This window comes from Arvicanthis niloticus, chromosome 3 (assembly GCF_011762505.2).
Source record: "Arvicanthis niloticus isolate mArvNil1 chromosome 3, mArvNil1.pat.X, whole genome shotgun sequence".
Classification (NCBI taxonomy): Eukaryota; Metazoa; Chordata; class Mammalia; order Rodentia; family Muridae; genus Arvicanthis; species Arvicanthis niloticus.
In genome coordinates, this window is record NC_047660.1 from 92,300,304 (window position 1) to 92,444,482 (window position 144,179).

The 144,179-nt window shown below is 44.3% G+C and overlaps 2 protein-coding genes across 3 annotated transcripts in view; both read right to left on the reverse strand.

The window, feature by feature from the left end:
• Window positions 1–2,719: 2,719 nt before the first annotated feature.
• Sh2d4b (SH2 domain containing 4B) lies at window positions 2,720–76,416 on the reverse strand. The gene is made up of 8 exons (XM_034498871.2): window positions 74,687–76,416; window positions 57,225–57,384; window positions 55,694–55,841; window positions 42,872–43,019; window positions 30,290–30,506; window positions 28,075–28,199; window positions 12,774–12,994; window positions 2,720–6,047 (listed from the first exon to the last, which is right to left on the reverse strand). Exons 1-8 carry the CDS (start codon window positions 74,868–74,870, stop codon window positions 5,955–5,957), a joined length of 1,296 nt encoding a protein of 431 aa, XP_034354762.1. The 5' UTR covers window positions 74,871–76,416; the 3' UTR covers window positions 2,720–5,954.
• Window positions 76,417–88,906: 12,490 nt separating this feature from the next.
• Tspan14 (tetraspanin 14) overlaps window positions 88,907–144,179 on the reverse strand; it is a 61,144-nt gene continuing 5,871 nt past the window's right edge. Inside the window, exons 2-9 of one of the 2 annotated variants that reach the window (XM_034498911.3) lie at window positions 118,422–118,519; window positions 101,793–101,843; window positions 99,805–99,951; window positions 98,449–98,619; window positions 96,441–96,566; window positions 94,839–94,883; window positions 92,008–92,127; window positions 88,907–90,509 (exon numbers count right to left, since the gene is read on the reverse strand). In XM_034498911.3, the coding sequence (XP_034354802.1) occupies window positions 90,438–90,509; window positions 92,008–92,127; window positions 94,839–94,883; window positions 96,441–96,566; window positions 98,449–98,619; window positions 99,805–99,951; window positions 101,793–101,843; window positions 118,422–118,502 (813 nt within the window). In that variant the 5' untranslated portion in view covers window positions 118,503–118,519 and the 3' untranslated portion in view covers window positions 88,907–90,437. The remainder of the gene's footprint in view (window positions 90,510–92,007; window positions 92,128–94,838; window positions 94,884–96,440; window positions 96,567–98,448; window positions 98,620–99,804; window positions 99,952–101,792; window positions 101,844–118,421; window positions 118,520–144,179) is intronic. The other variant, XM_076931504.1, reaches the window with a different exon arrangement.

The window sequence follows — 144,179 nt, forward strand, 5'->3', positions numbered from 1 at the left end:
GGTCGATGGGCTAGAAGGAAAATTGAAGTGTTTAAGAACCCTAATTAAAGTATATTTTGAAATATCTAAACATACAACTGACTCTGTAGCAAAAGTGGGTACTTAACAGGTGAATCATGAAGCCATTGAGAAGAAAAAAATCCAGTCTTGGGGATCTGGAATTAAAATGTACTCAGAATGTACTCAGTATAAAGTGGCCAGAATCTGTACACTATCAAGATGTTAGAATAATCAAGACAAGCGCTGAGAAGAAGTGGATAAAAAGACACACACACCTCAGTCAAGATATTCATAACTGGTACACATTGGCAAAGGGAAATCAGTTTTCTTTTATAAAGTTTTACTGTGTGTATCAACCAGATTCTAGGGCAGCTTCCATGCCCAGAACAAACCCCATGAGTTTTTGTGTGTTTTTTGTTTGTTTTTTGTTTGCTTCTTTGTTTTGTCTTATTGATTTGTGTGTGTGTGTTTATTTATTAATTGATATGTTATTGGGGTTTTTGAGAGAGAAAGAGAGAAAGGAGAGGGAAGAGAGAATAAGAAGTTGCATGGTCACCAAGGTAGGAAGGATCTAGGAGAAGTCAAGGAAAGGGAAGAAATACACTCAAAATACATGGTATGAAAAAAAAAATATCACAATGTGTCAAAAAATCCATATCTATGTTCAAATTAGTGTCATCCACAGTAACCAAAATATGGAAACAGCCCACGTGACCATTGACAGACAAATCAGTAAATAAAATAAGCTGTATGCATCGGACAGGATGTTGTATACGTAAAAAGAACATTCTGATTCATCTACCACATGAATGACCCTTAAAGGTGTAAATGCTAAGTAAAATGTGACACTCGGGAAAATACAAACATTGCATGATTCTACTTACAGGCACAAACTTGTAAAGACAAGAAGCAGAATGGCAGGGTGCCAAGGGCTGGGGGAGGGTGAGAGGGAAGGTCATTGTTTAATACCTTCAGAGTTTCCATTTTGCAATGTGAATACAGTTCTAGAATACTATTTATTGATAGTCACAATATGAATGCACTTAATGCTATTGAAATGGAGTAAATGACAAAACTGTGGACATGGGAGAAAGTACTTGCTCACAAGAAGAAGGATCTGCTTACAAGGATAAAGTGAGTTTAAATCCATAGCACTCACTTAAAAACTCAGGCATGGCTCCACATGTCTATAGCTCCATAGGTTAGAGACAGGTGAATCCTGAGAGCTCAATGAACAGCCAACTTAGCCAAAATGGTGGTCTTCTGGTTCAGTGAGTGGCCTTGATTCAAGGCAACAGAGCAGACAGCTCTAGAAAGAGATACCCAATGTCCTGCTCTTCCTTCTGTATACATGCAGGGGATATGAGTAGTAAATATAAATACATTTTACCTCAATTATTTAAAAAGTCATGTGATGTCCCTATTGGCTAGTCTGAGGTCCCATGGAAATCAGCAAGCAGTATGAATGAGCTGGTTAGCATGGGCTCCCCAGTCCTTACTACATGCTAGGGCACCATAGATATAATTTCTGTTTCAGTGCTCAGTTTCCCCATCTTGGCTTGTTAACAAAGCTACTTTTGATTCCCATCTCACCTGTTTGCTTGCTTATTGTTTGTCCTACAATCATAAAGCAATAACTTTGGGGTTTTTTTTAACCCAAGGCAGCAAACATTTCTAACCTAGACTCTTACATCATAGGGGTCCCTTAAGCTTAAAGTAGGTCTTTAAAATCTGTATAGCTGTATAACTGATTGTTTTAGGTACCCTAAAATACACATACACACATGACATTTCCTGACCCCCAGGACCTCACAGACTGGAGGGCAAAATACACAAAGCACAGTTACCTGTGCCCTAAGTAATTCCATAACTAAGTAGAGTGTCTATACAGTTGAGGTACTGCTTGCTTACATTTGATTAGAATCCTTGAACAAGAAAAAAAAATGATCCCCTTTGTGAATACTAGACCTGAGCTACAACCCAACATTCAGATGGAGAGACTATTACAAAATTTTATGCATTTACTTAGGTTTCTTTGAAGCATAAATTGTAGCATTAGAATTCTTTCAACGCACTGTGGTTTGGAAATTTACCCCAGAGGCCTACATATTAAAGACTTGGTCCCTAGCCAGCGTACCACTGGAAAAGGGCAAATCCTTTAAGAGAAAGAACCTAGTGGAAAGTTGATAGGTATGAGGAAATTATTGGGTTTTCTGGTCACTCTCCATTCTCTGTTTCCTAGCTGTCCTGAGTTAAATAAGCCTCTGCCACATTGGTTTCTTTTTGTTGTTGTTTTTGTTTTTGTTTTGTTTTGGCTTGGTTTGGTTTTTTGCCACTCACTACTGTACCATCCCAGGTGCAAAGCAACAGGTCTAAGTGACCATGGCCTGAAAGTCCCCAAGACCACAGGACGTCACTGTCACATATCCTTCCAAAGAATCACTTTCTCCCTACCCTCTTTTTAGCTCATGAACCCTTAAATGGTCCGAAAGAATACCTGCCATGCAGGAATCTCCAAGAATCTGCACCCCAATTTGCCCTTTAATTCCCTAAAATTTATCTTCCATTAAGATGCATATTGTTTTTCACAGCTTCTCTCTCTAGTTATAGATTGTAAATTTTCCTGCTGCTGAGTCCTAAAGCTGACTGACTGTTTTTCATTATATTTGTAAGGCTCAGAGGGGGGGGGGAAAGAGAGGCCATTCCTTTATTTGAGAATTCTGACATTTATTAGCATAATAAAACTCTCAAGATGAAATTGCAGTTTTCCAGACAGTAATTTCATTTGCAGGACAACTTACAAGGAATTTATTTGAAAGCCAGGTAAAACCTAAAATATATGAGACGTACAGAAAGTGCAGGGCCCAAATAAAACGAAATCAATGGCTGAGGGATGGGAAACTCAGATGTAATCACTTGCATATTAATTAGGGAACCACCGTCCAGGATGGCAGGTTTTTCAACCCATCCTGGATTCCTTTCAAAGCTGCTGTTTGGAACTTTCTTCCAGTGGGTGGGAAATCATCTTGTGGAATCTCCTGACACAGAACTGCTTGGCAGGAAGCTGCCACTGTGTGGCTTTGGATAGCAAGGTCTTTCATTTGGACAGAGATTCCCTATTAGTCACTTAATTGGTCAGCCAGAAGAAGCTAATGATGAGCACATTAAAAAAAAATCCTATTCCAGGTTATACAGAGGTTTAGTGAGATTGAGTGGCCTGAACAAATTCACATGGCTGATACAGAGCAAAATCAGACCAAGAGTGGGTCTTCTGAGCCCTGGTAGAATTGATGTAATTAGAACAGAAGGTTTGGTGGCTATGGTTTGAGAGTTCACAGAGTTCAGAAAGCAGGATCCCTCCATCATCACATCATTTTATCCATTCAGTGATGCTGACTGACAGAGGGACGTTATGGAGCTGAGACATAAAACTGTTGTTATCTAACACATTGGAGCCGGTTGTGAAGACACACACCTGCCATTCCAGCACTCAAGAAACTAACACAAGATTATAAATTCAGAACTAGACCTGAGCCACATAATGATTTCTAAGACAGCCTGAGCTACATGGATAGACCCTGACTCAAGTTACAAAATGTCAGAATACATATTTGTATAAAAGGCACTTACCTTGAGCTCCCAAAAGGTAAAGACTAAATAAGATAGCTACTAAGCTCTGATAGCATCCAAGAAGAACTTTCCAGAGATGAAAACACAGAGAATGAGTGGTCACAGGGGTATTGGTGGATCTGGCTATGCCATCGTGCATGACTGTCTTCTAAGAGTTCACATCAAGAGCTATCTTTCATCCAGGAGGATGAAGGAAGAAGTGATTGACCAACCTGAGCATCCCATTGACCTAGGTTTCGCTGTAGCAACAGGAGATAAATATATGATAGCCATTTTTTTTTGTTCAAAGGGGGAGGGGGATCAAAAGGGACCCAAGCATAGTTAGTGGTACTCAAGTATAATCCAGGATCATGGGAAGTGGAGACAGGAAGATCAGAAGTTCAACATAGTGAGTTTAAGGTTACCCTGCATTATAAGACCCTATCTCAAAAAAACAAGAACAAAAGACAAGAAGGGTGAAGAAGGACAAGTGAAGTACTCAGGCTGAGACATTCTGAGCCCACTGACAAGTCTAGAAAATTTAGGCCAATGTGTCATAAGGACCCCTGTGATACAATGCACCAAGAATGTTTTCTTGCCCCCAAATTCAATCTCAATCAAGCCAGGAAATATAAAATACAACCAATACAGAAATAACAACAGGAAACAATAAGACAAGTCCAGAACACAGGTCATTTTACAGAACTCTAATTTATACAACCAGTCGGGGGTTAAGTAAAGGAGGAAGGGTGTTTTCAGACTTAAGAGCATACCAGATGCTACATGAAAGTCTTGTTGAGACCCTATCAGAAGAAACTGACTATAAAAGATGCTTCCTGGTCCTACCCCTTACTGAAGAGCTATTGGTAGTTGGTAATTTCTGGAGAAGACAAAGTCACTCTCCTTTGGAGATGTGGGCCCTAGTAAGATTTCTATGATGCAGTGAAAGGTCACACTCATGCTCACACGGCAGCATTAATTGTACCTATGAGTTATTTTTTATTAATACATGAGAGTATTCTGGAGCAGATCTCAGGAATAGGATAGGGAAGGGGAACAGTATATTATCATTTTTCATTGTATACATGTATGAAATTCTTAAAAATATAGAAAAAACAGTTTAAAAGATAACAAATAAATGCCCCCAAAGAACCATGTGTGGCAAAGCATTATTAGGAGATATGGCCCTGTTAGACTATGTGTGGCCTTGTTAAAGGAAGTGCTCACTGTAGAGATAGGCATTGAGATCCTCCTCCTAGCTGCCTAGAAGACAGTCTCTCTCCTAGCTGTCTTCAGATCAACATGTAGAACTCTCATCTCTTTCTCCTGAACCGTGTGTGCTTGTAAGCTGCCATGCTCCCCATCATAATTACAACTGACTGACTCTCTGAAACCATAAGCCAGCCCCAATTAAATGTTTTACTTTATAAGAGTTGCTGTATTCATGGTGTCTCTTTGCAGCAAGACTCCATCCTTGAGAGTTACTGAGGTATTGGGAGGTTACTTTCATTAATATGAAGAACATGCTCAGATTAGAAAGATGGAGGAGTTAAAATGAAAACATAGCTAAGCCTTTAAGTAGAGAGGACACAGAGAACATTCTAGACAGCAAAGACCTCCCTCACCAAGTATCTGAACACCATCCTTGGATTTATAATTCGTCCCAGATATTCTGTACATTCACATGACATCATTACCTCAATTTGCAAAACCAGAGCCACATGTTAGACGAGATAGAAGAGAGAGGTCGAAGTAGTTAAAGAATCCAGCACAACATCACTCTCCTGTTCTGAAAGCCAAGCATAGCAACCTTGGGTAATGCCCATGATGATATCAATAAGTCCATGAACTCTAGAAAAGATGCAACATGTGTGTCTTCCATGTTAGTTAGTCACAAGCCTGCTTCTGTTATCTCTGTGACTTTATGAACTTGTATAGAAAACAATTCACTAGAAACAATCAGTGTTGGGAGTTTTTCAGGAGGGCATTCACTCAACAAATGCCTATTGAGTGCTGACCCTATATTAAGTGAAAGGTTCGGCACTGGAATTGCTTTGGGTTACTAAAACATGACCCATTCACTCTAGGAGTTCAGCTTAGTACAGTCATGACAGACAGGCTTCCAGGAGCATCATTATTTGGGGATTCTGTCTTGAGCTTTGGAATGGGAGCAGTCTCACAAGTGCAGTCACATTTTGTAGGTTACATTCTGGAGGCTCACTAATACAATTATTCATCTGAAGAACAGTGGCTCTTCCAGAATGCCATGAGGCTTGAGTTGAGGCATTCTTAAGCTCAGTTCAAAATCATGATACTCAAAGGAGTCCAAAAGAAGGAAAAAAAAATCATTCAAACAGCAGGTGATAGTCTGGTGGGCTATCCCTCTGTCCACAGGGTTCCTGTAGCAACTCTCCCCCTGAAACGGTGATGATTTCCTCCTAAAGGGAAAAGAGAAGAAAAGAAATCCAATTCAGATCAAGAAGAGATATAAACATTCATGGGAGTCAGGTAGAGAATGGTTAGAGACCCAAAGACTAAGGTTATACATGTACATCCCCTCACTCAACTTTCTAGAAACAAAAGGGAAAACCTTCCTTTAAAAAGAAATATACCTTGCAATCCCACCAACAATGGAGGAGTGTTCCTCTTTCTCCACATCCTTGCTAGCATCTACTATAACCTGAGTTTTTGATCTTAGCCATTTTGACTGGTGTGAGGTGGAATCTCAGGGTTGTTTTGATTTGCATTTCCCAGATGACTAAGGATGTTGAACATTTCTTTAGGTGCTTCTCGGCCATTTGAGTTTCCTCAGTTGAGAATTCTTTGTTTAGCTCTGTACCCCATTTTTAATAGAGTTATTTGGTTGTCTGGTCTCTAATTTCTTGAGTTCTTTGTATATATTGGATATTAGCCCTCCATGGGATGTAGGATTGTTAAAGATCTTTTCCCAATCTGTTGGATGCTGTTTTGTCCTATTGACAGTGTCCTTTACCTTACAGAAACTTTGCAATTTTATGAGGTCCCATTTGTCAATTCTTGATCATAGAGCATAAGCCATTGGTGTTCTGTTCAGGAACTTTTCCCCTGTGCCCAAGTATTCAAGGTTCTTCCCCACCTTCTCTTCTATTAATTTCAGTGTATCTGGTTTTATGTGAAGGTCCTTTATTCACTTGGATTTGAGCTTTGTACAAGGAGATAAGAATGGATTGATTTGCATTCTTCTACATGTTGTCCTCCAGTTGAACCAGCACCATTTGTTGAAAATGCTGTCCTTTTTCCACTGGACAGTTTTAGCTCCTTTATCAAAGATCAAGTGACCATAGGTGTGTGGGTTCATTTCTGGGTCTTCAATTCTATTCCACTGATATTCCTGCCTGTCTTTGTACCAATACCATGCAGTTTTTATCACTATTGCTCTGTAGTACAGCTTGAGGTCAGGGATGGTGATTCCTCCAGAAGTTCTTTTATTGTTGAGAATAGTTTTTGCTATCCTGGGTTTCAGTTTCTCAGAAAATTGGACATAGATTTACCTGAGGACCCAGCTATACCACTCCTGGGCATATACCCAGAAGATGCTCCAACATATAACAAGAACATATGCTCCACTATGTTCATAGCAGCCTTATTTATAATAGCCAGAAGCTGGAAAGAACCCAGATGTCCTTCAACAGAGAAATGGATAAAAAAATGTGGTACATCTACACAATGGAGTATTACTCAGCTATTAAAAACAATGAATTCGAGAAATTCTTAAGTAAATAGATGGAACTAGAAAATATCATCCTGAGTGAGTTAACCCAATCACAAAAGAACACACATGGTATTCAGTCACTGATAATTGGATATTAGCCCAGAAACTTGAAATACCCAAGATTCAACTCACAGACCACATGAAGCTCATGAAGAAGGAAGACCAAGTGTGGTTGCTTCAGTCCTTCTTAGAAGAAGTAGCAAAATATTCAAGGGAGCAAATATGGAAACAAAGTGTGGGACAGAAACTGAAGGAGGGGCTGTCTGGAGACCATTCCACCTGGATATCCATCCCATGTGTAGTCACCAAAGGTAGACGCTGATCTGAATGTCAGGAAGAGCATGCTGATAGAAGCCTGATATGGCTGTCTCATTAGAGGTCTGCCAAAGTCTGACATATTCAGAGGCAGATGTTCACAACTAGCCATTGAACTGATCAAGGGGTTCCCAATGGAAAAGTTAGAGAGAAGACTGAAGGAGCTGAAAGAGTTTGCGACCCCATGAGGAGAGCAACAATACCAACCAACCAGAGCTCCCAGGGTCTAAACCACCAGCCTGGGAGCACATAGGGAGGGACCCATGACTCCAGCTGTAAATGTAGGGGAGGATGACCTTGTCAGCATAGGTAGGAGAAGAGATCCTTGGTCCCATGAAGACTGGATGCCCAGTGGAGGGGGGGATTTGAGGGTGGGGAGGTGGCAGTGGGGGATAGGTGGGGGCACATCCTCATAGAAGCAGGAGGAGGGGGGGATGAGATAGAAAGTTCCTGGGCAGAGGAGAGGAATTGGGTAAGGGGATAACATCTGAAATATAAATAAAATATCCAATAAAAAACAGAAATGTATCTGTATAGTATGAGAAAATAAGAAGGAAGACAACCAAGCAATATGTGAAAATATTGTTGAAAAACAAATAGATCATCTAAGAAGAAGTGCAAGCTGGGGACACCTTAGGGACACAACTCAAAACAAATGTTTATCCTTGTTCCTGATGAAACTAAGATGACTGAAAGCACAGACATTGCCATACCCCTCAGAGAGCTACTCCTTATTGCCCCCAAACCTACATCAGAAGATACCAGATTTGGGAAACATAAATTGTTTACGCATGAATAAACTTGAGGTTGAAAGTTTGTCATAGTTTGAATATGCTTCTCTCAGGGAGTGGCACTATTTGGAGGTGTGGCCTTGTTGGAGTAGGTGTATCCTTGTGGGTGTGGCCTTTAAAACCCTCATCCTAGCTGCTGAAAGTCAGTCTTCCACTAGCAGCCTTACATGAAGATGTAGAACTCTCAGCTCTGCCTGTACCTGCCCTGCTCCCATCTTGATGATAATGGACTGAACCTCTGAACCTGTAAGCCAGCTCCAATTAAATGTTGTCCTTTATAAGACTTGCCTTGGTCATGGTGTCTGTCTCAGTAGTGAAAACCCTAACTAAGACAACGTGGGAAGATTGTCTTATTATTGAGGTATTTAAGGACCACCTCAACTATAACAGATTCAAAACTCAATAATCCAACAAATTTCTAAGAAAATACCAAACTTATAAAGGAAACAAAAAGAAGCTTTAAGAGATTTACATTATCTTTCTCAACAGGGTAAGTCATCCATGAAACAAGAGTGGGCTGGCTATAAGAAAAAAATGAGCATACAATTGAAAACTATGGCTGTTTAAATTAAAAATATTTTCAGCAGAATAGACATAACTAAAGAGCAATTTGGTAGATACAGAAATTGTAACATCAAGAAAAAGATACCTAAAAATAGAAAATGGACCGTGAATAAAAAGAGAGAATTTACAGGTGACTAACTGGAAGTAGCCATTAAGTATATAAAAAGACACCTTAGCAGCAGAAGCTCAAGAAAAAGTCAAGCTAGACAATAGTGAGCTATGCATCTGCCCATCTGAGGAAAGAACGGGCCTCAAATAATTCTGGCAGGAACATGAATTTCTTCCATGTTTTTGAAAGGCAATTTGGTAGGTCTTCTGCAATTAAAGTGTGCATACTTTTCTTTCTGGCAATTTCAGTTCAAGGAATCAATCCTGGAAATCACTACATATGTATGCACAGTGATGAAGGAGTACAAAAGTCTCTGAAATGCTGTTCATGATCATGAAACAGAAGGTAGAAAGATGGGCACAAGAGGAGAATGAGTGACTAACCTGAACCCTACACCCATACCAGGGAATCCTGGTACACATACCAATGTGGAAAGATCTGCCAGGAATATTTTTGAGACAGGTTCTTACACATTGCAGGCTGGCCTTAAACTCACTATATAGTTAAAGATACCTTGAACATTTGATGCCCATTTCCCCCTTCTTGAGTACTGAGATTACAGACTTCTCCACTTATACATCCAGTTTATGTGGTGCTAGGATTCAAACCCAGGGCTTTGTGCTAAGCATGTGCACTAACAACTGATATGTGTTCCCAACCCCTCTTAACCACATCTTAATACAGATGGCACCAACTGCTGATTTTGAAATGCACTCTATACAGTGATACCTCCTTGAAACCTCACAGGGATGTCACTGATCTACCCAACTGAAAGAAAAACTGAGTCACAAAAGCCTGAGCAGTGACCCACAGCCCTGCATAATAATGAAGTTAGGATTTAAACTTGACATTCTGGTATCAGGGACCACGCCTTTAAACACTACCTTCTAATTAAATGCCTTTAATTAAATATGGCTTGAAGGTTAAATTGTTGAGTCATAGGATGCAAAATACACAAAACTGTGTATTTTCTTATGAGCATAAGTTTTGGTATTACTGCCTAGCAAATAACACATGGCACACTACTAGCTAAGGTGGAAGATGTATTGGGGCCTTGAAATCAGTGAAGCTGACATGACTAATATAATCATGAATTAATAGTATAATTAAAATTTAATTTATCAAAACTGACCACCAGACTGCCATGTGGGCACAGATGATATCTTTGTATAGGGATTGAAGTGAGATTGTTGATCTCCAAACTGTAAATCTGGAACGAATAGAGCTCTTCAGAGATGTCTGGAGTGGCCTTCCTGTGTAGAACCTGCCCTAAAAACTGGGCACTGACCTTTCGACTGAAACGCTGGTGGAGACAAGGAGCCAAAGCTGCTGAAGTAGCTTATTCTGAACAAGAAAAACAAGCACTGGGGCTCAGCAGGAAGAACATGCTGGAGAGGAAGGCAGCTGGGGGCTTAACTCCCGACTACAGCTGGTACCAGCCATTGGAACTTGGCCAAGTGCCTTGGCCTCCCTGGTCTTGGTTTCTTGGTCTGTGAACAAGGTTAATGTGCTTCCATAACACAAGGGGTCACCATGGTTATGAGGGCATGGATGCTTGACCCAGAACAATGCTACCAGAATCCACTTCCTCCCCTCCTTCCCTCCTCTTCTTCCTCCTTCCTCTGGCTGTCAGAAGGCCCTTCCCAAAACAAGCAGAAACCCACCCTGATCTAATCTAGATCCTCAGCAGCACTCTGAGCCCAGGCATCTGTGATAGAACAATTTTCTCTTCTGTCTTCTCTCCTCTCCTTTTCTCTATCTCTGTTTTTTTTGGGGGAGGGGGGTTTGAGGGGGGAGTGGTGTTGTTATTATTGTCACTGCTGCTGTTATTACTTTGGTTGATTGGAGGTTCTGTTGTTGTTGCCTATACCCATGTCACCCAAGCTGTCCTTGAGCTGGTGAGTCTCCTGCCTCAGTATCCATAGTGCTGGGATTACAAGATGTTTCCCAGCATGCCTAGCTAGACAGGTGATTTTCTATGTGCTCCATTCACAAGGCCAGGTGAGAAGGTATCTCTCAAGGCCTGGGGTCTTCTGTGGATAGATAAAATAATGAAAGAAATACATAATCCAAGAGACCCTATTACAGCAAAAGCCTAGTGTAAGCAATTCTGTGACACCTTGTACACCTATGGGAATCAATTAGATATTGGAGCTGGAGTTCCCATAACTTTATCCCAGAATCCCTCAGACCTTCCCTTCTAGTTGCTGAGGTACAACTCTTCGTGCAGTTACGAGAACTGCCAAGGACTGCATTAAAACAAAATATGCTTCTCGCTATGACATATGTAAGACATTTGCAAGAATGGTGGGACAAAGGGCAGAGTACTGGGCACAGGATCACAGGGTGAAATTATGAATAGGATATTGTTTAAAGTCCACAAGATCTCAAATAAGCACTGTGTGTATTCATCTGCTCAAAGCTATAATTTGAATGTGTTCCCGAAAAGCATGTATTCCAGACATAATTGCAATTTAATGGTTTTAAGGGAGGTAAGAAGAGGTAAGCAGGTCAAAGGTCTCTGCTTCTACAAGCAGATCATTGTCTCAAGAATGGGCTTCTTATTATAAAATGACTTTGGTGTGTGTGTGTGTGTGTGTGTGTGTGTAAGAGAAAGGGGAGGGAAGGGAGAGAGATGCATTCATGTGCATGTGTACACGGAAGCAAGCTTACCTGTGCTTGCAGGCAAGTGTGGAGGACAGATGACACTCTCCTGCTTAGTTTTTGAGACAGAGCCTTTCCACTGAACCTGACACTTGCCATTTTGGCTACACTGGGTGGTCAATGAGGCCTCAGGATCTGCCTGTCTCACACCCAGCACTGCAGTACACATGCATGCTGCCATGACTGGCTTCCATGCGAGTGTTAGGGATCTAGGCTCAGGTCTCATGCTCATACAGCAAGCACTTTACCCACTGAGCCATCTCCACAGACCCAGATGTGCTCTTACATTTTCCCAGTCTCTTGTTCTCTCACCCTGCTTTGCTCTTCCACGTTTTGCCAGGAGATGGAGTAGGAAGAAAGCCCTCCTTGAGTGATGGTCCCTCCACCTTGGACTCCTCAGTCTCCAAAGGTCTGAAAAACGGGTTTCTGTTCCTTATAAATTTCCCAATATGAGGTGCCCTATTGTAATGGCAACAAATGCAGAGACTGCTGAGGCGCAGTAGGACTAAATGGCATGGCCAAGGTCACACAAGGATAAAAGCAAGTTCAGACAAGAACTCTACTGTGTCTAAATTGCTATGGCCACATGACTGCTTCCTGCACTGTGGCTAGCTTCAAAGCTGCTCTGGATAGGAGTGGTTCAGAGGGGCATTCCTGAGACTAAGAGAAGGACTTGGACAGAGAGCCAGCTGCCATCTCCTTGTGCTAACAGCAGATAGCCCTCAGATACTTAGAGAGGCCTGGGAGTGGGATTACAAGTACACAGTGCCAGTTAGGCATGAGACAGAGGAGAGACCATGGGCCCCAGAGATTCCCTGAACAGCCAGTGGTCTCTTCTAATCCAATATGCCATAGTTCTGAGACTCTACAGCCTTAGCTTAGAGCCTATACCTGCTGCACTTGCTCCAGGCTTTCTTCAACCAAAGTTTCTGCCAATTCCACGCCCAACTAACCTTTTAAAGAGGATTACCTTGTGAAAATCAATGAGATCTGTTAGAGTGGCATGGCGATTAGGATCCACTCCCAGAAAGCTGTAGAAGTCCCCAGAGGCATCCACAAGGAAATGTTTAAAGCCTCTCTGCAGGCGGTAGGACAGGGTATAACCCCAGATCTTCTCACTGACACGAACCAGAAATGCTCCCTCAGTCATATTCTCCAGGAGGTCTTCTGCATTCTCTCGGCTAATAATCCCTAGTGCAAAAGAAGAAAATGAGAAGAAAAAATTAAAAGGCTTTGGTAGGTTCTGTATCTCCTTCCACCTTACTGCCAAGTCACCCACTACCCCTTTGTCTCTGGCTCAATTCACAGACCAACCATGATTTCTGGGGTGTGGGAAGGAAAAAGGGGGTCTTGGAGAGTTGGCTGGTCTCTGACTACTGCTGCAGAAGTATACTGACCCAGAACAACCAGCAATGAGGCTGGGGACAGCATTTCAACAAGGAACAGAATGGAGCATGCTTTTTCTCCAAATTAAACCACACTAATTTGGATTAATTAGGTAAGCAAGGAATTACTAATGAACTGGAATTATAGCACCTATTGATTACAAATACTAGAGAGCCTTAAAGACCTGGGTTAATGACTAGCCAGAATGATGGAGGACCATGCCACATTGACCTGGTCCAGTAGATGAAGCATAAATGGTGTTTTCCCCTAAGGCAGGAGGATCTAACCTTGTGACATTGGAACACAAAATTGTCAGCAACAAAGTTCACTCTAAAATAATACACAATCACAATGCCTAGAGAATGTTTACAATTTTCTTCCTAGCTGTGCTGAGGTACAACTGGCCCCTGTATGTGCTCAAAGATTCCTCTGAATGTCTATTTACACTGAGCACAAGGTTTCTTAGTGGGTAGAATAATAAAACTCCATTTCACACAAGGACTAGAACCTTCTAAGGTACTGTGGCCTATGTCAGGTGGTACCACCAGACTACAGAAGTCAGGTCTGGCTTTGTAAGTACATATGCATTGGCAGCAACCCCTAGAAATGCTTTCATAAAGCTGCCCTCATCCACATGACTGGGAAAAGGCAAGTATTTGGTAGGTCAAACTCTGAAGAGCAGGGAGGTAGGACGGAGAGAGGGAGCCAGAAGTATATTCATTCTTCAACACTTCCTTCCACCAAGGGATTTCTTCTGCCAAAACCTTAACGTATCCAGTGCCCTTTGATATTTCAGTGACTAAAACTCAGATCTACTGTAGTTTTAAAGTCCAATAAAACGTTCCAAGTGGTTTTGGTTAATTGGTTAGTTGGTTCGCTTTGATCCAGTAATAGCTATGGGTTTGAAGAGTCTTGTCATCTTCTGCTGTTTTGGAAGATGAATGAATTGTAACCAATTCCCCACTGCACACCTACTTGACTACTTGACAAGGTATATACCCTTTATGTTCCTTATGCCTGAGGCAGGGGACAATACACCACACTGTCAAATGCTAAAGACAAGTCAACATGCTTGGGAGCTACTGTTCACATCCTCTCCCAGGACTCAGAACAAATGGCAACCAAGCTGGCTAGCTCTCCCCAACCAGGCAAAGTAACTGGATAGTCCAAGAGATAGAGGAGGAGGAAGAAGAGGAGGAAGAGGAGGAAGAGGAGGAAGAGGAGGAAGAGGAAGGCCCCATAGCAACAGAACAGTTAAAGAAAGTACATTGAAGAGGTGGACCAGAAAGAGATATCAGAAGCACAGAAAAATTAGTTGTGATAGCTTTAATTGTCAGCTTGACACCGTGTAAAGTCTAGCTCAGACTGGCCTGTGTGCATATCTGTACAGAACTGTCTCAGATGCTTCAACTTTATTATGGGAAGACCCACTAGGAAAGTGGGTAGCACCACTCCCTGGTTTGGGGTCCTGGAGTATATAAAAGTAAAGAAACCTAACTGAGCACTAAGCATGCACACTCTTACTTTTTTTCTGCTCTGGACTGTAGAAGTAATGTGACCAGCCACTTCTAGGTCCTCGCCCTGATTTACCCCACATTGATGTACTGTAACCTGGAACTGTAAGCCAAATAAATACTTTATCCCCTAAATTGCTTCTTGTTCCAGCATTCTGTTATAAAACCAGAAAGAATTCTAAAACAAGGTTGTGTATCAGTCAGGGGCTTCCTAACCTAGAAACTTCATCACTACTACATTTCTAAGTCACGACATTGGTATCTAGTCTCTCATTATGAATTGCTTGTAAATGATTCCATTTCGAGGCATGACAGCCGAAGATTGTACTAAAGGCCATGAGAAACTCACTAGCTGGGCACACTATGACCCCCATCTCGCTAATCTTCAATAACTTCTTAATATCAACAGATTATAACAGAATACAGAGGTTCAAGATTTCCCAAGGACATGGAAATGTTAAGGGTAGAGTCCAGACTTGAACTTGGGTCTTCAGACCTCCAAGTGAAAGGTTCCTTGTTCTACATCATGTTACCTCATAAAGAACAGAGATGCTGGAAAACACAATAAAGGGGAGATTAAGGCAGACTGCAGGAAGACATTGGAGAGGAACAAGAAGTGTGGCTTGATAGCTTGGTAGATTGTGTGTAAACAGCAAGGGGCAAAATCATAAGGTGTTAACAGGAAAACATGGTTGAAAGAGTAACAAGGTCTATTCATGGGTCACTCACATAAATGGAATGTTAAGGAAGTGGACAGAATCTCAGGAGCTTCAGAGACATGGAAGACAGAACAGAAATTCTAACAACTGTATATTCTAATCCTAGAAGGGAGGCAAGAAGAGAAGAGAAGGAAGATTGAGGCAGTACTTAAAACTGAGTGCTTGATGCCAGGCAGTGGTGGTGCACGCCTTTAATCCCAGCACCTGGGAGGCAGAGGCAGGTGGATTTCTGGGTTCGAGGTGAGCCTGGTCTACAGAGTGAGTTCCAGGACAGCCAGGGCTATACAGAGAAACCCTAAAAAAACTAAAAAACTAAAAAAAAAAAAAAAAAAACAAACTCTGAGTGGTTGAGAATCATATGGTAAAGTTGTACAAAGATATTTAATATTCCCTTTGTCAACCAGGGAGAGCTGGCAGATTTCTAATAAAGATCAAACAGGGTAAATTCTCAGTTGCTGTGAAGCCATAGGAAATTAGATTAATATAATCAGTGTGCTAAGAGCAAAACAACTACATTTAGTAAGATAATCTTTCAAGGAGATGGGTACAATAAAGTCATCCTCAGAAAAGTAACTTGAGGGAGTAACTCAGTTTATTATAAATGAGTAACTCATTTATTGAGTAACTCAATAAATGGGGGAAGCCTTGTTTCTTCTGATAACAGTTAGTTGTGGGGTCGAGGGAAGGAAGGAGTGGTTAATGACCTCAACTTTCTGCAGTTAGGGTTTTCCCAAAGGTCCAGCCTCCTAAGGGGCCATCAGGTAAAGAGGCAAGATGACCTCAGAGTTACACTTGAAAGTGAATGGCCTCAGCTAAAAGTCATTGATGGGAGATGCTGAAATGCATAGGGTCCAAAATGGCCAGGCTATTTGGTCTGATCAGAGCAGAGAACTGCCCATAAGACCTGTCTATGCCAAAAATAAAACAATTACTCTACCAGCTAAGGATCATCTCAGTGGGTGTAGTGAACACAGATGACAAGGCACAGAGGATGACATAACCTATCAAACCCTTCCATACTGTTTATTTTAAGTCATTTCTAGCTGGTACATAATATCTAACTCAATGATATATATTTTTTTTCCATTCTAAGTTGGTGAATCCATGGATACAGAATCCACAGACATAGAAAACATGAAGGACATTTTAAATGAAACACCACAAGAGGCTCATGGAGGCTGTGAGTATGGTGGGAAATGAGATGCTGTTACCATAAGTGGGACACAAACCCAGCTGTCCGTGTCCTCCTTTACAGACTTCAGATGTCACAGCTATTGTAATGCCCCAAAGCAAACAGCCTCCATGCCTACCTGGACCCTTTAATAGGAATGAAGGAGGACACCTGAATCTCCCTGCAGGTGTTCAGAGCTCATAGCAGCCCAGTTAACCACACTGCCCTCTATTGGGCATCATCAGAAAATGATAGGCCCACTATCAGGAGACAAGCCCTTCCTTGGATATGTCCAGGGTTACTGGCTACTGCCCAGAAGCAGGGATGAGTTCTGAGTTAGAAAACAAGCCATACCACTTCCACCTTCCCACCAGTAAGGCCTTACTGTCCAAAATCTGGCATCTGCAGTCAACAGCCCAGTGAAGGGGGCCAGCAGCGCCTAGTTTCCTCTGTTGCTGCATTTTAAGTACAGACCCTAAGTAGACACATTTTGACACCCCCTAACTCCTGTCCTAAATCCCACTCGGGAGCTCTCAAAAACCATGAGCGTCATGATCGCTACCAAAATATTTACTCAGGAAAAGGAGGGCACTTCATAGTCCCCGAAGTTGCCATGCTCTGATAGACCCATAAATTTGCCAGTTAACACAGCTTCAAACCTGACCCACAGCTCCGTCCCTTTCTCAACCCCAATTCCATCCTTGGAAACCATTAACCGGGAACTGAAGCCACCCAAGTAACCAAATGAGCTCTTTTTATTTCTCTGCCAGTGCTTCGCTCTGAGAAAGAAAGGCGTGCAGGCAGGCCAGCTGCCCCGGTTCCCTTTTATGAGTCTCAATTTATCTGACGCACATATTTCTTAAAGCTTTTGCTGCAGCTTCGCCTCACCGGCTGACAACTCCCCCATTACCACTTAGCTATTTCTCATTCTTTTTTGTGACTTTCCTTTCCTATTGCCACACTTTGCAGACAATATCATTAAGAAGGCTGGAGTTATTAAGCTCTTCGCTCTCAATGGGTTCTCAAAGCATAGAAAGCCACAGAGATCGTGATGAATGTGTTCAAATACGCTCACTTTTTTATACTTCCAAATGAAAATTGAACCATGGCTAACTGCTGAGACAAGGGTTTTAGTGGACAGGCTCCCCTGCTCCAGGTATACTTATGCACAAGAGGCATTATTGCCCCTGACTCTCTGCCTGTTCACAGCTGATGTGCCAAGTTCTAATCACTAAGAGCACTTGTGCAGGTCAGCATCTCTCCTGAAAGCACCTTAGACAGTCAACACAAAAACAGACAAGTTTGCTTATGGTCAGGCAGACCCACTGTAGGTCTCTGGTAGAGGTGCTGGGTGGCATGGGGATGGGGAAACATGCTCATCTCTTGGGGAGGAACCCAAAGAGAAGTGATGGAACCTCACCTATAATCCCATTCAAGGTCACACTCCCAATAGCCTCCCAAGGTTTGTCCACCCTCTAAGCACACCACCCAGTGAACAGTCTTTATCATATAGACCTTTGGAGACAAACACATCCAATTTGTACATGACAGAGTGAGAGACACCACCTAGCAAAATTATTTCTGAAGTTGGCTATGTGTTCTACGTAGGACTTACCTCAGCTGGATATATTCATTTATGGCATGATGGCTTGTGTACTGTCAGTCTTATAACCCACCCAGCTGCTTTATTAGAGCAGAGACTGGCTGTTTCCCTCTGTAGACAGAGATCCTTCTTCCTTCTTCCTATCCTTCCTTCGCCCCTGCTCAGTCTTGCCTACTGTCTTCTACAGTAGGAAGTGGGACCTTCCCTTGCTTTCTCTCTATGCAGTTTTAACAGGGGTAGAGTCTGTCAACACCTGCTCTAGACAGTCTTAAGACAGCCCAATCAGGAAGCTCATTGACCAGACCATAGCGATTGACTTAGGGTTGATCCTATAAGCAAATCTGAGCCAACAAAGCAGACAACCAGGAACAATCCTTGGGCTATGGAGTGAAAGCATGCCCTCTCCGCTGCTCCACTTGAACTTGGGAGAAAGTAGGCACGACACCTTACACAGCAGCTGCTTCCAAATGAAAACAGCAATGAGCAGAAAGGAGCCAGTGGCTGAAACATGCACGCTCCTCGGGTCAGGGAAAGCCTGAGACTGGAGCTGCCTCGGGGTTGGGAAGGTAGCTTTTCAGTCATGTGAGCTGACTTTTTTTTTTTTTTTTTTTTTGGGGGGGGGCTATGTTGCTGTGCATTCTTCTGTCACCTGCAACTGAACATAAGTTCCACGAGGACTTAGGTGTAGCCTGAGTAATCAACTAGTTGTTTATTTACTTATTTGCTCTAAGATGGACTTATGTGGCAAAGAGTTTTGAGAGACCTGAAGTCCAAGGTTGAACAGTTTCGTCAACTGCACTTCTGGTGAATGCCTTTGCCTGGGAAACAGTGTGGCAAAAGAACAGAAATCAAATTTGTACATGCAGAAGAGACCAAGTCACAAGGCAGGAAGAGGGGTGGGAGTTTTGTTCCATTCTACAACAAAGTTCTCTCTGAGAACTGACTGGGGTCCCCTGGGTACAATCCAGCTCCCTCCTGAAGGCTGCACACCCACCTTCTCTTTTCCAGGCTCTTTCTAACATAGTATTTATCCTGGAAAAAGTACAGACCTGGACCCCCAGCACTGTACTGTGCAGCATCTACTATGCTTTGTTCTAACACTGACCAAAGCCCTCTGTCTCTGGCTTTTATAACCAGTATTATTATGAGCCTGCTATTTTTTATTGTTTGGTGATATATTTTTTATTAAATCAAGACCTGACTCCCACTTATCCAGTTTCTTGCCTATCTCCACCACTTTTCTCTACCAACTGCACGTGGCTTCTTTTTTAAATTACTTAGATGCCTTAACACAGGGAGCTGAGCTCCTAACACGCCTGGTCAGGTAACTCAACATCCTCCAAGACAAGTAAGTTCCTGTTTTCCTTATTCATTACCTAAGACCTTTGCAGGCTGTATAAAACTCAGGCAGCACTCTTTAGAAGTTCCCTGGTTGGGGGGATTAGGTGGGGAGGATGTCCCAATCTCAGAAGAAGCAACAAGACCCAAACAGAAATGAGCCAGACGACTAAGGCAGCCCACAGCCCAGGACAACTGAGTACTCCCTAAAGGCATGATCACCTTGATGTTCAGAACATCCAAGGACAGTTCCCCATCACTGTGTTCCCTGAGGCAATTCCAGAGTCTGTTTCCTCACTAATGAGATGGTGACATGGCTGAACTACACCAGACAGTGAAAAGCGCCTGAGATTCCGAAGCCAGATCACAGAATGTGAAACCCCGCAAGCTCATTTCCTAGCAGTGTAGCTTGAGGCAAGTAGCTTTAATTCTTTGGGCCTCCATTTCTTCATCTATACAACAGCATGGCCAGTATATGGTGATATCAGAAAGATAAAGTAAGTGAACATATATGGAACCTCAAGAATGTCTAGCATGCTGTGAGCTCCATACACAGAATGGTCAGTATTATTACCTACTCTTAGTTTGGGTTTTATTGCTATGAAGCGACACCATGACCATGGGAACTGTTAGAAAGAAAACATTTAATTGGGGCTGCCTTACAGTTTCAGAAGTTTGGCCCATTATCATTACGGTAGGAAGCATGGCAGCGTGCAGGCAGACATAGTGCTGGAGCAGTTGTGTGAAGAGTAAACGAACTATTGGATAGCCAAAACAAAGTAAATGTTCAAAACCCTATTGAAATATAAAATTCCACCATATTCCCACAAGTGTGGCCACTCGTAGCCACAAAGATACAGCCCAGTGCATACAAGAGAACAAGGAGTCACACATCCCCTATCCATGGAAGCCATGGAACTAATGATGCCTTTGTGTACCCAGGTACACAGCTCTGTATCCTATGCAGGGCTTGGGAGCAGAGCCAGCAGTAGAATTATAGGCAACTAAAGGAAAGTCGGAACCTTAGGGATAGCGGTGCAATCTGCTTTCCTTAAGCAAAAGTAATGTTGTTCTTTGTAATCCCCTTTGGGCCTATCTAACCAATGCACATTTTCAGGAAAAGAATGAAAACAGTTCTTTTATTTCTTGGTGAGAATACCTTAAGCAAAACTGGTAGAAAAAACTGAGCTCATAGCTCACCCAAAGAATGCTTGCCTCGCATTTGCAAGGCCTCAGATTCCATCTTCAGCACTACAAAAACAAAGAAAATGGGTCCAAGTGGCCTACTCTTTACACCTAAAGAAAGCTTTTCATTTGAGACCAGAACTGATGGAAGATGTTTCTTTTCAAATAATGCTCAGGAGAGTGTGTTAGAGAGCTCTTTAACTGGGCATGTGCAGCAGCCCTCCAAATGGCCTGTGTGACACCCTATGACTTTTAGAAATGACTTCAAAACAATGATCATTGTGGTGGTTACAATAGGAATACCCTCCCCCCATAGACTTGTGTGTTTGAATGCTTGACCTACAGGAAGTGGCACTATTAGGAGGTGTAACGATATTGGAGTAGGTGTGGCCTTGCTGGAAGAAGTGTGTCACTGTCAGGGAGGGCTTTAGATCTCCTATACTCAAGCTGTGATCAGTGTGGAAGACTCAGTCTTCTCGGGGCTGCCTTTAGATCAAGATGCAGTGTAGAACTCTTGGCTCCTTCTCCAGCACCATGTCTGTCTGGATGCTGCCATGCTTCATGTCATGATGATAATGGACTAAACCGTTGATAATGTAAGCCAGCCCCAATTAAGTTTTTCTTTATAAGAGTTGCCATGGTCATGGTGTCTCCTCACAGCAATAAAACCCCAACTAAGAGAACCATAATGAAAGAAAATTTTGGTTTGTGCTTTTTACTTTTTATGAGGTAAGGCTGAATTAGTATCATCTTCTTTTGTTTTAGTCACATGATGTCATTATTTCCTTCTTATCTGAGTGAGAAGACCGATCTATAGTGCGCCCTGGAGGTATGAAGCCACTAGTATGTACATTTCAAGTCCCATTGCTCACCTTCCAAGGCCACACTGTGTTGATTGGTGCATAAAACAAGCAGTAGCATTTATTTGTAAAATTTAATACTTGTAACTCTCAGAACAAGACTTGTTGTGATTGTGCCCAGTGTTGGTTGATGCCTCACATAAATTTTTAGTGCTTGAGCTCATGGTCCTGAGATCTCAGCAACTATTCCTGGCTCCATTCGGGAACAGAAACATCCTTACAATGGCTCACTCCAGGTTCTTCCCCACTGATCTTGAAAGCTAGCAGTGAACACCTCATGGGCTCACTCTCTCCATCTGTCTCAGAAATTCTAGGCCCAGAAAGAAATCACTAAGAACAAACTGAACATTCTCAGACAGCTCCTCGGGTTAGGTTAGAGAATGCATATCAGCTCTGCTCTGCAAGGTCATGGAGCAGAGAGAATCAGAGGCAGGTTGTACCACAAGTGATTCTCAATAAGCATTTATAAACCCACTGAGGATATTTTTTATCCTAATATCTATCCCTAGATAGCAGAGAATTCAAGGAGGGATGGAAGAGTCAAAATAGAATATATAAAATCCTGTGTCTTGTTTAAAATCCTGGATTTACTGGTGGGGAAAGATTGAGTTGGTTCCTCCAGCTTTCTGGGCCTCATGGTAGTCACCTGTAAAGGGATATCCATGCCCACTTCGAGAAGCCCTGGACAGTGATGTGGAATGTTGTATAGCGAACTACATAGTGCACATAAAGATGAAGAACTACATGGAAGTGGAATATCAGAAGGAAAGCCATCCTAACTTCTAGGCTCACTGAAGAAAGTACTTTCTACAAAGATAGGGAATGCCAGCTTCATATTTAATGCTTGCCACAATAAACACCATACCAGTATAAACACCTGGGTCAGGTCAGCCTTATTTAAATTAGGGTAAGTCCACACTTGGGATCCACTCCCAGTATCTGAGCAGAATTCAACAGGACTCACTTACCAATGCCCCACTCACCATCAACCACATAACCCTTTTCTGTTCCAAGTCCCAAGGGCAGCAGCAAGGCCACCATGGGTCACTGCCAAGAAAATAAACCATGGAGCATATTTTAAATCTTTTCTAGAAGTAAAGATAAGGAAGAGAAATTTTTTCTGAATGAGCCAATGTTCCGACAGAGAACATTCAATAATGTCAGACACACACTGAAGTCCCAAAATAGCTTTTTCCCAGAGCCAAGCTTATGTGCTGGCACTCTTCAGGAAGAACTTCAAGTCTCTCATAATTCTTGGGATGTGGCAATGAAGAAAAGGAATTGCTTTTCTGCTTTTTTTTTTTTTAACAGAGGACTGATTAATTTCCATGGTTGGTCTCAGGGGGAAGACAATCTCCATTCCACTTGTCTTCCCATCTGTGCTCTGAACTCATTTCTTACACTGTATTTCCTGAAAGAGATAAAGTCTCTTCTCAAAATCTTCCTAACTTGCTGGGCCCACACCCTTTGATATATAACTGCGCAGTATCTTACAAGGAAGAAGAATGAGGAAAAGGATGAGTAGAAGAAAGAGGAGGAGGAAGAGGAGAAGTGTCAAACTGTGGCCAGCTACACCAAGCAGAACTGACAGTGTGCTGGTCCTAAGTGTAGACTTCAGAAACTCAACTGCTATGCATCATTCTCTTCTACCTACATCACTGTGACAAGAGCATATTCTGTGCTCCCAGAAGATAAGAGCTACATAAAGTAAGATGTCTCCAGCTGAGATCCCCAGCCAACCATGGCATGAGCAGGGTCTCTGTCAAAGGTCTTAACAGACTGTTCCAGGCTACCTGTGGGCTAATAAGCTATCTGTCTCTGTAGGGATTGGTACAGAAGCAGTCCCACCTACATATCAGGAAAATCCCATGCTGGAAAAAAGTTGGGAACCTTCCAGGTATTCTCTACTTTAGCATTTTAGAAATGAACAAAGTTAAACACACATACACACACACATACACACACACACACACACACATGTCTTAAGAGCCAAAACTGGGCTGCTTGTGGTTTTTTTACATATATATTAAAGTAACCACTGTTAACTATCACCATCAATTCAGAAAAAAATGGGGCATTTTAATACTAAAACTGAAGAGGAATATAATCCTGGAATATAAATATAGCATAGTTTTTTCTTCCTAAGCAAAGGCAGTTGGCCATCCTCCAGTCTGAACTTTTTTTTTTTTTTTTTTTTTTTGGTTTTTCGAGACAGGGTTTCTCTGTGTAGCCCTTGGCTGTCCTGGAACTCACTCTATAGACCAGGCTGGCCTCGAACTCAGAAATCCGCCTACCTCTGGCCATCCTCCATATATGAGCCTTTTTCTTTCATTCTGTCACAGATTGATGAAAACGTGGTCACTAAGTAGTTCTGTTCCATGTGTTAACAACCTCCCTACATGCTTTATGGTAGAAACTGTCAGCAAAACATGAAGTAAATTACATAAATTCTAAGACTTAAATCTAGGTTTTGTTTGTTCTGTGACAACGTAAAACTTACCCTTTTTTCCACTGAAATAGAAAGTAAAATTACAGCACTTGGGAGGCAGAGACAGACGGATTTCTGAGTTCGAGGCCAGCCTGGTCTACAGAGTGAGTTCCAGGAGAGCCAGGACACAGAGAAACCATGTCTCGGAAAAAAAAAAAAAAAAAAAAAAAAAAAAAAAAAAAAAAAAAAAAATGAAAATAAAAGATAAATTTCTGTTTCCTTAGCTGGACATCTGTAGACAATATGGGTGACCATTAACTCTATGAGAGTCACTGCTGAGCACATACAGGCAGTGTTCTATCCACATGCAAAGGGCACACAGGCTTCATTAAGTTGGACCAAATAACCCTTAAATATATTATCCAAGATAGTCTACCCAGTAAAAGAGACCATACCAGTGCTTGTACATAAAAATGTCAATAAAAATAAAAACCTCTAAGACCTTCCAAAAGAAATGTTAAAAAAAGATAAATTTGATCACCTCCATTGTATCGGCCCCATTGGCAACCAAGAGTACCTCTGAGCAACCAGCACAGCCACCAAACCCCGCCTCCATGGGGACATTTGAGCTGCACTCTGTGGCCACCTGAGACATCATAAGCTACTCCTATGGAGGTAATAACATACACCTGGGGAAAAGAAGGTGGTGCTCCAAATGGGAGATCCACCAAGGGCTTCGGACCATACAATGTTACAGAATGGAGGGAGGGTCTGATACCAGCTCCAGAAACACATGGCTCAGTCACCCATGAGTGCTTTCTCTGTGCCATGAAGAGCTAACCCATGATTCTTTTGGCTATATGGAGGCCTAAGAGAAGGAAGATCCCCAAAAGTGGAAAGTAATTATTCTTGTCATTCAAAACTCCCAACCGTACCACAGAAACCAGGCTGCCTCTGGCTATGACACCTGTGCAATCACAACAGGTGTCTGTTCCATCTAGAAATTTTGAGACTACTGTGTGACTCACTCTTTCCTTTCCCTGTGCCATGAAACCATCAGACTTTCCAATAGAAACAAAACCTCAGTATGAGGCCACCAAGCGTGAGAGCAGAGTATAAGATAACCCTTAGTTGTTAGTAGCCGCTGAGTCTTTGGGTGCCTGTGTTCTGAGGTATGACAAAGCCTACATACAGATTGTGTCCCACATAGTGGGAATGTTATAGTGGTCTTCTAGACATCGACAGTAATGACAGTGATAGACTATGGCAAGCTTCTCTTAGCTCTGTTTCTGAACCTGGCCTTTAGACAACTGGGAGGTAGAGGTGACAGATGAACAGAAGTACCTAAGTATGTGTCCTGCATCTGTTGGACATATCACCAATTAGAAAAACAAGTCCTCTCTCTCTCTCTCTCTCTCTCTCTCTCTCTCTCTCTCTCTCTCTCTCTCACACACACACACACACACACACACACACACACACAGCTCTGGCCTGGCTGGCCCACTAAGCTCTGTGGTGAGGTTATCATACAGCTACAAGGACCCGTGCTGAGTATCAAGAACTGTTTATTTGGGACTGGAAGGCCGAGGATCTGAGCACTAATGCTCACCTACCTTTGCCCATTCCTCCAAAGATGCCTACTGTGCAGGCACTGGGTAACACAGGCCAGGCACTTTGCTTTGCAGAGTTATATTCATACAGGAGAATAAACAATGAACATTAAGATAAATACCAATGGCATATGAGAGCTATTTGGGAATGATAGGAGACAAATTGGCAGAGCTTAACGAAAATAGCCTTGGAAGGAAATCCAGGAAAGGCTTCTCAGAGGAGCAGATATTGCAGATGAAAAATAAGGCTGTCTATGCCAGGCAAAGAGCTGGGGAGAGACAGCAAAGGCAGGCAACATCATCACAAGAACAAAGGGTCTGAGCTGGAAAGGAGGGTAGCTCATTTAAGAAGAAAAGAAAAGCCAGAGCTCTAGGCAAGGGGACACAGGTGATTGACAGAAGTTTGCTGTGGGGGACTACTTGTCACCTGGGCCTGGTGGGTCTTGAACCAGGGTTTAGAGGGGTTTTGTTTTGGGGGGATTTTGGTTTTTTTCTTTTGTGCCTGTATAACGGGAGGTAAGGAATAACATAGCAGAGATGTGATGGGATCCAACTGCATATGAGTCCCCGAATGCTTTGTGAATGATGAGCCAAAAGGAGGACAGACCAAGGAAGACAGGAAGCACCATCACCTTGGCGACCTTCAAAGGTCCTATCAGTACTTCATCTGAGCTGCCTGCAGCCTGCATTCAGAGCTCACATGCTCTTTGGGCTCCAGCAGACTAGAGTAAAGGTTCAGATAGTTTTGCTCAACTAGCACGTTTTCCTGCTAAGCATTTCTGGTTCCTTTCTCAGAGCTAGAGCCATGCCCAGCACATGCCCATGAGGGGATTCCTTTGCCAGATGCCAAGCAACCATCAACACACCATAACTCTGCATCAACATGACACTAGGTTCATCCCTCCCACTGGATAGAATTGAGAGGACACAGAACCTTGTCTGGACTAGGAGAGTAGTTCATCACCAAGACAAACACAGGAAACACAGGCCAAGATAAGGTTGTCCAGTCCACTAGATTTGACAGTAGAGAAACAGGCATATGGGGTCAGGTGGGTAATAACAGAGTCAGGAGAGGTCTATTCTGACAGGAGGAGTCCTAAGCTTTCTCTAGTAAGGGAAGGAAGGCTTAGAGAACAAGGTCAGGGTGCAGAAATTTGACCCACTGGCTAGACTGCTGGTATATAAAAGTTCACATTAACACAGAGAAGGTTCTCCTAAGCCAGTCAGCCTTAGGTGACCTTCTGACTATGCAGAGGAACATCAATGAGATCAGACCAAAATGATCTGAACCAGGTTAGAACTGTCCAATTCAGACACACACACACACACACACACACACACACACACATGAAGAAATTTAAAAAGGCCTACTTGCTTTAGGTATAGTACTTTGACGTTGTTTGTTATGCAGCAATAGCTAACTAATACTGAGAGGACTCAAAGCCAGAAGCTATTGCTAATTATGTGTAGCAAATCTCTGGTGAAGCCACAGTCATGTCTGTTTGCCTATGTGAAGCTACTGCATATTCAGATCACTGAACAAGGGTAATGGACCTTGAGATTCATTCATTTATTTATTTATTTATTTATTTATTTATTTATTTATTTTGGTTTTTCAAGACAGGGTTTCTCTGTATAGCCCTGGCTGTCCTGGAACTCACTCTGTAGACCAGGCTGGCCTGGAACTCAGAAATCCACCTGCCTCTGCCTCCCAAGTTCTGGGATTAAAGGCGTGCGACACCACCGCCCGGCTTTGAGATTCATTCTTGTCGTTAACTTTACACATTATCTAGTACCTTTTTGGAAACCCCCTTCTATCTTTGAGCTTTGGTTTTATATCTGTAATGAAAATATTGGAAGATTTCTAAAGAGCTGTCTTGTCAAATGCTCTGCACTTAAGTGACTCCGAACTCTTTATCTATCAATCTGGCATCTAACCAAAATGCATGGTTTTTTTTTCCCCAGAGTGAACAGCCTACCATGCCATGGCTATGGCTATGGCTATGGCTATGGCTATGGCTATGGCTATGGCTATGGATATGGATATGGATATGGATATGGCTATGGCTATGAACAGAGTTGCAGACACAAGAACAACTATGATCGGTGTTGGCTCTGCCTGCTCACCAGTAGCCTGGGGCCCCTGGGCTTACTGTCTAATGAATACAAAGGTAAAACCTGGCAGGTGACTTGAAACCCAAAAAGCCCAAGTACTGATGACAACAGAAGGTAAGACTCAGGTTCACAACTTCCTAGAAGACAGAGAGGGTACATGTCCAGCATCCCAATGACTCTGGACTTATGGATTCTTGCCAAGTGTTGGAGGAAGAATTGAGGTAACATGGACCCCAAAGTTCTCCACACCTCTAGTTACAGCCATCCTTCAAGATTTCTTCTATCTGAGAAAGAGTTGGACATGTGAACATCATCTGCAGTGGGGCCCAGAAAGTATACTACCATGAAACCAGGGGGCAATGGACATGGTGTTTCTCTCAAAGCCAGCTCGGCGAGGCAGCTGTTCCTCCTTGAACCAGCGCACGATGACTTCTCTGGAGAGTGGACGCAGAGGTCGCTCCCAGGTCCTGCAAGGAAGAAAGAGAGTGAGGAAGGGGAAGGATCAAAGAGGGGGAAAAAAGGAAGGAGAGGAATAGGTAGGAGAAAGGGAAGGAGTTGAGTAGAAAGAGATGGCAGAGCAGAAAAAGGCATTTGCTCCCAAGTTGGACCGTGTGAGTTTGATTCCAGGAACCCACAATTGACTCCCACAGGTTGTCCTCTGACCTCCACATTCATGATATGGCGTGTGTGTGTGTGTGTGTGTGTGTGTGTGTGTGTGTGTGTATGTGTGTGCATGATTGATCAATTAATTAATTAATTAATTAATTAAAAGTTTTAAAAGCATAGAATGGTGAAGGCATTTTCAATTATTCTCCCAGATTCAGAAAACACACAAGAAATTTATCTCATAAAAATCAAGTATTTCTGCATGCTAGAATATTCTACCTGCAAATATCAAAAGATAAGTGACAAATTGAGAAAACAGATTTGTCACAATTTTTTTCTCTAACTTAGGGAAACTGTAGATATGGATAAAAAGAGCATGGCGCATACAATGAAAGAAGGATGACTGGACCACAGATAGAGAAGAAAATAGCATGGCCCTTCAACATTTGTGAATCACTTAGTCTGGCTCATAGACACACGTGAGCATTGAAATGAACCCCAAGACATATTTCCTCAAACAAGGTTGAGCGCAAAACAAGGTGGGCCAGGTGCAAAGCAGAGATATTAACCCTGTGCAGGACCATTGAATCCCAAAAGCACATAGCCCTGGAGCAAAGCCCCTGCTTGGGAGAATATCTTTGCAGATTATGGTTACCCAATGTAAAATTAATTTCTGCAAGTTTATATACACAGAGCACTGTTGGTAGTGGTTGCAAAAAGGTTTGAAATAGCAATGTCTGCTAGACTGATGGGGTCTCTGATGACTAATAGCAAATCCACACCACAGAACACAAGGTGGCTATTAAAGAAGAGAGGAGAAGCAAGGTTGTTTGTTTGCTTGTTGTTGGTAGCTGCACAAGAAAAGCTCAGGGGTCAGGATAAGGTACAGATAAGAAGCTGAGAGAAGTGTCTATGGTGATATAGTGAAGAGATGGTACCCAGGGAAGGAAACAGATTTCTCTATGAACACCAGACCTTCTAGTTTAGGAGTCATACATGATGAGGAGTGAAAGAAGAAAGGAAGGTCAGGCAGGGAGGGAGGGAGGGAGGGAGGGAGGGAGGGAGGGAGGGAGGGAGGGAGGGAGGGAGGGAGGGAGGGAAAGGGGGTGGAGAGAGAAGATGGAAAGGCAGAGTCAGCTCTTACTAGACTCTAGAGAAAGGGAGTAGTAGGTTATGAACAACCCCAAAGTCCAATCAGAACAAAATTAGACAAACCACATTCTCTGGGGGTGAACTGATTCCTGAACATTTCCTGAGGACAAGGGAGCCACAAGCATGCAATCCCATATCTCTGCTCCACAGGAAGTAGCTATTTTACAAGGCTAGCCAAGGGGCCTTGAGACAAGAGGCCAGATCTCATGGTTATATAGCAAGACAGACAGAACATGGAGAGGCTCCAGGTGACCTGTGTCTTTTGCTTTGCCAATCATGGGTTGTCACTGAAATGTCCTAGGCAAACAACTCCTCTGGGGTCACAAATGTGTGCAAGGACCTCACAATCTATCCATTCTACTGTGCAAACCTGCTGTTCAAACTACATACAAACCAGCTCCATCCATGGTTAGAAAAGGCTATGGTCCTAAGCCCCAGATACTGGGCCATATTCATTCCATCTTAGGTCTTTCATTACAAGGTTTTGACCAAGGTCAAGGAGTCTGTAACTACAAAAACATTTAGAGTGTTTGTATATGCAGATTTTGAGGGAAAGAAGCTATATAGCTTTCTTTAGATTATCAAGGATGACAAGAATCCTTGACCTCTGAAAGTTTAACCCCCAAATTGCTAAGTTGTTTGAAAGGTCCAGAGTCTACCTTATTTTTATCTTCTGCCCATTTATATAGGCTGGAAAGCTGAGGCCCTGAAAGGCAAATGACCAACAAGCAACAAACAACCCATGGAGCTTGCCTCATTGGTCCACAGCTCTTCTTGGAGTATATCTATCCTAACATACCTGTCAGGTCCTGCGAGTGGTGATGGTGAACCGGTGCCAGGAAGCTGGTGATAGAGTCTTGCCTCCTGCTCATGGTTCTGGCCAAGTTCTTGGAACATGGTGCTCAGGCCAGCAACAGTGCCCTTCTGGATGGCTCGGAGTGAGTGGCGCCGGTACTCATCCCGGGCTCGCTGAGCACGACGGCTCCTCTCCTCATCAGCCGCCTTGGATCTACGCACTGGAAAGGAAAACAGATTGGTTGGCCTTGTCCCACAGTCCATGTTGTACACTGGGCAAACACAGACAGCATTGTAAACAACTTACTTGGAAATCCAAGGTTCCCTGGGAAGTGGTCACAGAGAACCCCATGGTCTACGAGACACTTGGCTCAGATATAACCCCATGGTCTACAGATATAGCAAGGTGCTCCCAGCTGTGTGTGCATGTTTGTATGTGGCACGTGCGTGCGTGCATGCGTGCGTTCGTGCGTGCATAGGTGAGTGAGTGCTTGCGTGGATGCTTGCGTGAGTGGGTGAGTACTTGAGTGGGTGCTTGCATGCGTGGGTGGGTGTGTTTCTGTGTGGGTGGGTGGGTGGGTGTGTGCGTGCATGCGTGCATGAGTGTATAGCTAGCTGTTAAGGAAAGTCTGGGGTTGGAAAAGTGAAGACCAAACAAAGCCTAACGGAATCAAGGACTTCTGTTTGAACTGGTCATCCTGAACTCTGACCGCTTCTTGCTAGGTCTCTACCTTCCTCTAAAATCTGAGATTTCTCAATAGAGAGCTCTGGAAGCTGACCCCAGACTTCAAATTGTGCAAGATTAATGATTACACCGGCCTGGCAGACCACATCCCCTTCCAAGAAGGAAAATCTTATTCTATCTACTCAACATGATCACAGGCTCCTACAGTTCTCTAGAAACCACAACTTAGTCAGAATTTGGAGCACACAGTGAGTAGTTCTAGTCCACAAAGAGTGTTTCTCCTTCACAGGTGGGCAGGAGCCTTTCCTGAAAATTTGGCATCTCCCAGATCCAAGCACATAGTCTGTGCCTACAGAAGAATTTACCGAGTGATGTCACACACAGAACATCTCCTGCATTTTGAGCTTCACAGAAACAGGTTCTTTGGCCTGCTCATTGCCCAATTCCAGTGTCTGGAACAGACTTGGCAGACAAGATACCATTCTAGGTGATAAGGGCATCGGGTATGTTGGGAGATGGGTTCATGCTTACCATACAAGAGTGAAGACATGAGTTCCATCCTCAACACCCTATAAAAAGTGGACATGGTGGCATGTGCCAGAAATCTGGGGAGGCAGAGACAGAGAATCCCTGGAGCTTTCTAGCTGAATCTATTTACTTCCAGTTTAAGGAGAGACCATTTCAAAAAAACAAGGTGGGAAGTGATCGAGGAAGAAGTTCAAAATCAACCACCGGCCTCAGCATGCACAAGTATGTGCATGTGCAGACACACACACACATACACATGTACGCACATACTCACATTTTAAAAAAATAATGATTTTAAAAAGCATTCCACGATTTGGCTCTGCATATTATTCTAGGCTGAATAGAGAGAAGATATGGAAACAGACCCTTCTTTCAACCACTCTGATCAAGCTGGGAAAAGGACAGATAAATATCACTAACCTTAATGAAAATGGTCATGAGTGTCATTTTTAAAACAGGAAGAAGAAGACAAACCAGGGTCCACAGCATTCATAATGTATAGGGACCAGGGCTGCCAAGGGATGATCAGCCTTGGCCTGTGCTGTGTGGGAGGTGGTCTGCTCCCATCAAAATTCATGTTGGGGTGTAGGGCCTTTAAGGGAGACTGGAGTTACCTTCGAAAGGCTGGATTAGTTTTCCTGGGAATAGATCAGTTTTTGGGAAACAAATGTCTAAAATAGATCCTTTGTCCCCTCTCTGCCTCTGCTTGCTCTCGGCAGAGGATAAATCTGTTTTGCTTGTGAATTACTTGAATCTTGTGAATTACAGTGAAAGACAATGAACAAGATAGTGTGACAAGAACAATTACTTTCTAAAGAAAGGAGGTAGGGAGAGCATTCCAGGAAGAAACTCTGGGCTTTGGTGATCCAGTGACTCATCTGTATGTCTCTGGCAGCAAGAATTCTGTGAAGCCTGCTTGCGCTGTGGGCAGAGGGTTAGACAGGGTCAGGAAATCCAGGACTGACTTCACCATCATTGAGTAGTGATGTATTGGAAGCCTCTACCATACAAAGACAAACAACTACATGGAGTTACATAAGAAAGCCCTGTCACAAAAACATGAAGGAAGGAAGAAAGGAAGGAAGGAAGGAAGGGAGGGAAGGAGGGAGGGAGGGAGGGAGGGAGGGAGGAAGGAAGGAAGGAAGGAAGGAAGGAAGGAAGGAGTGGAAGAGTCATTCATTTAGTTGTATTTAGTTGTCTACATGTGCCAGCTCTAATTGAATAGGGCTGCCACTTATAATTATACAACTCAAGCAGCATACAACTCCAGGAGACCAAGTTACAGTGTTCAACCCTCAGAGAACTTTCAGTCTAGTGGGAAAAACCTCACTAAACAGTGGTGCTGTGGTGGGGTGTGTGCTAAACCTCAGGGCCCCCAGAGGAGGCACATCTCATGCAGACATGGGTAGCTTCTGGAAGTGGGGAGAGGTCTAAGCAGATACCTGGGAGATTCAAGAGATTTGACCAACAGTGGCTAAAGGAAGCGATTTCTTAGTAAAATGGTCTCAAAGGCTTGAGGGAAGAGGTGTCCCTCCTGGTACAGTACAGCATCACTGAAGACATGTAAGGCAGAAAATCCCTGTAAGAGAGACCAGGAACGTACTGCTGTTGTGTTCTAATGCTGTCTTGAGAGATAACTGGAAGCCACTAGAGGGCATAGTTTCATCTGCAGTTTCAAGAGGTGGCTTGAGCTGAACAGCAGTGGAGGGACCAGTGAATGAGAATAGGGAGCTGCAGAAAACAGGAATGCACTGAGTGAAAAGAATGGCTGAAGCAACCACAGGTACAAAAGCAAAAAGGAGGAGGGGGGAATGGGATAGGGGGTTCTAAGGAAGGGAAATGGGGAAAGGGGATGACATCTGAAATGTAAATAAATAAAATAACCAATTAAAAATAAAAATAAATTTAGAGAGAAAAAAACGGGCAGAATCTGTACAATTAGTTTGGATTATTATTATTACTATTACTATCATTGTTTACTTCACTTACAGGGGTGTGGCAATGGAATAGAGTGTGTGTGTACAACTCAGAGGGCCACAGTGGGACTCAGTTCTCATTTCACCATACGAATCCCAAGAATTGAACGCAGGTTGTCAGCCTTGGCAGCATTTGCCTGTACCCACTGAGCCAGTCACAAGCTCCCTTGGTCAGTTTTTATACTGAGACTGAGCAGAAGGGGGAGACCTAAAGGCCAGGTCCCTACCTTTTAAAAATTACAGTGATTGATTGATTGATTGATTTAGTGTGTGTCTGTGTGTGTGTGAGTGTGTATCTGTGTGTGTTTGTGTATGTGTTATATACAAACATTTAATTTCTGATTTTTTTGTGATTTTTATTTTGGTCCTTTTGAGTCAGGATCTCTCTAGATAGCCCTGGCTGGCCTCGAACTGGCTATGCAGACTCAATCAGACTCAAACACAAAGAGATCTGTCTGTCTCTGCTTCCTGAGTGTTGAGATTAAAGGTGTGTGTCACCAAACCAAGCATCTCTCTGTGATTTTGAGCAAAGAATTAACTAACTATATTTTCTTTTCCTGATCAGAAAAGGAAGGCTTCATGGAGTTGCTTTGAGGTCTCAATGAGGAGTTTGCTCAGGTCCTGGCACAGAGGCGTGCATTAAACGTGTTCAGGGTTCTTACTGGGTATTCTGGGGATTTAGAAACAGCCTGTCCTTTGGTGGAGATAGGAAGGGGGAATGATTAGTGGGAAGCAGGACATTTAGGTAGAACCAGGAGTTCCTACCAGGAGCAGAATAAATGAACACATGTAAAGAACAGCTTCTTAGCCTCTGGAGAGAGTATGTTTAGGGCCTGCATTTTCACAGCTGTCCTGTGGCTCAGTCTGTATCGGGGACACCTATATAAATCAGTGCCTTTAGCAATAAAGATAAAAGCTGAAAAGTTAGCATCAGAGTTTAAGAAAGCAAGCGAGATTCATGCGCAGTCAAGCTGGCCTAACGAAACCTTGGTCTATCCCAAGCCTTCTGGGGATAATGTCATTACCCACTTCACCCTAGCTTAGCTTGATGCCTGACAGCAGAGATCCCTGTGGTGACCAAGGCCAACTGCTGGACCCCTTTAGGATCCAAGCTCTCCTCAGGCCATATTGATAGGACAGTGATTGCCTTGGGAAAGCTAAATAAAGGCCCAGGGACCTGTGAGCAACTCCACAGGAGAGAGAACCCCAAATGCAACCTAAATTAGGTATACAGAAGTTAAGATGAAGGCCGGGCGTGGTGGCGCACGCCTTTAATCCCAGCACTTGGGAGGCAGAGGCAGGCGGATTTCTGAGTTCGAGGCCAGCCTGGTCTACAGAGTGAGTTCCAGGACAGCCAAGGCTACACAGAGAAACCCTGTCTCGAAAAACCAAAAAAAAAAAAAAAAAAAAAAGAAGAAGTTAAGATGAGTACTAGTCAATGTTTAAATATTGAAAAAGGCACTCAGAGTTGAGAGGGCCCCTGGTTTATGATGGTTGAATGTATGGTGGTTTTACAAAAGTAATATAAATTCAGTCAAAACTGTACTTCAAATTTTGATTTTTGATCTCTTCTCAGGCTAGCTATATGCATATATATATCTGCATGTGTGCATACATGTGTGTGTCCATGTGTGCATATGTGTATTCTGATACTGGTCAGTGGCTCCCACCCAGCGGGGAGATCTGAGCCGATCACAACCTCTACCCTCTCAGTGGTCCGTGTTGATGAGCCAGGGTGTTCTGTAGTTTAGGGTTATGATTAGGTCACAATTTCAACTTCAGGCTTCAGGGACATAACTTTCATATAAGTTGAAAAACTGTGGCTATGTCCAAGAAACAACAAGGTATCAGTAATTTATCCCCTGAAACCAACTAGCTGGTAAGAGGCTTCTTTATTGAGTTTGAGGAAACGCTTCATCCTGGTGGGAAAAATGGTGGTGGGAAACTGAGGCAACTGCTCACCTTGCATCTTGAAGTCGAAACCAGAAAGATGGCTGCTGTTCTGCTGGCTTTCTCGCTTTTCCCTTATCACTCAGTCAGGTACAGTACCACCCATATTCACCACGATTCTTTCCCCTCAGTTAATCTCTGGAAACACTCTCACAGATCAAGCTGTAATGAAACTTACAGTGGCCTAGAGGTTTGTTAATCCAGTGAAGCTTGCCCACTGAAATCAACCATCTCTCTCTCTCTCTCTCTCTCTCTCTCTCTCTCTCACACACACACACACACACACACACACACACACACACAAAACTATGCAGAGGATACCAAAAGCCCTTCTTTTCTCTTGCCCTTCAGCGTCTGGTCCACTCTTCTCTGCTCCAGCCCCCTTTCAGTCCAGCATCGTTTTTGAAAGCTCCCCCAGGCTCAGCCCCTCACACGCACCTAACACTTTAGAATCACCAATGTTCAACCAAGAACACAAAACCACTTCTTTTTTAAAAGGGAGGGGAGAGAGTCAACATCATGTGACTCCCGTGCCAGGCTTTGGGAAGTGTTCTCAGGCAGCTCTCTCAGAAACTTGGCAAGAAGTGAGGGGGTTACACGTAGGAGGTTGATTTGGAGCCATAGCCAAAATCACATGGTTGGAGGACCCAGAGTGACCAAAACTCCTACTCAGGATGGCCAAACCTCATTTACATTGTAACCTCACAGCAACAATGCTAATTTTCTGGCTTCTATAAATAATAGCATTTCCTGGATTCTCTCTAAATCTCTGACCAACTAAATAGTCTCCAACTCTACACCCCCACAAGTTCACAGTTGAAAAGTCATTAAACACACTGCCATGCCTGACCTATCTACACCATTTCAGAGATCAGACCTCTAAGATTTGAGCTGAGTAACACTAACCTCCATTCGAGTGATATTGAGAGCTCTTTCCCCACTTTTTATCTTAGTTGGAGAATTTAATTTGACTGTTTTATCAAAACTGCTGCTCCTGATAGATTAATGGCCCACTCTGTCTTTCAGATTAAGTTAATTGAGTACAGAATGGATTTGCTAGATTTGAATGACAATCTCTGAGTTCAGCTCATCATTCTTTAAGAAAGAGTAATATGAGAACCTCTGATCAGGGACCCTGAATTATCGTGTATTACAAGCTTTTCAGAGGTGTTTCCATTTTCAGAAGACGCACAGAATATTGAGCTAGAATTGGGCAGTTCTCAGAGGACAAAATTTCCAGTATCCATCCCCAGCGAAACAGCAGCTCATGAGCTCTGCAGAAGCAATCCAGCCTTAGGTCCTCTCTCTTCATATGGCAGAAGTACCCATAGAACTTGTTTGAAGTCACTCTGGTAAGGGGCTGAGCTATCCAGCCAGTGCTTCCTGTGGTGACCTCACTGGCTTCATCTTGTGAATCTCACTATTTTTTTTTAACACTAGTGTTATCTTTTCTTGTTCTTCTACTTGTCTCTTCCTCCATTCTGAATTTAGATAAATGGCTTCGCTTTTAACTTTCTACATCTTATCTTTGCAGCCTCATTTTTCATTATGGCTCATTATGAACCCCAGGATGCAGCTACATCGTGTCTTGTGCATGCATTGTCTGCTTCAGTTACAACTACAAATAAGTCCCAGAAACCAAGTATCTCAGAGCTGAATTTATGAAAGAGAGAGACATAGACAGAAATACAGAGATAGGAAGGTGGATACAAAGACAGAAAGACAAATATAGAGGCAGACAGATAAAGAGACAGACAGAGAGAGACTGAGACTGAGAGACTGAGACAGAGAGACTGAGAGAGGGTGGATATAAAGGGTGTCAAGAGCAAAGGTGAATTAAGAGCTTATGAGGATGAAGAGAAGGATCAGAGGTTAACAGCACATGCTGCTCTCCCAGAGGACTGGAATTTGGTTCCCAGAACATATCAAATACTTCACAACCACCTGTAACTTCAGCTCCAGGGGATCCAACAACTTCTGCAACCTGAACCATGTACACCAGCACACGGGCACACACACATACAACACACTTATACAAAAAAAATGTAGATTAGCCACACTAAACCTGGTAACAAATATTTTAAAGATTACACATTATAAATGAAAGTTATCCCAGGAGCGTAAGACTGACTTCAGTCCACAGCTCAACCATGGCAGGTACTATATGAGCAAAGAGCCAAACCACAAATTACCACCACAGATGCAGAAAAGCCCAATACTCCCAACAAACAATGAGGGAAAAGAGCCTTGACAACCTGGTGAAGGTTATATGTGAAGAACCGACAGCCCATAAAAGAAGAATGAGCTTTTCCCCTACAACCAAGAAGAAAGATGTCTGATGTTGCTACTTTACTCCTACTCAGTACTGTAAGTTCCAACCAGAACAATTCACAAGTCAGGTGGATCAAATCAAAACAAAGAAAAAAACCCAACAAGACAGAAAAATGCCAAAGGAGACAAAAAAAAAAAAAAAAAAAAAAAAAAAAAAAAAACAGGAAATAAAAAATACTAAGTTTTGGCATATGTGGGGGAGAGGGGCAACTACTCCTGGGCATGGGGCCTGCCCTGGAGAGTGGTTGGCATCCCACTGAGATTCCATTGTAGAAAACTGATTTTCCCTTTTCCAGAGAGTATCAATTGCTAATGGCTTCTTAGTTAAGAGTGGGACCCCATTATCCAGTTCCCTTTCTCAATTCTGGGATCCAGTCTGGCTTTAAACTGCATGTCTCGTGCATACTGGAGGGTCTGGGAAAAGATGGGAGAGAAGAGAAAGATGATCAAAATATAGTGAAATGAAAAATTTTTAAATAAATATATCCTTAAACAAAAGAATTGAGAGGACATAAAAAAAGAGAAGAAAAAAAATACTCATTCTGAAAAAAAGAAAAAAGGAAAACTGTTTTTAAATATAAAGTTTTATATAGAGACTATCTTCTGTATAGAAAATTCCCAAAAATCCATAGTTATTCTATATAAGCCAGTAAGTGAATTAAGGGGTCAGCATATTATGCCTGTATAATCTAGATATATTCCATTTACTTCATAGGAATAAATTTACCAAAACAAGGGCATAACTATAAAACATTGAAGGAGATTAAATAAGACTTAAACAAAATGCTATCTTGTCAAATTCAAGGATTAGAAGATTAAATTTTTTTTTTTGAAGACTTAAAGATTGGACCTAGGGCCTCACATTTGCTAGGCAAGTATTTTACTATTGAGCTATATGGCCCTACCCCTTAGGGTTTTTTGTGATTTACTTTAATTATTTTAGTTACATGTATGCATATGCCTGTGTGTGCATATTTATCACCTGACACAGACGCTAGAAACCAAACTGAGGTCCTATGGAAGAGTAGGAAGTATTCTTAATGACTGAGTCATTTTTCCACCACCCCCCCCAACCCTAGCCAATTCTTTATTTTTGAAACAAAGGTTCACCATGCAAGCTGAGCATGTCTTTGAACTTGATGTGGAGGCCAGGCTGGCTTTGAACCTCCTCTGGGATTTCAGGCAGTATCCCATCACACCTGACACTAAGGATAGTATTGTGAAGATGGCAATACTTTTCAATACAAATGCAATTCAGTTCGTATCAAAATCCAAGCTGCTCTCCTTTCAGAAGTAGACCGGCTGGTCCTAAAATCTGTTTGGAAATAAAAGGGTCCCAGAATAATTAAAATACTCTAATAAAGAACAGCAATGAAGGTCTTACAATACCCAGTTTCAAAGCTGACTGCCAGGCTCCTTTCATTGTAAAACTGCTGCTGACATAAGAAGAGATAAATAAGTCAGCAGAACAGAGCCGAGCAGTCAGAGGCAGACATGGTTTGGGTAACTATTTCTACAAGAGTGCCAAGGGCTTTGGAAAGATAGCCCTGCCAATAAATGGTACTTTGACAACTGAGTCAATCAGGAATGTCGTTTTGCACAAAAATTAACTTAAAACACAGCAGAAGCCTAAACATGAGACCTAAAACTGCAAATCTCTTAGAAGAGAGATGGGTGTCAGTCACTGGCCTGGGAGTAAATAACGGGTTTCTTGGATGTTTCAAAACTCACAAGTAAAGAAAGAAAAGAAAACAGGACTTCCCTATTGCAACTTGATATGCCAAGGTGGGTTGTTATCCATGGGAGGCCTCCCTTTCTCTGAGGAGAAAGGGAAGGAGGGATGGGAGAAAGGAGGAGAGAGAGAAGGACTGGAGGGAGGAAAAGCTGTAATGGGGATGTAAAGTTAATTAAATAAATAATTAATGAATGGAAAAATGGCATTTCCTCATAATCCAAAATATGTTTCAAAAAGACTCCACCAAGAAAGCAGAAGGGAGATGTATCTGAGAGGTTAAATGCACTGGCTATTTCTTCAGAGGATCCACATTCAGTTCCCAGCACCCAATGCAGAGGTGGAGGCAGGGGCTTTGCTGAAAGTGAAACCTCAGACAGCACCAGCAGGGATGAGAATGGACAGTCACCTTGGAAAACAGTGTGACAGCTCAGCAAGATGCCAAACTTGGTCTCCGTATGACGCAGAAATTTTACTCCTAGGTGTATACCCTGGAGAATTGAAAATATGTCTTCAAAAATCATGTGCATTTGTTACAGCAGTCAGAACAGCCCCAATATAGAAACAAGCCAGCGTTTACTGTCCTTTAAGTGACAAAACAAAATGTGATATATGCATGAACTAGATTATCACACAGACATAAAGGAGGTGAGGTAATTATAAATTCAACCACATGAGTGGACCTTCACAACTGCTAAGTTAGAGAAGTCAGACATAAAGGGCCATAGAACATTTTTCTTTTTTACATTTTATTTTATGTTATAGGTATTTTGCCAGCATGTATTTCTGTGCAGCACGCGCATGCCTAGTGCCCTCAGATACTAGAAAAGGGTATCCAATCCCCTGAAATTAGATTCACTGATGGTTGTAGGCCATCATGTGGTGGCTGGGAACTCAGGCCCTCAACAAGAGCAATCAGTGCTCTTACCCTCTGAGCCATGGCTCCAGCTTCTATATCTTTGTATTTCTAAGAAGTGTCTTATAATAGGCAAATCCAGAGAAACTAATTAAATTAGTGGTTTGGAAGCAAGGGGAGGGAAATACTAATATGGCTATATTTTCTTTCTGATGTGATAAAATTTTCTGTGATTAGATAGTTGGGGGGGAGGTTCACAGTTTTGTGAGTATACTGAAGAAAATGCTTAATAATACACTCTAAAATTATAAATTTTACAATATGTAAATTACATGTTATTTTTTTGTAATGAACCTGGCATATATTCATATAGTCCAAGCATACTAAGAAGCAAAGGGCTGCCCAAGAGAAACCTCACCTCTTGACATCCACTGTTTGCTCTAGTTGCAGTATCTATAATATACAGATTGCAAATACACACCCACTCCACACCCACCCCTGCTCATTCTCCCCCTACTACAGAAGGGCCCTCTCTACCTGTACTGGTCAAGCATAGTTACTATTTTTGTTTACTGATGCTTTGACATTTTAGCCCTTGTACCCCACCTTTCCAGGGTCAGCCAACTACTAGAGTTAGTAAAAGGTCTGCCTTTCATAAGAAAACGATCCAAACAAAAGCCACTGCCTCTAGTGAGGAGCTTTTACACCTGGCCATTACACCTGGGCCAGCATCCATCTGCCCTAGTCATCCTAGAGGCCAGATATAGACAACTGGAGGCAGTGCCTGCATTCAACAGCCCCACATCAGCCAATCCTAAGCCTGTCTTTCCTGCTTTTCCTGCAATCTCAGTAAATATTTCTGCCTGGGTCTTACCCTCATTTGTGAACCATACTGATTCTGATGTTTCCTATGTGATCCTGTATTTTGTGTTATGTTACTCCTTGGTACCTAGGTTTTGTCAGTAAAGATATCTTAAGAGTCAAATCTCTGCTAATATAGCAACATACCTGGTCTCAACGACTCCTGGGCACCAATTACAATATCACCCTTCAAACCTGGCTTGACCTTGTTTTTCCCACTTGACTTCTTGAAACAGACAATCCTCAGGGTTTCCATACACAACATTTTTAGCCTACAATACCCCTTTGTCACTGTGCCTTTGTGCATGCTGGCCTCTGTCTAAACTGCACTCTTTGGGACTGGAGAGATGACTCGGTGGTTAAGATTGATTGCTGCTCTTGAAAAGGAACCAAGATCAGTTCCCTGCACCCATGTCAGAACATTCAGAGCTACCTATAATTCCAGCCTCAGGATACCTAACAACCTCTTCTGACCTCCATAGTTACCCATATGCATATAAGCATACACACAGAAACACACACACATCCTGAGTTTTGGCCACCTGTTCTTTGCTACCATTATTCCTAAGCCAACACCAGAATCACTTCATACTACTCCTTTAGAGCCCACCAGGACATCCAACCTTGTGACACATTCTCTCTCAAAGCCCTGAGTCCATATATCCAACTGCTCTGGTTAGAAGTACCTCCAAGATAAGTCTCTAAGTGTCTATATCTGAAGTCACTAGAGCACAGCTGTGATGATTTCAATGAGAGTATCCCCTATAGGCTCATATGTTTGAATTTTTGGTTCCCAGTTAGTGGAACTGTTTGGGAAGAAGTGTGAGGTGTGGTCTTGTTGGAGGAACTGTGTCACCGGGGGTGTGCTTTGGGGTTTCAGAAGTCTACTCCAGTTCCAGTGTCTGTTTGTCTGTTTCTCTGTCTGTCTCTGCCTCTATCTCTGTCTTCGTCTGTCTTTCTCGAGGTCTCTGTCTGTCTCTCTGTCTCTCTGACTCTGTGCTCTGTGTGTATGTTTCTCTGTCTCTATCTCTGTGTATCTTTGTATTCCTGTTCCTTCTGCCTGCTTCCTGCAGGTCATACAACTCTCAGCTACTGCTCTATCACCATGCCTGTCTGTTTCCAGTCATGAGGGTTGTGAACTAACCCTCTGAAACTCTAATGTTTTCTTTTATAAGAGTTGCCATGGTCATGGTGTCTCTTCATGGCAATAGAACACTAATTCAGACAACAGAATAGAGTCAGGAAATTATTGGCAAGTCAATAAATGTAATGCTTCATTCTTTTCTTTTTTTTTTTTTTTTTTTTTTTTTTTTTTTTTTTTTTTTTTGGTTTTTCGAGACAGGGTTTCTCTGTGTAGCCCTGGCTGTCCTGTAACTCACTCTGTAGACCAGGATGGCCTTGAACTCAGAAATCCGCCTGCCTCTGCCTCCCAAGTGCTGGGATTAAAGGCGTGAGCCACCACCGCCCGATTTGTTTTATTTTTTAATGTAAGACATCTCCAGGGCAGGCACATAAGCTCCTAAGTGTGAAGTCCTTATCCCAGCAGGGCCATGTACATGGGTTTAGCCTTCTGTGGTAAGGAAGGAAGCAGAAATGATGGCAAATCACATGCACCAGGGAAGGAGCTAGAGGGCAGGCCTCCAGGACAAGGACACAGATCAACTCACGCTGTTCTTCCCATTCACGCTCCTCGTTCTCACTGGCTTGGCAGTGCAGCTGGGCCTGCTTCAGGGTCCAGTAAAGTTCCTTTGCCCTCTGCTCCTCTTGGAGTCGAATCTGTTCTTCCCCTCGCCTCCTCTCCTCTTCCTCTTTCCTCTGAAATATTATTGAAGCAGAATGGCATTAGAATGGGGAACCATCTGTGGGACCAGGACGGGAGGTAGGTCAAGCTGAGCTGCACGGAATAAAGTAGCCAGCAGTGGCCATTCCACTCTTGATTGCTACACAACTGGAATGTGACAGTCACACTGGGTAAGAATCAAATGGATCCCGTATATTGACGAAATCTGTGATTTCAGAGTTAATATTAATAATTAAGATTAAAACAAAAAACCAGTGGCTACTATTGGCCATATCTACCAAATAAAATCAGTGGTAGAGCCTTCCTTGCAAGAATAAAGATATTTTACAGAGATATTTGTGCTTCTTCTCTTTGGCACTAAGATTATTGGAACAATGGTCTCCAAGACATTGGAATTTTCTGGAATCTCACACTGGGAAAAGGAAAAGGCTAAAGTCTGGTGCCAGACACTGAGGAACGTGTCTCCCTTCATATAGTTCTGATAACCTGTCTGACCATCTTTCAAGAGAAATTGGAGTAAACACAATCAATGATAGGTCAATGATGATAGGTCAATGAAAGGTGATATTATACCTTAAACCTAAACCTCATGTCAGAGCTCTTGGAATGGAGCACAGACAATTCCACTGGACTTCTTTCTTTGTTCCTCTTCCCAGTGTGGCCATATCAGACAAATCTTCCACCTTTACCTATCACTATTGTTTGTCAACTTAATTGGCCTATTGAGGATTAGTGGCTAAATCTAATTTGGTAGAGCTGCCCGGTCCCAGGTTCTGATATTAATAATTCTAAAAATGGTAGTACTTAGTGAAATAAAGTGAACAAAATTGATATTGTGTGTGAATTGTTATTCAATATATTGTGGAAAAATACAAACATGTACACTGTGTTTCTGACATAGTTTATTAATAATAATGAGTTGACCAGGAACTCCAGGATTCATTTTGGGGAGTTAGCCTATCCTGTAGCCCAGTAACTGAGTTCCAGTTCCAAACAGGTAGTCTGATAATCAGACACATCCTGCTGACCAATATAGTATTTATTTCCACAAGTTTACAAGAGAATCAATCAGTTGTTGGGACAGAGCTAGCAAGCTGGGTTTAGGTGGCTCTGGTTGATAATAAAGACAACACCCTGCAAAACAGTTAATCACCTTCCCTGTGCACCCTGGAAGCAACCCTAGTTATCTTCCCACTGCTCCAGGTTCAGACCTTTACTTCTTGTCTTTCGTTCTTACCCATCTCTCTCCATTTGCCTGATGGCTCAGGCTTTCCCTTGTCACTTCCAATTTATCTGGTCAGGATATGTTCTCATCTCACCCACCCCTCTCTTTGTCCATGTGGTTTATAATTTTTTTTCTAGCTTTTAGTACTATTTTAATGAAGAAAAAAAGCTAAAAAGCAATGTAACTGCAAATTCTTAATTCTGTATTTTTTAAAAATGATATTTTGGAGCTGGAGAAATGGTTCAGCTGCTAAGGGAACTAGTTGCTCTTCCAGAGGACTGGGGTTCAATTCCTGGCACCCACAGTATAGCTCACAACTGTGTTGAACTCCAGCTCCAGGGGATCTGATGCCCTCCTCTGACTTCCATAGATACTATACATATTGTACACAGACATACATGCAGGCAAAATTCCCATACAGATAAAATAAAAACTAAAAATTTTTTTAAATGACATGTTGTTGTTGTTGCTGTTGCTCTGAAATGGTTTTGATTGAGGACTTTTCTCCAATTCAATAATCAATTTGTGTTTCTAAAAATATCAAGACCCATTCTTAAAGAATTAGAGACTACAGGCTAAAGAAGCTATGTGGCTTTATTAAATCATTCACCAAGTCTTTACAGAGCAGCTGTGACACTCTCAGGCCTACTGTGGGTGAAGTGTGAGGACCAGAGTCCTCACTCACTCAGAGCTTGCCCTCTGGTGATGAGAACACAAACAAATTAAAGTTCAAGAAATTTCACAGAAGAATGACCAGTGTGCATAACAGTGTCTGGGAGGCTACCACAGATCATGTGACCTATGGGATGAAGATCTGTCATAGCAGATGGCATATGATCTGACACCCAAGTCACAAGCAAAGCATAGCCAAGTGAGTCCAGAAGAAATTTTCAGACAGCAGAGCCACATATGCAAAAGCCCATGCATCACAATAAACGCCAGCCATTTGTATACAAAGTTACTCACTGTAGCCAGAGTGGAAAAGTCAGAGTTCTAAGATGTATGTGCTTGAGAAGCCTCTGACACCCAGGAGGCCTGCTGTGAGTAATAAGATGCTGCCATTAAGGGAACATGGGGCCTAAGGGCAAAGTTCAAGTCTGCATATTAACAGGGGCTAAGTGGCATTCCGATAGATGGGACTGAAAGACAGCAGATTAAGAAGACTAAAAGAAAGCCAAGGCTAAGATAGTAACCTAGAAGGAGGGATAACTGTGAACAAGCAGGAAGAAGGAGCATTTAAGGCAAAGGGCAGTGAACTGAAATGAAGCCTACTGAGATATTACAAAGATAAGAAAGCTCTCAGGGACAGCTGGGTGTAGTCATTGGAAGTGACTGGAGATTGTGACAAAACCAGCCTTCACAGAACAGAGGGATAGTTATCTAGACACCACAGAGAGAAAGGAGAGATGTCCACAGACAACCCATCAGGACATCCAAGATGAGAGAAATGTGGACTTAAGGTAGACACAGGATGGCTTCTCAGCTCTTCGGCTCAGATCCCTCAAAGCTAGACATGGGAAGGGTAGGCTTTGACATGGGGAATTTTAAAGCAGGTCCCAACTGATGTAAAATCTGAAGCCAAGTCTCCAACTCTAATGCATTGTAAGCCGTTTTGACTGATGCTGGCACAGCCCTTCATATTTTACCTAATATTTCTTTTTCTTCCTCCAGGGCTCCCTGATCTCTGACAATGACCACTGTGTCACTCAGAACACAAGACACTAGCCAAAGCATCCTGCCACAGACACTTCGAATCCATCACCCACCAACAAGGTCTTCCAGGCAGTCAGATGAGTCCTGACAGAGCCAAGAGTCTCACATATAAACTGTATTAATTTGCCATTACAAAGCACATTGACTGTATATCTTAAACAAGAGAGTGTATCCTCACAGTTCTAGGCTGGAAAGTCCTAACACAGATCAGCAGGGTTGATTCGTTCTGCAGCTTCTCCTTGGCCTGCAAGTGGCCACCTTCTTGCTGCTTCACACTGTGTCCAATTTATTCTCCTTAGAAGAATACCAGTTATTGTATTCAGGACCAACCAGCACTAAAGACTGCATGTTAGCTAAAATAACCTCTGTAAGGACCTTGCCTTCAAATACAGTTATGAGCTGAAGTACTGGAAATTTCAGACTTCAATGTAGATGAAGATGTGTGGGGAGCAGGAACGGGGCTGGGGGGTGGGGGGTAGGGTGGGGACAATTGAATGGGGTTAAATGGTCAGAACTGGTGTGTGATAAATAAGCTGATTTCTCCACTTCAAATTACAAGGTGGAGTTGCTCCACCACCCAGCTGCGGGTGATAGGAGGCAGAATGTTAAACAACAGTGTCATTGTTCAGCTGTTTCTCCTTTTGAGAGTAGGCCACTGCCCAGGGAGCCAGTGGTCTACAACAACTTCCCTTCTCAAAGGGAAATGACTGGTCATTTACTGTGACAAAGGCAAACCTCCTCACAAAGACGTGGACAACAAAAGGAAACAGTTTGTAACTACAAATTCACAAAATTGCATTTTTTTTTTTTTTTTTTTTTTTTGGTCTCCTCAAGGACTCACTAAAATGGCTCAACTCTCACAGCTAAAATTACCTAAGCATTCTCATTGTTGTGGCAAGCACCTGAACTGTTGGGCCAGTCTGAGATCACTGAAGCAAAGGCCAGCCCAACCAAGAGGCAGCTACACAAATGCTCACATTCCACCCAGGAAGGACGCAGCCCTATGCTGGCTGCTTAAGGCCCTTTGAGATTATTCAGCCCCCCTTTCCTGATCATTCATCAGTAGCAGCACATTGCTGAGGCTTGGGTCTCCCTAATGCCAATAGAAGCTGTCAAGAGGCAAATGCTACATTTCCACTGTACTCATATTCCTGCGATGCCACTGTGCCCTGTGGGATGATACATTCCAGAACAAGGCTGGAAACGTGCTGTTCAGTCCTCTCTCTCCAAGTCACAGGGCAGGGCCCGACAGACAGTAGGTACTCCCTAAATGCCAAGTACATTAACGAAGAGTAAAGACAACAGAGATTATGATGGTCCATGAGAGGAAGAAAGTGAGCCAGGTCACGTGGTCCTGTTTCTAAGAGCCTTGTAAAGAGCCTACCAAGTTTTAAAATTTTATTTATTTCTATTTTATGTATGTGGGTGTTTTGTATATCTTTGCCTCACTTGGGTTCAGTGCCTGAGGAAGCCAGAAGAGGGCGTTGGATCCCCTGGAACTGGAGTTACAGATGCTTGTTAGCCACTGCATGGGTGCTAGAAATCAAACTCCAGTCCTCTGGAAGAGCAGACAGTGTTCTTTTGGGGGCGCGGGGGGGGAGGAGGCAAGGATGAGACAGGGGTTCTCTGGTCTGTATCCCTGGCTGTCCTAGAACTCGTTCTGTAAACCAGGCTGGCCTCAAACTCAAGATCAGCCTGCCTAGTGCCAAGTGCTAGGATTAAAGGTATGGGCCACCAAAACAGACCTGCAGCCATTATTCTTAATCCCTGAACCAAATCTTCAGCCCTGAAGCCACCATTTTCAAGAGAAAAAAAAAAAAATGAGCTATGGAAAGTTTGAGCGCCATTTATGATCTTATTGGGATGAAGACCCTGTTTGGTGAGAATGTCATCCAGCCTCTAAAACAAACTCTAACCTAAAAGTAAAGGGCCAATGGAGGAAAAGCAGAGTGGCCTCAAATCAGGAAAATGGGAAACTTGAAAGTTAAGAAGGAAAATGAAGGGACCAGAGAAAGAGAGCACAACTCTCTGTGAGCCTTCTTCTGTGATCTTGAAGCTATAGGTGTGGGCTTACAAGTAAGAAGGGAGTAGCAGACCCCAGGTGGTATCTGGCCCCAGTATCTTCTTTTTTCTAAAGAGTCACTTTTTTATATGTACATTGTATTCTAATGGCATCAGTCCATAAAATAAGGATTGATTTGGGTTTTGGTTTGGATTGGTTTTATGTGCCTTTTCCCCCTTATTTTTATTTTGTATGTATCGTTATTTTGCCTGCATGTACATCTGTGTCCCACATATATGGCAGCATCCATAGAGGTCAGAGGATTTCCAAGAACTGGAGTTACAGACTGTTGTAGCCTCCAGGTGGGTGCTGGGGTCACTGGAAAAACAATCAGCATTCTTAAACTCTCAACCATTTCTTCAGCCCCCAAGAGAATAGCTTTTTACTCCATGGGGGTTTTCTTTGTTTCATATTTGTTTGTTGCCAGGTACTAGGATTTAAAAGCAGGGCTATGGGCATGCTGGAAAGGGCTTCTACTACTAAGATACCACTGAAGGCTTTTTAAAAAGCCTAAACACCTTTTAAAAACAGATTATCAATTTGTACTGTGTTCTATGCTGGCCTTCCACTGCAATGGCACAAAGATTCTGAGGTTTACAGTTTTTTCATTTTCTAAAGTGAATTTTCAGCATTGTCTTTTCAACAACCTAGACAATTAGAAAAAGCTGCCTACACCACCAAAGCACACCATTCCAAGCAAGCCCCACCTTGTCCTTCAACCACTAGTTTCTCAGATTCTCTCCTCTGGAGCCTCGATCCACGCCAACTCTCTTCCTTAGAACCAAAGCCTCTACATGGCTGACACATTCCCCTCTAAGTGTGCACAAGTAACCACCTTCCATTGTAAGAAGTTGCTACCATCTGCCTGTTCCTCAGCCTGTGACAAGTAAGTCCTTGCCCATTGCTTCTTTTCATTCTAATTCCACCATATCCTGTTAATTATGCCACTGCTATTCTTTTCTGCCGAGAGTCATAGCCTATCTCAACTTCACATCTTAACCATTGCAAAAACAATCACCTAACTGACCTCTTTTCCTGACGCTCTAACTGGAATTATACTGTCACCAGCATCCTAAAATTAACCCATCATGCCCTTACATACCAAGGCTTTGCTTTTTTTTTCTTTTTTTTCTTTTCCTTTTTCTTTTTCTTTTTCTTTTTATTTTTTATTTTATTTTATTTTATTTTATTTTACTTTTGGTTTTGGTTTTGGTTTTGGTTTTTCGAAACATTCTCTGTGTAGTCCTGGCTGTCCTGGAACTCACTCTGTAGACCAGGCTGGCCTCAAACTCAGAAATCCTCCTGCCTCTGCCTCCCAAGTGCTGGGATTAAAGGCATGTGCCCCCACTGCCTGGCATGCACACACTTTTAAAAGTAGCATTCCAAGACTCTCTAATCTATCTATCCTTTTGAGCAGATTGTGTTTTAGTATTTTCTAGGTTTTTCTTGTTGAATCAGGGTATTTTCAATTTGGGTTAAGATAAAATGGAGAGTGAACAGCTTTGGACATCTTTCCTATACATACAAGGTTCTTGGGTATAGTCTGCATGTACGTTCCTTTGCAGTATAGCCTGCAGAAGAACCAAGCTTCTACTTACACCTCTTATTGTGCTCATTTTGGGGAGCTACTCACAAATAGTCCTATACCCTAGGTTACCCTGTTAAAAGCAAGCCCATGTGACTATGTGGAGGGTATTAAAGCAGCCAGCACATACCAAATTCCTCCCAGGCCATCCCAGGGAATGAGCTCAGTCAAGGAACTAACCTCAGCTGATACTGTGTAGCACAGAACTGCTTTCTAGCAAAGCCCTGCCTGAATTATTAACCTACAGAATCCCAAGTGAATAAAGTGGTGGTTGTGTTAAGCCATTTGTTTTCTGGTAGGTTACTTCACAGCAGTAGAGAGCCCAGGCGAGGGGTTTATGTATCAGGTTAGAGACTGACGTGGATTATTTTTATTGTACCTCTTGATGTTAAAATTCCAACATTCAAAGATTCTTGAATATATGAATTCAATAACCACTTTAATTTTTTTTCCTTTCCTGGGAACTCAAGTACAAGTTGGATTTGGGGAAGTGATGAAGGAGGGGTAAACTCCTTTTTCTCAAAAAACTTACAGTAAAGACAATGAGTAACTCTTACCCCAACCATACCCGGAAGACTTTAATAAGGCACAGCAGTATTTTCATGAGTCTGGTTTGACCAAGGGTAGAGAGGAGAGGGGACTGGAAGTTGTCTGCTGTTGGAAAAGATAAGCCCGTGATGGATGGACTCAGAATAAGTTCCAAAGGATAGGTTGGAAGGTGGACTAGGCCACCTAGAGCCTGTCTCCTATGTCTCATATTTCTGGAGCTTCTTGACGTAAAGCCATGCTAAATCAGGGTGCCTACTTGTATTAAAGTTTAAACATGCATATTTAAGGTCTTCAATTTTAAACCAAAGATATATACATCAAAACTAGAATCTTTGAAAAAGACACCAAACATCTATGTTTGAATCTTTGGGGGCCTGTAGGCCTGGCCAAATGGCCTCACTGACACCACTGTGAGCTCTCACAGAGCACCTCACAGTGTATCACCCTTTCATCAATGAGGCTTTCAAAAAGACCATCAACCAGAAAATCTCTACCAATAACATGACCCTTCTGTGGTCTCCATGTGCAGTGAACTCAAGGCCTAGCTCTTCCTTACCTCACTCCAAGCCCCATTAATGGAGAGAAGAGGCCAAAATATGGTCTATAATGATCACTGCTAGAGATACAGAAAAGAAAATACTTTTCTGCCCCAATCAACTTAAAGCTAAATCATATATAACCTCAACAGTATAAGTCTCTGTGTGCAATTGGATTGGCTAGGTGTAAAGTGGGGATTTCAGGCACCAGCTATCTAAAGTGTGGAAATGACAGCTCCAAGGTATGGTTGAGGGGAAGGTTCTTATTGTAGATAAGATATGTAGGGAGAGTCCAGCCAGAGGCAGAGAAAAGTAATAGACTGAACATGGCCAGCAGAATGGATTGGGACATGGGTGGGATGGGGGACAAGAGAGAGGGGCAAGAGAGCACAAGGCTGAAATGGTGGGGTTATATAGGAATGAGAAGCTGGGGGAAGAGAAGCCCATGAGCTGGAGAAGTTTAGAGTGGGGCAAGGTGAGAAAAGCTGAGAAGAGCCACAGGTATTAAGTGAGCCTGGAGGCCAGCAGACACTTTAGTATGCTAATAGGAACCCCAGCCATTTGTCCTGGGTTTCTTTTAGATGTGACAGATATGACATGCCTTATAGTTTTACTCGTAACTGAAATAGGTATAGTAACCATTGACGGGCAGTGTCCTTACTCAAAGGAGGTGCATGCAAAAAAACTTAGAGCTGTATCAAGCCATCAGGGAAACTCTAATTTCCACTGTCTTTAAAAATTATATCTTCTTGGAACATAGCCACATGCATATTGTAGACAGTGACTATTGTACTACAATGCAAACTGAGTAGTGTGACATAGACAGTATGGTTCCTATAGCCTAAAAATATTACCTGGAAATGTTCAGAAGGTGTTTAGCTGACATTGGGTTAGTGTCATCTACATGAACTTCTTTTAAATTGTTTATCAAATCAATGACAAAGAGATACACAAATGTACATACAAATACATTTATCTGTATATACATATGCATACATGTATATGTCTATATATATGTATCTATGTATAGAGATATATACAGATTATGTATAAAGATATGCATGTATATATCACATGTATATATCCATATATGCACATGTGTGAAAGAAACAGTAAAATTTAGCAAATATTATTAATTAGTAAATTCAAGTGAAAAATGTATGTTTATTTTTTCTCCAATCTTTCTACATCTTTGAAATTGTTCAGAAAATACTTAGACAGTGAATACTACTTTGTTTAAAAACTTTAAAAAACTCTTCTCAAAAATATAACTCACAGCAAACCTAACAGTAACTAAAATAGATTTAAATACACTGAGCCCATGTGGTACCACACGCTTATAATTCCAATACTCAGGAAGCAGGTGTGAGCAGAATGGCATGTGTTTAAGGCCAGCCTAGACTACATAGGGAGACTCTGCATTCAAAAATGTATGTACGTATATGTGTATGCGTTTATACATACATACTGAGGTAATCTCATTCAAAACAGCAAAAAATATCCAGCCTATATTTTAACTAAAAAGAAAGTGTAGAAAACTCAAAAATTTTACCAGTGTCCAGAAAAGCTGACAGGTTAAAGACATTACTGAGACTGTTTGGATCTATGAGACTTTTCACTTTTAGAAGTTTGTCAAATTAAAGTTAATACAGAAAAAAAGCAACTTTGGATTACAAAAGACACAGCACATTCCAGAAGGGGACTCCAAGATTCAGTATTTTTTTAAATGTCTATTTTCCATAAACACAGCTGCAACTTAATACAATCTCAGTAAAAATCACCATGGATTATTATTTGACAAGAAGAATAGTAAGAAAGATATTCAAAAGTTCTGTTGGTAGAAAAGAAATAGATGAGGTAATTAGACAAGGACATTTTGCAAATGAAAAATGATGGTTTTCTTACCTGAATATGTGTTTTAAATATTTTAAGGCCATGATAATTAAACAATTAGTCTGGGGTGGGAATAATAAATCATAGAGAAAACAATGTGGAGATCTGGGGGTAGGTCCAGTCAAGACAGCAGACAAATGGACAGGAAGAAGGTCAATCACATGCTGGGAAATAAATGTCAGAGCACAATACTACACAACTCTCCCAAGATGACGGAGTAGTCGATACAGAGAAACAAAGGCGTGAAAAGTGTAAAAACAAATGTGCTTAAACTTTCTAGGCTTAAAGCCCAGATAAAGAAGAAGATTGGTGAACTTGACTCGTGAATGTTTTGAGCTTCTATACATGTGAAAACACAATAACCAAAACTAAGAAGAGCAAGAACAGCTGAGGAAACTATCTCCACATCCTCACGAAGTAATCGCTCAGGAGGAAAGAACAGGATTTAAAAGGCCCAGATGCTATGAAGACACTGACAAGCAGGACTCCTTCCTAAGCTGTGCACGGAGAGACTGAACCAACCTCCAACTTAGCTTCCAGCTCGGAAGACCCTGCTCCTGGGATGAATCCAGACCAAATATGCACTGTGGTCTAGCCTGCACCTGACTGTTGGGGGCCGACTTTAGCAGAAAGCGGCTATCAGCTTTGCAGCCATCTTGAGCCATATACCCTGACATGAGACTTGGATTACAATAGCCTACAACAGCTGAGAACACTCTGATAATCTTGGTTTAGATACCTTGAGTGTGTGAGATTAAAGGTGTGTGAGATTAAAGGTGTGTAATTTAAGAGTATGACTTAGAAGTGTAGAGATCAGATTTAGAGACAAGACCTAAGGGCATGATTAAAGGTGTGACCAAAAGGCATGGCTTAGAAGTAAGACATATAAAAGGCAGAGGCAGACAGAGAGAGAACAGATTACTTGACATTAGGTAGAAGACACTTGGCTCTAGAGAGAACAATTTGGAGTAACAGAGATTCAGACACTAGGAGTAGGAATAGACATTAGACACAGCAGACAGAGATCAGAGAATTAGACACAGCAGAGCGAAGACAGAGAAGCAGGCACTTGGGAGAGAACTTGGAAGAGGTAACTTGGAACTTGGAGGCACTAGGAACTAGGAACTCAAGACTTGGGACTTGGACTAAGAAGAGAGACTGAAGAATAAACGGGTCTGAAACACACTCTGTCTGGTCTCCATTCTTCGAGTCTATCCTCACTCTCTCTCTTGCTGAACCCCGACCCACGGACCAGAGCGGCAGCTTGGGCTGGGATACAGTGGCCACCAAACTCGGGGCAGCCCAGGCCTCAACATTTTGCTCGGGCCGCAACACCTGACCAGGATGTATGTGCTTAGAGCACTCGCTAAGGAACTTAGACTTGTGATGACATCTCTTCCATCCCAGAAGCATGATTCCAGAGACCCCCAGAGCTTTTCTTTGCACTGTAACCACCAGGAGGGTGTTCTTCCCCCAGCTTCTAAGAGACGACAGATCCTCTACTTCACTTATTGCTTGGCCAAAGGAGTGCAGCATCTAGTTAGATGCTGACACTGACTGGCCAATCCTAGCTTCTTCCCTTCTCTAACTGCTGAGGGCAGGCTCTCCCCTGCCCTGCCCTGCCCTGTCCTGGAGTGCTCACTCCCATAAATCACCTCTGCAGATGCTGTGAGGAATTTCAGCTCCCTCTCCTCCTTTCAAAAGTTACCAAAGACAAACATATTTTTTGTTTCGAGTTTTGCTTTTGGCAAATGTTGACTGTGAAGCTCAGGGCCTTGTACATACTGTATTCTCGGCTGCAAACTCTCTGTTTTCTTTCCTTGACTAATGTCCAGCTTTGTTTGATTTCAACAATACAATTTACAAACCAGTACAATGTTGGAATTGGAATATGACTTTTTCTACTTATATGTATTTTTTTGTTTCCTATTAAATAAATGTATTCCACCCATATTATAACAACAACAAAAAACTGTTTTCAGGTGATTTAAGCTCCCTACCTGTTGTAGCCTCCGTTCTGTCACTGTGATAAAGTACTCTGACAAAAGCAATCAGGGGAAAGGAGTTATTTTAGCTCATAACTGTAGCTTGCAGTCCATCATTGTAGTGAAGTCAAGGCAGCAGGAACTTGAAACAGCCATATCCAGTCAAGAGCAGAGAGAGAGAATTAATGTGTGTATGCTTGGACTCGGCTCACCCCCACTTTTTTATAGTCCAGGGTCCAAGTGCAGGGAATTGCTGCCACTTGTTGGCTGAATCACCACATGTCAATTGATGTGATCAAGGTAATGCTGCATGGACTGGCCCACGGGCCAGCTAATTTAGGCAGCTCCTCATGAAGGCTCCTTTCCTCTAGATTGTGTCGAGATGACAATTAAAGCTGACCATCACATTAGCAGAAAGCAATGAAACTAGTTACCAGTTCCAAGGTCCTCTAGATTTAGCGAGGAACATCAAATGATCAGCCATTCCTAGGCCAGGACTTTTGTCCTCTCCCCAAGTTTTCATAAAATAAAAGTCTTTCCAGACATGCTGGCACAGATCTTTAATCACAGGATGTGAGAGGCAGAGTAAATGACTCTCTGGGGAGTTTAGGGTCAGCCAGAGCTACATATTGAGACCCTAACCAAAAGAAAAGAAAGGAAAAGAAGAAAAAAGAAAAAAAGAGAGAGAAAGGGAAAACTGAAATAGTTTATAGATTTATAGTAATAGTAATAGATTCCTTAGAGAAGTTTAGCAAGCAGCTCGGTCACAAAATAGTCAATAGTCGAACTGAAAGTGAGTTCCAGCTGACCTGGATAGAAGCTCGTTCCTGGGGCCTCATTTCACAGCATTCTCCGTTTGAGGCAGAGAAGGCCAACATTCTCTTGACTCTGTACTCAACCACTATCATATGTGGCCTTGGCAATTCCCTTTCCTTATGTGGCTCTCACCTCCCTCATCTATGCAACAAAAAGAAGACGGGCCTAAGGTGTGTGTGTGTGTGTGTTCTTTCCTGCACAAGCACGCCAGATTTCTGTCTTGTAACACACCCAAGACAAGCCAATAGCCAGGAACAGATTCAAACGAAAGAGTGGCCGCACCGAGCTTGGAGGCCAGCGCAGGTGCCCCTCGTGCACACCCACCTTGAATTCCTCGTGGATACGTTCCTCCAGGACTTTAGCCGCCTTGCGGTCCTCCATCTCCACTTTCCACTTCTCCGCCAGAATCCGGGCTTTCTCATTGGCCAAGGCATCCCGAAACTTCTTGGTGATCTCTGCCTCCTTCTGTCTCCTTCCAAGAGAGCAGCAGCAGGGGTAAGCTTGCGTGACAAACTAGAAGATGGTGACTCAGTGCAACTCCAAGTAAAAGCAACAAGCAGGCTTTCCTTTGGTACATAGGACAGCAAAGACTAAGATCAACAGAACTCAACGTGGTAGAGGAGGGGAGAGATGACACTGTAGAGAACAGCCAAACAGCAGCACCATTCTGGAAGCCAAGAAACAATACAAGCAAGTCCCACTTCTTACTCAAGTAGAAGAAGGTATATACAGGAGAGGTCAGCAGATGTTTATAGAGAGAGATGATATGCAGTAAGCTGCATCCCTGTGGAACTACATGAGAATCTTCAACAGCACAGGGATTTGAGCTGATAGGACTTGGCAAGGTATAAATAAAGTTGTTGTTTTGTCTCTTAAATAGTCTTCGTGGTTAGCTTGGGTGACAGGTGGTGGGTGTTCTTTCATTCATTCTAGTCTTCAGTCTTCTTTACATTGTTTTTACAATTTCACAGCTAAAACGCCATCATTCAAACTTGATGGTGAGGGGATGCTAGAGGCGCTGTTACATGGATTTCCAAGTTTGGCAAGAAAAAAATAAATAAGGAGCATGACTCCAAACTTTCCTGAGGGCTTAGCTGTCCTTCTACTGTGAAAATGTAAATAATGTGCAGAGGAGCAGCTCATAGCCAAGGTGGAGCCCTATGGCTAGACCATCCCCGAGAGAACTCTGCGGAGTGGCTGGGGCTGTGGAAATGGTTCAGTTGGTAAAGGACTTGCCATGTGAGCACTAGGAAATGAATTTAGATCCCTAGCATCCTCATATAAATCTGGATGCAGTCACACATGCTTATAATCCCAGCACTAAGGAGACAGAAACAGAAGAATCCATAAAACTCACTGATCAGACAATCTAGCTACATTGGTGAGCTATAGGTTCCATGGGAGAGCCTGCCTCAAAAAATAGTGTGGAGAGCAAGAGAAGACATCTGACATTGACCTCTGGCTTTTACACACATACATGCACACATAAACACAGGCACATGAGTACATGAACATGCACTACACACACACACACACACACACACACACACACACACACACTATGTTCTCCATACTATCCAGGTGAGTGTACACTTCATACATACAGGAAGAGGTGTTAGGTTTTTATGTCATATCCCCAACAGGAGAAAACTGAGGTCCCAGATTAGCTGGCAGTTGGGTCTAACACTTGAACCCACAAGGTTTACTAAAGAAGACTGTCTTGGTCACTTGATCTTTACAGAACTCAACACAGCCAACCAGTGATCAGCACCTCATTTTTCCACCCATGGCTTAGATCTCCCCAAGGCTCCAGGCTCAGGCCCTACCCAGCACCCTCCCCGCCAGCACCTCTCACCAGAGCTCTTCAGCCTCTTTCTGTGCTTGCAGCCGTGCCCTCTCAGCAATCAGTTCCTCAGATATCTCTTCATAGGGCTTGTCTCCAGGGCCTTCACCCATGACCCACACCCAGACCTCACCATCTGCTCCCAGCAGCCACTGGATATGCTTGTTGCTTGCTGCCTCACAGTGGAAGGAGGAAGAGAGAGAAAAGAAGAAATACATAGTTTCCAGTTAAAGAGCAAGCAAGCCAACCTGGTGCTAGCGCATGTTCTATAGTTATCATGCAACTCAATAGAGCAACAGTGGCCTAAATACAGGTTCAAGAAATTTCCTTACATCATTCCCTCTAGGCAGCAACATATAGCTAAGCCAACACACAAGGCTAGAGTCAGAGGTGAGCTTTCCTGAGGTCCAAATCAACAAAAACATCAAGGGACAGTGTGATATTCTCTGTAGAAAACTGTGTGTGCTATTCCTGGACTGAGGCAGTTGGGTGCCAGTGAGCCTTCTCTGCCCTCTTGTTTTCCTAGCCACTGACTAGAAAGACGGATTCAGAAATGGTAGAGTTGCAAGATGAAGCAGCCTGGAGCCTGGTGTCTCTGTGATATACATCACACTGTAATTTGAGCAAGAAATGAACCTTTGCTAGATACAGTCACTGAGAGCCCTGAGTTTGCCAATAACAGCAGGCTCCACTGACGGACTGTGACTAGACCAGCGATGTTCCATGGTGACAGGGTTGCCACAGCAATGGAAACCCTGCATCTGGCTTTAGCAGCTGGGTGAGTGATCTCTAGCAGGCCAAACAGCTGGAGGTCCAGGCATGCAGGAACAAAACAGCTGGTAGAAATGACACGGGCTCATTAGAAGTTAAAAGGCAGACCCTATGTTTTCTGAATTAGGAAGTTGGAAATGAAACATTAACAACATATTTTAGATGCATTTGACACAGTGTTAAAAGAAAGAAAAAAAAGCAACGAAATTCAAAAAGGAATCAAGTGCTTTGCAGGGGGAAATGAAAGGGAAAAAGGAGAATACAGAAATAGAGATGAATTTGGTATGGTGGTGAATGCCTATGATCCTAGCACTCTGTAGGTTGAGGCAGGAGGATCATAAATTCCAGGCTAACTGGGCAATGTAAATGTAACCCCTCCCTTACTCCTCCCCCCCCACACACACACAATGCAAAAGGTGAAAATTTGAAGAGTTTTGCATGACAGAGCTCAGTCAGTTGTCTCCATAAATGGGAGTGGCTGTGAGCAAGTGCTCTCCACTCTCCACCACAGCAGATGCCGCTGGCTCAATAAACCCTCAGCCTCCAGGACCTTGTGTTTCCCAGAGGCTGTCCCAGCATGACAAGCTCATGACTGAGATGTCTAACTTCTTGGCAAAACTTCCTGGCAATGCACAGCTCTCTACAACAAGGCTCCCAGCCTCCTTCCCTCCTTTACTCAAGGTCAAGTAGGAAATTTTTAAATATTTATTTATTTTAAATAGTTACAAGCCCAGTATGTAATTGTATAAAATGATTTCATGAAAAAAAAAAAAAACGTGTATTTTATAAAACAACAAAATTATCATTAGAGCGCCAATCACTGAGCCTCTGTCGTAAAGGCTCAGCTGTGTGCTTTTCTTCTAGATACATAGCTGATTAAAAAAAGAAACAATCAGAGTCAAGAGGCAACCTATGGAGGAAAAAAAGGATTCCTGCAAACCATACACCTCATTAAGGGTTACCACCCAAATACATTGGAAGTCAAGCAACACTGTATCAAGAAAACAAACAATTCTGTTTTCAAATGGGTAAAGAAAGGGCTTGAAAAGACACCTCTTAAAACAATACATACAAATAGCCCGCTGTTAGAAAAAAATTCAACCTCATTAATCATCAGAGAAGCTCAAGTCAAAACACTGTAGGATATCACTCCATGCTTGTTAGAAGGGTGAGCAGCAAATATACAAAGCTAAAAACCTTGGGGACAGTGGCTCTAGCAGTAGTCTCAACCTGTGATTCATGACTCCTCTGGGGGTTTGAATTACCCTTTCACAGGGGTTACATATCAGATATCCTGCATTTCAGATATTTACACTGGGATTCAAAAAAGTAGCAAATTTATAGTTATGAAGTAGCAATAAAAACAATTCTACAGTTGAAGGTCACCACATGAGGAAATGTATTAATGCAATTAATATATTTATAGCTTTAGGATGGTTGAGAACCATCGGGCTAGAGGGATTGTTCAGTGGTTACTTGTTCAGTGGTTGCTCTTGCAGAGGACCTGAATTCTACTCCCAGTACCCAGATGGCAGCTCACAACCATCTGGATCTCCAGTTCCAGGGGACCTTACACCCTGTTTCACCTTAGCGGGCACTGTGTGCATGTGGTGCATGGACATACATGCAGGAGAAACACCCATATACATAAAGCAATTTTTTAAAATAAAAGCTTCTGGTTCATAGAAATAAAGGAACATTGGTACTCTGATGTAAGAACGTGAATTAATGCAGACATTATAGAAAACAGTACAGAAATCTCTCCGGAAATGAAAACTAAAGGTGTCAATGTGTACACATATATGTGCGTATCCAAAAAAATGAAGTCATTATGTCAGAGATGTTTGCACACTCATGTTCATTGTGGCACTATACACAACTGACATGTAATCAACCTGTGTCCGTTAAGAGACATGCACACATAAAAACAACTTTAAAATAAAGGATAAATAAAGAAAATGTGATACATACCTATGTGGGATACTATTTGGCCCTAGAAAAGTAGAAAATTATATTATTTTCAACCATATAGGTGAACCTGGGGGTGGGGGGGCACTGTGATAAGTGAAGGAAGCCAGACACAGATACACAAAGGTCATATGAATTCACACACATGTGGGATATAAAGTGGGGAGAAGGATCAGAGAGATGCTGAAATAAATACATGTGTCTCTAGATGTATATATGGGCATTACTAACTGGACCCAATGGGTTATTTAAGAAAACCAAACAAGCATGAAGTTAGGAAGGGATGTGTTGGGGGCATAGAAGGAGCTGGAGGATAAAATGAGCATGATGGTTCATTGTATACATGGATGGAATCTCAACAAAGATATTATTTAAAGCTCATCAGTATCTATCTCATTAATATGCAAATTTTCTCTCCTCTTTAATAAATGAAAAAACTTTATGTATACCAAGATTTGTTTTAAAATAAATTTCTTTGTGATTTACTACTTTTAAAAATGGGTCTTATTTTGCATCTTTTGTAAATCTACTTAATATCCAGCCTAATTGAAAGCAAAAGTAGTTCTCATATCTTCTCCTGAGTTCCCCCTTTCATGATAGGTAATTTTTGTTGAAGTATATAAAAGAATAATTCACATGCACTTGCAAAAAAGAAGAGTGGAGAAGAACTCACAACTTTTCCCCAGGTAGTCGTAGATACCGTATAAAGGTTCAAATAAGTAATGAACACTTCATTTGTTTGTTTGTTTGTTTAGAGATAAAGTCTTGCTATGTAGACTAGGCTTGCCCTGGACTCATTTTATAGCCCCAATGGTCCTGGTTGTGTGATACTCCTCCTGCCTCAGCCTCTTCAGTGCTGGGTTATAAGCCTATACTGCCATACCCAGCTAGTGGTAGATTCTTAAAGGTTAGTTACAACATGAAATCTAAACCATACCAGTAAGGCAATGAGCTTTTTATATTAAAATCCAATCACTGTAATGACATAATGATGTTACCATTAGAGGATGTTGGGTGAGAATGTTATAGGAATTCTGTGAGCTTGCAATTCTTCTGAAGTAAGTCTGAATTACTTCAAAATAAAAGGTCTAAAGGTTTCTCACAAGATCTTACTTCTGTTTTATTTTGGGGTGTTTGTGTGTGTGTGTGTGTGTGTGTGTGTGTGTGTGTGTGTGTGTAGCTAGGAGTTATAGGTGGTTATGATTGCTGGGTGGTTATGGGTGCTGGGAACCAAATTCTGGTCCTCAGGGAGAGCTGCAAGCACTGAGCCATCTTTAGCCCCACCAAGTGTTTTGTTTGTTTGTTGTTATTATATTTGGTTTTTGAGACAGGATCTCTCTATGTAAGCAGCTATGGCTGCACTGGAATTCACTGAGTAGAGCAGGCTAGCCTCAAACTCAAAGAAATCTGCCTGCATCTGCCTCCTGAGTGCTAGGATTTAAAGTGTTTGTACATGCTACAAGGGATGCAGAGATGGGAGAATCAGCACTCAAGGCTAGCCTAACTACCAAACAAGACAAATGGACAGACAGACAGACAGACAGACAGACAGATAGATCTTCCCCACTGGTTTATATTCTACTGTGAACAGACCTTGTACACATACATGACTTTGATACTTTGCTCACTGGTTCTTTAGAAAACATTGGGTCAATGCATCAAACAAATCTTCCAAATACAGGTTTTATCTTACAGTATCAGAAAAGTCACATTTGTAAATGCCATCATGATCTTATGAGGCAAAAGATTACACACTGGGCAACTTGAAAGTTCATTGTAGCAGAAAGACGTTTTTCAAAAATTTTAGCCTTTTGGCTTGAAAGCAGAAATTTTATCATCAGTGTAAGTTTTGTCAATTCCCTTTCTTGAAGTAACAGATTCTCTTTGCTCATTTTTAAGTAGTCACCTATGAAAAATACATATATCATTGCCTGGAAATCTTTTCTTAAATAAAAATGGTGAACCACAAAAGAGGCTAGTTTATCAAATTACTGAAACAAGCACAAACTTTTTTTCAAGATACCCCTGCATCCTGCAGCAGGAGCAATGCTTTCTATGGCCATCTCATTTGTCACATGATAAAATGTTTACTATTTCACAGTGGAATGAAGCCATCATTCACTTGTACAGAATGATGAAAAATACATTGGCCACTACCAGTATGGTGCTGGGTGATTTCCTCACTGTGTTGGTTGACTCTCCATCACTATGACAAATACCTAAGCTAGTCAGCCAACAAAGAAGAACGGTTCATTTGGGCTTACAATTTGTGGATTTCAGAACATGTGCAAGCAGACCCAGTATGGGATATCACACTACGGTGGAATCATACACCCAAGCAGATGTGTCATGACCAAGAGTAGAAGAGAGTGGTGTTCCATAATCCCTTCTGGGAATATATCCCCCGTGACCAGGATGCTTTCTACCAGACAAACAGTACCAGCACTTCCAAATAGCACCAAACTGAGGGCCAAGCCTTCAAAGTGTGGGGCTTCAGGAGACATTCCAAATATTAAATGAGGCACCCACTGTTGATTTTACAGCCTCAGTACAAGTATGGTTAAAAGGAGCATAGTTTTTGCCAGGCATGTCTTTAATCCTAGTACGCAGGAGGCAAAAACAAAAATATTTCTGTGAGTTCAAGGACAGCCTAGTCTACAAAGCAAGTCCAGGACAGTCAGGCTACACAGAGAAACCCTGTCTTGAAACACAGAGGGTTGGGGGAGAGCATAGACTGACTACCCCGAAGAAGTCTTAGGTTTTTTTTTTTCCAGGAATCCAGAAACCACACTTTAAGAATCATTCTATAATATGACAGCTAAATTTTCTTTCATTATACTGATGAAAGGGAGGGAACTGATACCTGCGATATATGAAGAATTCCTGTAAATAGCTGGTAAACATATCAAAATACTTAACTTCACTACCAATTAAAAATATGGTATCCACACAGGAGTGAATTGTCATTTTGCTCATGCAACACTGGAAATCAAGGAACGGTGTAATGGTTTCAAAAGTGAAAAGATTCTTAAAGTTATCTCAAAGGAGAATGCACAGGCATAACCATTTTTATTATTCCTACAGGCTCAAATGATTTTAATGAGAAATTTTTAAGTATTATTCTTAAAGACATGGTGTGAGCCAGCAAAGCAGCTTAGCAGGTAAAAGTGCTAGCTGCCAAATCTGATGGCCTGAGTTTAACCCCAGAGACTCTCACAATGAATATATGTCTGACCTCCACACATATATGATGGTACATGTATACACACATACACACACATAAATGGTAACACTATAATAACATAACTTGCCATAGACACTAGGCATTAAGACAGATAATAAGAATTGGCAGAAATAGAGAAAAACAAGTCCCCTTGTAATTGCTGCTTGGAATGTAGGCTACAAGATATCCCAGTGATCCAACCATAAGAAATGAAACCACGTTTCCACATAGAAATGTCCATGTGAAGCCAGGTACAGTGCCACAAACATGTAAGGCCAGCACTTGGAAGGATGATGCAGGAGGATCCCTGTGTGTTTGAGGCCAGCCTATGCTATATATTAAAGCCCTATCTCAAAAAGAACAACCAACCAGCAAACAAAAAATACCTGTGCATAAATGTTCATAGACGTATTGCTCACAACAGCCTAAAAAGGGCAAATAAGCTATGGGTTCATAACAGAATAATGAATAAACAAATATGGTTATGGGGTAAGGGGACATACCTAGAAACCTGGGACCTGATAGGCTGAGGCAGAAGGGTCATTAGATGCCAGCTTGAACTACATAACCAGACCTCCTCTTACTAAGAAGAACAAATGTTCTAAAAGACCAAATTGATTCAAACATTCGATGCTACCTTAAATTCCCAGCATGAAAGATGATTCTAAGACTTGGCATAATAAAAGAGCTAGAATAAACAAAATAAACCTTGAAAAAAGAACCAAGTTGAATGACCTATATATTTACAGTTTGAAGTTGACTACAAAGCTACAGTTTCAAGATTTACTAGAAAGCCAAAATCATTATGACGCTTATGTTAGAAGAGACACATACATTGGTTAACTAGCAGAGTCCAGAAAGGGAGCTACACGTGCTTATTTGGTCACTTGCTTTACAGCAACACTGCCAAGAGAATGAAATTTAAAAAGAATCTGTTTTCAACAAAAAAAAAATACTGAGAAACTAACATTCATGTGCAAAAGTTTTTCTCAACTCTTACCTTACATCACACATGTGTTCACATTTATGATGTCAAGGAATTAGTGTGTGCACTCAGGTTCTCCTCCAAATAGAAAGGTACTTTGTGCTTTAAAGTGCCGGGAAGCCCAAGATAAAACACAACTGATTTGTCATGCTTTCTTCTAAAACCTGACTGCCTGAGCAGTGTGTCCAGGAGAGGTCCTGAAAGACTTCTCATCTCTTTGATGGTTCTTCCTTGCATTTACAAGGCACCAACTTTCTCTTCAGATGTTTTCACCAATATCCAAGATATAGGGCTTTCAAACAAGGAAAATCCTGGCCAAGCAGAACAAGATGAATCATCTTTAGCAGGACAAGATGGTTCACCCTAACTGAGAAATTACCTATCATTTAACCTGCTATAACTGAATTCTTTCCTAGTTATACCTTTCAAAGCTGGAACTGTGACAGAAAGCAGCCCCACTGTCACCACAGCCCTATTTTCTCACAAATGTAGACCAGAATCTAGAGGGATGGAATCTAAATTAAGATGCAAAAGCATGAGGGTCATTTGAGGCTACATGAATTCAGACCTGGATAGCATGGAGACATTGGATAGCATAGGGAGACACTGGATGACAGAGGGAAGACACTAGATGGCGTAGAGGAGACATTGGATGTTTTCAGTTCTAGATGTGGTGGAACCTGGGAGAATGGAGCCTAAAAATAAGGTTGAGTAAAGTCTCATATCAACTGCATTCAAGGTATAAGGCAATTTTTACTCTGAGGGTTAAGAGTCACCAGAATAAAGTGTAAAATCACAAGGACGATATGCACATGGCAAAAAAAAAAAAACTGTTTTCTGAAGACATATACAAACAAATAACAACATCCAGTTGTAATGAATAATCTGAAGTACGCTCACCCCGTCCACTATACCTGGGAGGGGCGTGAAAACAGTCCAAGCACAAGTCCATGCTTCGAGCAACTGAGGTCTGTTTTCTTGGAGTTACCTCACAAGCACTTAAAATTTTCATAGGACTCCATTCTTAGACTGTGTTCTAACAATTGGACAGCGTGGCAGAGACACAGCCCAGCATGGTAAAGACATTGGGTAGCAAAGGGGAAACACTGCATCGCGTTGCAAAGATACTAGATAGCATTGGGGAGATGCTGGGTAGCACTGGGGGGAACCACTTGCAAATAAACAGCCTAAGGAGCTTTTCATCTGCCATAGTGTGCAGAGAGAAGCATGACCAGGTGATGGAGAAAACAGCCCTACCTCTAGTCCACTTGCTGGTTCCAGACCGACTTTCCTAGATCTCTTTAGATTCTGATACATTACTTGAAAGAAATCCTCTTTTCCATAAGATATCTTCACCAATATGCCTGAGGACACAGTCTGATATCTGAGTCTGGTGAACAGAACACTGGAGTCTCTCACCATAGAGACAAATTGCATATAAGTACTTACTACATGTGCATGGAATTAATTACATACTGTGTTGGTGAGTTTTATTACATTCATTTCTATATCTGTACATGTATATGCATATGTGTGGGTGTGCATGATACAGAACATATGTGTAGGTGAGAGACCAACTTGTAAGTGTCCCTTTCTGGAGATCAAACTGAGGTTTTCATGCTTGGTACAAATACCTTTACCTGCTGAGCCACCTCCTCTGCCCTGAGATGGCTAATTTCATATGACTACATGGTTAGATATGGTGCTAAGGTGCTTGTTATATAATCTGAGTATTAGACTAAAGGATTTATTAATATTTACAATCAGTTGACTTTTATAGAGCACATGAGCCTCCCTGATGTAGCAGGCCTCATCCAGGCATCTATAAGCCTTGGAAAAGGAAGATGAAAAACAAGGATTCCCCAAGAAGACTATAACCTAGAACTGCTGCCTGAGTTACAAGGCCATAGATGTTAGACTTAACTATTCCCTGTGAACTGACTTCTTAAAGTTGTAAATACATTTCCATTCTAATGGTTCTGTATCTCTGAAGAATCCAGACTTAGAAATATGTTAACTAGTTGACCATGACATGACTGAATTGTACCTTCTAGGCAGTAAGGAACCAGGAGACACTGGTGGCCACAAGATACCGTGCACAGCTTACCACCATGTTCATGTACCAGTCCTAAGGGTAAAAGCATGTGTGGCTTTATGACATCTCTCAGAGGATCCTGTAGGTAGGTGGCCCCAACAACAGATGTGTTCCCTGAATGTAGCTGTCATTTGTTCTAAGCTATAAACTTGATCTTCTAGGAAAACAAAAATAACTTGATGCGGTGTAAAAGCAGTATTGTTAAGCAAATCAATAACTTAATAGTATATCGGGTTTCACTGGGGCCATCTCATTTTATCTTCCCCATGAGGCCAGGGCATATGCCCTATTATCATCTATGGTTGACACGGACACTTGAGAATCTTGCCTATAGGCCAAATTAATGTGTGGAAACAGCCACAGTTAGTAAGTGTGCAAAACCAAAATTCAAACCAGTCATTGAGTATCTATCACTCAAATTCCTCTGACATAAATAATACAAAATCCCAGGACAATGTAAACATCAGGTCAGTAGTACAGCTTATTTTACGTTGTATTCCATACAGACCTCACAGTTGATTATCCAGGGCTCTCCCTAAGCTGTAATGATAACACAACCCTCCCACCCCACCCTCTGCCACTCCAACTCAAGAACTGTTGAAGGGGAATGTCTTAGGACTTGCTGCAGTTATCACTGAGAAATTCACAGCATTCTCCCTCCAATCCAAACCCCTTATCTGGAATTTCTTAAGGGCTGAAACAACAGAAACAGTATGCCACTGAGAAGCCCTGGACCCTAATCTTTATCTTGTACCTTATTAGCACAGTGTTCCCACTTAGGACAATGTCTGAGGCACTAATTGCATATTTTGTCATAGGAGAGGGTTGCATATATTAAGGGACTAGACAGGCTAAGTCTTCAGTATCTCACAAATTATAAACATCAGAACTCAGTTTTGGCAACCAGAAAATATGCACATCCATGAAATAGGATAGAGATAAATGATCCCTGATACTTAAGGTAATTTTGAAATGACTTGGGGAAAACAAGCCCAAGAATGTAGACCTCAAAGTCTAATGTAACAACCTATTTCCATATGGAAAAACCCCCAAGAAGCATTGCAGAGTCTTACATGAGGAAATAACTAGAAAGCAACAGTGTTCACTACCCTGAAAGACGGAGAAGCGACACAGCCATCAGCAAGCTGCTACTTCATCAGAGCTGGAGCAGAGACCTGGATCAGATTACAAGGTGATGTAATCTGGTTACCTTTCCCAAGAACTTTCCAGGCTGACCTCTGGGCTGGAGGGGAAAGTAGGAGGTGACTTGCACCAGTCTCTGACACAAACAAAGAGAATGTAAATCTGGGCAGCTCAGTCCAGGAACACACACACTGGAGCTCTGTACCAGTCAGGAAAGGCAGCTGCCACCATGCAGGAATCCAACTCAAGCGCTCTGTAAGAACAGCGTACACTTAACCTCTGAGCCATCTCTCCAGAGTCACGCTTTCTTTTTCCTCCAGTCTGGGATTGCATCCCATGGACTGATGCTACCCACAATCAGGGTGTGTATTCCTACCCAGGAAAAGAAAAACAAAAAACAAAACAAAAAAAAGTGAGACCCAGAACTAGCTCGCTCTCTCTCTCTCTCTCTCTCTCTCTCTCTCTCTCTCTCTCTCTCTCTCTCTCTTCTTTGGGAATTTCACACCATGTACCCATCACACTCATTTTCTAGTCTTTCCATGTCTACTTCCCACCCTTTAAAAAAATCCAGCTTGTGTTATCTATGTACTCACTGTTGCATGTCAAACTTTCAGTGGCCTCCCTGTTAAATAGAAGTGAGTTGTTCCCCTGCACCCCTGTTAGAAGCTAGCAGCTGTGGAGAGCTGACATTAGCATCCTTGTCACACTTTTTAAGAGTTCTCTTCCGCGGCTTCCTATTTAGGCTGTTTTTGTTTTCTTTCCTGGGAGGAAATTAGGGTAGGGGTAGGTTTGTCTCTTAAATGAATATAAACTCTGTCACGTTGACATTAAGATTAGCCACCACAACCAGTGAGACTGTGCGCCTTTTTACATCTTCGCTGTGGTTTAAAGTAGTCCTTTTGTAAGCTGCTTGTTTGGATATTTTCTTACTTTTTCTCTTAATTGTCTTTTCCTAATTAATTTTGAAAACTTGCTTATATTTCCTGAATATTAATACTTTGTCAGTTTTATGTGTTGTAAACCTTTTCCTCCCATGTATCTTCTAGTTTGCTCTTTTAACAATTTTTATTATTGTGCATGCAGATGTTTGCATGTGTGTTGTATGTGTGAGAGAGCAGTTGTGTGTGTGTGTCACAGCATGAACGTGGAGCAGAGAGGACAACTTCTGGGAGTTGATTCTCTCTTCCTACTGTGTCTTGATGTATGATCTCACATGTTTCAGCCATGTAGCATAGCATGCTCCGGGGCAGCTGGCCCTGAGTTTCTGGACTAGTCTCCTAACTGGGCTTCCCACCTTGAGGTAGGCGGAACAGACTACAGATGCAAGCCAGAGCACATGACTTTTTAACGTGGGCTCTAGGGGTTAGATCCAAGTTAGCAGACTTGCATAAAAACTTCTACTCACTAAACCACCTTGCTGGCCTTTGTCCCTTTCAAAACTATCAAGGAGATAGTTTTTTATTTAATGATGTTTTTCTTTATTTTCCTTGTTCTATATATTAAACATTATTTTACATTTTTTCTTTTACTTGTCTAATAATTTTGTTATACTTTTGTTTTTGTGTACTGGCCTTTACTTATCTTTAATATGTCTTTTTAGGAGCTGAAGAGATAATTTAGCAATTACAAGCACTGGCTGGACCTAGGTTCAGTTCCTGAAAGGCAGCTCAGGACCATCTGTGACTCTAATCCCAGATGCTCTGACGCCTCTTCTGGCCTCCAAGGGTACTGTACCAACATGGTACTGCAGAGACATATTCATTCAGGCAAACACTCATACACATAACATAAAAAAAATAACATCTCAAAAAAATAAATAGATAAATAAAAGTCTTTTGTATATACAGAAAAAAACTGTAGTAAAATGTGTGCTGAGGCAGGAAGGATAGAAACTTGAGTCGTAGCAGGTAGGTCAGTGCTCAAATCTCAGTTCCCCAATTACTTACCTAGTACAGCCTGCTAAGCCTGCCTGAGATTCATCTGCCCAACTAAAATAAAACTCAATTCTCACTTTATCAATTCAAAGACATACATCTTAACATTTCTGCAATCAAGATGTGTCTTACAATCAACAGTGCATCATGATTTAATTCATAAAATACCCACAGGAGCAGCTTCCAGGTCAGTAAGAGGGCAAGGCTTAACATAGGCCTGGCATGTCTTCCATCATGGTGAGTTCTTCTCAAGGAATACAGCTGCTGTTGTTTCACCTGCTTCCCAGTACCCTTTGCTTTTGAGCTTACAACACTCACTTGCTGAGGACCCCTTCATGATCCCCATATCAAAAGCTCTCAGTTGACCCTCCATGTAGATTCAGACTAACTGGAGCTTGTAGTTAAGAGTTCCACACAAATTAACTCTTTCTCCGTAGCTTCAAAAAGTGTACTTCATCCCTGGGGTCACCTACACCTGTCAGATACCACAGTCCCTACAGATGACTCCATACTCCTTCACAACAGGAGTTTTGCTCTTCTGTGGACCCTCTCACTGCATATCTGGTAAATTTGGAGGGTTGTAGCTTCTGAAAGGCTGGCATGGAGGTAGGAAGCTGTGGACCTTGGTGATTTTTGACAAATGGGGCTACCTCATTTGGGGAAGGCAAAATAGGAATAAGAATGAGTCAGTTGAAATGAACTGGAGGCCATCAGCTGGTGTCATGTGTTTAGGGTAGGCACAAAGAATTCTGCATGCTGGCCCATTAACTACTCATAACCACTTATAAAGCAAGATAGTTTTAGCAACTCTCTCTCCCAGTACAGAGGAAAGACTGAGCTGCAGGAGGGAAGTAATGTGGCCAGTGATGCTGAAACTGTACCACTAAGATGCCAACTCATTGGCTGCTGTCCTGTCATCCTGGCTTTGGTTTTAGGATAGAATATGAGCGGCAAAGTGAGTCTCTATCAAAGTCAATGCCACAAGCCTGGTGGAACAACAACACATGTAAGGCCCACTAGATCACACAAAATAAATGGATACAGCACATAGGTCTGGCTATGAGAACGTCTCTTGATGTCACAAACTATCAGCAAAATACACAAACATACACCATTCTTTGCAATGCCTTTCAGAGATCACCAGCTTTGGTCCATTGTTCTGACCATGTCTAGGCACAGTCACAACCAGGATCATTCCAGGCTATAGGCTACTCCTACCATTCTCTGCAGATCACAGCAGTTCTCAGTGGAGCATCTCCCATGCCCATCATAAAACTATGTCTTCATTTCATCCACAAGAATGTTTATCAACATCCCAAAAAGCAAAGGAGGTCTTCTGGGAAGATTGAATTTCTTCCCAATTATCCTACACATTGAAAATAAACTTGCAAATCATACTATGAGTGATGGACTTGAAGGACACAGAGAAAGGTTAAGATACTAGTATTCTAAGCTACACCTCTATCTCTTGAACTCTAGAATAACCGAGGTTGACCAAGCAGAGATGATGCCTTCTTCCCATACCACCAAATCAGAAAAAAAAAAAAATAGAGATGAGTGTAACCTGCTTCTTATGCCATGTGCCTATACTTTTGAATTCCTCCCCCCCCCCATTACTGTTTGAAAAAGCTTTGTTACTCCCATTGAAAGGTGGATTTCCAAGGTTATCCCACTAGGTGATAAAATCCAAGTGATGTGGCTCCATCCAGTCTATACACATATTTTAAGTAGCATCAACACAACCCAAGAGTAGAAAATCTGAGACAGTGTTACTTTATGTCCCTGAACACGTCAAGAATTTAACTTTAGCCCCAAAGAAGTGGAAGGGATTCCCAACTTGAAGTTTTGGTGTCACCAAGAGGAACAAAGAGAAAGGGGGGGTTGCACAGATCCTACAAATGTTGGAGTGGCTGGATGAAATCTTGCAGAAGCATAGTTATGACACTCCCCCAGAGTCTCAAGGTGACAACATGACTTCCCATTGAACAACAAATGGTTAACCACAACAACTGACTCCACTGAGTCCCTGAATATAAACAGAGACATGAGTGCTGTTGTACAGAAAGACCCCAAGAGGCCAAAATACAGTTCAACTGAGGCACAGGAGATGTGCCATACAGAATAAATTAGGAGAATGAAGACCGGGAAGGTATGTGCATATGCAGGGAGGGGAAAAACCCCAATGGATGGATGTTTCTACATTGAGCCACCACATAGATTACTAGCATGATACCTGGATCCTGGGACTTGTGTCAACTGTGTGTACTATGGTCCTTCTGTTCAAACTTGCAAAGGCTAAACTCTATGCAGTTCATCAATGTAAGCCCTTGGGATAAGTAATTGAATGGGTGAGTGACTAGACAAAAGAACAAGTGACAGATTTTTCATTTAATTGGAATTCTAAGACCAGAAGGAACTATAGAGGAAAATCTCAGGCATGAGACTCTAGGCCAAAGCTGTGGTATGTGTATTTGACTCCATCTCTCAGCATCTGGGTGACCTTGGCTGTACTCTATCTGTTCTGTGAGGCTCAGCACTCCCATTTGAAGTAGGGTCATAGGTTCTTGCCTTCCAGACATGGGGAGCCTTCAGGTATGTGCCTGAACAAAGCTCACACAGAGTGTAGGGCCTTCAAGACCCTTCATTATGACAGGACAGGAATTCTAGGACAGGAATCAGGCACTATGTACTCTCAGCCCTCCAGCAAAAAGCTTTTTGGCTTCTGGGCAGAGCCAGTCCCTCCTCTAGAACTCTCCAGAGTCAAGCCCAAGCAGTTCCCAGGAGCAGCACTGAAGTATGGATCTAAGATCGAAATGGGAATTTGGCCTAGGATGCGTACATTCCTCAGCCAGTCCCTTCTCTTTTCTATTCTTTATAAATCACAAATGTAATTACTCAGAAAAGAATCTTCTGCAACAAAACCCCAAATGAGTTTAATGTATAATTTATATATGAAAATGTAGATGTCAGTGTGTGATAAATCTCCACATAAATATTTTTGCAGTTAAATTTTTTGGCATCTGTCTTCTTCCCAAAGAACTTGTCAGACAGATGTGAGGCCTCCAGACTCAGGCTGAGTGGGGCTGGAAAGCCTTGGCTTGTGGACTACCCCAGCTTGTGATTTGGTTACCAGAGCATCAAACCCATATTTTGCATCAGCCACCTAAAGTCATGTCAGAGCTCTGTTACAACCTCTGTGGGTGTGGGGAAAGGTGCTAAGGGGAAGTGTTCCTGCTATTTCTTGTTCAGAACAGGTATACAACATTGTCTCAGTTCTATGCTCAGCCTCAAGGAAGGAAAACACAGTGAAATATAGCTTGAAGTTCCAGCTGCTTGGAATCTACTGAGAGAGTCACACAAGTGAATGGTGAATAACAATCCCAGGGTGGCAAATGCTACCTATGTGACAAAAAGCTACAGAGGAGCAAGTCCTCCCTGCACCAATGACATCCCCCAAGACTCCAGGGACAGGGGTGTTGGATAAAACAAAACAACATTACCAACAATAAGAAAAACATCCACAAAGACCAGGGTGAGAGTGGACATGATGAGGTGGTGTCATCGTGCCTGTGGAATGTATTGGGACTGACCAACAGTGAGGCTACATTGGAAGGCAGAAGCCAGGCCACCAACAGCCCTGCATTGGATTTGGCCTGGGTTGAACTCTTTGAACAGATCAAAGCTACGCTTTACTTGATGAATGAATGGAGACAAGTAAAGGATGATCAAGTGGATACGTGTTGCAAACTATAGAGTTGGGGCTATGTGTTTTACTTAAAAAAAAAATATATCCCTTACATTCTAAGAGACTAGAACTTTTGCTGGACTTTACAGCCAGACTTAGTAACATATCTTGAGTTCACTTAAGACTTAAGATCACTATCCTACTGTGTACTCATCCTGTTTGTTTAATCTGCCTTTAAGAGGACAATACAACAACCAACCTTAATTGCCTTGGATTTCCCATGTACTCAACTTTTACAACCTAAGCTAATGCATAGCTGTAATCTTAATCCATCTGGCATTAGTGAACTGCACCAAGTTTCAGCCTTTGAAACTTTGAATAGATGGATCATAGGGCATTCCGTCAACTGACGTAGCAGCACAGGGAATATTCGTGACTCAAGTACCAGGAGCCAAGTGTCATACAAGGCAGCTTTCATGGCCCTCACTCAAGAGTGATACGTGTGTTTTTGTACATGTGTTATAATAATCAATTGCTGAAAGAGCAAATATAGGTTCAAACCAATCTTATAAAATGAATATCCACCAAAAATGTTGAATGCAACATATGAATGTTGGTTGGTAAATAGCGATGTGTGTAGTACTGGTTGTTATCTGGGTCAGTTAGGGTCAGTGACTTAATCTATGGTAAAACTTTGTTAAAGATTCCTGTGAAGCACACTTTATTCTTTTCCCCATGTGGTGGTTTTTGTATTTTTCACTAAAAGAGAGAACAAACTCTTTGTTAGGGATATACACACCCACAGAGAGACAGGGACAAACAGATTCACAAGACAGCCTTCAGGCAGGCACATAATCAGACTCATACAACAGACAGAGGGCAATGGAAGATGCAGGGAGACTGAAGATTCAAATCTGGGCTCACTCTTGATCAAATGACACCAAGAGAAAATTGCTTCATTGATCTCTGTACTTAATGCATGCAACACCAAGCATGTTATTGGTGACTCTGAATTTACTTTATTGTAATGTATTGTAATGTTTTTACTGTATAGTAAAGTGAGTACAACAAACACAAAAGCTATTCTCCATAGCAGAATCTGTAATGTGCAAGGTGCGTATAACCACAACCCATAGCATCCTCTCATATGAAGACGTATACACTGTGGGCTGTGATAGAGAGTACAGACTTAAGCTGAGGACCAGAGTCTATATTCCAGGGAGGAAGGACCTACTTATCTCCAATGTACTTTGATTAGAAATGTTAGTGAAGGTGGAGAATATGTCCTTTGTCTGGGCATATACCTTATGTGCATAAGACCTTAGATTCAATTCCCAGAATCAGAAAAAGAAAGAAAGAACTATGTTCTCTAGTGTCCACCATGCAATTTGTCAAGCATCGGTTTCTGTGGTGCCTTCTTTGAATTGGGGCCTTATACAAGACAAAGCAAGTCAACATTTCCCCAGCCCATCTGGCTCCTACATAGTCCCTGACACATTATTCTTCTATAATTCTGGTTGGAAGCCCAAGCTAGTAGGACCAAAGGCCCCAGCACAAGGGTTCCAGATCCCCAGTCTTTATCACACTAGGGCTCATATAAAAGGAGAACCCAGGCTTGACTCATTTACTTTTTCATTATTAGTGAAGATTGGTGACCCCAAGCCACATACCTCTCTTGACCTTTGCCGGCCTAAGGCCCTCTGCCTGAGCCAAGGTATCCCATGCTTCCCGTTCCCTCCAACGCCGAAGCTGCTCCTCTCGCATCTTATAGAAGAGAATGTGCTTCTGCACATCACTGAGCTCAGCCAGAAGCTCTGGGTCGATGTACATGTCTTGCAGGATCTGCTGCAGCATGATGCTGTGGGGGACACACACTGGAGTGCAGCCAGTCAGAACTCCAGGGCTAGGCAGATCCTTGGGCCAGGCCAATGCCTCGAGCCAATTCCGCCCTAGATCCTCACTTTGGAGCCACTCCAAATGTCCTTTCCTCGTATAGCATCTTTGCTCTGTAGCTCCCAGCCAGTGATGAATTCATATCGGCCAAGACGACATTGTTCAGCCCAAGCAGCAAGAACCAAGGAGCTCTAAGGGGAAGCAGAGGCAGAGAGCTGTCTAGTCCTGGGTTCCTATTAAGATCACTTATCATTAGATCACTGCATTTCATCAGCGCCTTGTGTCATGGCTTCACCTAGGCTTCTGAGACAGTAAGAGTCCAAACCTCTGTTCAGACCCAAATCCGCCTGGGTCGGTAGGTGTCGAGTGATCTGTTAGTGGAAGGTAACAATGACACCAGCTGTATCAGTGACGCTGGCCTGGCCAGCTGAGAACTGATCCCTCCCCTGCAGATAAGAGGGGGTGGGGAAGAAGAAGTTTTGCCTACTAATTCCGTGTCTTTTGAGCCAGTGTCAAACAGGGACCTATGAAACTTTCCAAAGCTTCTGAGACCCATGATGCCACACTGCATCTGCTTCACATTTCAGGGCACCCGGAAGACCATTACTTTTTAAAGTGCCTTGGGGAAGGAAATGTCTTCCCTCCTGTCTGTTTTGGATTCAAGGTGGAGAACAAAAATGGAATCAGAAGAGGAAATGTAGGGGTTGTTCATGGCAGTAAAGATGACATCATTACCCCTTACCCTAGAACAGACTTTTAAACTCTGCATGTGTTTAAAGACAGGCCTCTGGGGGAGGGGGAGCATTTGGGAGGTTGTTGTTGATATCTTTGCTGTCCAAGTCCTTTAACATAAAGCAAACTTGCTATTCTGCTTTAATAGAAGCATCCAGGCTTCTGCTTTGAGGAAGCAAAAGCCTCTGGCTTGGAAGGTGGGTAGGAGCTGCTATTGCTGAGACCTGAGGCTTCCTTTCTAATAAGCTTACCTGCAGAGCTGTTCAGAGGTGCCCCTTTATCCAGACAGGAAAGTCCAAGAAGGTAGTGCATGCCTAGGGCTATCCAGCCAGTCAGCTGCTGCACCAGCCCTCCACCCAGGTTTCAAATTTGACATCCTCTTGGTAGTTTAAAGCTGCAACCCTATCCAGAGAAAACAGGAAGGATCTGGCACTGTGAGCCAGTTGGATTGGTGGTATTAGTGTCTCCACTTCCCTAAGGGTGGAAGACGGATCCTGCAACCAAGAGGCATGGAAGAGACCAGGAGTCTGAATCTTTCTCCCTCTGCAAGACTGATGAAGGCAAGCAGAACTAAGCAGAGTCTCACCAGTTAAGCCCACAGGGTCAAAATGGATGTGGCAGCCAGACACCCTCCTCTCAGGCCAGTCCCTTTGTTGCTTCTGGTATGACTCAGAGCCTCCACGTAGGACTCGCACTGAGACAGAACTCAGTGCGAGACAGAACTGTCACTTTGACCTGGATCTTTCCTAGTCAACTACTGACTGCCCCCACTACAGCTCTGGGTCCCCTCAGTGCCCAGTCAGCCATTCACACCCTCCCCCACCCCACCCCACCTACCCCTTGCCTCTAATTTGGTTATTTTTGTTTTTCTCCGCCATGTGAGCTGGTTAATTTTTATCAACTTGACACAAGCTAGAGTCACCTAAGAAGGGGAAACCTCAATCAATGAATTGTTTCAGTCAGACAAGTCTAAGGGATTAGTGCTGATTGTTGTGGGAGGACTCGGCCCACTCTGCCATCCGTGGAAGAGAGGTAGCGAGCAAGCACAGGGAAGAAAACTAAGAAGCAGCCTTCCTGTGATCTCTGCTTCAGACCCTGGCTTGGCTTCCCTTGGTGTTACAGTGTATGCTATAACATGAAATAAACCTTTGCCCCTCTCAAGGTGGTTTGGGTCAGTATTTTGTCACAGCAAAGGGAAACAAACTGGGACACTGGTGAACCAAAGGCAGGAAGGGGCATCTAGCCTTTTTCTGTGTCCCCAGATTCTTAAAAGAAGAAGATAGAAGGCAGGGAGAACACTACTAAAAGCAGAGGAATGGGCCAGCCGTTCAGGGTTCCAGTTCTTTGAAAGTAGTGGTGTTCTGGGATTGTAATAGGAGGAATGACTCCCGCTGGGGCTACGAGGCTCTCTTTGTGGGGGAGGGGTGCTCCCTGGCAATCCCCAGGTCAGTGGGGCAGGAAGCCAATTGACACCAAATCCGTGGACCTGACCCAGCCATGTATTCTTCAGGCTGCGTCCGGCTCGGCGCGCCCCCTGCCGACTGCACTGGACCACAATCCTGGCTATGCGCGCCAGGTACACGCAGGAGGACTGGAACTCAGCAGCATCTTCAGACAAGTTACATTTTGGTTTTATTTTCGTTGGCCGAAGTGGTGCCTGGTGCAAGCAGACGCCGTTCCTTGCCGGACAAGCCTGTTGTGCAAGTTGTTTCTGGAAACCACCTGGATGTCCCTAAGCTGGGAAACATTATTCTTGTCACAAAGAACGATGACATGAATTGTCGGGGGCGAGACGAGGAGGGGGGCACCCAGGACAGATAAAGCAAAAAGGCAAAAAACGAGGGATATGTCCACAGTGTGATTTGTTTTAAAATTTGTGTTTGAACCCCTAGGAAGTAGACTTGGGAGAGGGCAGAAATGGTGAAATTATGTTTGATTATTTTTGTGTAAACAAAGGGAAGCATACAGAAAATTTCACACCTAATAGCTTAACTGGTTTCTTCTTAGAGGGTAGGGGGTTGATTGCTATACAGTAAGTTAGATAGCCTTAGATAGTCTTATATAACACATATGGTTAAAGTCATATGTATTTCAAAGTTCCTAAAATGTGCTCTACAAACACACCTGGAAATCAGCCCCCATGAGGCTCATTACTAAAAAGGGCCCTGAAGGCACATCCAGGCTTCCCTACCCTGGGGAAGTCAGGAGGGCACCTGGGTTCCTGAGCTGGAGAAAAACTTTGAGAGTTTCTGAGAGGAAGTGCTAAGGAGAAGGCCCTGGAAGAAGTTTACAGGGAGATGCCCCTCCATACCCACTTAGATTTATGTACCTCACACTGGTCTAGAACTAGCTATGTCGTTGAGGGGGTCCTTGAACGTCTGATCCTCTGTTTCCTCCTTTCCAAGTGCTGGGTTTACTGGCATGTGCCACCACACCCAGTTTTATGAAACTTGTGTTTGGGGTTTGTAATCAGGGCTTAAGCACATCTCCACCTCCACTTTTAAAACTTAAGTCAATGCATGAAATTTTCTTTTGAGCAAAACCCAGTTACTAACATCGAAACCCCAAGTCCTCACAGGGTCCTCAAGACCCCCAGTGATCTGCACTGATGGTCCCTCCCACCAGACTCATGGCTGCAGCCTGCCGGCCTTATCCTGGGCCTGCCGGCCTTATCCTGGGCCTGCCACTACTAGCTACTCAGCAAACACATCAAACACTACATCCCTAGGGCCTCAAGATCGGCTTATCAGTCTGCCTAGGATGCACTTGGCTCCTCACCAAATCCCAATCTTTGTTCATATGTATCCTTCTTTTGCAATGCTGGAAATCAAACCCAGCATTTACACTGTGTGGGCTCTAGTATAGATCTGCCTTCTCTGACCCGCTCAATTTGTTCACTCCCTGCACTCCTAACTCTTCCCACTCACTTCCTCTGCTCTGTGTTTTTCCTTAGCATTTAACTTTGTAAACCACTATTTTACTTATTGATTTGTTGCTGTATTTTTGTCTGTCTCCTTGCTAGATAATAAGCAACTGACAGCAGGTGTTTTCGTCTGCTTCACAGTGTAGAAAGAACACTGCTGAGTAGTCCTGGATAAACATCTATAGAAAAGAAGGAAAGGCTGGGGAGACGGTTCTGCTGTAATTTCTTAACATACACAAAAACCTGGGCTTGATACTCAGCATCATGTAAACCAGGAATGGTGTGGTGTGCACTTTTAATCTCAGAACATGAGCAGCAATGGTAGGAAGACCAAGAGTTCAGAGTCACGGTCAGCTTTTGGCAAGTTTGAAAATGGCCTGGACCACATGAGACCCTGACTCAAAACAAGGAGGGGAGGAGATGAGGAAGGAACTTTCTAGGTAGAATTGATCAGAGCCTGAGCAAACGCTGTGGAGTCCAGTTGCTGGATACTTGGACCCTGTAGTCAAGGGAAGATGGGCTTCAGTAAATACATGAATGGTCCTGTCATAAGCTATTTGCCCTGGCTTCTCAGTCATCCCCATACAAGGCAGTGATGGCTAGTGGGCTCCATCCTCTTAGCCACAGGCAAGCCCATGAGAACAACTACAGAAAGGTCAGTGGCAGGACAGTCCTGCTTACCTACCATCCACCTGCCCTGGTACAATATTACTTGAGGAAGCTGCTCCCAAGAGCACACTTCAGATGTCAGTTGTACAGTCCAAGAGCTCTGTGAAAGACAACAGTAATTTCTATCCCATTGCCACTAAACATAGTAAGAATAACGAACATAAGAAACATGACAGGCAACAGGGCACATGACTATATTCCCAGCACTCAGGGGCTGAAATGAAGGACCAAGAGCTTTAAACCAGCCTAGGTTACATAGAAGACCATGTCTCCACTAGGGGGAGGCAAGAAAATCATCCGTGTCCCTACACATACATATGTGCAGTCAATACTTAGAACATCCTATGTGAAAAACAGATCCTGCCCTACATAGGAACCATGCATAAAACACAAAATGCTGGTAACAAATTTAACCTGTTGGGGTGGATAAGCAAAGTGGACATCTTTGATAATAGGATATCTACCTACATTTAAGGTGACCTAAGTGGCTTAGGGATATGCCACATTCACCGTCAGCATGACCCAGTATTGACCTGGAGAGATGGAATAGTCAGTAAAGTGTTTGTCTTGTAAGCATGAGGACCTGACTTCTTCAATCCAGAATCCACATTTAAGAGAGAGAGAGAGAGAGAGAGAGAGAGAGAGAGAGAGAGAGAGAGGTGGTGGCATATATACACCTATAATTCCAGTTCTGGGGAGAGAGAGACAAGTAGTCTCTTGAGGGTGACCAGTCAGCCTAGCTTATTTGGTAAGGTCCAGGCCAGCGGAATACTATCTCGAAAACTAGGTGTGTGTTGGGGATAGGGGAGGTGACAGCTCAATGTGTAAAGGCTTTGTCCCCAGGCCTGACAATCTGAGTTCAATCCCTAGGACCCATATGTTGGAAGGAGAGATCCAACTCCCAAAGTTGTCCTTTACCATTCACACACAAATTTTATAGTATGCATGTGCTACATACATACACACACACACACACACACAGAGAGAGAGAGAGAGAGAGAGAGAGAGAGAGAGAGAGAGAGCACAAAGCTCAAGACTGAAAGCCAACCAGACTTGCACAGCCCACAGGCCTCCCAGGCAGTCCTCTTTTGTAACTCAGTTTCCTCATCTGTATACAGGTAAACTGTCAAGTAACTTTTGTCCTCATTAACTGGATGGAGAAGGTGAGTACAAGTAAGCAGGCACACACAGTGACCTCATGAGTTTGGTTCTTCTGATGCACTTTGGAGGGCCTGGTTCCTTGATATGCTAAATCAAAATAATCAAACATGGGCCGAGTTGTTGACCAATTTTGTCTGCTGAGCAAGCCCCACATAGTCCTCGTGTTAAAAGAAAGTTTTATGTGCTAGGTGGGCACATGACTCTAGTTCAGGTTCCTCCATGATCATTAGGAAAAGTTGTGTTATTGGGTTTTTGTTGTTGTTGTTGTTTTGGTTTGGTTTTGGTTTGTTTGCTAGTTACCAACTGTGGCTGACGCTCTTCAAAATTCCTTGCAGGACAAGAAACTTGACGTCGTAGGAAAGAGTGGCTTGTTGCAGAGGTGACATTAACACCCTCATTGGCCCCCTAAATTCCTATTCCCCGCTATTCTTCCCTACATAGGAAGCCTGTAAACCACTTTTTATTTAAGTAGAAATCAGTCCTAGGCAATCAGTGTGTCCTGACCCCAGCTCTCCACCACAGCCGGAATCTGGAGACCTAACTATCTTGTCATGGATTCTGTAGAAAAGGTCAGGAAATGACACAAAGAAGCAGGAACTTAGGCCTTTCCTGGTGGCATTTCTCACAGGAAATCCTTCTAGCTCCCTGAACTCAGTCATTCAACATATCCTTACTGGAGATAAGCAGTGATTCAGTCCCTTTCCTTTGCCTCACTGGGGGTAGCCAGAAACAGTGTCAGCAGCCCTAGGTAGTCAGCAGGCTATCCTACAGACAGCTTCACAGGGCCCTTGGTATCCATTAAAGAACAAGCAGTATTCTGGTCCTGCCTACTGCTCTTTCAGCTACAAAAGGTTCACATTCACAATTCAGGTCCCAGAAGATGCAGGCTATCCTGGCCAGAAGCAACAAGTTCTGTTCTTCCCTCAGAATGTCTGAGAATCACAGGCAGTCTAACCCCTCCAGGATATGTTACAAAGCCACAATCTAGGCCCTGTGGGATACTGCAACCAGAAAAGAGCTACTAGTGTAGTGTACTCAACACGCCTGTGGTGGTTGTTATGTTGTTTTTCCCTTTTAAAAATTATCTCATGTAAATGGTGGGTCTCAGTACTAGACCCCAGGTCTCCCTGAGTCAAGACTTTATACCTGTGCCTTCTCACTGCATCCCTTTTCCAACTCTTGTTCTCAGCTACATAATCTTTCCAGGCTATAGCTGCAATTGTGCTGTGCTTCTCTTAGTCATATCTGCAGACAGTGACCCACCTGTCCCAACTGGACACAGCCCACATCCCAGATCTACAGGTGAAGAAGCTATTCACAGCCTCCAGGCTGGATCAGAGGCTACATTAAGATAAACCAACCGCAACAGCTTGGGCTTCAGGGTCCCCACCAAGGGATTTGGGACATCTACTTCCTCAGTTCCGTGAACCACAGGACGAAGCACAGACCACCTGCATCCAATGTCTTCCTGTTCCCACTCCCTTTTGTGCACATGTCTGCCAGCTCCTGAAGGTGAATGTTCTGAATGGTGAAAAGCAAGCTTAACTCCTCTCTGGTCCTCACTCTGTTTCTAACCAGCAACAAGGAGATGCTGGAGGTGGAGCCACAAAATAGAAGGAGCCTAGGTCCTCTGAGAGATGGCAGAGCAGAGCATTCTCAAGCCTACCCTCCAGTAGCTACCAGGACCTGGGAAAACAGTATGAAGTAAACTAACCTTTTCCAAATCCACTCAGACTTTGGAAGTGTTTAGTGGTTAATCTCACTCAAATCATGTATGACAGCTTCCAAACTTCTGTATCAGTCACCTGGAACCTGAGCTCCATCAGAATATGACTCCATAAACCTGGTGGACCACTGAATGAATAAATATATATATATATATATATATATATTTTACAAGCTGTAGTGTGATACTGAAGCTACTAGTATGGGGATCACACTGTGAGCATCATTGTCTTAATTCCCAGTGTTGAAATTAAAGCACTTCTTCCACTTTCACTCAGTTTCTGACTTTTATTTACTTAATGCAGTGCCAACACCTGCCTCCAATACCTGCTAATGCTCTTTGATCTCTGATTGTGTCCTATGAGTGTCACCAATAGGGAGGGAGAACAGTCCTTGAAGAGGAAATCCTGGTTATATATCAGGATAATGTAAATAACACTTCCCAGCTTCATGGCATCCACAAGGTCTGTAATCTGAATCTGCTTCCTCTCATATGAAATGAAGAACCTCATGTCGGTGCCCTCCTCCATCTGTCCCCTCAAAACTCAGGGACAATCTTGAGGGGGACAGAAAGATTTTGAGAGCCTGAGGTCAGGAAGGATCAGAGAAATAGTGTCCTTTGGGCATGACTGGAGCATTGTGAACTCAAAGCAGCTGTGGTTGTCTGTACAAGACCTACACAAAATCAAGCCAATCAACACTCTAGTATGGTGGCAGGAGTTTACAAGCACCACCCCTTACTGAAGCACTAGTCACAGCTAATGGCTTCTTTCCCCCAGAGTCAGCTTTCATTGAGGGTTTCACTCCTGCTGGATCGATTACACTCCACTCGAGTGACCCACACTCATGAGAACATGAGCAGTGCAGAGTGGACTTGGTGGGTTAAAAAGAAATGGGGAGGGGGTCTGGGAGGCGTTAGGAGTGGGAGAGGATATGACCAAAACACATTGTATAAAATCATCTAAGAATTAAAACACATTTTTAAATACATGTCTTTGCTATTTCTAAGAATTATGCTGCAGGGAAGGAAGAGGATTCACCATCCAGGGCTGGGAACCCCCTACATCCGAGATTCTTTGAACATTTTCTACAGATTCTATACTGTTCTACCGAAGTCCTCAAGTGTTGACAGCTGCCAGGAATTTTTCTAATCTACAGAGAAAGAAGGTAAACAAACCTCAAAATGCAGCTGTGTTCCAAAAGAGACTTCCAACATGGATGGTGCAAAGAGTCTTCTGCAGAAACAGTGCAGAAAGGTCAGGGAGAGGGATGTTCAAGTGTCCTGATGGGCATCAAAGTGAAGCATTAGTGTATTTAGGGTTAAGTTTCAAACCAGGTGGCTTGACAGCTATAGAAGGAGCACTTCCTTCTTAGAGTCCAAGTGATATAAATCTCACTCATGGATTTGGCCAGATAGAGCTAGGAAGAAATTTGGAATAAACAAAGTTTCTGGTTGTCACCAATGAAAATCTGTGTCATTCAGGACATACGCCAAGAGCTGAGTCTGAATCTAGACTGCTATTCCTTTGAGGTATTTTACAACTATGCTGCAGAGTTAATGTAGACATATTCTTGTGGATAGATGTGCATACAGCATGCCCAAATGGGATCCAGCAGATCCTTTTGTATTGAAAATCCATTCTGGCATAGCTTTTCTCCATGTGGATTGATGCTTCATTGTGAATTCTCCTTTGAATTGGTTGTTAACCTTTCCACCTCCTTGAACCAATGAACTAAAATTTTAAAAATCTTCCTAATTGCTTATTTATATTTATGAGTCCTTAAAAAGAAATGTCCTTTACAGAGTGCATAAGAAGGACCATTGCCTTTTGGCTATCAAACCAGAAACTTGGGCCTTTCCTGGTACAGTTTCCCACAGGAAATTCTCCTAGACTCCCCTCAGTCCACAAAACAAAAACCCATCACCTGTTGATTCCTATGGCCCTAGAAAGGGGTCGATGCTTCCTCACACACCTTCAGGGACCAGTGACAGGGTGCTAGGTCCCTTCGAGAGACCAGTCCAATGCTTCCATATGGCCCACAGCTGTGCTGATTTTATGCCACAAAAAGAAATCTAAAAGGAGATACCATCACAATGATTCATCTTGCTGAGAGGTGATGACTGTTTAGGCCTAAGGGGGAAATGCAGAAACTTATTACCCAGGCATCTTTACCAGGTGACCAGAGTGGCTGGCCAAGAATGGGGAGGAGGAAGAGGATGCAGGCCAGCAATGAAGCTGAGCTGGAGTCACAAGGGAGAAGACTGCACATTCCCATTGCTTCTAGGAAAACAGAATCACAATTGGTACATCTGACCTAACTTCCTGACTCCCAAGTTTTTCCCTACTATTTTTCATACTAAATCTTCTTGGTAACCAGGAAAACACACAGAAGCCAACCATGCTCTGGTTTCACAGTGAGCCTGGTTATTCACGGAAGGTGGGAAGGACAGGCTACAACCATGATGACCCAGTTTTCAGAACACGCTTGCACCAGACTCACCACAACTACACCAACATCCCAGCTTTCTTCTAGTCTGAGCTCCTCTAGGCTTCTTATTCATCCTAGGCTTTAACCACCGCTCCCCACCCCCACCAAGGTAGGGTTTTGGGAATTCAAAAGCAACTTCTTTACTTGTGTAGGCTTCTGGCAGGATCCATACTCCAGCAAGAATGGGTGCCCCCCCCCCAAGCCCCACCTACTAATCTTATAGCACAGAAAGTAAACAGAGTCCTGGTGAGGTTCCCAGCAAACCTCAAAGACTCATTCCTAAAGCAAGAGAGATATGACTACTTCATTTCTGCTTACCTCAGAACTGTGTGACATCCATCATGGGTTGCTTGGCTGGTGGGGATGTAGCTTCAGATAAACATCCCTATGTTAAATGTTCAACGCATCACCACAAGGGAAAGGGCTACCATTCCCATTAAAAAGAAATGTGACAGGTGGGAGCAGTCAGCCACACACCAGCAGTAAGCAATGACCTGGCCTGTTACAACCAGCCCCTACAACCCACTAACATGTGTGCACCTTCCTAGAGAATTCCCTTAGGAGAATAAACAAACTAACAAATAAATATCAAAATCCTCTTAAGTGATTTGAATAACAAGCACTGCAGTTTTTGTTCCATCCCTTTGTGTATGACTCATGTATATCTAGGTATAACATGGACACATTCTTGTGTGTGACCGGGCATGTGGGCATGACACATGGCATATGTGAAGGTCAGAGGACAACCTGTGGTGTTGGTCCTCCCCTTCCACCTTGAGAGGGGGTCTCTTTGTTGCTCTTCTACTCAGCAGGCCAGACTGGCTGACTCCCAAGCTTCCTGGGATTTTCCTGTCTAACATCTTGCCTGTTTTGGTAGGGGCAGTTGAATTCCAGACATTAATACAAATGCAGGTCCTCAACACTTACCAAAAAAGCCCCTTTCCTCATGGCATCATTTCCCCAACCCATACTGCAGGACTGTGTGTGTGTGTGTGTGTGTGTGTGTGTGTGTGTGTGTGTGTGTGTTTTAATTTGTTCATTTTCAAATAAACACCATAAGAGCAAACCCCACAGAAGGATAAGGGGAAGTTTGCAGCATTCCCAGCATCCTACGGGGTTACTTCCTAACATGTGCGTGAAGCAGGAAGAGCGGGCATGGGGGAGAAGGATGACCTTCGCTCCTTGACTTCACCACCATGAGGCCCCATCACGGAAGGTAGAGGCAGTCTCAAGTGGCAGGGGTCCTCCTCAACCCCTGCCTCAGTCTCTGATGATGAAGACACTGTGGCAGACAGTGAAAAGGAAACCAGATCCTGCTGACCTCACTGAGCCACTTGGATCACACAAACCCTGAAACTCACGCTGCCTCTGGACTTTCCAGTTTCAGGAGCCAAAACCCTCCACTCATTGTTCAGGTTGGGTTAGTAGGGTTTTCTGTTACCTGGGACTGCAAACATAATCCCCTGGAGGGCATCGTCCACTTAAGTCTGTGGCTTGACCAAGTGAGTGCACCTGATCAATACATTACATAAAAAGAACCACAGAAGCGGGAAGGGGGAGGAAAAAAGACTCCCATTTGGATGAAGATCCAAAGACACTTTCTGGAAGGATCCTTGGCAGTAGTTGTCTTTGGGTAACAGAAAACATACTTTCCACTTTGCACCATTGAGATAGCTTCTACTTATGTTAAAAAGGATGAAACTTAAAAGTTTGAGGTGACAAAAAAGATGGCCCAGGGTGATAATTTAGTTTGGTAGTCATTAAGCTATGTTTTTGAAGCCCCTGCTGAGACATGAAGTACAGAATACAGAATAAAGCCCAGTGAAGAAATAATTCTCGGAGCTCTGCAGGGAATGGCTGTGTCCTCGCTCCAAAACAAGCATCCCCACAGGCATCCCTTGACAAAGCTCTGAAAGCTTGACCAGGATTTTGCCTTTTTTTCTTTAAGATTTATTTATTATGTATGGACGGGTAATTTACTTGCCTCTGTATATGTACAAGGCACATGTGTATCGTGTCCATAGATAGCAGAAGAGGGTGGTGGAGTCACAAGTGGTTGTGAGCCACCATGTGTGTGCTGGGAGGCAAACCTGGGTCCTCTGGAAGAACAAAGGCTCTTAATTCCTAAGCCATTTCTCTTGCTCTCAGTCCCAGTTTTATAATGCCCATTTGACATTTTCCAGAGGTTCCCTGGAGACACCAAAAGCAACTGATCAAAGGGAGATGTACCTTTGAGGAAGGATACTTCTACACACTACACAACTAAGCTCAGCTCAAAAGGCTTGCCACCCCCACCCCACCCCCACGCCGGGTACATTCAACACAAGCACCTAAGATCCAAATGATGGGGCATGGGGTATTCCAAAGTTCTAGGCTAACAAAGTGGTACCCATGGTCCTCCAGGACACAGAGAAATGGAATTCTGGAACAAAGGCCCAGCCAGCATCACGCATATTCTTTACCCAGCCCTTGTCAGAGCTGAGGAACTTCAAACAATTCTCACATGTCTGAAGCTATGAGCCAGGAAGCAATCAAGTGGTCCCTCATGTAGAGACGGAGGCTTCCTCCCTCTGTAGAGGAGCGCTCTAACAGCAGCCCACATCCTGCCTTAGAGGCCTCCAAGTGTCTCTTAAGAGAAGGAAGTGTCTGATCCTGCAAAACTCATCCAAAAGTTCACATGTGACTGACAACTCTGGCCTTTCCCCAACTGTGCTTTGGGAAAACAAGTACTTTACACAGACCAGAGAGCAGTTTCTTGACTGAACACAGGACTACTGAACTTGGGTCTTGGAAAAATGAACCCACTGCTCATTGCCAGAGCTGCTAGCCAGGGCAGTGCCCCTACTCACTGTGGGTAACTTTCCCGTCAAGTATCTAATCCAGCTAGAGAAGGGAATCTACAATCCACCTTTTCCAAATGACTACAGACAGACCTGCTACTGCCCCAGGAGCTTCTCAGAATACCCTCAGGGATTGGGGCTATACCTGGGCTAGTCAATAGGCAGAAGCTACACTGAGAAGATGCAAGGGTGGCAGGGAGTTATCTTTCTCTGAGACTTATGTTTTGGTCATGAATATGGCTTCCTTGGAAGTGCTCTGTGAACCAAACGAGTTTATAACTGTAAGTGCCCTGAGCACCTCCTCCACTCCTGGGAGAGTTTGTGTTTAACAATTTGGCATGTTAGTTAGGTACAGACACTGTGCCTGGCTTCCTGGGGAGCAATGTACATAGTTTTTCTGCCTGGCTCGGGCTCTACTCTGAGCAGCCTTGCAGACCTGGTGAGCAGGGTAGAAACAACCAAGGCATGAGGACACACAGGAGTTAGAAGCAGTGTGCCTACACCTTAGAAGCAGAGATGTTGAGGAGGGTAGTCCAATGTTAGGTGCCATCACAGTGGATGGTTTAACAACTGGCCATGTGGAGAATGGAGGGTGGGAGAGAGGAAGACCCAGTGACCCAAGTTAGAAACTGCCTGGGACAAGGCTGGCAGAGTCCTAAGCAGAGTTAGACAGGATAAGAGAAGGACAGGGGCCTCGGAGCCTCAGTGGGAGAACAGGATGTGCAGGGGTCACACGCTGGCTTCTCAGCCTAAGAGGACAGAGAGGATGGGCACTCAGAGGAGGCCAGAAAATGTTTCAGACACCATTCCCCTATCTTCCCACTTCTGTTCATTTAGCCAGAGAGTGGCCTCATTTTAAAAATTAACTGAGAAACAAACCCAACGCTGGAAGCCATGAATAAACTTCATCCTAGACAGAGATGTGTGACACAGGGCAAGACTCCAAATGGGCCAGTCTGCAAGTCCACATGAACAGTTAAGAGCTGCTCGAAGCCCTTCCATATCAATATGCCAGCATGGAGTGTCTACAGTCACCATGGCCTCCAGCAGGGCCATCCACCCCACCTACTGCAGATCACCAGCCAGTCCAGGACACACAGCTCGTGCATGCGACAGTGTCCCATCTGGAACCATGGACTTTTACCTGGATGGGCTGTATTGCCAGGGCTAGACCAAAATTAACTGAGAATAATCCTTCCTTAAGTCCTGGAGAGGAAAGTTACCCAGCTGATGCTTACAGCCAAGAATGGCAAAGCTGTAAGGCACCAAGTTTCAACTTCGGGGAGAATGTGAAGGATACATGAAATCTGTCAGGATGTGCAAACGATAGCACTGAGCCTCTGTACCACCCAGTCACACCTGACTCAGTGGCTCAATTTATCACCAAAATGCTTAATGCTTTTTTTAAATAGTGGTTCCAAACCAGAAAGAAAAAAAAAAAGACCCAAACAACAGCATTAATATAAAGATATATTCCATAAAAGAGTTTGGCAGGTCAAAGAGAAGCTTCACACTTTCTAAAAACACAAGCATTCTTCTTCCTCTAGTCTATAGAGAATTATTTAAAAAATTATAACATCATCATCATCATGAACACACACCCACCAGTATCACCAGTATACACCACACGAGAATGTACACTTCGGTAAGTAACTGAAGGTAGCACTCAATCCCTGAACGGTAAGGACAGATACAAGCTATAAAGAAGCATTAGAGTAGCCCAGCCCAAGGTGGACAGACACTCAGCACGCCTCAGAGTATCCAGTACATAAGACAGACATCATTTTCAAGAGCAGCCTCAGAACAGTGCTGACAGTGAACACGGCATGTGGGTAGGGGGGTCACCATGGAAGTTAAGAGATAAGACGCACTGAGCTTCCACACAGCACCTGCTGTCTGTGCTTGCCAGGGCCTGGCTGCAGGAGTGTTGCCCTCCAGGGACAGCACACTTTGGGCCACTAGCTGTATGTGGTCGTGAGAGGAAGCCAGTTTCCAGCTGGCAATCAGGAACTGGGGCTCCCTGGAGGGCACTGGGGAGGAAGAAAGGGTCAATCAGGATTCAAGTTCTGGTAGCCATTTCAGTAGCACCGAGACCAGAAGACAGTGAAGCCAAGCAGGGGTGCATGGGGGGAATGAACCAGAGAGAGAAGCTGTCACAGCTGGCTGTTGAAACATTTGGGGAACTGAAAAGGACAGCTTGGTCCCAGACACTGGGCAAGGCTGCTGAGAAAAGAATGCCAGACAGAAGAGGCTATAAAGACATGGTGAAGGAACACTCTTACCCCTATAAATAAACTATTTACACACTATAAGAACAGGAGAGCTGGCTCTCAGCAGGGCTTAATGCTATGGAGAAACAAGGCTGTTCTACCCTGGGAGAGCAATATAGGCTTGGAAGGCAGTGGTGATGTGCTCCCCATGACCGGTTATGGCTGGCTCAGGCATACTTCACTTGGACATGGCTGAGGATTCTGCAAACCCTGGCATGTTTGCACCACCATGAACCCTGTTGGCATGAGGGAGGACCACTGGACCACTTATCCCTCCCATCTTCTTGATCCAATGGAGCCAGAAGCCTTGTCACCAATGCTAGCCCCATACTGATGTTATACCCACAAAAGATAATAGCTGAGCATGTACCTAAGCCTTACTGAGTAGGTAGGGGCCTGCAGATGCTCTTGGGCTCCATAAAGGCCATCAAGCCTTTGCTGCAGCCATGGGAGCCATCTGTCCTCAGAGTTACTATTCCACATAAAAACACATTCTCTGTCTCTGGGCAAATCCCTTCAGAGATGCCATGTCAAGTGTGGGCAGATGAAAAGGGGCCTTGGTCTGCAGCACCAGCAAGAAGAAACTGAGAGGTCATATCACACTGATGCCGAAGACAGGGGTCTGGTTGTGGGTGGCTAATGTCGACTTCCGATGCTGCTGGACAGTGAAAGGCTGGACCTCTCCATGTGGCTCAGCCCCATGTGCTGCATCTGCTTTTCAGAAGTGATGACCTGCCTTCACTGCCTCGATGTCTGAGATCAGGGTTCTTGCCAGGAAGATGCCAAAGATCTGAAAGCAAAGGCAGGGAGCAGAGGTGAGCTGGTGGAGAACGCCTACATGGACTCCCTCCCTTACCCTACCAAGTCAAGGGCAAGGTAAGAGCAAAGCTCGAGCAAGTGGCAAAGATGACCCACCCCATGGGAAATGAACCCTGGGGTAGGCGTTCCATCCCTCAAGCATGGAAGAGGTCAGAACAAGCATCACGGACTGAAACAGATGCTTGGCCTGCCCCCAGGGAGTAAAAATGCCACATACCAGGCGGGACCCACATACTTGAGCTCTAGGTCAAACTGCAAAATAACACCAATTACTCAGAACCAGTCACCCTGTCGGCCCAATGCCCAAGAGAGTAATTCACAGCCATGACCCTGACTGATATCTGCAGACATATCCTGACCTTAGCAGACAGGAATGCCATGAGGGAAGGGTGTGGTTTTTCTATCTACACAGACAACCATAAACTTGGTAACCTTTCGAAGTGTGTTTGTCATCCCCCACACTCACGCTCTGTTTTATAACTGAACCCAGTCTCACTTGACAAAGACAAAAAAGTCCCCGTACACATCCCATGCTTACTACCTCATGTACACACACACACACACACACACACACACACACACACACACACACACACACTTTCCACAACCTTTTCTCTAGTGTTCTGTAATCATTCAATATAATGACAGAGTGAATACAGAAATATGGTGTGGCTGCAGTCAGGCCCACCTCCTCAAGGACATGTATTCTCCATGTACGCACACCTTCTCTGTCCTGTAAGTTGCTCAAAGGCAGGCAGTGCCTCTTACACATGGGCTCTAAGAAAACTGACAGTTTCCCTGATAGAACTGGATTCTTGACTTTTTCTAGATTTTTCTGTGGGCACCAGCCACTCCAATCACCCCTGGGCCAGGCAGTGAGCCAGGGGAGAGTCTGTGGTGAGGGAAGATTCCAGGAAGCCCAGCCAGGAACAGGGACAAGGAAGTTCTGGGGTAACTGCCCCAGCTAATAGGAAGAGTCACCTCCCACTGTAGAGCTCCTGACACCTCCATAATTTCTGCTACTTCCGTCTACCAAAAGAGAAGGACCTCAAAGTGGGCCAACTCCTGATCCTGTACTCCAATCCCCTGACCACTACACAGCCAATACCATATTATGATGTGGGCCCTAAAGAGAGGGTCATCTCTGTCCCATTTGTCTGCCCTAAAAGGGTCTCCCTTCAGGTAGCAGGCTGTGGAGACAGAGGAGCCATAACCCATCCTAGGCACAGCCTCCAAGAACACACATGAAAGGTGCCACCACACTCTGTGTGTGTGTGTGTGTGTGTGTGTGTGTGTGTGCCTATCCCAGTGCACATCCCACTCTTACTACCTCATGTATATGTACACACACATACACACACACAAACACACATGCATGTATATGTACCTAACCTTGGACATCCTATTTTCTAGGCCAGATTCCTTTACAGCATGTGTTAAGGGCCCAGGGTTAGAACTCTGGGACATACCTGCAGCAGTGAGATGGCAATGAAGACACCAGCCACAATGTATATGTTCCTGGGCAGCCAGCCTTCCAGAGCCTGGATGCATCCTTTTGTAAAGATGAACTCATCCCACTTGCTCTTCAGCTGCAGAGAAACAACACAGTGGCTCAGCCTGAGCACATGCAATCCCTGCCCTGCCCATGTGGATGGTGGGCTGAGGAGGCTGAATGAGGACCACAGGAGAAGCCCTGCCTGAGAACACTCCAGATTCAGATTCGGTCTGGGCCCCTCCCAGGGCAAGCAGCCATCCTGCCTATCTACCTAAAGGCTCTCAGTGCTAAAGATGAATTCACTCTGCATCTCCACACCTGGAGATGCGAGGTAGTCTGCAGCCTGGAGGAAAAAATGTCTCTCAAGGCACAGAGGAAAGGGCACCCCACACTTTTTAAGTTACAGAAGGTAGCAGAAGAAAGGGCAGTGGCTCTTTAGGTTCTGTCTCCTACTGGTAAACTTGGCTCTAGGAGACAGAGTCAGCCAGCTCCTTCTCTGCCAGTCCCTGTGGGAAATCTGTTAGTGTGTGGGGACACTGTCCCAGTACACATCCCAGTCTTACTACCGCATAAGTGGCAATCAGCCCCAGTTTCTTCCCCATCATCGCCCTCCATGTCACAGGGATAAAACATGAATTCACATTAGGGATATTATGGGATGCACTGTGCCATCATGCTCCTGCACTGAAATTCTAAACCTCTGAACCTCAGGTTGTGACTGTATTTGAAGACAGGTCTGTACTGACTAACTTTAAATGAGGCTAAGAGGATGAGGTCTGATCAACTGACTAGGACAGGGGTACACACAGAAGGAACTCATGTGAAGAGGGGAGATGTCCCAGCCTGGAAGACAGGCCTGGAACAGCTCCCTCTAAGCAGCCTCAGAAGGACTCAACTCAGCTGACAGCTTCATCTTAAACTTTTAAGTTTCAGAACTGTGAGAAAATAAGTGTCATGTAAGCCTGCCAGTCTTCGCATTTTGTTATGGCTGCCCCAAGGGGCAATGAAACTCTAACAGGACAGCTAGGTTTCATACAGATGCATCTCTCTGGTTGTTTGAGATGCTACAACAAAGTACCACAGTGGCCTAAAACGACAGGAATTTCTTTCTCATCACTATGGAGGCTTAAGCCTAATACCAAGGCACTGGCAGACTCAGTGTCTGGTGCTGCATTCTAGTTAGACAGTGTTTACCTGCTGAATTCTCATATGCTAGAAGAGGAAGAAAGCTCTTCTTTCTTTCTTTCTTTCTTTCTTTCTTTCTTTCTTTCTTTCTTTCTTTCTTTCTTTTTTTCTTTTATGTGTGTAAGCATTTTGTCTACATGTTTATGCGTACCCTTCATATGCAGTGCCCACAGAGACCAGAAGGTGGCGTCCATCCTCTGGAACTGGAATTCCTAAGAGCTGTGAGGCACTGCATATATATGTGCTGGGAACCAAACCTGGGTCCTAAGAGCAACAAGTGCTATTTTCTTCTGAGCCATCTCTCTAGGCCATCTTGGGCCTTTTAATCAGGGCAGTAATCTCAGTTATGACAGCTCTGTCTTCACTGGGAACTGACTACATTTTAGCTTCTGAGAGATAAAACATTCAACACACACGGCCTGTTTCTATGAACTGAAGTCAATGGAAGATAAACTGTCCTAGTGTCCATGGCTACATTCTCTGACATCCTTTCCTATCACCTTCTCACACCCAAGCCCTCACTCACTATGGTCCGAAAGAAGGCATGGATTCTGAGCCCTATCCTAGCCCTGGCATCTCCATCTTGCTACTGCCTCCATGTGGAAGCTGAAGCAAGTCACAGACCCTACAAGCTTTATCCCCACAGCAGAACAATAGATAACAGCTGTCCCCAATTCCACACTACTTTTAATACAGTGCTAAGTTTAGTGATATTATAGTCACAGGGCTTTAAATCTAGTGTGCATACATGTATGTGAGTGCCTGTGCGTGAGTGCACTGTGTGCAACTGCCTGTGCGTAAGTGTGCGAGTGCCTGTGCATGAGTACCTGTGTGCGAGTGCCTGTGTGCGAGTAGTGCATGTGCGAGTGCACATGTGCAAGTGCACATGTGTGACCTGTGCGTGAGTGTGCGAGTGCCTGTGCATGAGTACCTGTGTGCGAGTGCCTGTGTGCGAGTGCCTGTGAGTGCACGTGTGTGAGTGCACGTGTGCAAGTGCCTGTGTGCGAGTGCCTGTGCATGAGTACCTGTGTGCAAGTGCCTGTGTGTGAGTGCACGTGTGCGAGTGCCTGTGTGTGAGTGCACGTGTGTGAGTGCCTGTGTGCGAGTGCCTGTGAGTGCACGTGTGTGAGTACACGTGTGCGAGTGCCTGTGTGCGAGTGCCTGTGCATGAGTACCTGTGTGCGAAAGTGCCTGTGTGCGAGTGCACGTGTGCAAGTGCCTGTGTGCAAGTAGTGCACGTGTGCAAGTGCACATGTGTGACCTGTGTGTGAGTGCACGTGTGCAAGTGCCTGTGTGTGAGTGCCGGTGTGTGAGTGTCTATGTGTGAGTTCATGTGTGTGAGTGCACATGTGAGTGCACATGTGCGACCTGTGTGCGAGTGCACGTGTGCAAGTGCCTGTGTGTGAGTGCCTATGTGTGAGTGCATGTGTGTGAGTGCATGTGCAGATGCATGTGCATTCATGCACAGTAGTCCACCCGGACTCAGCTCACTTCTGGTTTAGAGCACCTTCTAATGGAATATTCCTGTTTCTTAACTCCAAGCTGCACTTGTGCTAAAGACTAATAAAGCTTAAGAAACAGTTCCCAAGATCCTTTAAGGCTGTGTGTTGGTATTCTTACCTGAATCCTGACATCATAGCCACACTGTGTGTTCACGACTTTTTGCTGTAGGAAAAGCAGAAAACTTAATCACTCTAAAGACCTGTCAAAAAGCCCAGTGGTAGGAGGCTCTAGAAAAATCACAACTGAGCACCGGAAACACGTGCAGAAACACATCACAGCTCATACCCTGAGGTCAACTGCCAGCTCCCCTTCCAGGCTACCACAGGGCTCAGTGAGCCACATCTGTGGGGGTGCAGCAGTAAATTTTGTAGATGGAGGCTGCAGAACCAGGACTCATTCTAGTTCACGAGCAAGAGCACGGACCTGGACAGCACATAAGCTAGACATGGACAACCATAACCTATCAGTCTTGGCTATACTGCCAGAAAACTAAGGCACTGGAATCTGAATTTCATACCAGTTCTGATACATCACAAAATAGTATACTTTTTTCTTTCAGCCATATTTGAGGTTAGATGCAGAATATCCCCCAAGGCTTAGTCCCAAGGTGCTGCTATTGGCAGATAGTGTGAAATCTTTAGGAAAGGGAGCCTAGGAAGAAGCTGTTAGGTCACTAAGGACATGTCCTGGAAGGAAACAGTGGCATTCTGTTTTGTTCTTTAGCCATAGAACGGGCAGCCTCCATGCCATTTGCTCCTTGCTGTCTCTAGCAGGTACCACGAAAGCATCCAACACCGTGAGCCAGGTAACTGTTGTTAAATTCTAGGGATTAGTGTTAGGACCCTTTGCACAGTAAGTGTGCACTCTACTGCTGAGCCCACAAGCTCTTCCTCAGGAGGTTTGTTACAGTGATGCAAAACTGGACAATAACCACCAAAAAGTAACTAAACGTATTTTGCCTCATTTGGCCTTGGGCCACAGTTTGTTAACCTTTGGGCTAGTAGATGGCATTACACTCAGTATATTCGCTACACTGGTGTTTTTCAAATATTCCTGGACACCTCCAACTCCACTGCACAACCTCAGCAAACAGGCCTCTCCCAGACCAAGGATCCTGCCCAGGTCCTAACAGTGAAGGCTTGCTTCTCAGGGGCTGTGACTAGGAGCCACAGGGCTGTTCGGGGAAGCTTGTGCAGGTCGGATCTCTGCTCAGGCAAAACATAGTCTTTCTTCCTAGGTGGTTACCCAAAGTGCTAATTTCCAGAAAAGCCTAAGGATTTGGGCCTAAGACTAGGAATGAAATCAAGTGAAGAAAAGGCTAGAAAATGATCAACCATGGAGCTGTTGCCCACCCCACCCCCCCAAAAACACACACACGATGAGCAACCTCACAATTCCTGAGAATTTCTGAGCACTGAGGACACTCTGGAGAGAAGGTACGAAAGTGGGCAGGCCCAGAGCACAGCACCTTTATGGGAAGAAAGATCCTCCAGAGAAAGGATTATCTTTCCTTCCTTGTCTAGCACAGAGCCATGATGCACCACAGAGAAGTGATCCAAAATGTAAGCACAGGATTTCTGAGTTGCAAGGACCCAGGGTGGGGTAGACGGAGCCAGGGGAGTGAATGCACCACACTCCATCGGTGCGCTGGAAAGTGGCAGCCTGGAAGGCACCGGAAGTGGCAGGAACTGCGGGGCTGCAGAAGGGACATATACTCACTGCAGGATCCGGCACACAGCAGGAGAAGGGTACCCCACATTTCTCTCGGCTGTAGCTGGCACCACTGCAGTTGAAGTAGACATTGAGGTCCCAGTCTTCAGGGCCGTAAGCCCCGCAGCACTGATTCTGAAATCATAAATATAGCCAAGAACCACATGAGGGAGGGGGCAGGGTCACTGACTCAATACACGGTGTCTCCCTCTCATTTACTAGACAGACAGCAAGGCTCACACAGATACTGAATGAAACCAACAAATGGTAATGCTTTAAGAAGGAAACTACAGCCATGGTGAGTGCCTTGTGAAACAAAATCTCACTAGTCTAGCTTAGCATGCTACGTCCCAGTGAATCCTTGGCAGAGCCCATGCAAGCTATACCCCTTCTCCACTAAAGGCCCTTTGACACCCCCTCTCCTAACCCAGAGAACACTGCCTGAGTGATAACAGGCCGTTCTCCAGGATAAATGGCCACCCACACTGGCCCTAGTTACCTTTTTGGCCTTTTTATATAAAACAGCTGAATATTTACAACAGGGGTGAATTACAACTAAGGTGAACAGCAAGAGCAACTGACTTGACCAGGAGCCCCACCCTCCACTCCCCATAATAAAAAAGCTGGCAAAAGCCCTTATCAGTCTACGAATGTTCAGCACCCAGCACACTAAGAACATCACTGTGATGATATCACCACACCCTTAGTAGATCTCTGCCGCCAAAACAAAGGCCAGCAAGAATCTCCATCTCCCTCACACCCAACTTTCCAGTGGAAATCAAATCTTCTCCAACCCTACTCCTCCACTATGCAGGATGCTTTAATGACCACATAATGTTTTATCACAAGCCCTAGAACTTAGTGGGTGCCTCTTAAATTTGAGAAGAAAGGAAGCTGGGCATAGTAGAGCACAAACGTTCCTCCACTTCCAATAACCAGGAGGTTGAGGCTCGCAAGCTTGACGGCAACCTGGGCTACAAAACAAGATCCTGTCTCATCTGTCTCAAAACAGACTGGGCCAGATGGGCAGCAAGAAAGACTTCCCTTAGGAAAGAGCAGGGGAAAGTGCGAGAAACTACCAGATCCAAGGCCATTTGAACACAAAAGAAAACCGAATAGAAAGGGTTACTTTAATAATAGCAAGGTTGCTATAGGATTCAGAGTCTCCCAAGTCAATAACAACACCCAGGAGTCTCTCTGCTTATGTAAATGAATTTTTCTGGACCCCATTCTACATGCAACAGGGTAAACAAGTTTTGGTTAATAATAGTGGGTCAGTTATTTTTAGTGCTTGCTGGTTTATTTTCTCTTTGGAACCAAGTGTTCCATGGAAAAGACATTTCAGAAGCCAGGCTTCTGGTAGGGGCAGAACAAGCAGGCCACTGTGCCAGCAAATGGGTTCACCCTAGGGGCTGTAGCAGCCAGTGAGTCAAGCTTCCAGGTGCGGCTGCACGCAAGGGGAAGGGGCAGAAGACTGAGGGACACAGGCCAAGCCTGCTCTTTCAGCTCCCTGGGGAAAGTTCCAGAGAGGTCACATCCCTCCATGAAGAAGGCTTCCCCCAGGCAGTTTGTCCTTCTCAAACAGGAAGGAGAAAAGGTCCCAGAGAGGAAGGATACAGGAATAGCTCTGCAGTGAGTCAGTCTTAGGGGAAGAAGCTCTGTCTTCTGTATCCCCGCTATATCCACAGGACCAAGATCCCGGGGAGGACTCTGATTACCAACATGGCTACCATGTATGGCTAGAGAAGACTGGACCCAAAAGGAAGGAATGAGAAACAGAATGGTCTGACTAATCCAAAACGCTGAGAGGGAGCCTGAACTGCCATGCCAGAAGCTGAGCACAGCGAGGCTGACCAGAGACAGGGAAGGAATGTTCCATACCTCCCTACTATGCTGTGGCAGAAAACCCACTCTAAGGAGGGAAGGCCTTGTTCCATCTCAGCTGCAGGGCATCCCAGAGTAAGCAGAGGTGGGGAAGGGCATGCTAGTGCAGGAGGCATGCCGGGGCAGAGCTTACGGCTTTCTGAAGGGAGTCAATGAGGTTCTGCAGGTCAATGTCATCCCGATAGGACCGGATGTTGCTCTCGAAGAATTCCCGGAACCGATCCCTCACCCAGTCTTGGAATAAAAAGGCCAACACAGCCACAGCCAGTTCCAGGAAGAAGATGAGCACAATGGCCCCACAGAACTGCGTGGGCACAAGAAGAAAGGTGGAGTCAGCATCACCAGCCTCCTATGCAGAGGCACCACCTACTGTAGCACTTCACCTCCTCTGTAAACAGGACTCACCACTACCCATGCACAGACGGTACAGTTGGTAACTGAGCGGAGCAAAGAGGAAGGACAAAGCTCCAAACCATCACTTCCTAGGAGGTACCCGTCCCCTTCTCCCAGCCTGATGAAAAAGAAATCCCGTGGAGCCCTACCCAGGTACTATCTGCCCCACCCTCCACTCAACCATCCAAGACACCTGGTCTTTCACTCCCACTTTATGGATGTTGACATCTAAGTTCCCTGCAGAGTTCATTACCGCTCTGGAGGGACCAGTGTTATCAGTACCCACTCTGCTTGGGCAAGCAGGATTGACAGCTGCATAGAGACCTCTCTAGAAACATGGCTGCTAGCTACAGGTCATGGTGACATTCTATTGGCAGCCATGAAGCTTTGACACATCTTGGAAATGTGAAAAAAACCTTTCCAAGAAAACCAGAAGACTCCCAAGCATGCACAAGTGTGCACACAGCCTGCTCATGTGGAAATGGAATGCAAACCACAGGATTATTAAGGGGAGGAGATCTAGGGAGAGCTGTGTGCTTTGCTTTCCAAATGAAGAAAGGCTGACCTAATAAGTTCAACAAATAATAGATCATAAAGAAAATAAAAGCGTTTTCCTCACCAGGTGCTATTTAATTTTAACTGAATACATTTAAATATGAAGTTGTATCTAAATATAAAACTAAACTCTTAGTAATTCGTGATTCTGCCAGAAAATTAAGAACTACACTGCACATTCAACAGATTCACACCCAGGAGGAGGAGAAAAGATGTCTTAAAGCTATTGGCAGCACTGTTTGATCTTAGCCAGGTAGGACAAAGGTGAACAGCAAATAAACAATTCCTTTAGAACTTCTAAGGAGAGCCATAAAGCTAAGGCGTGAATAGAACCCTTGCAATTAGCTGGCAACTCCGGGGAACCCGATTCCCCTAGGGTGAGGAACCATCATCTGGGTTTTTCTTCTTAAAATCTTCCCTCTTAGCAAGACAGCAGGTTCAAAGAACTGGTCCCTCCTTGTATTGCCTGGGCCAGAAAACAGATCTGAGCTGGTACCTCTAACCCATCACACCCACTGCCTCCCACTCAAGCCCCACTCACAAACTTGAGCAGGCAGATGTTCTCCCGTAGGGCCCCGACACAGCCTGCGAATCCCAGTGTGAACATCACCACGCCTACCATCAAGACCAGCACTACAGGGTCGATTCCATGCAACCGAGTCACCTTTGTGAGGTCTGACAGCACACCCTGAAAGAAGCAGAGAATGAAAGGTAGCAGTGCCGTTAGAATGGAGTCAAGACCCTGGGGGCAAATTATGCCAGCAGCTGAAGCTAGGGGGCTGCTTCACACAGCTCAGTCCTGTCATCAAGAGCCAGGCCACAGTGTGTTCCTGCCCACTTCCTGGAACCCCTGAGTATGTCCTTGTTCACTGCAACCCTTAAACACTCTCCATGAAGTTCCTGGTCCACACTGAGGCTCAGGGCTCCTGTGAGCCCAGACCCAGATTCCTTAGTAGCCTGTAAGGTACCTTGGCCAGGCAGTCGAGGACGGGAGTCCTAGGCCATGGTCAAACTGGCTAAAAGCAGCTTCACAATGAGTATTTTTGAGAAAACATACCCAGAAAGGGTAGGTAATGGGCAGAGTGTTGCCCATAAACGTGTTTATAACGCAGCATCCTATTAGTACTATCCAAAGAGAATCATTGGCTGTACCTGTAATAAAAAACACTCAGAAGGAGGCCAGGGACAAGATTGGCTTGTCATTGTTATTTAAACACATATAGTCAGGGGCTGGTGAGATGGCTCAACATGTAAAGGCACTTGCTGCTTTGTCTGGCAACCTGAGTTCAATCCCCAGGACCCACATGGTGAAAGGAGGACACCAAACCTACTCCTGCGGGTTGTTTTTTATTTCTACTCAGGCATGTACATATCCCCCAAACACACACACCAAAACCAAAACAAACAGTAAAATTTAAAATATATATTATGTGTGTGTGTGTGTGTGTGTGTGTGTGTGTGTGAGAGAGAGAGAGAGAGAGAGAGAGAGAGAGAGAGAGAGAGAGAGAGAGAGAGAGACACTAGTAGCAACTACAATGGACAGACAGATTCTGTGATAATCAAAGAGAAAAGAAAAGAGCTGTCAGGCTAAGCAGCTGTATAACCAGCTCCAGGATTCAGGGCTCATCCAGGTCAAGTCTGCTGCAGTCCCATATACAGCCACACGGTGGCGCTGTTACACGTGGTTGTTTCCAGGTCACTGGGACAGACATTGTACAGACAGCTTTTGCCATCAGGGGTACACAGGCCTCCAAGAAAGGTGCACAGGCTCAAGAACAAACCTCACTCTGTTCCTAAGACCATCACATAAAAGCTCATGGACCAAAGTGTGTTGCTTCCTTTTTCTGGAAGCAGGGGAAGGTTCTACCACAAGAACTGGGGTGATTCAGCTTCCAGGTTCTCCTTGCTCCTCCTTCCTATAAGAATTCCAGCTCTCAGCACCTAAGCTATCAGCATTAATCTACCATGGGGCAAGGTCAGCACCATGACGACACCTTGCCTCTGGAGCTCTGACTCCCTAGAATACCAACTGCCTCTTTATTACCTGTACAGTAAGAGCATGGGATCCCCTTCCTCACACACTGGCAAGCAGCACATGGGGCACAAAACCAGGCTCTACTCCCTTTTTCTGTAGGCCAGCACAAGCACTTCGGAAGTAAACCCTGAGCAGAAGGATCTGCTCACTTCCTCCCAGAGTTATGGGAAGGGTTTAGAAGACAGCCCCAGGCTTGCCTTGGGGTTACTCCGGGCTTCTGGGAACAGGCTGGGAGTACATCCTTACTCACAGAGCTCATAACCTCCAACCTAACTCTTCTAGTCCTGCCCTAACGACCTCCTGTATGTAGCAACACATACAGCCTCAGAGACACATCCTTTCTGAGGGTTAATGTTACATAACTTTCTCACATGTTATGTGACCATGACCCAGCAGTTAGTGACTACTGAACAGGCTAGAGAAGGGGACAATTTGAGTCCAAAGGCTCTGGGTCTGGCTGCCTGATAACAGGACCTGGTCGAGGTTCCACCTACCTTTTCGCTCCATGCCCACAGTCCGACCCCAAGGAAGACAACTCCAGCCAACTAAATCGAGGAAAGGGAGGGAGAAAAAAGTAAGGTCAGAAACCAGCACTAGAACAAAGTTTACATTCTAGTTGGGTGCTCCTGTCTTCTGTCCAAGGTGGCATTCAAACCCTGCAAATGACAGAAGCTCTCTACACCAAGGGAGGGACATGGAGACTGCAGAGAACCAGCAGCTACCTCCCTAGAACGACTGACAGCCGACTTCTACTCCATATGCTCAAATGAGACCAGAAAGCCAAGGCAAACATCCCTAGGTCAGTCCTTGAGATACTGCCTTATGCTGACAGACTGTTTCCTTCCTTCTTCCTACCCAACTCTCACCCTCAACAACTTCAGTGTGCTCTTCAGTGTCAAGACACTGCACCCCTGATGTCTGCCAGAGTGTATCAGCAGTCTCTGGCCCAACTGAGCTATATGGATGGGTCAGACCACCTGCAAGGCAAGGCTATGGAGAAACACAAAACCACCTGTTCTCACATCTCATCCCCATGGCCCAGGACTCAGACTCCAGATAAGTAGCCACTCAGGTCATTCACTAGCCAAGAGTGGGGCCTCCTCATCCCACCTACACATAATATGAGACACACATGTGCTCAGGAAATACTGAGGTCTTAGCTGGTGAAGTAAGGCAAACTGCATTAAGCAGAAGAGAGGCACTATATCACCCCAATCTCCCTCCTACAGGCACACACTATAGCCAAGAGAATGGGACCCATCAACAGGACGACACAGTTCTAAGACGGAGTTGTTTCCTATGTAAACCCCATGCTCTACAAATGGAGCAGCCTCCATGTTTTTGTTGATGTTTGTTTGTTTGAGCATTCAGGGCTTTGTGAACAAGTTCCCTGAGCCACCCCACAGCACACTGGTTTCTCAATAGGAAAGGTCATTGTTCTCCTTCATGCCACACATGACTACTCCTTCTCCTTCCCGTCAGTTTCACAACGGATGGCAAGAAAAACCAACAGGCCACCGTACTACTTACTCCCTAAGGGTCCCAGTTGGAGGGACCTTCTTCTGACTTCCTCAAAAATGAGGTCACTCTTGGTCATTCCTCTTCCTTCAGTTAGGTTCAGAGACACCAAGCACACAAAGCTCCGCCGGGGCTGTCTTCCTCCCTTGCCTGCTGCTTGTCCTTCCCTTTACAGACTCCACTAAATGATGGTAAACCTAACAGTGCAAAAACCCTTTGAGCAGTCAGGGGGACCCAGGAATCATACACCTTTAAATACTATCTACAGCCTTATAGCTCTCCCGTCTCATGCCTACCATCTCCTTGTCGTCTCCAGAGACCCAGCCTACTCCTCTCCAGCTTCTTTTCCCTCATGAAACACCACCACCATCTGTCCACTAGCCATTTAGGAGAAAACCCACAAGAGGGAAAGATACTTTACATTCACCAACTGGGACTCGGCTTGTTTTACCTTTGAAACACAGAAGTGTGCATGACCAGTTTTCTTTCTGATTCTCTTTCCATCTCTTTCCACCTCTTTCCAGGTCTCCCAACAAACTTGAAGCATTGTTTAAAAACCTTCTATCAGTGATATCCAAAAGACTGGCCTTAAAGCCCCCAGTGCATAGCAAATTTCTCAGATTCGCAACGTCCCACGAGTAATGTGCACACACCCTCCCTCCCTCTGCTCTGGATCACTCATAACACCAAATATAATGCAAACACTGTGTAAACAGCTGTTCTTTGTATTGTTTAGGGACAATGGGGAGAAGGTCTTCTGTTCAGCACACACTGCTTTTATAGTGACTTCTGTCCTGGTTGGATGAACTCACATACAGAGCTACTGGTTACTGAACATGACGATGGGCAGGTCACTCCGCTCCTACAAACTCTCCAGTGACTTCCCCTCACACCTAGGATTAAGATTCCACCACAGTGCACCATTCCCTAGCCTACACGGGTCTTCTCTTGTATCAGTCCCTGGCTTCCTCCTCCTTCATATCTACATCTCCCCAAGATGTCCACCTTTGCTTTCCTATGTGAAGCTGACCTGTCCATCACCCAGAACTACCTTTGGCATGGTTCTCCTTGCAGTCCTGATTCTTAGCCAAATGGACAATGCCCACCTTACAGCCATGTTCTCTAAAGACAAAGGTGTCTGTCTGCTCGGGGCTGTAACCCACTCATATAGAGAAAGATGGTACAGAGTGGGCCCATATGAGAATCCCACAAAGGAAGCCTAGGGTTCTTCCCACTCTCCTTCCATGCATATTCCTGGGTTTCAACACTCCTGAGGGCCAGGTAAGAGCCTACCACGTCCAAACCACATATACAGAATTGGGGCAATAGGGCTGGCAAGTACCTAACACTGCTCCATGCAATGTTCCCATTCAAAACCAAGCCTGCCTAGCCACTTACAACAGTCCACCCACTTCTGGTCCTATGTGCACAGGACTGTCTTGAAACATTTGAACAGTGGCACTAGAACTTCCCTTTCCTCCCCACTGGGCCCCACAGATTCCCATTCTTTTTTTTTTTTTACCACATTAAATCAGCCTTATCGCCACACACTGAACTCTTGCTGAGGTGTTTTGTTTGTTCATTTGTGACATGCTCTCTCTATGCAGCCCTGGCTGTCCTGAATCCTGCTATGTAGAACAGGATGGCCTTGAACTGACAGAGATCCTCCTGTCTCTTGAGTGCTAGGACTAAAGGTGTTCACCACATCTGGCCTTCAGGTGCTGTTTTAATTCTTCCCTGGGGGTAACCAAAGAGAAAGATGTTTGCTCTGCCGAAATATATACACCAAGCTGTGCAAATGCAGGCAGGCTTCCGTTCACGTCAGACAGACACACACACACACACACACACACACACACACTCTCTCTCTCTCTCTCTCTCTCTCTCTCTCTCTCTCTCTCTCTCTCCCTCTCCCTGCCTGCCTTCTTCCCCTCCCTCCCTCCCTCAAGACCTGTAGAAGATTCCTTACAACAATATTTTCTCTTATACTGACTGAGAATAAGGACACCATCTCTCACTGTCTTAAAGGAAGAAGTGAAGTGAACTCATACCAGGAAGATAGGAACTTAACAGACACAAGCCAGATCATGATTCAGTGAGTATTGCCCAAGGCAGGAACTCTGGAGACCAATTATGGTCAAGATCCTGAGAAAGGACCAGACACGGGAAGTAACCTGTCTCTGGACCCACATAACAGCTCCAGGAGTGAGTGGCAAACCTGTCTCTTCCTCCCCAGAGTGCCCACACAGACATAGAACAAATGTAGGAACATTTGTCCATGGTCACAAAGCTAGCTGTTGACAGACTTAAGAACCCCATCTGGGTAGTTCTACCCCTAATAACACATTATCTCACTACCCACAGGGTGCTGGGACAGAAGAGCAAGCAGGATTCTGAGTCACATACCCTAGAGAGCATTTACAGAAGACCCAGTTAGGATGGGTTCCACAAGCTGGGCAGTGGTGGCTCACGCCTTTAATCCCAGCACTTGGGAGGCAGAAGCAGGCGGATTTCTGAGTTCGAGGCCAGCCTGAACAGAGTGAGTTCCAGGACAGCCAGGGCTACACAGAGAAACTCTGTCTTGAACACCCCCCCCCCCCCCAAGAAAAAGAAGGGTTCCACAGAGGAGTCTCTAGTCTGCACCATTCTCAAGCAACTAGCTTACACAGCCAGGTGTTAAGAAGGTGCATTCTAAGAGTCTACATCCCAACCAGAGCAGAAGGATCTCAGGAGCAAACACAAGAGAAAGAGGTCCCACTGCAACAATGGGTTAAAAAAAGCTCCCAGTAAAATTTAAAGAGTTCCAGGACCTAGGTTAAGTGGAAATCTCTGGGCTACATTTCCTAGAGTTAATTGATCTAAAAGGCTCCAGACACACACAACAACAACAACACAACAACCCCCTCTGTGTTAGCAGCTGTAGAGAATAGATAGATAGAATGAGTGAATACATATATGTAAAAAGGGAATGTATCAGAACGCCCTGGAGGCTGTGGTCCAGCTAGTCAACCAATAGCTATCACCCAAAAGAAGGTCCATGAATCTAGTAGTTGCTCAGTCCACAAGGCTGGATGTTTCAGCTGCTTTCAGTATATGTTGGAATCCCAAAAAAGCAGGCCCTGATGCCAGCCAGTGAAGCAATGGGCTGGCCAGAGAGAGCAAACAAGCAAGCAAAGAGCAAAAGCTTCTTTCTTCCAGGTCCTTATACAACCTGTCAGCAGAAGGTGTGGCCCCATTAAAGGTGTATCTTCCCACCTCAAAAGATCCACATTAAAAGTGGTTCTTCCCACTTGAAATGAGAAAAAAATCCTTCACAGGTGTACCCAATGGCTTGGGTTTTAGTTAATTCCAGATGTAGTCAGGTTGACAATCAAGAATAGGACACCTTCCAAAACCAAGAAAACGAGAGGCCCTAGTGGTGCTTCCTAAGCTGGCACAGGTTTGCCTTATCCTGGAAGCCACAAGAATCCTCCTGCACTTTACCTAAAGAGGCTCGAACCTCAATAAAAGTGTCTAAGCCCTGCTGGAGAGGGGGAGAAAGTTCTGAGGTCAAGCAGGTCAAGAGCAGCCACCCAGGACCCAATGGTCTTGCCCCCTTGCATTAAGTCTAAGTGTGTAGGCATCTCTTGCAGGGTCCAGACATCTTGTCTTTCCATCAGTAGCTAGACAACATTTTGATGCTTTGCACTGCTGACCTCTGGTTATCAGTCAATCAGTTCTTCACTAACTCAGGATGATGATCATGGCCTCCTTATAGATATCTCCAAGATAAACAGAAGGGAACCCACTGTAACGCCATGCAGTCCAGAACAGTACTAAATACATGGCACAGGTCAGCAGCCTAGGGCCCAGGGTTCATTCTGCAACATTCTTATCAAGTGGACCCCCTCAAGTGCCAGGTCTTCCTTGAGCCTATGCTTTCCTCCATTCAACAGAGATGGCTTTTCTAACAGATTTGAAAGGGCTGGTAAAAGGCTCTAATGGGACTTGCTTACAGAAAAAGAGCCCTGCTCAGGCAGAGCTGAGGCCTGAAGGGCCACTGTGGTGACTCCTCAAACACTTGCATCTGTTGCATTGAAGCTTTTGTATGTCCCCAGTAACTGTTCATCTTAATCTCCAACTTGCATGATTTAGAATCAACTAGAAGACACATGTATTTCCAAAGAGGTTTAACTGAGGTTATAAAACCACACCATTGCTCAGACCAAGATCCTAGACAGAATAAAAAAGAAAGTAAAATGGGTGGAATGCCAGCATTCATCTCTCTTCACTTCCTGTGACCAGCCACCTAATGTTCTTGCCATCATGATCAACTATACACTCAAACCGTGAGCCAAAATAAAACTCACTTTTTCTTAAGTTGCTTTTGTCAGGTATTTTATCCCAGCATGGAGAAAGTTACTATTACAGCTTTACCCAGCTCCCAAACAGACTAGTGTCCTAAGAAAAAGTGCCTGGTCTAGAGGCTCAGATTCTGCCTCTGGAGAAAACAGAAGAGAAGCCAGGAAAGATGGGAACAGAAAGCTGGGGAAAGCAAGGGCCAGAAGAAATGATACTATTGAGTTTGTTCTCTGCACATCTCAGGTTGCTGGGCAGCTCCATCTGACAATCAAGTACCTCTTTCTACTGGCTATGCTTTACCACCTAAGTCCTTCCAGGTAGGATGCAAAACCATGGTCCCGGAACACTCCAGAACAAGAAATCCCAAGGTGTAGGTTCACAGAACACCAGAGATACTTTAGACTCCTTCAAATGCCAATGATTACACTAAACTTGGGGTCAGATTGACCTCCAGGAGGCACAGACCCTAAACCAGGGATTCTAAACCTTCCTAATGCTACAACCCTTTAATATAGCATGTTACATGCTGTGCATGTGGAGCTCAGAGGATAACTTTAGCACTCTGAGGGTCCCCAGTTTCCTAGTGGGCAGGGCTGCAAACACCAATAGATACACTATGTTGTGGTGACCTCCAACCATAAAATTATTTTCATTGCTACTTATAACTATAATTTTGTTACTGTTGTAAATCATAATGTAAATATCTGTGTTTTCTGATGGTCTTCGGTGACCCCAAAGAGGTTGTGACCCATAGGCTGAAAATGCTGCCCTGAACACAGTTGACCTTGAAATTCCACCCAGAGGGCTGAGTGCTGAATCGTAGTGTATCTATTGGTGTTTGCAGCCCTGCCCACTAGGAAACAGGGGACCCTCAGAGCAGTAAAGTTATCCTCTGATCTCCACATGCACAGCATGGAACATGCACATGTAAACACACGCACACACATTTACAAACACACACACACACACACACACACAATCAGTACTAATAAACACCCCATTTTAAAACTCTGAAAAGAATCACCTCTCAAAGGAAGTTTGAACGGTCTGAGAACCAGAGGGGAGGCTAGGGTCAGCTTCCTCAGCTTCCTCATTATAGGGGAAATGGGGCCCAAGGCAGGAGGCACCATGCCCAGGGTCACAAAGCTATCACACAGCAGCCTTTCCTCTCTCCGGATGGGTGGCTGCTGTGAACAAGAAGCAGATGTGCCCTCTGCGGCCCTGCAGGGGACCCAAAGGGCCCAGAAGAAGGACAAAGATTGTTCCACTGCAACAATGAGAACTGGAGCCTGACCCAGTAACCCGAGGTCCAGGAATGGCAGTGGAGGAAGAGTCAACCAAGAGAGGCTCTAGGCAGCACCCCAGCATGACAGTCTGCCTTCACTATCCGAGTATACAGTGGTTAAAATGAGAGAAATCCAGGTCACTAGACCAGGGACAGATGGTAAACATTCATGGGTCTGTATGTTCTGTGAGCTCTGCTGCAACTGTTTCACTGGCGGAGAATGATGGGAGAAGCCGGAGAGGATAGCCAAATGATGGATGTGGCTTCCTTCCCGTGAAAATGATGCTCAAAACAAGCAGAACCAGGTCTGACCTGACGGCCCCAGGCGGCCAAGCCCAGCACGAACCATCACACTAAAACCATCTGGACCTAGAGATGAAGGACAGGATCTCCTTCAGTTCAGTCAGCCACATAAATTCTGGGTGTCTGTAATTTTTGATATGTTTTTGCATTATTCAAGCAGCTTTTTTTGTTGGTTTTTTTTGTTTTGTTTTGTTTTGTTTTTGAAGACAGGGTTTCTCTCTCTGTAGGCCTGGTTGTCCTGGAACTCTCTGTAGACTTTGCTGGCCACAGCTCAAGAGATCCTCCTGCCTCTGCCTCCTGAGTGCTGGGATTAAAGGCATGAGTCACCACTCCACAGATGTTTTAGCAGTTCTTAACTGCTTACAACTGTGTATAATTCATGACACATGCCCTTAATAAAACATGTTATAACATCTTACTATTAGGTAAAAAGTACTGAAAGAAAAAAAGACTTGTAATAAGGTGGCAGAAATCAATAAACAGGGACAAAGGGACAGCGGCAAAGACAGAATTAGCAAAGACTTGAATACTGACACCATATATACTGACTGACATCAAATATACTGACAGACAACACAGAAACCGACTGACAGACACTACAGAAACTGCAGGAATTCAGAGGAAAGCCTAAGTGAGAAGAGGAAAGGAGCAAAGGGGGCTCAGGAGGCTGCAGCAGGTGGATCTCTGTGAATCCGACGTCAGCCTGGTCTAGAGCTCCAGGACAGTCATAGATACATAGTGAAATCTGTCTCTCGCTTGCACAAAACACAGTTCATGCTGAGAAACAAAAACCCAAGGAGGGCACTTCGGGATACAGGTATAGGCAAAAATCTTCTGGGGAGAACTGTAATAGCACCAAAAAAGAGGCACAAAAAATTACAAACAGAATTACATTAAATTAAAAAGCTTTGTGTGCACGCACATGCACACATGAATGAATAGAACATGGGGTCTGACCAGGTAGCTCTTGTTGGCCTAGAATTCTCCATGTAATTCACTCTGGCCTCAAACTCAAGAAATCCACCAGCCTCTGACTCCTTAGTGCTGGGGTTAAAGGTGTACATTAACACACCTGCCTTTTTTCCCTCAGGATATACATATTTTTTGAGTGTTTAACATCCCCCAGACATTGGAGAGGTACAAATTAAAACTACTCTGAGACTCCATGTCACTCTGGTCAAAATGGCTAGTATGAAGATGGGTAAGTGCTAGCTGGTAAGGATATAGGAAAATAGGGGCCCTAACACAACGTTGGTGGGAATACAAACTGCTCAGCCACTATTAAAAATCATTGTGGATTGAGACACGGAATCCAGAAGGGGCTCAGGAGACAGAATAAAAGGACTTCACGGAAGGGGTGTGTGGTGGCAAGAGAGCACAGGCCAGGACCTGGAATCGGAATAGGAAGGGAGATGAGGGCAGGATAAAGCAACACTAGGCTTGGGCCAGGAAGAAGTATATGTGTGGAGGGCTTTAGTTGTCCTGGGCGTCTTCTTTGTTCTTTACCTTATTTACTGAGCCTGGGTCTCCTGTGTGACCCAGGGACCTGCCTTCTGAGCACCTACCCAGTTTTTGTGTGGCTTCTGGGGATCTGAATTCCAGTCCTCACTTTGGCAACAGTGTGATTTATTCACTGAACCCTCTCCCCAGACCCAGAAATAAAAGGGATTTCTGAAGAAGAAATAAATAATAAATAAGAAAAAACACAATAGAAACAAGATAGAAATGAGGCACTCCACACAGCAGACAGGCCTCTGACAGTTACCACACCAGTGAGTCACTGCACAAAAGGGATACGTGCGCGCGCGCACACACACACACACACACACAGAGGAGGGAGGGCTTGCATGCACCCTGTGGCTATGTAACTAACATGTGCCAGGCACTAGCCTCCATGCTCCTAGGACAACCTTCCTCCATAGATTCCCTAGTAGTCTCAGCTCTGCACATGGCTGAAGCATGTGGAGGTCAATACTCCTAGCCACACCTTAGTTCTAGGGGAGTCCCTGATGAGGACAGTCCTCACCCTCTGCCCTCAGCCTTGGCAAGACAGAGACTGAGAATAAACACACCCCTACCTATGCCAAGAGATAAGGCAGCTCACTTCCTGTGCACTGGGGCAGCTCTTCTGGAAAAGTGATTTCTGACTGTTAAGTGTGTCAGCCAGGTCAAAGCAATGTACACACCTTCTGACCCACTTAATCTCACTCCTGGGACTCCATTCCAGCAATAACTTCCCTCCCTTTCCTACAGGGAAGAATCTGTATTAAATAAACCTAGTCTCTGCAACCTTATCTGGAAGAGAGAAAAACTGAAACAACCTAAATGTCTCACGTGGGAGTTTCTACAAAAACACAACCAGCAAGACTGTGTGGCAACAACCTGAATGTCCCACACCAGTGATGCTGATGTGCTAATGTAACCAACCAGATTTTGAGGATATTGTCCCTGAGGAGATGAAACTACAAACATCTACAGGCAGACACCTGCAGCAAGAAGAGGAATGCAAGTTATCTTGGGATGCCTTGTTTAAGTCTTCTGGAATTTATGCAACTGCAAAAAGTTCACTCAATAGTTCTTGAAAGAAAAGGTACCAAACTCAGCAGTGAAAACAAAACCACACTGTATCACTATAGTAGACGTGCATCATTTGAAATATGGAAGCAAAGGAGCTGAGGGCGTAGCTCAGGTGGTAGAATAATTGCCTAACATGCATGCAGGCCTGGGTTCAAATCCCAGTTCTATATAAAACAGACAAGACAAGTAGTCCATGCCAGGAGGACCATCAGAAACACAAGGTCATTCACAGCTAAGGAGACCTTATCTTAGTAGAGGAAGAGAAAGGAGAGAGAGAATGAGTACACCCTGACGGAAGCTGGGAAAGTAACTGCAATCAGACCTGGGTCTCATTCATCATGGCTAGAGCTCAGTGGGGGGAAGAAAGCAATTCTCCATCCACTGGGGGTTGGGTTAGGGCTGTGCTTTTGTACCAGGCTTCTTGCTGTCTCTCTGGAGTAGGGCAGCCACTGATCCTGGAGTGGCAGAAGTAGCCTGAGGTTCATTTGCTGTTCTAGCAAAACTCTCAATAACCTCTACCTTGTTCTTTCTTTTCTTTTCTTTTTCTTTTTTTTTTTTTCTTTTTTTTTTTTTTTTTTTTTTGGCTTTTCGAGACAGGGTTTCTCTGTGTAGCTCTGGCTGTCCTGGAACTCACTCTGTAGACCAGGCTGGCCTCGAACTCAGAAATCCGCCTGCCTTTGCCTCCCAAGTGCTGGGATTAAAGGCGTGCACCACCACAGCCCGGCTCCCTTGTTCTTAAGTTTCCTGACCCAGACTATAAATTATCCTCACCCTACACATAGGAGGTATCAGATACCCTGAAGGACAGGGCTTTAGGTCACACACAGAGCTCAGATATTCATTCCCTCCTGTTCCACTGTCTCAGTCAGAAGTAAGGCTGCAGAGTTAGGCTCAGATGCTAACTCAAAATTTACAAGCCAGAATGCTATGGCTCAAACTTAAAGTCACTACGGATGTCTATAGCAGGGTGTTATTGTTTGTAAGCGTTTCTGAAACTAAAGAGAAGCAGAATGTTCTCCTTGTGGTATAGCATAAGCCTGCTGTCTGTATTTAGCAAGGATGGAGTCTTCATTTTAAATCTATCTCTGAAACAGATGCAGGCAAGAGCTTCATCTGAACTTGTAGAGATTGTGGTCAATGCTCATGGGGAAAGCAATCCTGAGTTGCAGATAATACTCCTCTCGAACATTCAGGAAGCAAATCCAAGAGAAGTGCGCATTCTTTACAGAACTAGGCTGTGTAGGAACAAAGACAAGGCCTTCCATAGCTCCCCTAGCCTTGCTTCACAGTTTCTCTTCCTCTGCCTGCCTAAATGGAACATTTCGTTTTAAACTGTAGTGAAACATACATGATATAACTTATTTTAATCACGTTCAAGTATACAGCTCAGTGGCATTAAGTCTATCAAAATAGAATCGGCCACCAGAGAACGTTTTTTTAAATACAAAACAGAAACCAGACCCCTTAAACAACAATCTCCTGCAATGGTTAGACTGTGTCCCTCAAGATCCATGTGTTAGGAACTTTGTCCTATTGTGATTGTGTTGAAAAGTGGGGCTTTTCAGAGGAGAGTAGGTACTGAGGATGAATGGATTCATTCACAACTGATAAGGTGGACTTACCCTAAAATGGAGTTTGAAGGAAGCAGACAAAGCACAGTAGCAAAGCGCTTACCTAGCACACGCATGGCTCTATAGTCATCCCCTGCATCAGAGACGGGGAGAGGAGGGCAGAGAAGCCAAATTTAAACTCCCTTTCCCTCTTTTATTCTCCCACCCATGTGATGCTTTCCATCAAGTTATGACTTCCCCAATCTTGAACTTCTCAGCTTCTGGAGCAGTGGTTCTCAACCTTCCTAATGCTGCCACCCTTTAATATAGTTTCTCATGTTGTAGTGACCCGACCATAAAATTATTTTTGTTGCTACTTCATAACTGAAATGTTGCTTCTGTTACAAATCATAATGTAAATATCTGATGGTCTTAGGTGGCCCCGGTGAAAGGGTCATTTGAACCTCAAAAGGGGTTGCAACCTACAGGTTGAGAGCTACTGCTCTAGAACCATGCACCAGATAATCTTCTCTGGTTATAAATGACTCTTGTAGTAATCCATAAAAGCAGCACAAATGGACTATGAGCCTGCCCATTTTCACCTCCTCACTGCCTGGCAACTAAAATCCACTCTGTGTCTATGTCTTTCTGCTTACTATTCTAGTTACTCTGTGTGGAGCCAGACAGCACCTAACTTATAAGTGAAATCAAATTGTTCCTTTCATATCTGGCTTATTCTACTTAACATAAATGTCCTAAAGGTTCGTCTACACTCCAGCATGTGTCCTAGAGTGATTTAGGCTCTAAGATGCTACACTTCCTGACCTCCTGATCACCAATGGCCACAGGTTGTTTCTACGTTTTGGCTGTGAAAAATAAGGTTATGCACACTGGTATACAAACATCTGATAGTCTGCTTTTAATCTTCTGCATATATATCCAGAAGTGGGGTTGCACAAGGTATATTGTTGTTAACCAGAAGTAACACCAGTTTGCCATCACAGAGCATCACTTGCCTCCATGACACAATGTACAAGGTCACCAATTTCTACACACCTACACATTTATCTTCTACATTTTTTTTTTTTAAAGAAAACACATCACACCTTTGTGGGTATGAGGTACTATTATACTGTGGTTTTAATTTGCATTTCCTTGAGTTGAACAAGACTCTGAACTAGAAACGGGTATAGCACAACCAAAAAATGATCAAAGAAAAAAAAGTGTGTTTGTGTGTGTGTGTGTGTGGGGTGCTCTCAAAGCACTAGGCTCCCAGGAAGCGATTTTCTCCATCATCCCTGTGTAAAGAATCAAAAGAAGCTTAATTCACTGAGTGCACAGACAGCAACATCCACCTTACCAAATGGATGACGGTCTCTGGGAATCAGGCTCAAAGTCAGAAACAAGAACTAGCAGTGGTTCCTTGAGCACTACAGGAATCTGTTCACTAGAGAAAGTGGTGTGGGAGCTATGGTGAGCAGCAGGTGGCTCAGCTTCAGCCAGTCTGTCCCTACACCGCAACCTGGCACAGATACTGGCTGCCTTCTGCATACTCACGCTGGCCTATTGAGCAGTCCTTCCCCACCAAACAAAAACAAACACACTCTGCATGAAAAACGACCCAGGTTTTGATTCAAAGTAATCTAAAAGAGGTTGGGGAACAAAAGCAGCTGAATTCCTTTCTCAAGCTGGATGATGGAATGGTGATGGAATTCTTCTATTTTCTCCGTCTAAGAAAAGGGAACTCAGAAGCCATATGGACATAGCACACCATTTTCTCCTTTCTCTGAAACCTTGTAAAGGGAGACACCAGGCAACTGAGATCAACATCAACGTTTCTCAGTGGTAACACCAAGCTTTTCAAGGTCCCTGTGTTCAGGGGAGAGGGCAGACTATATCGAGGTGTCCAGAGTAGGCTGACCTCACCCCACTACATTGTGTGTGAGCTTCCCAGGTCTCCATGAGTCTCAAAACTTGGGCCTTCCTCCACACTGCTGCACCCTGCCCAGGTAAAGTAACTTCCTGCTGGGAACAGTGGGGATGGTGGCCAACACTAAGGGGCCTGGCCCCACATCCATTCTCTGAGGGCATTTCCTAACTGTTCCTGTTTGTTCCCTCTTCTTCTGCCCCAGTGCTCACTAACAAAAATGATTAACTCTCAACCACATACACTAACTGCCAAGTCTGCAAAATCCTTAAAATACTACTGCATACTTCAATCCAGGCTTGCCACAATTCTGGATTCAATGAACTGTTGGAATTCTGTGCTGCCAGTGTGTTTAAGTACACAAGTAAGTCCTGCTCCCTAAGAACCAAGAATCTGTTATGAAGAACCTCTGAAGGAAGAGGTGACTAGGGACTTGGCCATGACAATGAGGGTATTGTGCTGCCTGTGACAATTAGGATGTCAAAGGAAACAGGAAGCAATGCTCTCCAGATAGGGAGCAAAATGCAAGTCTGAGAAGCCCAGCAATACACAGCAAGAATGGAGTACAGGTCTCTGTGACCAAGAACATACTGCTATAGTTTGCAGATAGCTAACTGCATGTCTATAAAGGGGACTGTGACATTCTAGCCCACTCCACAACTCCTCTGCTTCCTGGCCATGAGGACAGCACTTTGCTGTCACACACTCCACAGCTGACATCCCCCACCAGAGCCTAAAGCCAACAGTCCAGGTGTTCATGGAACCTCTTAGCCTCTTTCTTATGTTAACTATCTCTGGCATTTTGTCACAGTGACAGAAAGAGAACACGCACGCACACTGATGCCCAGCGATGCCCACATCGGGAATTAAGATGAGGCTAAAGACTGAGCACAGGAAAGTCTGGGGTAAAAAGATATGCCACTGCACTCCACCCTTTCTCTAGGACAGAGAACGGCTAATCACACAGAGAGACACTGCCAGGACGGACTTGACGCCAGAAAGCTGAGATTGAAAAGGTAGAAAGTGGCCAGGCCTAGTGCTCTGCACCTTTAATCCCAGCACTCAGAAGTCTAAAGCAGGCAGATCTCTGTGATCTGGTCTATGGACTGAGTTCCAGGACAGCCAGGAATACAGGGGAAACTCTGACTCAAAAATCGAACGAAAGGAAGGAAGGAAGGAAGGAAGGAAGGAAGGAAGGAAGGAAGGAAGGAAGGAAGGAAGGAAGGCAGGCAGAGAGAGACAGACAGAGAGACAGAGAGAGGTAGGGAAGGAGGGACAGAGAAAGGGAGGGAGGGAGAAAATGTCAGAAGGGGAAGGTGGATGGCTCAGTAGTCAAGCATGCATGAGGTTTCTATCTTCAGTACTGAAGCAAAGAAGGGGGAGCAGAAAGGCAGAGGAAAGAGGGGAGAGGCAGGAGAGGGGAGCAGTGGAATCTTAGTAAATTGTCCAGTTCTCCAGCTCTGAGATAGTAACCACCAACTCCACAACAGAAGCAAAAGATATTACCACCTGCTCTGCCTCCTTTCTCCGTGGCCCCAATGGCCAGTGTGCTTGCTGACATGAAGGCTTCTAGACATCATCTCCTCCCCTTATCTTCCCACACAGTGCCAGTGTCTGCCTTGCTCTGCCCAGTCCTGAGGGCCAAACACACACAGTGTAGCTCCCCAACCCCTGACCAGCTCCAGCAACTGCCCAGTCTTTCTGTTTTTGAGGCCTGAGTAATTGACAGAACTGTTGTTAGTTAGAATTTCACTTCCTCACTTTCTGTTGGTTCCTTGACCAACCTCCTCAAATGTAGCTAGTCCCTTCCCATCTCCAACAACAACCAAGGTCACCCCTCTGTGACACAGCTGACTATTCTTTTCTACCAGAGAAGCTTCTCAACACAAAACAGCCTTTTTACCCCAGGCTTGTACTTATTTTGGCCAGATCCAAGAGGGCTTTCCTTCTCCACCTGGCCTCAGCATCTCAGGCAATACTCAAGACTCCCCTCAGCAGGTATGCACACTCATTTCCATGCTCTCTCTCCACTCACACCTTCCTAAAATGCACCTCCAAGGTGCACCCTCATAAGGCCAGCCAAGGGGAAAAAGACCTCTCACTACCCATACACCCCACCAAAGTTCCCTCTCAGAATATGGCTCAACCAGTCTTCTCCCTCATTCTGCAGTCACTCTGAAGTCAGATCATACCACACAACACATACATAAAAAACACATACATAAAAGAGTGAAAGAAATATATAGAAAGGCAGTGCGGTAGCACATACCCATAACCTCAGATGCTCAGAAGGCTAGACAGAGGGTCCTAAATTCAAAGTCATCCTGGGTAACTGTGTTAATGAGAGTTTCTATTGCTGGGCCAACACCAAAAGTAACGTGGGGAGGAAGATTTATTTTACCTCACAGATTACAGTCCATTACCATGGGAAGTCAGAGCAGCCATTCAAGTAGGGTAGGACCCTGGGGGAAAAAGCTGATACAGCAGCCATGGAGGGATGTTGCTTCCTGGCTTGTCCCCCAAGGCTTGCTCAGCCTGCTTTCTTATAGCACCAGGAGCACTCAGCCAGGAGTGGCCCCACCCACAGTGGGCTAGGCCTTCCCACACCAACCACCATAGATTTGCCTATAGGCAAACCTTATAGAGGCTTTTCTCAATTGAGAATTCCTCTTCCCAAATGACTCTTGCTTATGTCAAACCTTAAATTAGCCAAGGTAGCAACTAAGACTATCTGAAAAAAAAAATGTATAGGGGGCTACCTAAAAATAAAAAAGGTATTACAATAAAAAGTGTAGCTTTCGTGGCAGAGTCATGCCTAACATGCACAAGGCCCTGGACTCAATTCCTAGCACAGCAAAAGAAGGAAAGGTGTACGATATGCCCACTGAGACCTGTATGACCAGACCTCTCAGTGTCCCTGTCCTTGTCTGTGTTGCCTTTCTCACTCAGCTCCAGTCTCATGACTGCCTGTCCTCCTTTGCACATGCTGACCTCGATTCTGCCTCAGAAAAGCCAGCCAGATAGCCTTTGCAACTTCCATTCTGACTGGATCTTTCCTTCTCATACCCCACTGGGCAGCCTGTTCAGTAACACTCACCCCCAGCTCACTTTCTGCATCCTAGGCTCAGCACACTCTGCTAACCACACTAGCAAAGAGCTACCCTACCCTCTGATGCTCAGCACACTAATGCTGTCCTTAGTAAACCACAATTTCCAGAAGTGTAGGACTTTATGGCCCTCTTACAGCCTTCTCAGCTGTGTATTGACTATTCCCTCCCAGGATATAGAAGACAGCCTGGCCTACAAGGTACCTGGCTAGTCATGTCTTACCAGTGCATTGCTGGGATAGGAAGATAGCACCATTCCACGGAGACAGTGACCAAAGGCTTCCTGAACCACCCAGACTGGGCTGGACCCCTTAATCTGGCTTTCGATCACCTGAGCCCACCCATGACAATACTCCTGGCTGGTTCTATGAAGACAAGGACCATTGAACCTGCCCTTTCTTTGCCTCTTTCCAGGGCCTCACTGGAGTCTGGTCATCAGGAGTATATAGAGAATTGTGACTTGGTACTGATGGTCCCGATCACACGAGGGACCGTGGCCACATCTCTGGACTTACCCAAAAGACGATATTGTAGCTGAAGAGCAGGTACTTGTACCAGCAGCTGACCTCGGCGTTCGAGTATCTATAATAGTGCATCTTCTGAGAAGCAGGACCTGCAGGGACAGTGACTGATGAGGCACAGTCAGCTTCAAACCTGCTCCCCACACACAGAAAGGCCAAGGCCCCCATTCAACTTCCTGAAATCTCCACTGTTCCCTCGTATCTATCTGTTCGTCCCAACACGGGGCTACTACTAGTGCTATAACTAGAGGCTAAACAGCAACCAGGTTAAAAGTCAGCTTCCAAAAAAAATAAATAAATAAAAATGGCAGGGAGTGTATTGAAAGAAGATAGGATAACAGTTTTTTTTTTTTTTTTTTTTTTTTTTTTTTTTTTTTGGGTTTTTCGAGACAGGGTTTCTCCGTGTAGCCCTGGCTGTCCTGGAACTCACTCTGTAGACCAGGCTGGCCTCGAACTCAGAAATCCACCTGCCTCTGCCTCCCAAGTGCTAGGATTAAAGGTGTGTGCCACCACCGCCTGGCAGGATAACAGTTTTTAAGTGTCGTTAAAGTACCAGAAACTCCGCTTGGAACGTTCTCAACCATTTACCTCACCTTCTTCTGAGCTGTGTATTGATTGTTCCTTCCACCCCATGCCAAGAACAGCGGAGTTCAGGAAGATCATGTGACTACCTCAGGAGCAAGAGGCTGGACACAGTAGCTCATACCTGTAATCCCAGTTTTGGGGACACTGAGGTAGGAGCACTGCTGTGAGCTCCAGGCCAACTTAGGCTACACAATGAGACCTACCTTCAAAAATACATACATAGAAAAAGAAGATAAGGACAGAGCCCAGAATCTGAACCATGGCAAAGGGATTCCACTGCCCACATTCTTTTAACCACCTTAGGCCAACCAGGGAAATAAAGATTTGATCACAGGAAACCATGGTGGGAATAGAGCAGAAAGATCAGCAGGCTTACGCAGGATCTAACTGTGGGGTCAACACAAAGATACAGTTATGGCTCCATATTCATTTGCCTGTTGTCTGAGACAAGCTCCCAGGCTCAGCCTGTACAGAAATGAGAGGGCCCTGTCTGGGCAGTGAGATGTCCCAAAGCCCACAGCAGCAGCTAGCATTCACTCTCATTCTATCTATCTCCTACTCCTGTCCACCATGGACATGGCTCGGCGTCCTGACCAAATACAATAAATCCAGACTATAGTGTCCCTTGGGAACAGCCTTGAAGCTGCAGGGTGAACAGTGTATGTTATTTCTTATCTGTCAGCCACCAAAATACTCACAGCCAGGCCCACCAGTAGCACTTCCCTTTGTCATCACCCTCAGGAATAAAGCACAGGTGAACGTGGGACAGGGTAGGATAGTCAAGCTGAACAAGGGGCCGGGATCTTAGGCTCTGGAGAGTAAAGGGTACTATTACCCCAGCCCTGTGTATAGGAAGGGGTGCTACTTCCCCCAAACCACCCCACACACACGTGTACATGATGAGAAGTACACTGTCAAGGTTAGGAGGGCCCAGATATAGGACAAGGACCCAATTCCAAACAAGGCCATCCTAGCAGTGAAGATACAATCCCTCTACCCAGACACCTGAAAATAACCAGCTTTCCTGAGGACAGGCTATTTACAAAATCAGTTTTAGAGATGAGCCTGAATGTAGCTATAGAATTGCAATGTTCTGAGAAAATGACACAAAGGAACGTGATTGCTCTACAAATGGGCCCTGCATGTACTCAGCCATGCCCCAAAGTATGCAATCCATGTGAACCATCTAGATCCCACCTCTCACTCCCTCCCCCATCTGGGGCAGCTGCCAGGAGGCATGGGTGAGACAGTAGGAGTGACCCCTCAGCCACCCAGCAGCCCCACATCTATCCCAGCACCACTGCACTACCAGAACACTTCCATGAAACTGCCCTCCAAGAATAAGTGGGAACACACTATTCCGGGTGCTCAAGGGCTCTGAACACCAGGCTCACAGCCATTGGCATGAACACCACAGAATCACACAAGCAACAACAACAGGGAGAAGCCCCAGCTCTTTCAGAAAAAAGAATAGGCACCATCCTTCTCAGCATGGCCTGGCCCAATCAAGTCCCTGCCCTACTCAGGCCATTGGGGTCCTCACCTGAAACAGACAATGACTGGTGCTACGACAAGGGCCTCACCTGGGATCATCAGAGTCAATCTCACATTCTTCAGAGTCCAGTCTCCACTACTCTGTATAGGCCTGGTTAGGCTCTTCATCTGTGTTAACAGGCTCCTTGGGTGGCTACCCATGAAGCCAGTCCATGCCTGGTGGAGCAGCTACTACACAGTGAGGTGCTAACCTCTCTGTAGAGACTCTGAGAAGATAAGAGCGTTTGCTGTTTAGGTACAGCACCCTGGTTAGGTTGTAATGGGCCCTGAAGAAAGAAACCTAATCAGAAATGACATTCCTCAAAGCATAAAGGTTGTGCATTTCATTTGAGGACACCTGTGGTGTGGATGAAGAGATAATTAGAGATAGCTGAATAGTCCTGTGTAGGAGGAAAAAATAAACCTAGAACTCAATCAGAACCAACCAACTTAGCTTTTGAAATGTCCTGTTAAAGATAGCAAAATGTCACAAGTGCTACCACTTTCTCCTCTTACAGACAAGACCAGCCTGTCCTCAGAGCACCAAATACATGTCTTCTTCCTTGGGGTTTGTGGGGAAGCCTGGGAAGCAGGCTACATAAGCACCTAGATGTCTAGAACTCCTAGAAGGTACTCCACAGCCATGGTCTACCCCACTGAGGTTCATAACTCTGCAGCTCAGCTGTCTTCTTACCACCATACATGATAATGCTGACTGACCCTGTGCCCCAGCTCCAGGCCTTCATGATCATTCTGCGATAGCACAGGGATCATCACACTACAAATCCTTGGTCTCCTTTAGCTGTCGTTCACAGTTCAGTGTGGAGAACACAGACACACAGGAGACCACGCAGCCACAGGGAAACCAGCCAGCACTCTGGAGTGTAGTAGATTCTCCCTATTCAAGGTGCCAGCTTTCCTCCCCATCTAGTTCACCCTCCTCCACCCTAGCCCCATAACCAAACAGGAAACAATTCTGTCCCCACAGACCAGATGCTGGGGTCCAAACCCTCAAAGAACTGTAGCCAAGACCTAAATTAAAACTCCTCCCACGTAGTACCTCCAACACTTGGCACGCACTAGCAGCAGGTTCGCCCAGCAGTGATCATGCATTCCCTAGTCATCCTGCATTCTGGGAATAGGGTATCACAGGGTATCACACACAGCATGTTCCTTCTGCAAACTACAAGCTAAGAACATGCATGAGCCTGTCATTTCCTTTGAACAAATGACAACTCAGGCCCTGGGGTAAGGGTACTGATGTCACTTCCCCATCCCCAACTCCCAGACAGGGAAACTGTTTCAAGGGGAGTTTAAAAAAAAAAAAAAAAAAAAAAAAAAAAAAAAAAAAAAAAGTCAGTCTTTCTCCACCCTACTTCCCAGACCTCTGCCATAAGTCTTAGGAAATTAAAAAAAAAAAAAAGTTGGTGACCTTGGGCTGTCCTTCAGGGGCCTCCTTTTCTCTCCTGCTGTCCAGAAGACATACTTTATAACTTACACTGTAGAACAACAGGAACACATTTTTTTCAGCCCAGTCTAAACCCACCCTCTCCAACAGGGCACAACAGTCTTCCATCAGTGGGGAAGTAAAGCTAGAACCCAGCGCCTCAAAACCTCAGCAGTAGGAAAAAAAAAAAAAAAAAAAAAAAAATGAGCACGCATGAGCCACTCACTTGGGCACATTCACAGCTCTGATGACCCAAGAAACTAGACCTGACCCCAAATGACTCCAAAGTGTCCAGGGTCCCTCATATCTCATCTCACTGGCAAAACTAAGTAAGACACATCAGTGAGAGCAGAACTTAGCCATGTACCCACTGTTTATACCAGTACTCTTTACCTACACAGACAGACAGACACACAGAGAGAGGCGAGGAGGGAGAGACAGAGACAGCAGACAGAGAGACAAAGAGAACCAAAGAGAGTCAGACACCCATCTTGACTTCCTAAAAGTTGGTAAACTTTTCAGACACCAAGAGTCCTAGCAGAGAAGAACCTAAACGCTATTTTTTATTATTTAAAAAGCTGACTAGCAATCTGAGGAGAAATAGGCAAAAAATCAATCTAAATATTTAAGAGGCACAGTATACATGCAAGTACACAAACAATCTGAAGAACAGGGTGTTCAGGCCCATCTCCTCCTTAATCGTCTTCTCTTTTGAGGCAACGGGGAAAAAAGTGAAGTCTAAGATTACTGCCAAATTTGCACAGGATTACATGTTACATGAAGATATACAAGAAATATAAATAATGAAAGCTTTCTGAAGGTGCAGTCCTGGTAGACAGGAAACGTTTGTAACAGTGACACATATGCAATAAAACAAAAGACTTAGGCTTAGTTAGGTAAACAATGGCTATGAACAGAGGGGCAGCATAATTCACAGATGTAAAAATATTCACTATCACTGACAAATAAAATCCACAGACTACCCAGGGGCACTTGTTCATGCTTTCACCATTACAGATGGTTGTGAGCCACCATGTGGTTGCTGGGAATTGAACTCAGGACCTCTGGAAGAGCAGTCAGTGCTCTTAACCACTGAGCCATCTCTCCAGCCATTGTTTATGTTTTCAAATTTAACAGAATGGCACTACCACTCATGTTATGCATATCCATACCTTGCAGCAGATGGATATGTCATTACCCTTTGGAAAGCCAACAGTTACAGACATTAAATCTGGTTATATCCTTAATCCAATTAACTCATGACTAAGAATTTGCCTCATGAAAATAAGCCAGCAGAACAAAGCCAATAGACGCTGAATATGAAACGTGAACATCACGGTTTGTGATTACGGAATAGTTTGCAGGCATGTGGGTAAAGGCAAATGGAAAAATCAGACCATGGAAGGGAGCTGCATTGTGTGGGTCTGTAAGTGATTTTCCAAAAGAGTTTCCACCACACTTGCCATTACCATCTTGGCGTTATGGATACTGACGGAGGCCACTGTAGGGGAGTGGGGTGGTGAGGCCACAGTCATCATAAACAGGACTCCCTGATCTGACTACTGCATTAAAGCTGCAACAATCCCCACTGACTTTTCCTAATTAAAAAAATTAGCACCTGCTGAACTATAAACTATTTTCAATTCAGAAGAATGAAAGTGAGCTGACAGTGAGAGACCAGTGGACCATGGCTTTCAGCTGGCATGATTTGAACCTGGAATGTCTCTTGTAGCAAGCTTGTGTTTTAAGTAACTGTTCCCCAGAGGATGGCATCATTTGGGAAGGCTCTGGGGCCTTTAAGAAGTGGGGCTAGCTGGTAGGAGTAGGTCATTAGGGATTGGGGTTATAATCCTACTCAGCTTCCTTGTCTGCACATGCTCCTACTGCCAAAATCTCCATCAAGCCCTCCTGGGCCCACAAGGTTAATTAAGGTGCTTCTCTGTAATTCTGGTCATAGACATGAGAACAACTACACCAACTGTTTGACTATGGCCCACCGAGACTACATTTCATGCACTAGGAACATAGAGCAGCATTTGCCTATCATACATAATCCCCCAGCCTCAAGTCCTAGAACTGCTGTGATGAATGATGAAAGGATTAATGAATGGATGAATGCAGTGTGCACACAGTGATGTATACTTTATTGAGACCCTGTTCCTTTCCACATGATTTGCATTCCTTTTCCCTGTTGTTTTAATTTTATTTGCATACAATAGAAGAATCAACTATCGAAATACACAAGAATCAACAATCACGTTGAGAAAAAAATGGCAGGCCTTTTCTACTTTCAGCGGCATTACCTTCTAGCTGACTGTGCTAGTTTGTCTTATGTCAACTTGACACACAAACTAGTTATATGGAAGGAGGGAACCTTACTTGAGAAAAATGCCACCATAAGACCCTGCTGTATGGCATTTTCTTAATTAGTTATTGATGAGGGAGGGCCCAGCCCACAGTGAGTAATGCCATCCCTGGGCTGGGAGCCCTGGGTTCTATAAGAAAGCAGGCTGAGCAGAACATGGGAAGCAACCCAGTAAACAGCAGCCCTCCAAGGTCTCTGCATTAGCTCCTGCCTCCAGGTTCCTGCCCTGCTTAAGTTCTTGACCTGACTTCCTTCAATAATGAACTGTGCTGTGACAGTATAAGCCAATTAAACCCTTTCTTGCCCAACTTGCTCCGTGGTCATGGTGTTTGGTTCAGCAATACGAGCCCTAAGACACTGAGTCTTCTCATTTACATCTGTGTATCCCTTGAAATGACTCTATATGCTTACATTACTATTCCCTAGTTCTCACTTTTCAGCATCACCTGAGTGTGCCCACTCAGGAAGATGGCAATTTAACTCTATTCCTTACCAACCCCATCTTTTCCTAAGCCACTCCCTCATGCTTGTCCTAGTTCATCTCTCCATTCTAATTATAGTGAAGCTGTAGAGCAGGCTGTGGTCATTTTCAGAGTTGATATTATGATGTGAGCCAGAAGGATGAGCCACACAAAACATGACTGTTTTTCTTTTCAGCTATCAAAATCTGCTCTCAGTAAGTCATGCACCGCATACTCTATTCCTATACTCAGAGCAGAGTTTCCCAAGGTAGCAGACATAGACCGATAGATACATAGTTCTCTTTGGGTATTACCCACAGGAGATGCTTAGTGTTATGAGAAGTTCTGAGGTTCTTTAGATGGTGTACAGGATGACCTGTGAGTATAACTGTAGGCTGGAAATCAATTCCATGGAAAAAGTAACATTATCCCTTGTCCTTCTACAATTCTAGAGAAGGCTGAATCTCTTCGTCCCTGATCTTGTACTGCAACTGTTTCTCTCTGTAAGCTTTTGGGTCAACTGGTCTACTTATGTCATCCAAGTGGTTCCACTGGCAGGGGAGTTTACAACCTAAAGACAAGTACTTCTCTTTTCCACGTGTTTCCCACGATGTTGCCAAGCTCTGCTGCTTTTTAATGGATGTGGAGAACCTGGATTAATCCTTCAACTGCCCTCCCTTTCTGGCCCTATTATCCACCTCTATCTCTAAGCTCTGTTTCCTAGAAAACCACTTTAACTTTACCTCCTACTGACTCTTAATAATTCTATGATATTTTTGCTCAGCTCTTGATTATTTTAAATAACTTTTTGCATCCTAAATGTGCTTTTAAAAGTACTAGATTGTTCTTATTTCACACTACTGAAATTCTCTTCATCTAAAAATGTCTGAACAGTTTTTCTCAAAATACTCTTATCTAAATAGGCTACCTCAAGATTTTTTTCTTTTGTTTTGTATTGTTTTGCTGTCATTCATGGTAGGTACATCCCATATGCCCAGGAATCCTTAATTAAGAACAAATAAAATGTTTGGAAACTGTGTCTTTAAACAGGTAGATTTCTGTCCAGGATGATCTGGCTGAGCCATTGGCTAACCTAACCTAGTCCATGTTTCCAACACTACTATATTTCTAATTGTTGTCTGTTTAGTTTTTGTTTGGATCCACTTCGTTACCTTCCCCCAGCCAAGCCACTAGTGGGTTTGGGGGTGTTTTGTTTTGTTTTGTTTTTTGAAGGGGTGGTAGGGAAGAGGGCAGGGAAACAGCCTGGAAAACTGAAAAAAATGTGGGCTCACCATTAATTCCCGAGAATACCTGGGTCTCCTAGGCTCAGGTCTACCTCCTGTAGAGGGACAGGAAGATGGACAGTTCACAGAGCAGGGAGAACTCTAGGATAAACCACACCACCTGCTTTCATGTGCTCCTGTTCACCAACTTCTCCTCTCCCCACTCTTTTTTTTTTTTTTTTTTGATAATTTCATAAAGGTGATCTTCTCTTCCTCTCTCTAGAATCACTTGCCACCATCAATTCTTATGCTTTAAACTGGACCACTCACCCACTTATTCACAGCTTACATTTTTTGTCCTGTTACCCAACCTTTCATTAATGCCAAACAGGTACACACTGATTTCTTTTCTAAATTCCCCTTAACTCATACTGTGTTTTAAGAGAAAGTAAGGTTACCTGTGTTTGCCCAATTCACATGCTCACCCATTATACTCCTAGGAAGTTGTTTTCGTTGGTGCTTTTTACTTAGTGAGGTAAAAACATCAAGAATCACAATCTATTACCACATGAAGAGCAAATGAATCTTTGTAATTCAGGCTAGTCCTTAACTGGTCTTAAAATGGTATGATGCAGAGCTGTCTCTGGACATTTGTAGGGATAGCAAGGAAGTCAAAGCCTGGTCAAGTCCTTTTAAAACCATGTAGAGCCAGCCAGATGGCTCAGCAGGTAATGGCACCTGACACCAAACCTAATGACAGAGTTCTAGCTCTAGAATCCCCACAGTGAAAGGAGAGAACTGACTCCTGCAAGTTGTCCTTTGACAAACACCCACACAGCCAAGACAGCTATAAATAAATATACACACATATCCATGCACAAAAGTGCACAAATAAATAAAATGTGGTTTTAAAAAGGTATTCTTTACTATGTAGCTTATGCACATCTTCTCGAAATTTAAATCCTCTCTAGACCACTTATAATGCCTTACGTACTATAAATACTCTGTAAATTGTTGCTTACTATATTGTTTAAGAAATGGTGGCAAGGAAAAATATGTGTGCAAACAGACACAACTTGCTTCCTTGGTATATTCAATCTGTGGTTGGTCAAATCCATGGCTCCAGAACCTGTGGGTATGTAGGGCTGACTGCAATTACATATGCCCTTAAAAACAAAGCTCTTTTCCAGCTGAGGGCAAAAAGAGAATTCAGAGACTCCAAACATAACCAGCTCTGTGGCACTACTGCTGGCCTGAAGTGGCAGAAACACCTGTGACCAGAGACTGTGGGAGTTATGGATGTGCACAGCTCTAGCTGACAATCAACAGGAAGTATGCAGCTCTGGCCAAAGGCAGCCAAGAGACGATTCTGTGACAGCCTGAATGAACCCGAAGGTAGATTTCCCCACCAAAGCCTTGGGAAAGGAGCACAGCACTGCCAACAGTGTAACAGCCTTCAGAGGCCCTACCCAAAAAACCAACTGCGCTTCTGCAGAGACTGTAAAACATCAAATCAAACATATGTAGGTTAAAAGCATCAATGAGGCCAGAGAAAGGACAGAGACAAAAAGCTATCAATCAGACTAAACACTGGATTATTTATTGTTACTATTACTATTATCATCATTATTGCTGCTGCTGTTGTTGTTGTTGACAGGAAGTTAATATGTCACCCTGGCTAGCTAGAACTCAGAGATCCACCTGCCTCTGCTTCCCCATTGCTGGGATTAAAGGTGGAAACCACACCCAGCCTAAAGATTGGCTTTTTAAAGCAAAATGTGTGGTAGAAGCTGATAAGCACTTCACTGAAGTGTCTAGATAAAAGGTTAACCCCCCCAAAAAACTCAGTAGCCTTCCTATATACAAATGATAAGGGCTGAGAAAGAAGTCAGAGAAATAACCTCCTTCACAATAGCCAAAAATAATAATATAAAGTATCTTAGTGTAACTCTAACCAAGCAAGTGAAAAGTCTGTATGACAATAACTTCAAGTGTTTGGAGAAAATAACTATAAAAGATATCAGAGAATGGAAAGATCTCCCATGGTCATGAATCAGTAGGATTAACATAATAAAAATAGCCATCTTACCCAAAGTAATCTACAGATTCAATGCAAGTCCCATCAAAATCCCAACACAGAGCCAGGTGCCAGTGGCACTTGCCTTTAATCCCAGCATAGCACCTGGAAGGCAGAGGCAGGTAGATCTGAGTTTGAGGCCAGCCTGGTCTACAGAGAGAGTTCCAGGACAGCCAGGGCTACACAGAGAAACCCTGTGTTGGAAACAAACAAACAAAACAAAACAACAACCCATACTTCTTTACAGACCTTAAAAGAAAAAAATAAAATGAAATAAAATAAAAACAAAAAATCTCCAGAATAGCTAAAACAATCCTATATAATAAAAGAGCTTCTTGAGGTATCACCATTCTGGATTCCAAGCTGCACTACAGAGCAATAGTAATAAAACTGCATGGGCATGGTATTGGCATAAACATAGACAGGTTGATCAACGAAATCAAATCAAAGTCTACACACCTATGAACACCTGATTTTTGACAAAGAAGCCAAATTTATACAATGGGAAAAAGAAAACATGCTCAACTAATGGTGCTAGTCTAACTAGCTGTGTGTATGTAGAAGAATGACCTAAACATAAAAACCAGATACACTGAACCTGATAGAAGAGAAAAGCTGGGGCTGGAGTTAGTTGAGAGCACTCAGTAGTTGAGAGCACTGAATCCTCTTCCAGAGGTCCTGAGTTCAATTCCCAGAAACCAAATGGTGGCTCACAACCATCTGTAATGGGGTTTGATGCACTCTTCTGTTGTGTGTCTGAAGACAGCTACAGTGTACTCACATAAATAAAAATAAATAATAATAATAATAATAATAATAATAATAATAATAATAAAAAGACGAGAAATAGCCTTGAATGGATTGGCACAGGAGACAACTTCCTGAACAGAACACCAAGAGCTCAGGTACTAAGACAATTAATAAATGGGACCTCATGAAACTGAAAAGCTTCTGTAAAGCAAAGGACACCATCAACAGGACAAAAACAGCAGCCTACATTATGAAAAAAGCTGTTCACTAACCCTACATTCAACAGAGGGCTAATATCCAAAATATATAAAGAATTCAACAAAGCAGACATCAACAAACCAAATAATCCAATTACAAAATGGGGTAAAGATCTAAACAGAGAATTCTCAACAGAGCAATCTAGATGGCCATAAGACACCTACAGAAAGGTTCAACATCCTTATCAGTTAGGAAAATGCAGATCAAACAACTTTGAGATTCCATCTTACACCTGACAGAATGGCTAAGATCAAAAACACAAGTGACAGCTAACCTGGTGAGGATGTGGGGCAAGGAGAACACTCCTCCACTGCTGTTGAAGGTGTGAACTTTTACAACCACTTTGGAAATCAAATTGGCAGTTTCTCAGAAAATTGGGAATTAATATACCTCAAGACCCAACTATATTACTCCTGGGCATATACCCAAAGGACTCCTCTCCATCTATGTTCATAGCAGCTTTACTCGTAATAGTCAGAACCCGGAAACAATGTAGATGTTCCTCAACTAAAATATGGCTAAAAAAATATGGTACATTTACACAGTGGAGTACTACTCAGCTGTTGAAGAGAAGTATCATGAAATTTGTTAGCAAATGGATAGAAGTAGAAAAAAAAAATCATCCTGAGTGAGATAACCCAGACCCAGAAAGACAAACATGTATGTACTCACTTATAAGTGAATATTAGCTGTAAAGGTTTGGGTTTTTTTTGTTTTGTTTTGGAGTGTTTTGTTTTGTTTTGTTTTGTTTTGTTTTGTTTTGTTTTCCCGAGACAGGGTTTCTCTGTGTAGCCCTGGCTGTCCTGGAACTCACTCTGTAGACCAGGCTGGCCTCGAACTCAGAAATCCACCTGCCTCTGCCTCCCAAGTGCTGGGATTAAAGGCGTGCGTCACCACCGCCTGGCTTGTAAAGTAAAGAATAACCATGCTGCAGTCCACGGACCCAGAGACTAAGTAACAAGAAGGGCCCAAGGTGGACAAGGGGGTCAATGGATGCATGGATCTCCCTGGGAAGGGGAAATAGAAAAGATTTCATGCTGGCAGGTGGAAACAGGAACAGGAGGGTTCTGGTGGTGGGCAGTACTGGAAGAGATCACTGGAATTGGGGGCATTTTGGGGCAAAGTAGGAACCTAATGCAATGGAAAGTCCCTGGAATCTACAAGGGTGACCTTCGTGAAGAAGACTCCTAGTGATGTGGGACATTGAGTCTGAACTGGCCATCGTCTGTGACCAAGCAAGACTTCCAGTGGAGGGATTGGGACACAAACCCAGCCACAAAACCTTTGACCTACAATTTGTCCTGCCTACAAAATGTGCTGCGGTAAAAGTGGCACAGAACTTGAAGGAGTGGCCAACAAATGACTGGTCCAACTTGAAACCCATGTAACCAGAGGGAGCCCATGTTTGACACTGCCTGGATGGCTAGGAACCGGAGGCTGAATAGCCCAGAGATGACAATCAGGCAGCCTGTGTACGTCTGATCTAGGTCCTCTGCTGTTATAGTTGTATAACAGATGTTTTTGTGGTATTTTGTGGGATTCCTAACAGTGGGAGTTGAGGCTGTCTCTCTTTTGCCTGTGTTGGGGACCCTTTTCCTTCTACTGTGTTGCCTTGTCCAGACTTGATTAGGAGGGTATGTGCCTAGTCTCACTGTAACTTGTTTATGCCACGTTTAGTTGATATCCCTGGGAAGCCTGCTCTCTGCTGAAGGAAAAAGGAGGAGTTGATCTGGGTGAGAAGAGAGTCCTGTGTGGTGGGGATGAGGGGTGGTGGTAGAGAGTAGCTTTGAGGAGAGGAGGGAAAGGAAACTGCAGTTGAGATGATTTAGAAGAATTTAAACAAAACAAAAACAAACAAACAAAAAGCAGGGTAGAGAAAAGTTCACCGTCCGCTCTACTCATTTCCAGGTCTGCTATCTGTCCTCGAGCTCTGGTAGTCGGAACTAGTGTCTAGACCTGTGGTTTGGTGTTCGGCTGTGCCACACCCAAAGGAATCAAATCCTAGCTTACCCAGAGCTCACCTCCTTCAGGAATTCCTAGGGCCTCCATTCCCAGTGGCTGTCAGCTATCTCCTCTTTCTTACTTGCCCTCTTAGGACAATGTGTGGTGTAAAAGCAAGCCCTACCACTTTGAATCAGATAACACCACCAGGAACACGAGCTTGCCAGAAGTGCAGATCTCCGTTCCCCTCGATCTCAATCGGTAGTTTAGTAAGATTAACGTTGACAGGCTCTGATAGCGAAAGCCCCTTTCTGGTACAGACTACAAATCACAGGAAGCAGCAAGAAAGACAGACGGGAAGGAAGACTGTGGCCAAGAGGACAGGAAGCCAGGAGAGTGAATGAAGGTAACCAGCACCAGGAAGGCGTGGCTACCAGTGTTCTAGCCCTACCTTGTAGAACCTGACTAACCACAGCACCAGCTGCCTTGTAGGCTTAGGGCAGGCAGTGCTCTGTGTCTACCATCCTCCTGTGAAGTACTTCACATCTCAGAGCCTCTCTCCACCCCTGCTCTTGGCTCCTGGTGCCACATATGCCTTGCCATTCAAACCCTGACCCCCAAACCCCAAGCAAAAACATATGGTCAATTTCTCATGGTCCCTAAGGTATCTTAGGCAGGTTAAGTCGCCCAGGTTAAGACATCTGTGTGAGCTCCTCTCACTTCCTCCAGAGGACTGCAGCTCAGATCTTCTCTCACACGTAAGTCATGGAGATCTCTAAAGCTATCCCCATCTACCTTTTCTCTCCCATGTTCCCTTTGTTTTCTCAACACCCAACGGACCTCAGTGACTTTACTCCTACTCCCAAGCTAAAACTACCTACCCAGCTTCACAGAGTTAACCATCCTTGCGATTTCCTCTCCCTCTCATTCCCCAGAGCAGGCCATTAACCAAGATTCTACATTCTCACAAGGCCACCAAGACTCCTAGCACTGAGGCCAAGCTGAACCAGGCCTTTCCCAAAGAAACATAGTCCAATTCTATAGTGAGAGGACCTTTCTGGGTCTCCAAGTAGCTCTCTTAGGCCCTGGATGTTTCCAGTGAGAAGGCTTTAGTGCTTACATGGTAATAGGAAGGAACACTCATTTACAAGCTGAGGAACAGGTAGGCCCAGGAGAGCAGACTAGGAAAAGGTAAATACAAGTGGGTACAAAAGGGGCAAGGGCTCCAGTAAAAGAGAAGCATGTTACCACATGCCAAAATAGCTGCCTTCACTACCCACAGGCATCTCACAAAACAACTGTTTTATGCGTCAGCCCAAGGCACTGCTACTCTTCAAGCAAAGAAGGGGGCCTGGCTCTGACTCCCCTCAGAGTCAGAAGTGTCTACATCCTCTGCTGACCCAGCCCCCTACCCAACACCCACACCCAAGTCATACCAGCCACTCACTAGAATCAAAAAGTGGGGCTCTGCCCCAGGAAGACACTATAAGGCTTTAGAAGAGGTGTCTTCCTTTATTACAAGTATTACCCTAAAGTACAGTTGCAGCAGATGAGAGTCCCAAGTCTGTCCAAGGCCCTCAACCAAGAAAGTGTCAAGAGAATCTACCCAGCTAGCCCTGAACGACATCCACCAGGCTTTCCAGGGGGCCTAGTACTCTGTGCCTGACTCCTGGTAAAACACTAAACATACCAAAGTAAACACTGCATACTAACAACAACCCACAAGCCCCAAACCCACTGAGCGTCAGGAACAATGGGACTCCTGGCTAACTTGGAAAGTCAGCTTTTGTCTGCTTTGGTGCTGGCTGCTACACAGGGAAAGGTGTTATGGGAGGGTGGATATGGGTCAGGGGAGGGGCACCGGGCCTAGGATGGAGGTCACCTAATTGAGGGATTTTCAGACTTACTCTTTTTATGATTTCTTTAAAACTACAGAAGCCTTTGTTCAAAAAAGCTCTGACCCAGAAACCCAGCATGGTGGCAGGCAGAGTGGGTTACTTTTCTCTGCCTTAGCTGACTCCATGGGGCCCACTAGAAATGATGAGCCTGGTAAAGCTGAACCCAAACACAACATGCTGGTTGGTCCAGAAGACATTTCCAGAAGATTCTTTAAGGGCTAGGATAGACCTGGAAAGGCACTTTTAAATCTAACAAAGAAAGATAAATAAACAAGAGAGGAAAAGAGCTCCTTATGGGAAAATGCTAAAGGAAAACTGAGAGGGAATTACGAAATTAGATTATCACCATCCAGTAACCGTGACGGATATAACCCAATCTGTCAAGATTCCTTTTTTTTTTTTTTTTTTTTTTTTTTCCAAGATTCCTACATTTTCAAATGTAGGTCTTAAGCTCCTCCCCACAGGGCACTGACTAATTACATAGGGCAGCCTAGTAACTTAGTTGCAGAGAAACCAGCTGACTGCACACTACTGCTCACAGCACCAACAATGAGTCAAACTGAGTCAAACCAACCGTGGTTGCACCTGGGCCATCCTACCTCTGTAGGAAGTGTGCCTGAGGAAGGTATATGATCTGTCTCTAATCATGCACAAGCATCAACCAAACACAAATTATAAGTGGTTCCAGAAAATAAGGGGCCTCAAGTCAAAAAACATTCTGTAGTCTTTTTCTCTTTAAAAAAAAAAAAAAAAAAAAAAAAAAGGAGAAAGAGGGTGGTGGTGAGAGGGGGAGGAGGGGAAGATCTGCCATAGCAGTAGACAGAACATTAAAGAAACAAGACTACAGGCCAAGCAGAGGTTTTCAGAATGATTCATCTCACTGCTTCTACAAATGCAATCATAGCTTCAGTGCAGGCTCAGGTGAGGCAGGGCTCAGGCACCCAAAACTGCTACCCTGCATCTCCCTGCTTTATAAGCTCATTTCCCACATCACTTCCCCTATGCCATCACAGGCAAGCTACCCACTCACAGGGCACAGGCCTGGCACTGCCACAGTGTTCTATGCCTGATAACATGAAAATGTTAAGTCCAGACCAAACGTCTACAAGATCACCCAGCAAGAACACGGGAGGGCCTCGGCCATTGCACACAATGTGGAGAATCTGGGCCAGCTCACAGCACTTCAGGGAGGGATAAGAACTCAGAAGGCATGTTATACCCCCAGAACTCCAGAGATATAGACTAGGCCCTGTGCCAATTCAGAAATTCTCCAGCAAGGAGCCACACGGTTCCCAGGCCAGCAGGGCTGAAGACATCCTACTTGGCATCCCCTTATTGCACGGGCTAGCTCAGAAAGCTCCTCTTTGGGAGAGGACACTTCATAACTTGTTTGTGCTTCATTGGGGCACAGTACAGAAGGATTCCAGCACCTCAACACAGCAAGAAGGCACTGGAAGGCAGAAGGCAGACCAGGAAGTGCTCCACAGAGCAGCTGGTTTAAGTGTGTAGAGGGAGAGGGCACCAGTTGTACAGGCACAAAGACAACGACCTTATGGAACCACATTCACCCTACAATGCACTTTATCAGCTGTGTACCCCAGAGCTAGGCTGAGACCTGTGAACAGTACCTAAACAAAACCACATGGCCACTTTGCAAGACCAACATTAGGATGAGAGCTGCTCTTGAACCCTGTGGACTCTACAGTTCATCCCAATGAGGAATGAGCCAAGTCTGAAAAAGAACACTTTGCTCCAATAAGGAGGTCTCTGCTGGCCAGTAACAGAGCTCCATAGTGTTGCAGGAACTCGACCTGAATGCCTAATGGGGACATGAAATGTTCTCTTTTATGTGGGCTGCTCCCACCCCCACCCGGCTTCTCTAACACAATGAAACAACACGAGAGAATTTTGAATCATACATATTTATTCTTTGTTTCCACTTTTTCCTGCCTTAAAGCCATAATGATTATGGTTCAAAAATGTTTAAAACTTTGTGCATCCAAAATTGCATTGTATGCTACAATACACTATGTTTTGATCATCTAGACATCACTGTCCCCTCCCCAAGATGGACTTTTCCCTGCCTTTTTTTTTTTGTAAAGAATACTTATTTTTATTTACATTGGTGTTCTGCCTGCATGTCTGTGAGAGGGTGTCAGATAGCCTGGAACTGGAATTACAGACTGTTATGAGCTGCCATGTGGGTGCTGGGAATTGAATCCAGGTCCTTTGCAAGAGCAGCCAGTCCTCTTACCTGCTGAGTCATCATCTCTCCAGTGCCCTGTCTTTTGAGAGAGTTGCTTTCCAGCCCAGTGAGGAACCTAACTATTGGCCTTCTGCAAGTAAGGTAAAGATCCCAAGGGAAGTGAGTAACAAAACAAAACAAGCAAACAAATCTTTACAGACGCTCTGAAAAGTGAAGCCTACTGGGGAAAACCAAATAAAGTTAAGTACTCAAGACTATCAAATGAGAAAAGGAACAGAAGGGGCTCCTTCAAATACTGGGAATAAATTATGAGAAACTGAGGACAGGGTTAGCAGATCAGCTTCTAAAACACAGCCCAGAATGGGTGGGAGGCAGCAGAGGAGGTGGGCAGGTGGACATTCTTTCTCATAGCCCATGACTAGAATATAGAAGTTAACCAGTACTGGAGATGTATCTCAAACATTTTCTTGAAAAACAGAGACTCCAGCCAGGGAAGCAGATCAGTGCCTTGCTCAGCCATCATCAGAAGGCTTCCAGATAACTCACACAGAGACCCAGAGCCAGACATGTAGAAAGTAAGAGACCTTGGAACACTCAGCCTCTTTGAGATCCCTCTCCTTGGGGCTCAGGGAACCCCACAGAAGAGGTGGCACTCTGTATGATATAGAATGAATGGAGGACCCCAAGAAAACAAGGCTTTCTAAATCAACATAACTGACCCACATGTAACACTGAGGCAGCATGCACAAGGCTTGCACAGGTCTGCACCCACGAGGTCCTAAAGCTGAAAGGAGAAGACAACACATGCCCCCATCCCAAACCCAGAAGCTACCTTTAACTGATAACCACTTGCAAATGTATTTCAGGAGTCTTACTGGGGAAACAAACTACTCCTAAGTGTAGGCTGCACACTCAGCCCTAGACTGCCAACAGAAAACAAAGTCAACAGCATCTTTTGAGGTTTCCTGTCTCATAATGTCATGGCAGGGATTTTTCTTTGCTTTTAAAAATTTTTATCTATTATTATTATATTTGTATTTTTTAATTCTGTCAGGTTCTTTGCATAGTTTATGGCTTCCAGTTTAGTGTTTCTATGAGATTCCTGAGTCTGCATGAATAGGTCTCTGTTTCTTGTGCCTTCTCTAAGGCTCTTTTCCTGTTTGTTTTGTCCAATTCAAATGTGCTAGCTTTTGTTTTATCTTATTAGAGCTTATCTTACTACTATCCCTTTAAAAATAAACAGAAAACAGAAGTCAATTTGTATTCTCTATTCTGACCTATTTATTTGAACATATATATATGTGTGTATACACACACACACACACACACACACACACACACACACACACATATATATATATATATATATATATATATATATATATAAGCATTTTTATATAGAATACTTTGAATGTCCCCAAAATGCAAACCACTCCTCCCTCCTGATTCTGATGCTGTCCTCCAGCTGGTATAGGCTGAGGAAGACAGATGGGGTGGGGTAAGTGGTACCAGATGGCCCAAGGAGGCTCCAATTACCCACTCAGCTCCCTGCCCGAAAGATGACCTCACCAGCAGACTTATGGGGGTTCAGTGGGTCTCAGCTCTACCTCCAGACATGCAGCACCCAGGACACCTGAGATACATTGCACACCCGAGAAAAGGGGACACAAAGCTGGTGTTTCAGACCTCTTAACAGTGCACGACTTCACAGAAGGCCAGAGGGTAGACAGCAAAACCACAAAACACAGGCAATGTGTGAAAATAACAGGGAAGGTGTCAGGGTCAGTACCTCTCAGACTAGAAAGTGCACATAAGCACCTGGGAATCTCTGTCAAGATAGGCTGTGGTTAGCAGATCCTAGGTTAACCTTTCCACCCACCCAAGGTTCTGCATCTCAAAGGCTCCTAGGAGATGCTGATGCTGCAGAAAAGGAAGGCTGAGCAGCCTGAGCTGGCAAGCCAAATACAGGTACTTGGAGGGCAAAATCGCCATTAGGGTACAAGTGCCCTTACTGTGTATGACCTTGCAGGGATCTGATAGGCTTTCCTGGAGAAAAGTTTCCAGTGTAGAACTAATTAGTATTCGGGCGCTGGTAGCGCACGCCTTTAATCCCAGCACTTGGGAGGCAGAGGCAGGTGGATTTCTGAGTTCGAGGCCAGCCTGGTCTACAGAGTGAGTTCCAGGACTGCCAAGGCTATACAGAGAAACCCTGTCTCAAAAAAAACAGAACTAATTAGTATTTTAGTGTAGCCCACCAGATGATCATGGGATTTTTCTTTGTTTCTGTGGAGCTAGAGAAGGAAGATAGGACGCCTGCACAGTGGGTAAGCCCTATTCCACTGAGCGACACCCCCAACCGTTTCAGGTTATTTTTATTCCCATTTCACAGCTGTGAAAGCTGCTCTAAGCAAATAAAGGAACCCTGCCTCCTCAGAGGCTTTAGACTTCCAGGGCTGGGGCGCTGTTATTTGGGACAATGGTAAAGGCTGTACCTGTCCTGCCCTCAAGGCAGGAGACAGTGGGGCACCAGGTGGGGTAGGGAGCAGACAGGGCTGATTAGGCATGGGGGCCAAGGGTGAGGCTGAGTGGGCTAAGGCAGATAAAAGGCCAGAATCCCATCCAAAAGATGCCAAAGAAAAAAGATTTTGCCTCTTGCTAATAAAACAGAAACAAAATCTAAACAACCATACACAGAGAGAGAGACATGTGCACACACGCGTGAATAAGAAGCTAAGAGGTGTAAGGGGAAGATATAAGATATTTAGGTATATCTCTACATTTCTGTATTTTACTTTGCTGGTATGATGTCGCTTTGGTGAGGAGTAAAACAAAAATCTTTATTCTTCACAGGTCCAACTTCACAAAAGAGAATACAACAGCATTTAGGAGTAAAGTGGCATGACCAAGAAGAGTCAATGTCCACAATGACCTCAACAAAGAGCCACTGGCCTCCCTGCTCTGAAGAGGCTGTAAGAGCAGGCAGGGTAGCAGGTGAGCTGGGGCTGAGGCAGTGCAGCTCCCACAGGAACCGCAGACAGTCATCACTGCCACCTGCCTAGAAGAGTAAGGACAATCTGACCAGGAGAGGTAAACCTTTTGTTCAGCTCAGCTATCTGAAGAGATTATTCTTCTACAAGATCCTAATAGAACAAAGAACTTTCAAGACAGTGACCTGCCCTTTGGAGTTAAGACTCACAAAACTAAAATAGTGACAGCCAGATTCTTGCACAGGCTTATCTCAGCAACCTTTCTTCCATTACCCAGTCAAAGGCCTACATCCACCATCCATGGCGGTGAACAGTCAGAGGCCCCTCCAGGATTCCAGCCCCACCTTCTAATCCCTGTGCCTTTATCCTGAGCATCAGCAGCATAGTTTGTTTTGTGTTGCTGTGGTAACACACCAAGACAAAAGCAACTTGGGGAGAAAGGGTTTGTCAGTGTCCACCACAGAAGGAAGTCAGGGCAGGAACTGAAGCAGAGGCTTGCTCCTGCTTACAGGCTTATTCAGCCTGCTTTCTTATACAACTTGAGACCACCAGCCCAGGGATAGCACCATCCACAGGGGACTAGGAGGCCCTTCCATGTCTATCATTAATCATGAAAACGCCCCACAGACTTGCCTGCAGAGCAATCTGATGGGCGCATTTTAATCAATTGAGGTTCCCTCTTCCTGGATGACCCTGACTTGTGTTAAGGTAACAAAAAACTAACCAGCACAACCAAGCAGCTGGGATTGTGACCTTTCCAGAGATCATTGGACATATCTACCCCAAATAGGAGCCATGTTTTATACATGCAACAACTAACTCCAGCACTTTCTGATCTGAGTCTCATGGATGCTACTTCTGATACTGACATGGTGGCAGGCTAACATGCAGGCTTCTGGGGCCAGCTGTGGCCCCTTAATTTGAAAGACAGCTGACAACAGTCAAGTCAGACAGCCAACCAGGCTCTATCTGAAAATGTTAATTTCTTAAAGAGTCAAAGGAAATGTTCTGGACAAAAAACAACCCAACATTTCAAAGGCTAGTGTCTGTGTCTCTAGCAGATCCTGGTGTAGCTTACACAGGAGACAGGAATGGCTGGAAGACAGGAATCCCCACAGAGAAAGGCCTGACCCCAAGATGGGAGTGGCCCTTCTAAGAGGATTTCTTTAGGCCACCAAAAACTGGGAAGGGAGCAAAGAGACACATTAAGAGGAAAAGGGGTAGGGACTCCTGCCCTTCAGTTGGGAGAAAAATAACCCTAGAGACCAAAATAAACTATTCATCCATTTCTCCAGCACCCTTCCAGCAATGGCCAAGGGTTCTTCTGACAGGACTTCAATGGTAATCTTACTATATTGTCAGGAGGCGCTTTTTCTTAAGACCAGATGACCAGTTCCCTACCTACCTACTTACCTACCTAACACACACACACACACACACACACACACACCACACTCGCGCACACACAGAGCAAAGACCCAACATTCTCAACATTGCCAAGCCCCACCCAAATCTGATAAGCACTCCTTGTCTTCACTCTTAAAAGTGACTGTGTGATCTGGTAAGAGGGTGACAGAATAAAGGGAATGCTTGTCTTTGCTGAGAGATGGAGGTACAGGTAGGGAACTGCCAAGCTTTTTGGCCCAGTAGGTAGACTTGCACTATGAAGGCTTCCACTGGTACCATGCAGACGCTGCACACGCTGCCTGCTGCTGGCTTTTAAGAGCTCAGAGATGGCTGAACAAAGGAGAAGAGCGTGGCTCAGCAGTGGGGGTAGTTGCTGGCTGGAAAGCAGGCTTTTCTGCAGCTGAGAGCTCAAGGAAGGACGACAGACATAATATGGGGTGAGCACAAAGGAAGATGGGGGTGCCCACAAGACTGACAGCAGCTGAGGCACGTGCCTGGCCCCCACCCAAGGGTGCAGCTGGCTAGTGAGAGTTCTGTGGACATGCTTCCCAAGGTGGTGGGCAGGCAGCTGACAAGCCAGAATGGGCATCCTGCTCCTTGCCAGCTGTTCTGATGGTTACCCAAGGAGCTCCAGGCAGACCACATGGCATAAAAGCAGAAAGGGATCTTAACACAGGTGCCCACAAAGGCACAGGAAGAAGGCAGGGCTGCAAACTGAGAACTGTAGGGCCCAGTGACTCAGGGCTTTCAGCAAAAGACCTCCACTAAGCACAATGGGCTACAGCAGCCATTAACAATAGCAGCTCTGGCCCCTCCCTCTCCTCCTCCTCCCAGTTCCTTCCCCACCCCCAAATCCACCACGGGAGGCATCAGGAAACCAGGGCAGAGCCCGTGAATAGCTCCACTGTCAGTCCCAAGGCCCCGCCTCCTCAGCCTCACAGGTCAGGCCTAGCTGCCACCAGATCACAATAGAAACTTCTGTGCTAGAGAGGGCCAAGGCTCCCAACAACAGAGCCTCCAGAATTGGTAGCTCTGGGCTTCTCATGGGGACTGCATGTGACTATACTGGTGAGAAGTCCTCTCTGTGGGAGGCTGGTAAGGCAGAGGCACAGGCCACAAAAATCACCAGACCAGGACATAGAAAGGAGTCTCCCTGTTTCCTGTCTTGCACTGCCCTCATATGGGAAAGCCACCGAGGATAGCTATGGGTGGGACACAGTGGCTACAGTGACAAGGGAACTGTGAGAAAACTTTAAGACTAAGTAGCCTGTGCCCTCTTTCACAATCCTCTGGACCTTGTATAGGACAGATCAGTTCCAGCTTGTTTAAAACACCACCCAGAGCTTTGCAGTTCAAACCTATTCAACTACTCACATGGTGCTTCCCACCTCACCCTGCCTCCTCCTCAGACTCCTCGGGAACCGTCTGGGTACACAGGCCTCCTGGATACAACACAATCAAGAGTTCCAAACATGTTCACGGAAAGAGCATGGTATGAGCTGAGTCACCAGCAGAAGAGGACAGAAAGAAAGCACAGAGACTCACTGCAAAAATAGAAGATGGTCCCAGTGTCGAGCCTCAGAAACTTCTCTTCCTCCTGGGATCAAAACAGCCATGCTTTGTCCCTGATGATCACCTCAGTGCTTCAACTCCACACTAGCCACCTCATATTCAAGCAACCAGGCTTGTGAAAGCAACCACTGTCGACAACCTCAATGTCCAGCAGTAGGGGGCTGGAAAAATGAGTCAAAGTTCACTCAGCAGCAAAATGACTTGCTGCTAGAAAGAACGGACTAAAGCATGTGTGCTACAATGGAGCAATCCCCAGATAAATCTCAGAACAATGGAAATTGCATGCCATGGTGGGAATAAGCACACGCAGGGGATGGGGATGTACATGGGGTCCCCTGCCACACTTCACTAGGCTCTGAACACCAGATGGTAGAGGCTCTAGACTTGGGGAGTGCTGCTGAAGTATGGATTTCTATTATTTCTTCTGTGGATTTTATCTACTTTTTAAATAACCAAAAAAAAAAAAAAAATTGACCTTAATTCAATATATTTAAAATGTCTAAAAGTTTGTGGCTAGAGGTACCAAAAAAAAAAAAAAAAGTTACCATAATCAGGTGCACTTACATATGCCTCTATAATCTCAATACATAGGTGATTTGAGACAGAAAGATGAATTTTGAATCAACCTAGGATATGTAGGAAGACCTTGTCTCAAAGAATGAAAGAAAGGAAGGGAGGAAGGGAGGAGAGAAAGAGAGAAAAAAGGGGGAGGGGAAACAGGCAGCGGAGGGGGGGGGGAAATACTTTATGGATAGCGCTCTTTAGGCAGCATCTGTCATCTCCCTAGAACAAGATGTTGGAGGGTTGGAGGGGGAGACACTGAGGAGGCTGGGGGAAGGTAGTTCAGGGCTCTGAGCCCACTCAGCTCTGCTTACAACTTCACCCTAACCCCCATAGAAAGTTCTCCTATGAAAGAAAAGCAAGAAAACATTTTGATAGTAACAGAAAACTAAGCTTTTTCACACCTAGGGCTATCTGTAGAAATCCAAGGTCCAAGATATGTGTGTGTGTGTGTGTGTGTGTGTGTGTGTGAGAGAGAGAGAGAGAGAGAGAGAGAGACAGACAGACAGACAGACAGACAGAGACAGAGAGAGACAGAGACAGAGACAGAGACAGAGACAGAGACACAAAGAAAGACTGTGTATCTGTCTGTCTGCCTGTCCAAAGGAAGGCTGAAGCCCCTCTCTCTTGCTGCCTCTAATCACAATAGTGATTAGAGCCAGTGGAGGCCAAGGAACTGGGAGACCTGAACAGCAGGGAGTGGTCCGTGAGCATCCAGCAAACACTTCTCCTAAGGCCTCCCCAGCAGCCAGCAAGGCTCCAAGTCTTAGCATTATGAGCCCATCCCCATTTTAGCAGCTAAAGAAAGCTATTCCAACAGATTTCTAGGCCTGGCCTCATTCCAAGGATAAGCTAAAAACAGTTTCTCCAAAATCTCAGCTTAAAACCTCAACCCCTTAGCCACCAAGCTACATGTGCCTTTCAAGAGAGGGAAACTGCAGCACATGGCTGAGACATGCATCCGTGTGCCTATTCTTGCTAAAGGGTTACATTTATTGTTTAAAAGCCCCCCTGTAATGGGTGTGTCAATAAATACTCTGCACTCAAAGGCACTGATGTATTTCCTTCGCATGATTTTGCCCCCAAGGAATAATATAAAAACCATCCCAGTTTCTCTTGCTGCCGAGGGGATAACAAACATAATGGCCATTAGAGCCAGTGGGGGCCAAGGAATTGGGAGAGAGACCTGAACAGAAGGGAGTAGCCCATGAGCTCAACCCTTCTGGCAGACCGTTTCAGCCCCAGGGACAATACAGTTGGCAGTTTCACAATGGCCTCAAGCTCACAAGTACCTATGGCTCAGAGAACAGAGGGCAGGCAGAGACAGAGTATATTTGGTTCCCCTTTCTCTAAGATCCTCTCCTGACTGTAAAGTTCAACAAATGCCTCCCAAAAGCAGTAGCACAAATGGGATCTCAAGGCTACTAGGACCACACCAGCACATAGAGCTTGCATACCTTCAAGCTAAAAAACAGTTCCTGTTCCCTTGACAGCACCCAGTGCTAGGTCAAAGCAGGTCCTACTAGGAACCCCATAAACTTTCACTGGACCAAGACCAGTCCTTCTCTAAGGTCCCCCACCCCAGGGAGGCTCTGAGCCTCCAGGGCATATCCTGTTTCACTACAGTGGTCTTCTCAGAGGAAGACTTCAGGGCTGCTTGAACACCAAGGGGACTCTGTGCAGAACCTGCCACCATTACAGTACCGAGGCTCATCCCACTCCCTTTCCTATTCTTGTGGCCAGCCATCCAGAGCCCTGAGCCACGAACACCCTCCACTACCACTGACTTTTCTTGGCACCCCAACCCCCCAACTTATCCTGTTTACACCACTGCTTGTATTTCACAGGAAACAATGAGGACAGCAATAGACAATGACTGTGCGAGGCAGGATGCCTGCAAAGAACAGACATGATCTCTATTCTTCCTCTGCAAGGACAGATACAGGCTATGGGACCTTCCCCTGGAGGAAGTGAGTAAGCCCCTACCTGCAGCCAACAAGAGCAGAGGGAAGCCTTGCTCCTCTACAGCTGGCTGAGACAAGAACAGCTTCAGGTGTTGACAGACCAGTAGGTCACCTGCACCAGGGCTGACCAATAAAAGAGGCCACAGACAAAAAGCCAGAGGAGCCTCCCCTCTTGGAGAAGAAAAGAACATAAAGACCAGGGGGGAAGAAATTGTTTAGGCCCAGGAACTAGATGGGACCACCTTTGACCCCTTCCATGGACCCAGAGCAGACAAAATAAGGAAGTCTTCTAGGCTGGTAGGAGGGGTTGCAGAGGTGTGACATGGTTTGCTTGGGACTGGCAGAGCAAACGACAGGAACTCGGCTGCAGTTGCAGAGGACTTCAGAGAAGAGAGTGGCTATGGTCTGAGAGCCAACAGACCCACTAGTGCAAAGTTTGAGAATGGGAGCTGCAGGGACACCAGGTCCTGTGTACAGAGGGGAAGGAGAACAAGACGCAATGAACCAGTACATACCA

Coding starts and splice junctions, on each gene's coding strand:
- Sh2d4b (XM_034498871.2), bottom strand. CDS start 74,870: ATGCTGCAGCAGATCCTGCAAGACATGTACATCGACCCAGAGCTTCTG. Junction 28,200..30,289: donor CCACTCGCAGGACCTGACAG/GTATGTTAGGAT, acceptor TCTTCCTTGCAG/GACCTGGGAGCGACCTCTGC. Junction 12,995..28,074: donor CATTGCCCCCTGGTTTCATG/GTAGTATACTTT, acceptor CTTTTGCACTAG/GGATTATTAGCCGAGAGAAT.